The sequence below is a fragment of the Salmo salar genome, chromosome ssa02 (genome assembly GCF_905237065.1).
Source record: "Salmo salar chromosome ssa02, Ssal_v3.1, whole genome shotgun sequence".
Lineage (NCBI taxonomy): Eukaryota > Metazoa > Chordata > Actinopteri > Salmoniformes > Salmonidae > Salmo > Salmo salar.
This window is the reverse complement of record NC_059443.1, coordinates 27,652,564-27,796,742: the sequence shown is the minus strand read 5'-3', so window position 1 is coordinate 27,796,742 and position 144,179 is coordinate 27,652,564. Positions and strand designations below refer to the sequence as shown.

Genomic DNA, 144,179 nt, shown 5'->3' with positions numbered 1-144,179 from the left:
TGGTTGTGTGTGTGTGTGTGTGTGTGTGTGTGTGTGTGTGTGTGTGTGTGTGTGTGTGTGTGTGTGTGGGGGGTCAGAAGACTTCAACACTGTAACAGGCACGCAAATTCATCCTCACATCAAACCTGTTTCTAAATCTCCCTTTATCAATTACTTTCACACTTCCCTCTCTCTCCCTCTCTCTCCTCCTCTCTCTCCTATTTCTCTCTCTCCTGTTCTCTTTTCCACGTTTTAAGGAGCAGACCTTAAAACGGGGGCTATTTAGCATTGAGAGCTCTGCAGCTGATCTCCCTTCATCTCTCTGACACTACTCTGCTTATATGGACACATTATTATTCTAGAGGTGTTCTCTGGAACCGACGAGTAGAAGGGAAACTGGAACCCCGAGGTCAGGTATGATGTCTAATCACACTGACAAAGACACTGGGACTACAGTGAGGAGCCGGGGAGGGCCAACTTAACCCAATGGGATAGACAGCGGCTGTTTGAGAGCTCTCCCTCCCCCTCTCTCTATCTCTCTCTCTCTCATTTCCTGCTTCACCATTTATTTGCCGTGCTTCCCTGAAGTGTCTGCCTTTTCCTGCTCCTTAGCCTGACAGTCCAGGAGGGCTCTCTGGTACCAGTGTGCACCTTGCCCATCTGTCTAGCAGGAGCACCTGTGCCAGTCTGTGCCAGGCTGGATGAAATCACATCAAACAGAAGCCAGAGAGTGGATCAGGCCAATAAGAGGTTTGTCTGCTGGGGGCCTGACTGGTTAACTGGGGTAGGATACTGTAGGGCTGGGTAGTCAGATAGTCAGTCAGTTAGTCAGTCAGTCAGTTAGTCAGTCAATCAGTCACTCACTCACTCGCTCACTCGCTCACTAATTTGTACTATTCTACAGTTGTCTGGAAGTACTTTGTTTGTGCCCTATAACACAAACGGTGTAACAAGGAATGAGAGGGTAGGAAAGCAGGAGGAAAGAACGATGGATAGGACAGATAGGAGATGGACCGATACGAGGGGGGGTATAAAGGAGATAAGAGAAAGTGTGGAGAATAGTGAGATAGGAAAGAGGGAGGAGGGAGAAAGGTGAGTTTGCTCTTGCTTGCAAAGCTGTTGTTGTGAGGGGAGAGAGCGAGAGAGAGAGAGCAAGGGGGAGAGAGAGAGAGAGAGAGGGGTGCTTGCTTGGAGTCTGCCTGCAAAGCTATATGGTTGTGAGTGGCTTTTAATCAGCAGAGAAATTGCGGCTGAATTGAATAAAACGTTATCTGAGGGGCCGGGAGGTGGAATTTATGGAGCATTATATTCCTTCAATAAACAAGCACTCTTTGAATTTATTATCACAGTACTCATTCATCACTCTACTGCTCAGAACACTCCTTTCTCTTCTAGGGCTCTCTCTGAGTGGCCTGGAACACTGCCCAGATTGATTTGGTCCTGAAAAGGTACAGAATGGTTACAGAAGTTTAAAGCGAGGAGACGCACTGTTCATCATCCAGCCACCACCTGTTCATTTGGTTTTCTTCCTATACTACTTCTTTGTAGTGATGCAGTTTGTTCAGTTATTGTTCATACACAATGAAACACATACACACACGTGCACATACAGTGCATTCAGAAAGTATTCAGACCCCTTTACTTTTTCCACATTTTGTTGCGTTACAGACTTATTCTAAAATGGATTCAATTGGGGGGTTTTCTCATCAATCTACACACAATACCCGTAATGACAAAGCAAAAACAGGTTTTTAGAAAGGTTTGCAAATATATTGCAAATATATTTAAAATAAAAAACTTAAATATAACATTTACAGAAGTATTCAGACCCTTTACTCAGTACTTTGATGAAGCATTTTTGGCAGTGATTACAGCCTCGAGGCTTCTTGGGTATGACAGAACAACAATTGGCCCACTTGGCAGGTGACCTAGTGGTTAGAGTGTTGGGCCAGTAACCGAAAGGTTGCTGGATTAAATCCCTGAGCTGACAAGATACAAATCTGTTGTTCTGCACCTGAACAAGGTATTTAACCCACTGTTCCCTGGTAGGCTGTCATTGTAAAATAAGAATTTGTTCTTAAGACTTGCCTAGTTAAATGTAAAAAAAAATTGTGGGGGGGAGTTTCTCCCATTCTTCTCTGCAGATGCTCTCAAGCTCTGTCAGATTGGATGGGGAGTGTTGCTGCACAGCTATTTTCAGGTCTCTCCAGAGATGTTTGATCAGGTTCAAGTCTGGGCTCTGGCTGGGCCACACAAGGACATTCAGAGACTTGTCCCAAAGTCACTCCGGCATTGTCTTGGGTGTGTGCTTAGGGTCATTGTCCTGTTGGAAAGTCAACCTTTACCCCAGTCTGAGGTCCTGAGCACTGTACTTTGCTCTGTTCATCTTTTACTCGATCCTGACTAGTCTCCCAGTCCCTGCCGCTGAAAAACATCCCCACAGCATGATGCTGCCACCTCCATGCTTCACTGTAGGGATGGTGCCAGGCAGCGGCGGATTTAGGTATGGGTGACATGGGCAGCCGCCCAGGGCGGCATCTTGCTGGTGGCGGTGACATTTGCGCGATCAGTTTTCTATCGCTCATTTGCACGTCACATCAATGATATCATGTCACCGTGTGGGACTGTGTCAATTAACCTTGTCGGAGTGGGCGCCATGATTCTAGTTTGTGAGCTAGGCAGGCTACTGCCTGGGAAGGTCTCTCACTCAGAAGTACGAGATGGGGAGGGGGGCAGGGGTAAGTTGACCTCAGGTCTCCCCACTGGAAGCCCAAGGTAGGGGGAGCGGGGGAATCTATCAAATAGCGCACCTCTAGCTTTGTACAGTACTAATGCAATTAGTGAAATCAGTCACACCACAAAATGCTACCAAATAAACCACAATTCATTTATAATACTGTGAATATATAGTTTCACAGACATATTGTTGCATTTTTTTCTGGTTTGTGCGAAATCGTTAACAATAATATAAAACCAGTCTGCACACCACCAAGGTGAATCTGTTTAGTCTTGACTCTTGGTTGAGTGTTGGGGGATGGGTAATGTATTGATGCTTGAGTGGCAAATCAACACAAATGGACAAGAAAAGGTCTAAGCCATCAGGTGCCCAGTTTAGGAAAAAGAGGAAAGAAGAGGAGAAACGCGCAAAAGATAAAGGTATGCAGCTATGTCATCTCTTTATGAGTATAATATTATGCATGTAATGAAATAGGCTAGTTTAACACTTATGTTTGTTAGCCTATTTTGCTATGTTGTTTGCTATGCTATTACACATAGGGCGACAATATTTCGTTTTCTGTCCAACTAGCTTACATAACATTGGATATAATTTCACACAGTTTCATCATGATAATGTGTGTAGCCCGCAGCAAAACGATTACAACCTAACTAGCACATTATTGATTTGGTTAACTTTCATTGAGGTGACATCATAAAGGTTTTCTGTGATTGTATTGACTAAGTCCTGAGCTCAGTAAGGGGAATTTCCAATGCTGTAGGCTAACTTAAAAGCTGATATTTTGTATCTTTTGTGATATATTGAGTATTTTGGGGTGTCTTATGCCTAGAATTAGCCAAGGAGGTTGTATGGTTCATTTGGTTCCTATTCTGAAAGTTTAATAAATTGTACATAATGACATGTGTATTTAATTGTGCAACAAATGTATTTAGGGTGTCAGACTCATATACTGTATTTCAATGCAAATTCAGGGGCATTTCTGAAATATTTTGGAGCACCCTCTGGCACTGGCCAGGATGAGGAACCATCCACCACCTCAGCCACACAGGTGTCGTCACAAATGTTGTCTGAGCCTGAGGATGAGAACCATTTGCTTCCACTTCTTCCCAGCAGGATTCTTCAGGTGTGTTTGTGCACATGCGCATGTGTGTGTTTATGCACATGTGTTTTTGTGTGCTCCCTGCATAACATAAACAAAATAAATAATTTAAATAATGTTCCACCACAATAAATGCTGTGAATAATGTGCTCCCCATTAGAAATACCTGTGGCAGCATCCCCACCAAATCCTGCTGCTGAGCATGAACCACTGTCTACAGACCCTGTCTACAGACCCTGCTGACTGGCCTTCAGTTCTGACTGACAGAATTCAGACACAACTAGTTTGCAGAGGACCAAGTGTGGTACCACCTAACTTTGTTTTCCCAAGGAATGAAAGTCCTGGAAGAAGTTGCCACCACCAGTATTTCAGGAAGACCTTGGTGAGCGGTGAAATAATCCCTAGAAGTTGGTTGGTGTATTCTGAAAGAAACAACAGTCTATTCTGATTCTGCTGCAAACTCTTTTCTAAGAAGAAAATGTATTTAGCAAACTCAGGACTGACAGACTGGAAACATGCAAGTTCTTTGCTGACTTCACACGACAGCGGTCCAGAACACCAAAACTGCATGAAAACATGGAAAGAACTGGCAATGAGAATCAAAAAAAAGGAAACAATTGATAAGCATGAGATGGCACTTATGGAGGCTGAGAGGATAAGATGGAGAGTTGAGAGGTGTTGACACATCTGACTGCTATTGTGCAGTCTCTGGCAATTAGAAATCTGGCACTAAGGGGACACACATAAACACTGTACTCTCCATCAAATGGAAATCTCCTCAAAGAGGTTGAACTGATGGCACAATTTGATCCAGTCATGAAAGAGCACCTTAACCGTGTCCAAAAAGAGACCTCGAGTCACACCACCAGCTACCTTGGCCACCAAATCCAGAATGAACTCAATGATTTGTTGAGCATCAAGGTCATTTCAATAATGGTGAGTGACATCAAACTGGCAAAATTATTCTCTGTCATTCTTGATTGCACCTCAGATGTCAGCCAAACTGAACATTGTCAGTTGTGATTAGGATTGTGTCACTGAAGGAGGATCCCCACATAAAGGAACATTTTGTGGGGTTTTTGAAGGCAGTGGAGTCCAGGGGCCAACATTTGGCATCCCTGATTCTCAAAAGATTAGATGAGCTAAAAATTCATTTTGAGGACTGCAGAGGACAGTATTATGATAATGGGGCCAACATGAGAGGCAAAAACAAAGGTGTCCCAGCCAGACTCCTGGAAATGAATCCAAGAGCTCTATTTGTGCCATGTGGGGTTCACACATTGAACCTGGTTGTGGCTGATGATGCTAAAAGTTCTGTCAATGCCACAGGATACTTTGGCATCTTACACAAACTGTACACCTTGTTCTCAGCCTCCACACAGCGATGGGCTATCCTGAAAAAAACATGTGGACATCACTTTGAAGATGTGGACTGAGACAAGGTGGGAGAGTAAAGTTAAGAGTGTCGAGCCACTGAGGTATCAGACAGCAGTGGTGAGAGAGGCACTGACTGAGGTGAGGGATCACACCAAAGACCCTGTGATAAAGATTGAGGCCCAGTCCTTGTCAGAGGAGGTGGGATCATACCGCTTCAGCATCTGTACGGTGGTGTGGTGTGACATCTGGAGCTAGATCCAACATGTGAGCAATCTGATGCAGTCTCCAAGTATGCATGTGGATGTTGCAGTCAGTCGTCCCAGAAAGACAGAGAGAGGTCTCAGCAACTACAGGGCAACAGGCTTTTTGACTGCACAAACGTCAGCCAAGGATATTTGTGAGGGTAGGAATGTAGAGGCTGTTCTACAACAAAAAAGGCTGAGATCCACAAAGCGGCACTTTTCATACAAATCTTTTGATGAGCCTTTGAGTGATGCCCTGAAGAAGCTGGAGGTGACATTTTTGTTAATGTTGTTGTTGATGCTGCAACCTCAGCCCTTCAGGAACGATTTTCCACATTGGAAAATGTGGGAGAGAAGTTTGGAGTCCTGTCGACCTTCCAAAGTCTCTCAAATGAGGAACTGACAGAACAATGTGAGGCCCTTAGTATGACACTGCACTATAAAGAACACTCAGACTTGGATGGCATAGAGCTTGCACAGGAACTGAAGAACTTGCCTGACCTGCCATCGAAGACCATGACCCTGCTTGAGCTGATAATATTTATACACGAAAGGGAGCTCTCAGAAAAGCTCTCAGAAATGTGTCTTATGCTTCCAGTGACCGTAGCTGAAGCAGAGAGGAGCTTTTCAAAGCTGAACCTCATCAAATCCTACCTGAGATCCACCATGTCACAGGAACGCCTAAGTGGCCTTGCTGTCATCAGTATTAACCATGCAATTGCTGGCCAGATTTCTTATGATGATGTAATTGAAGGCAAGAAAGGTCAGGGTTTAGATGGCAGTTGTGCAATTTAATTTGTGTGTTTCTGATTTAAGTGCAATAGTGTAATAATCAGGCTCTCTTCTTTATAAGTGTGTTATCCTATATGTGTGATATAGGATTTGTGCAATTTAGTTTTATTTGTGTGTTTTTGCTAGCAATAGGGTAATAGTGTAATAATTAAATGTAATTTATATACTACAATTGTAACGGCCGTCGTCAAAGGTAGTGGACCAAGGCGCAGCGTGTTGAGTGCTCATCTTTGACTTTATTTGAAGAGAACACAAAACAAGAAAAAATGCATGACAGCCAAACAGTCTTGCAAGCTACACACAGCAGTGCAAAAACAACTTCCCACAAACACAGTGGGAAAAAGGGCTACCTAAGTATGACTCCCAATCAGTGACAACGATGTACAGCTGTCCCTGATTGAGGGCCATTCCAGGCCCAAACAAAGAAATACAACACCTAGAAGGGATTGTAGAAATATAAAAATAAGGACCATACAACTAACCCCAAAATCCCAACAACACAAACCAAACACACCCCTGCCACACCCTGACCAAACTACAATAACAAATAACCCCACTGGTCAGGACGTGACAGTACCCCCCCCCCCCAAAAGGTGCAGACCCCCGCACCTGAAACAAAAACGAACAAAACAATACCCCACAACAAAAAATCCCAAAACTACAGGGGAGGGAAGGGAAGGTGGCCACCGTCACCGACGGTTCTAGTGCAACACCCCCCCTCCCCAAACCTCCTACCACGGAGGTGGCTCAGGCTCTGGCCTTAGTCCACAACCCAACCTGTTCACCCCCGCTGGAAACCTCGGGCTGAGGCGCGTCGCTGGCGACCTCGGCCTGATGCGCGTCGCTGGAGACCTCGAGCCGATGCGCGACTGTAGAAGCTTCGGACTGGAGGGCGACTCTAGAAGCTCCGGACTGGAGGGTGACTCTGGCTGCGCCGGTTCGGACTGTAGGGCGTATCTGGCTGCGCCGGTTCCAGACTGTAAGGCGACTCTGGCTGCGCCGGTTCCGGACTGTAGGGCGACTCTGGCTGCGCCGGTTCCGGACTGTAGGGCGACTCTGGCTGCGCCAGTTCCGGACTGTAGGGCGACTCTGGCTGCGCCGGTTCCGGACTGTAGGGCGACTCTGGAAGCGCCGGACTGTAGGCCGTCTCTGTCGGCTCCGGACTGTGGGCCGTCTCTGTCGGCTCCGGACTGTGGGCCGTCTCTGTCAGCTCCGGACTGTGGGCCGTCTTTGCAGGCTCCGGACTGTAGGACGTCGCCGGACGCACTGGACGGGGAACTGTCACCGGAAGCTCTAGACGGGGCACTGTCGCCGGAAGCTCTGGACGGGGAACTGTCGCCGGAAGCTCTGGACGGGGAACTGTCGCCAGAAGCTCTGGACGGGGTACTGTCGTCGGAAGCTCTGGACAGGGACTGCGCACTGAAGGCCTGATGCGTGGGGCTGGCTTTGGAGGCACCAGACTATTTTCACACACCACAGGGCTAGTGTGAGGAGCAGGAGCAGGACGAACTGGACTGGGCTGACGGCCTGGTGCGTGGGGCTGGTACTGGAGGTACCAGACTGGAGACACGCACTCCAAGGCTAGTGCAAGGAGCAGGAGCAGGACGAACTGGACTGGACAGGCGCACTGGAAGCCTGATGCGTGGGGCTGGCTTTGGAGGCGCCAGCCTAGTAACACGCACCTCAGGGCTTGTGCGGGGAGCGGGAACAGGATACACTGGGCCGTGGAGGCGCACTGGCGGTCTCGAGCGCAGGACTGGCACCACCCGTACTGGCTGGATGCGGGACGCTGGCACCGAGCACACCGGCCTGTGGATGCTCGGCCTTGACGCCGTGCGCATCACCCCATAGCATGGGGCCTGACCAGTACCACACTGCCTCCGGTAAGCACGGGGAGTTGGCTTAGGGCTCAACCCTGGCCCAGCCAAACTACCCGTGTGTCCCCCCAAAACATTTTTTGGGGGCTGCCTCTCAGGCTTCCATGCCAGCCGTGTTCCAGCATAACACTCCCGGTCCTCTCCAGCCTTCCTCCATGGTCCCTCTCCGGCTAGGATCTCCTCCCAAGTCCACGACTCCAGATAGCTCCTCTCCAGCTCCTTACCCTGCTGCTTGGTCCGTTTGTGTTGGGAAGTTCTGTAAGCTTCATGGTCATTTTGTATTGTTTATTGGTTTTGCTGGCGTTATTTCAATAAAGAGGAAAATGTACACTCACCATGCTGCACCTTGGTCTACTTCCTCCGACGGTCGTGACAACAATTTGTTTCTATTTGTCTTTGTTACTTCTTTTTGATATTTATGAGTCTTATTTTTGTATATAATTTGTATAGTTTTAAATGTAATGATTATTTATTTGTGTTGTTCCAAATGTCTGAATATCAATTACAGTTAATGGGGGGCTGAAGGGGGGTTCACCCAGGGAGCCATACAAGTTAGAATCGCCGCTGGTGCCAGGTTTCCTCCAGACATGACGCTTGGCATTCAGACGAAAGAGTTCAATCTTGGTTTCATTAGACCAGAGAATCTTGTTTCTCATGGTCTGAGAGTCCTTTAGGTGCCTTTTAGCAAACTCCAAGACTCCAAGACTGTCATGTACCTTTTACTGAGGACTGGCTTCCGTCTGGCCACTCTACCATAAAGGCCTGATTGGTGGAGTGCTGCAGAGATGGTTGTTCTTCTGGAAGCTTCTCCCATCTCCACAGAGGAACTCTGAAGCTATGTCAGAGTGACCATCAGGTTGTTAATCACCTCCCTGACCAAGGCTCTTCTCCTCTGATTGCTCAGTTTGGCCAGGTGGTCAGCTCTAGGAAGGGTCTTGGTGGTTCCAAACTACTTCCATTTAAGAATTATGGAGGCCACTGTGTTCTTGGGGACCTTCAATGCTGCAGACATGTTTTGGTACCCTTCCCCAGATCTGTACCTCGACACAATCCTGTCTCAGAGCTCAGTGGACAATTCCTTCAACCTCATGGCTTGGTTATTGCTCTGGCATGCACTGTCAACTGTGGAACCTATATTGACAAGCATGTGCCTTTCCAAATCATGTCCAATCAATTGAATGTACCACAGGTGGACTCCAATCAAGTTGTAGAAACATCTCAAGGATGATCAATGGAAACATGATGCACCTGAGCTCAATTTTGAGTCTCATAGCAAACATTACTAAAAACCCGTTTTCACTTTGTCATTATGGGGTATTGTGTGTAGATTGATGAGGAGAAACAAAATATTTAATCCATGTTTAGATTAAGGCTGTTATGTAACAAAATGTGGAAAAAGTCAAGGGTTCTGAATACTTTCCGAATGCACTCCATATTAATTTTTCATTTTATTCAGATTTTTTAGGGGGTGCAGCACCCCTACTTGGTTAGAACCCTTTTGGTTCCAGGTAGAACCCTTTTGGGTTCCATGTAAAAACCCTTTCCACATAGGGTTCTACATAGAACCAAAAAGGGTTCTCCTATGGGGACGCCAAAGAATCCTATTGGAACCCTTTTTTCAAAGAGTGTGGGCTATAGGAATGGATAACAAGATTGCGTTATTTCCCTCAAACACAATGCAACAAAAAAAACATAACATAATTATATATGCATGTTTAATTTGCAATTGGGTCAACTCGTTGTGTCAACTCGTCTTTAGAGATGAACCCATCACATTCAGCAGACTTGCTGGCTGGCGGATCAGTGGAGTAATGTCATGTTTATTTCCCTCCGCTTGCCTGCCTGGATGCCACTGCTGGAGCATGGCTAACACTGTTAATATGCTGGAGGGCAACATGGCCCAATGATACTAGCGAGCTACAACACAATAAAGCATGAGTAAATGTGAAATATATATGCACCTATTCCTGGCCCTTACTAGATCTCTGAAGACTTGGGCTTTCTAATAATAATAAAATAGATACAAGTAGCCTGTCATCATCAAACCCATACTGAGATGAGTCCAGAATCATAGCTCAGTCCAAAGTGTATTTTAATGCACATTTTATTATAAAAGTAACTGTCACTGTGAACTGGGGAGACTGTATACTGGCTCTTAATCTTTGGTAATGAAAGTCCAACCCCAATGGGCTTGTAAAGTTATTGTATTTTTTGTCTCAATTTCGATGTGATTTTATTAACTTCTCTCTTTTCATTATTTGAGGAGTAAATTTTCATAGTGAAATATAGAGCTGTGGTCGACAGGAAAGTCTCTCTGTTTTAGTCCCTATATTGTATTGGCAATCTCATTACATAGAGGGACCTCCTCCCTTAACTCATAACAGTGTGTCTGAGTAAACTAATCCAAGTGGTCAGAAACTCCCTGCTGATTCAGATTCGACAGAGAAATGGCTAATGGCCAGGTGATGTCAACACATGTTAATAAAGGATATATGAAAGAGTGGGGCTTCTAGGCTAGTCAATAGTCTCCAGATAATCAAGGAATACGGGTATCACTGTGATGAAATGTCTTATTATGTTTCCAGATAGAAAAGATACACCAGTTATTTTTACAACCCTATCTTAGCTACTTCCCGTATTGTAGTAATAGTTTCTCTAAAAACATATTGTAGGTAGTAGTTATTTCCTCTTTTCAGCAACCCCAGGTGTCCTCATCTCAATGCTCAGCTCAGAATAAACTCTCAAATCAAAAACATGTCCATGTGAAGCCTCCTCTTGGTGGCGTAGGTAATTGATACATGATTGGAAGTTAAAGTCCTCCACACTTTCTGTTGGAGCACACAGCCAAAGTATTCCACCCATTAGCTCTCTAAATAATACGACTCTCAGCATTTAATGGTTGCAGAGTTTCTACATGGTGGATAGTGGTCAGTATTTTCAAATGTATCCTGTTTAGTATGGATAGTAGAGTGAGGTCCATTACTGTAACAACACTGGAGAAACACCAGAGCTACCATCACTACAGCTCTGATCAATGGAAATACATGAACAAGATTCAAACGTGCCACTCCTACTCAGAGCCTCTTGTGTCTTTATGAGTGTACCAGCTACTTTTATTTTCCTGTAATAAAGTTCCACTTAGAGCAGCATGGAAATGGCATCCACATTACACAGCTTCCACTATAGCCATCAGCCCAGTGTGCTGTGGAAAAGCCTGTCCAATTAACCAACCACTATATTACAGGGGCTACAAACTCACTTGTGATAGAGGGAAATGCTGCAGGAACATTGGATAGAGTAGTTTTGTTTAAAGATCTTGGAAAAATTCAACACATTGTATTGCAAATCATTTAGTTTGTTTTTTTAATGTTTCCAGGATATATCTGATCTTTGTATGTGTAACATTCCATCTATGTCCTTGCTTTGATGACTCACTGTTGTTGTGTTGTCAGATGGTGTGTGATATTTATTTGATTTTATTTGGAGCTAAACATTAAAATGGGACTTAGGGAGTCATGGAACTGTCAATCCAATCTGATGCTGCGCATTACTTTTTGTTCTTGTTGGAGTTTTATGTTGTATTTTTACAGACAGTTGAATTCCGCTCTACAAACTAATTCCACCCCTGCTTTGATTGGTGTTTGTTTAGTATGTCGTGTAACTGCTCAGTAAGGGCATGTTAGAAAAACAATGAATAACCTTTTCATAATGCATTATAAACATATGTATAACACCTTATAAGCTATATATAATGCATTATAAATGAATGTTCATGCAATTCTGACAGGGTATTCATAGAAAGTGTAACCAAAAACCTCTACATTGACACTAGATTGAGCTGTGCTGGCAATAAATAGCTATGTAATTGGTGGTAATGATGTCTGTGTGTGTGTGTGTGTGTGTGTGTGTGTGTGTGTGTGTGTGTGTGTGTGTGTGTGTGTGTGTGTGTGTGTGTGTGTGTGTGTGTGTGTGTGTGTGTGTGTGTGCGTGTGTGCGTGTTGCCAGTGGAGGTCAATAATTGATGGGGAGGGAGAGGAGAGGGGAGGGGGAGAAGGAGGGGTGTTGGGGTTGACTGGAGGGTTGCCAGCCACCCAGTCCTGTCGATTCTGTAGATAAAACCAATGGGAGAAAATAAAAGCTGGAACTCATTGGGCAGAGCGGGAGGAGAAGGCCATAAAGAGAGAAATGAAGACTAATGGGGATATTATTGGCCCTGGAGATGGGACACAAATGAGAGGCTGCTGGGTGGGGTAAGAGGAGGCCGCGGGGATGAGAGGAACAGGGAGGGACAGTGTAGGGGACAATGACTAATGACATTCCTGTCCTATAATCAGGATACCCTCCTCCCTCAGTGAGCTACTGTAGGATGACCTCTCAGTCTGCTCCTCAGCCCGGATGGCCAACCCATCAGCCACAGGCTCCACTAGCCTCCACAACAAGGCGGAGCACAAAGGAGAAACCGCATACGCAATGCTGTATACACACACACACATTTTTTTACATTTACATTTCAGTCATTTAGCAGACTCTCTTATCCAGAGTGGCTTACAGTTAGTGCATTCATCTTAGCATAGCTAGGTGGGACAACCCCATACAGTCATAGAAATGACATTTGTCCTAAAGTAGCTATCAGCAAAGTCAGAGGTAGTAAGAGGCAAAGTCAAGTGCAAGTGTTAGTTTGAGGGAGGTGCTGTGGGATTATTTAAGATAGTCTTTGTAGAGGGAGGGTTTCAGATGTTTTTGGAAGATGGGCAGGGACTCTGCTGTCCTAGCTTCACACACACACACACACACACACACACACACACACACACACACACACACACACACACACACACACACACACACACACACACACACACACACACACACACACACACACACACACACACACACACACACACACACACACACACACACACACACCCCTTCAAATAAGCCTGTAGGCACGCAACACACACTCTCTCAGAAATCTCAGTCAGACTGAAAGTGGGATTGTTTGAGACTGTGGCCTGGTCAGTGAGGACTATTATTGTCAGCTCGGGTACTAGTCTGTTCTAACACAGAGAACCAGTCAGTGATCAGTACACTGAACACACCACTCAGTCTCTCCGACCCACTGTTTTCATCACGCTACTTAATTCTTCCCATCTGATGCAAATGCCCACAGTAAAATACCAACAAATGGATCTGAAATTGAGATTGTATTTTTCATTATGCCTTTCTACTCTACATGCAGATGGAAGGGGGTTACAAGAGCAAATGGCACTTATTGTTTTCCAAGCATTCATTGTTTTTACTCTTCATTACGGGTATATTTGTTTGAGAGGTACAATTACAGTGTTTGTTTTGAGCGGTATGTGTTTCTGCCTCTGTTCTCATGGTGTCTGTGCTCTGAGGGGAATAAACACCACACACACACAGAGAATGAAGGAGGAGTGGCACAGCAATCTGCAGTGAAAACCTGAGGTCATTAGAAGTGGCCCTCATACATAAATGACCTCGTTAATGTACAGCTAATCATCCAGGCAGACTAAGGGCCGGGCTGCGAGGCCAGCAGGGATGAGGATTTGGATGCATGCGTGGCAACCATGAAGTCTCATCAAAACTGGATTGACATAAACAATCAGAGAACAGTGATAGAGGTGTCTGTTTCTCGAGAGAGAGAGAGAGAGAGAGAGAGAGAGAGAGAGAGAGAGAGAGAGAGAGAGAGAGAGAGAGAGGCTGCCACAGCTGAAGACTGAGAGCTCAAACCAAATGAATGACAATGTACACACTTAAACAACAGGTGATTATACATGGACACGTATCCACACATAGCACAAATGTGTGCAAACACTCTACTTTCTTATTCTGTGTGCGAACAGGCACAGGGATAAGCACAGGCACACGCACAGGCAAACACACACATGATCACACACACACACAATATCCCCACAGTGATAATACAGTCTTTATATTACACCTCATCATGCAGTGTGAGAATTCAGCGATGTGATGTATTCTGGATTCCTTATTGAGGATGACGTGTGCTGTAGATTTAATGTGGACCAATTTTGTTGAGGAAAAACACAGTGTAAATCAAGTGTGCAGGGCAAATTCCCAAAGTTCCTTCCCAACCCGCTGACACTGCAGTAAAGGGATGAGGTTCAGAGAGAGCCCCGGGGTGCAGTGAAGGGATGAGGAACAGAGAGAGCCCTGGGGTGCAGTGAAGGGATGAGGTGCAGAGAGAGCCCCGGGGTGCAGTGAAGGGATGAGGAACAGAGAGAGCCCTGCGGTGCAGTTAAGAGATGAGGAACAGAGAGAGCCCCGGGGTGCAGTGAAGGGATGAGGAACAGAGAGAGCCCTGGGGTGCAGTGAAGGGATGAGGTGCAGAGAGAGCCCCGGGGTGCAGTGAAGGGATGAGGAACAGAGAGAGCCCTGCGGTGCAGTTAAGGGATGAGGAACAGAGAGAGCCCCGGGGTGCAGTAAAGGGATGAGGTACAGAGAGAGCCCCGGGGTGCAGTAAAGGGATGAGGTACAGAGAGAGCCCCGGGGTGCAGTGAAGGGATGAGGTACAGAGAGAGCCCCGGGGTGCAGTAAAGGGATGAGGTACAGAGAGAGCCCCGGGCTGCAGTAAAGGGATGAGGTACAGAGAGAGCCCCGGGGTGCAGTGAAGGGATGAGGGACAGAGAGAGCCCCGGGGTGCAGTAAAGGGATGAGGTACAGAGAGAGTCCCGGGGTGCAGTGAAGGGATGAGGTACAGAGAGAGCCCTGGGGTGCAGTGAAGGGATGAGGTACAGAGAGAGCCCTGGGGTGCAGTGAAGGGATGAGGAACAGAGAGAGCCCCGGGGTGCAGTAAAGGGATGAGGTACAGAGAGAGTCCCGGGGTGCAGTAAAGGGATGAGGTACAGAGAGAGCCCTGGGGTGCAGTGAAGGGATGAGGTACAGAGAGAGCCCTGGGGTGCAGTGAAGGGATGAGGTACAAAGAGAGCCCTGGGGTGCAGTGAAGGGATGAGGTACAGAGAGAGCCCTGGGGTGCTTGGCAGACTGTCAATAGAAGTGTCAAACTCTCTTATAGGGAAGTTTTTACAACCAATCAGACTCTCAACAGAGGAACTCAAAAGCACAGATAGACGAGGCAGAGCCACAAAAGTGCAACTGTAAATCTCTCACAGCTCTCTCTCTCTCTCTCTCTCTGTCTCAAATATTTGGTGATTTGGACAATCAGTTGATGTTCACTAAATAGGTTTTGGAAGAGAGGGTTTCAGAATCACCTACATTTATTCACCTTATGCTTTCTGGTCACATAGTCAGGTAACCTGAGTGAAACATGGGCCTAAGGGTGAATGGGTTGTGTAATGTCCAATCACAAAACCAATGTTTCAACACAAAAAATGCCTTTATGATTCCTCCTCTCTAGACTCTCTTCTCTGAAATGGAGGTTTGATAACATATACACACTCAATCTCATACTCACACACACACACAGACACACACACACACACACACACACACACACACACACACACACACACACATTTTTCAGCGTCTCTCGTCCCATTTCCATGAATCATAATATTTAATCCAAAATGAAATAGAAATTGGTCAATGAAGCAATTATATAATTTATCATAAACGACGGTAGAGAGAATAAATGATAACGAATACATGAAAAACAAGGGTGAGGCTGACCACATTCATTATGCTTTTTACATTAATGCAATCATGTTTTTGCATACAAAAACAAGGCTTTCCATTCTATTATATTCTATAGGTTTTCAATTCAGTCACATCAACATTACTCAATAGTTGTGTTTTAATATTCCAGTTCAAGGGCACTTCTGTCATTGTTTTTAGAGAATGATTCAATCAATACACTGTGCTTTGATTGCACCAGGGTTGCATAAGTGGAATATTTCAATCTACACTGATTTGTATGCACTCACTCTACCCATCCATTTAGCAATCAATCCACTCTACCTATCCACTCTACCCATCCACTCCACCATCCATTTAGCCATCCACTCTACCATCCATTTAGCCATCCACTCTACCCATCCATTTAACCATCCACTCTACCATCCATTTAGCCATCCACTCTACCCATCCATTTAGCCATCCACTCTACCAATCTGTTTAGTCATCCACTCTACCATCCACTCTACCATACATTTAGCATCTACTCTACCCATCTATTTAGCCATCCACTCTACCCATCCATTTAGCCATCTACTCTACCCATCTATTTAGCCATCCACTCTACCAATCTGTTTAGCCATCCACTCTACCATCCACTCTACCATACATTTAGCATCTACTCTAACCATCTATTTAGCCATCCACTCTACCCATCCATTTAGCCATCTACTCTACCCATCTATTTAGCCATCCACTCTACCCATCAATTTAGCAATCCACTCTATCCATCTATTTAGCAATCCACTCTACACATCAATTTAGCAATCCACTCCACCATCCACTCTACCATCTATTTAGCCAGCAACTCTACCCATCCATTTAGCCATCCACTCTACCCATCTATTTAGCCATCCACTCTACCATCCATTTAGCCATCCACTCTACCTATCTTCTCTACCATCCATTTAACCATCCACTCTACCCATCCATTTAGCCAACCCCTCTACCATCCATTCAGCCATCCACTCTACCATCCATTTAGCCATCCACTCTACCCATCTATTTAGCCATCTACTCTACCATCCACTCTACCATCCATTTAGTCATCCACTCTACCCATCCACTCTACCATCCACTCTACCATCCATTTAACCATCCACTCTACCCATCTATTTAGCCATCCACTCTACCATCCATTTTAGCCATCCACTCTACCCATCCATTTAGCCATCCACTCAACCCATCCACTCAACCATCCACTCTACCATCCACTCTACCATCTATTTAGCCATCCACTCTACCCATCCATTTAGCCATCCACTCTACCCATCTATTTAGTCATCCACTCTACCCATGCACTCGACCATCCACTCTAGCATCCATTTAGCCATCCACTCTACCCATCTATTTAGCCATCCACTATACCATCTATTTAGCCATCCACTCTACCCATCCATTTAGCCATCCACTCTACCCATCCACTCGACCATCCCCTCTAGCATCCATTTAGCCATCCACTCTACCCATCTATTTAGCCATCCACTATACCATCTATTTAGCCATCCACTCTACCCATCCATTTAGCCATCCACTCTACCCATACATTTAGCCAGCCACCTTACCATTCACTCTACCATCCATTTAGCATCCACTCTAACCATCTATTTAGCCATCCGCTCTACCATCCACTCTACCATCTATTTAGCCATCCACTCTGTCCATCCATTTAGCCATCCACTCTACCCATCCATTTAGCCATCCACTCTACCCATCCATTCTACCCATCCATTTAGCCATCCACTCTACCCATCTATTTAGCCATCCACTCTACCCATCCACTCTACCATCCAATTTGCCATCCACTCTACCCATCTATTTAGCCATCAACTCTTCCCATCCATTTAGCCATCCACTCTACCCATTTATTTAGCTATCCACTCAACCATCCACTCTACCCATCCACTCTACCATCCATTTAGCCATCCACTCTACCCATCTATTTAGCCATCCACTCTACCCATCTATTTAGCCATCCACTCTACCCATCCACTCAACCATCCACTCTACCATCCACTCTAATCAAATCAAATCAAATCAAATTTATTTTTATATAGCCCTTCGTACATCAGCTGATATTCTCAAAGTGCTGTACAGAAACCCAGCCTAAAACCCCAAACAGCAAGCAAAGCATGTGAAAGAAGCACGGTGGCTAGGAAAAACTCCCTAGGAAAAACTCCCTAGAAAGGCCAAAAACCTAGGAAGAAACCTAGAGAGGAACCAGGCTATGAGGGGTGGCCAGTCCTCTTCTGGCTGTGCAGGGTGGATATTATAACAGAACATGGTCAAGATGTTAAAATGTTAAAATGTTCATAAATGACCAGCATGGTCAAATAATAATAATCATAGTAGTTGTCGAGGGTGCAACAAGCACGTCCGGTGAACAGGTCAAGGTTCCATAGCCGCAGGCAGAACAGTTGAAACTGGAGCAGCAGCACGGCCAGGTGGACTGGGGACAGCAAGGAGTCATCATACCAGGTAGTCCTGAGGCATGGTCCTAGGGCTCAGGTCCTCCGAGAGAAAGACAGAAAGAGAGAAAGAGAGAATTAGAGAGAGCATATTTAAATACACACAGGACACCGGATAAGACAAGAGAAATACTCCAGATGTAACAGACTGACCCTAGCCCCCCGACACATAAACTACTGCAGCATAAATACTGGAGGCTGAGACAGGAGGGATCAGAAGACACTGTGGCCCCATCCGATGATACCCCCGGACAGGGCCAAACAGGCAGGATATAACCCCAACCACTTTGCCAAAGCACAGCCCCCACACCACTAGAGGGATGTCTCCAACCACCAACTTACCGTCCTAAGACAAGGCCGAGTATAGCCCACAACGATCTCCGCCATGGCACAACCCAAGGGGGGCGCCAACCCAGACAGGAAGACCACGTCAGTGACTCAACCCACTCAAGTGACGCACCCCTCCCATGGACGGCATGGAAGAACACCAGTAGGCCAGTGACTCAGCCCCTGTAAAAGGGTTAGAGGCAGAGAATCTCAGTGGAAAGAGGGGAACCGGCAAGGCAGAGACAGCAAGGGCGGTTCGTTGCTCCAGCCTTTCCGTTCACCTTCACACTCCTGGGCCAGACTATACTTAATCATAGGACCTACTGAAGAGATAAGTCTTCAGTAAAGACATAAAGGTTGAGACTGAGTCTGCATCTCTCACATTGGTAGGCAGACCATTCCATAAAAATGGAGCTCTATAGGAGAAAGCCCTACCTCCAGCCGTTTGCTTAGAAATTCTAGGGACAATTAGGAGGCCTGCGTCTTGTGACCGTAGCGTACGTGTAGGTATGTACGGCAAGACCAAATCGGAAAGATAGGTAGGAGCAAGCCCATGTAATGCTTTGTAGGTTAGCAGTAAAACCTTGAAATCAGCCAATGCCTTAACAGGAAGCCAGTGTAGGGAGGCTAGCACTGGAGTAATATGATCAAATTTTTTGGTTCTAGTCAGGATTCTAGCAGCCGTATTTAGCACTAACTGAAGTTTATTTAGTGCTTTATCCGGGTAGCCGGAAAGTAGAGCATTGCAGTAGTCCAGCCTAGAAGTAACAAAAGCATGGATTAATTTTTCTGCGTCATTTTTGGACAGAGAATTTCTGATTTTTGCAATATTACGTAGATGGAAAAAAGCTGTCCTTGAAACAGTCTTGATATGTTCTTCAAAAGAGAGATCAGGGTCCAGAGTACCGCCGAGGTCCTTCACAGTTTTATTTGAGACATTTACATTTACATTTAAGTCATTTAGCAGACGCTCTTATCCAGAGCGACTTACAAATTGGTGCATTCACCTTATAATATCCAGTGGAACAACCACTTTACAATAGTGCATCTAAATCTTTTAAGGGGGGGATTAGAAGGATTACTTTATCCTATCCCAGGTATTCCTTGAAGAGGTGGGGTTTCAGGTGTCTCCGGAAGGTGGTGATTGACTCCGCTGTCCTGGCGTCGTGAGGGAGCTTGTTCCACCATTGGGGTGCCAGAGCAGCGAACAGTTTTGACTGGGCTGAGCGGGAACTGTGCTTCCTCAGAGGTAGGGAGGCGAGCAGGCCAGAGGTGGATGAACGGAGTGCCCTTGTTTGGGTGTAGGGCCTGATCAGAGCCTGAAGGTACGGAGGTGCCGTTCCCCTCACAGCTCCGTAGGCAAGCACCATGGTCTTGTAGCGGATGCGAGCTTCGACTGGAAGCCAGTGGAGAGAGCGGAGGAGCGGGGTGACGTGAGAGAACTTGGGAAGGTTGAACACCAGACGGGCTGCGGCGTTCTGGATGAGTTGTAGGGGTTTAATGGCACAGGCAGGGAGCCCAGCCAACAGCGAGTTGCAATAATCCAGACGGGAGATGACAAGTGCCTGGATTAGGACCTGCGCCGCTTCCTGTGTGAGGCAGGGTCGTACTCTGCGAATGTTGTAGAGCATGAACCTACAGGATCGGGTCACCGCCTTGATGTTGGTGGAGAACGACAGGGTGTTGTCCAGGGTCACGCCAAGGCTCTTAGCACTCTGGGAGGAGGACACAAGGGAGTTGTCAACCGTGATGGCGAGATCATGGAACGGGCAGTCCTTCCCCGGGAGGAAGAGCAGCTCCGTCTTGCCGAGGTTCAGCTTGAGGTGGTGATCCGTCATCCACACTGATATGTCTGCCAGACATGCAGAGATGCGATTCACCACCTGGTTGTCAGAAGGGGGAAAGGAGAAGATTAATTGTGTGTCATCTGCATAGCAATGATATGAGAGACCATGTGAGGATATGACAGAGCCAAGTGACTTGGTGTATAGCGAGAATAGGAGTGGGCCAAGAACAGAGCCCTGGGGGACACCAGTGGTGTCCCTCATCCCTTCACTCCGGAAATGGTCTGGAGAAGAGAGGAGGGGATAGGGTCAAGTGGGCAGGTTGTTGGGCGGCCGGCCGTCACAAGACGCGAGATTTCATCTGGAGAGAGAGGGGAGAAAGAGGTCAAAGCACAGGGTAGGGCAGTGTGAGCAGGACCAGCAGTGTCGTTTGACTTAGCAAACGAGGATCGGATGTCGTCAACCTTCTTTTCAAAATGGTTGACGAAGTCATCCGCAGAGAGGGAGGAGGGGGAGGGGGAGGAGGATTCAGGAGGGAGGAGAAGGTAGCAAAGAGCTTCCTAGGGTTAGAGGCAGATGCTTGGAGTTTAGAGTGGTAGAAAGTGGCTTTAGCAGCAGAGACAGAAGAGGAAAATGTAGAGAGGAGGGAGTGAAAGGATGCCAGGTCCGCAGGGAGGCGAGTTTTCCTCCATTTCCGCTCGGCTGCCCGGAGCCCTGTTCTGTGAGCTCGCAGTGAGTCGTCGAGCCACGGAGCAGGAGGGGAGGACCGAGCCGGCCTGGAGGATAGGGGACAGAGGAAATCAAAGGATGCAGAGAGGGAGGAGAGGAGGGTTGAGGAGGCAGAATCAGGAGATAGGTTGGAGAAGGTTTGAGCAGAGGGAAGAGATGATAGGATGGAAGAGGAGAGAGTAGCGGGAGAGAGAGAGCGAAGGTTGGGACGGCGCAATACCATCCGAGTAGGGGCAGAGTGAGAAGTGTTGGACGAGAGCGAGAGGGAAAAGGATACAAGGTAGTGGTCGGAGACTTGGAGGGGAGTTGCAATGAGATTAGTGGAAGAACAGCATCTAGTAAAGATGAGGTCAAGCATATTGCCTGCCTTGTGAGTAGGGGGGGAAGGTGAGAGGGTGAGGTCGAAAGAGGAGAGGAGTGGAAAGAAGGAGGCAGAGAGGAATGAGTCGAAGGTAGACGTGGGGAGGTTAAAGTCACCCAGAACTGTGAGAGGTGAGCCATCCTCAGGAAAGGAACTTATCAAGGCGTCAAGCTCATTGATGAACTCTCCAAGGGAACCTGGAGGCTGAGACGACTGTACAACCATCCAGATTAATTGTCAGATTCAACAGAAGATCTCTTTGTTTCTTGGGACCTAGAACAAGCATCTCTGTTTTGTCCGAGTTTAAAAGTAGAAAGTTTGCAGCCATCCACTTCTTTATGTCTGAAACACAGACTTCTAGCGAGGGCAATTTTGGGGCTTCACCATGTTTCATTGAAATGTACAGCTGTGTGTCGTCCGCATAGCAGTGAAATTTAACATTATGTTTTCGAATGACATCCCCAAGAGGTAAAATATATAGTGAAAACAATAGTGGTCCTAAAACGGAACCTTGAGGAACACCGAAATTTACAATTGATTTGTCAGAGGACAAACCATTCACAGAGACAAACTGATATCTTTCCGACAGATAAGATCTAAACCAGGCCAGAACTTGTCCATGTAGACCAATTTGGGTTTCCAATCTCTCCAAAAGAATGTGGTGATCGATGGTATCAAAAGCGGCACTAAGATCTAGGAGCACGAGGACAGATGCAGAGCCTCGGTCTGACGTCATTAAAAGGTCATTTACCACCTTCACAAGTGCAGTCTCAGTGCTATGATGGGGTCTAAAACCAGACTGAAGCGTTTCGTATACATTGTTTGTCTTCAGGAAGGCAGTGAGTTGCTGTGCAACAGCTTTTTCTAAAAAAAAATTTGAGAGGAATGGAAGATTCGATATAGGCCGATAGTTTTTTATAATTTCTGGATCAAGATTCGGCTTTTTCAAGAGAGGCTTTATTACTGCCACTTTTAGTGAGCTTGGTACACATCCGGTGGATAGAGAGCCGTTTATTATGTTCAACATAGGAGGGCCAAGCACAGGAAGCAGCTCTTTCAGTAGTTTAGTTGGAATAGGGTCTAGTATGCAGCTTGAGGGTTTGGAGGCCATGATTATTTTCATCATTGCGTCAAGAGATATAGTACTAAAACACTTTAGTATCTCCCTTGATCCTAGGTCCTGGCAGAGTTGTGTAGACTCAGGACAATGGAGCTTTGGAGGAATACCCAGATTTAAAGAGGAGTCTGTAATTTGCTTTCTAATGATCATGATCTTTTCCTCAAAGAAGTTCATAAATTTATTACTGCTGAAGTGAAAGCCATCCTCCATTTGCGAAGGCTGCTTTTTAGTTAGCTTTGCGACAGTATCAAAAATAAATTTCGGATTGTTCTTATTTTCCTCAATTAAGTTGGAAAAATAGGATGATCGAGCAGCAGTAAGGGCTCTTCGATACTGCACGGTACTGTCTTTCCAAGCTAGTCGGAAGACTTCCAGTTTGGTGTGGCGCCATTTCCGTTCCAATTTTCTGGAAGCTTGCTTCAGAGCTCGTGTATTTTCTGTATACCAGGGAGCTAGTTTCTTATGACAGCTGTTTTTAGTTTTTAGGGGTGCAACTGCATCTAGGGTATTGTGCAAGGTTAAATTGAGTTCCTCGGTTAGGTGGTTAACTGATTTTTGTCCTCTGACGTCCTTGGGTAGGCAGAGGCAGTCTGGAAGGGCATCAAGGAATCTTTGGGTTGTCTGAGAATTTATAGCACAACTTTTAATGCTCCTTGGTTGGGGTCTGAGCAGATTATTTGTTGCAAATGCAAACGTAATAAAATGGTGGTCCGATAGTCCAGGATTATGAGGAAAAACATTTAGATCCACAACATTTATTCCATGGGACAAAACTAGGTCCAGAGTATGACTGTGGCAGTGAGTAGGTACAGAGACATGTTGGACAAAACCCACTGAGTCGATGATGGCTCCGAAAGCCTTTTGGAGTGGGTCTGTGGACTTTTCCATGTGAATGTTAAAGTCACCAAAAATTTGAATATTATCTGCTATGACTACAAGATCCGATAGGAATTCAGGGAACTCAGTGAGGAACACTGCATATGGCCCAGGAGGCCTATAAACAGTAGCTATAAAAAGTGATTGAGTAGGCTGCATAGATTTCATGACTAGAAGCTCAAAAGACGAAAACGTCATTGTTTTTTTTTTGTAAATTGAAATTTGCTATCGTAAATGTTAGCAACACCTCCGCCTTTGCCGTCAATGTAGCCATCCACTCTACCCATCCATTTAGCCATCCACTCTACCCATCTATTTAGTCATCCACTCTACCATCCACTCTACCATCCATTTAGCCATCCACTCTACCATCTATTTAGCCATCCATTCTACCCATCCATTTAGCCATCCATTCTACCCATGCATTTAGCCATCCACTCTATCATCTATTTAGCCATCCACTTTACCCATCTATTTAGCCACCCACTCTACCATCCACTCTACCCATCCATTTAGCCATCCACTCTACCCATCTATTTAGCCATCGATTTAGCCATCCACTCTACCCATCCATTTAGCCATCCACTCTACCCATCTATTTAGTCATCCACTCTATCCATCCACTCTACCATCCACTCTACCATCCATTTAGCCATCCACTCCACCCATCTATTTAGCCATCCACTCTACCCATCCATTTAGCCATCCTCTCTACCATCTATTTAGCCATCCACTCTACCATCCACTTTACCATCCATTTAGCCATCTACTCTACCCATCTATTTAGCCATCCACTTTACCATCTATTTAGCCATCCACTCTTCCATCCACTCTACCATCCATTTAGCCATCCACTCTACCATCTATTTAGCCATCCTCTCTACCATCTATTTAGCCATCCACTCTACCATCCACTTTACCATCCATTTAGTCATCCACCCTACCATCCATTTACCCATCCACTCTACCCATTCATTTACCCATCCATTTACCCATCCACTCTACCCATCCATTTAGCCATCCATTCATCTATAATCTGCTGTGTCCTCAACTTTGCAAGTATGGTAGGGATAATATAATTCTTATAGGCTATATGAGAAATAGTATAGGGAAGCAAATACAGTAGAGCGAGAGAGAGAGAGAGAGAGAGAGAGAGAGAGAGATCAACACTCATCCATACACACAGTAAAGACATCAGTCGTTGTTCCCTTTCATGTTTGCGTCAAAGGAGATTAACACTGGTAGAGAGAGCCTACTATAACCCCCTAAGCCCTGACATTCATTCACACAGCTGCACCGAACGTGTTACGTAACATCATCACAAAGTACACCATGTAACTATGTTATTCTATGCTAACATTTAGAGCTCTGTTTCACCATGTCAATACAGCAGAACATCCTCTCCTTATTGCAGCCTGCCTGGCTGTCTCCTTCAGAGAACCGCAGCTGATCCAGTGTAGTAATGTGCAACCTAGCAGAGTGGAGAGAGCTAGGCACTGCCTGGAGTCACGTGAACACATTCCATTTGAATCAAAGACAGCTCTAAGCACTGCAGAGCACTGAGCAGCAGCATAGCCTGTTGCCGTGGAGATTCGCTGTGCGGGCCCCTTCACTAGCGGATCAACGCAGAAGGGTAACATGGTTAAAGAAATAAAGAAATAAACGCAGCAAAAAGAAACACAATTTTCTGTTAAATCTTTGCAAATGAAATGACTAATTCCTCCCTCTCTACCATCTCTTTCTCGCTCTCTCTCTATTTATCTTTATCTCTTTCTTCCTCCTTCTCCCTCTCCCTCTCTCTGCCCTCTCTCTAAGAGAAGCACTTGTTTGTACCGCTGGGATCATTTAAAAGTATAATTTATTGATAGTGAAGTGGGGAAAGCTTTGATATGGCAGAGCAAGGCGGATTAAGCAGACAGAGGAGAGCATGCTGTGTTACATTCTCAGGGGCTCCAAGTGTTTACTATACTAAATCTCTCTCTCTCTCTCCCCTCTCTCTCCCTCTCTCTCTCCCTTCTTCACACTCTCACTTCGTCCCTTTGGGATATTCATTCAGCTTTGTGTCAAAACGTAATAATAGAGAGAAACACAAGATATTTTATTAATAAAGTAAACAAGATAGTAATACAAATGTCTGCAAAGAGACCATACGTAGATTCCAGTACACAAGGCAATGCAGGTTAGCATGCAGTGACTGCTTAAAGACAGACGGGCTCACTCACCAACCCCAGTCATGTTCTCAGTCCCCAGGGGAAAGTAGAATGCTACTCTCAGCCAGGTTGTTATGTGTTATCCAGTCTCACTGTTATCCACACTAACACATTTGTTTAATAATTAATACATCAAATGCAAATTAGGAGGCAAACAAACAAACAAACACAATACAAACACGGGGCTGTATAAAACGTGATATTCACAAAGTAAATTCTAATCCCGTAGAATGGTACTTTGCCAGTAGTGTATAATTCCTCCAGGCCTTTGAAGGTGTTAGACAAACTGGAGTATGGCACCTGGAGAATGGGAGTGATTATACAGTAACAGAATGAAATGTCACTCATGAAAACCTGTAATCCACAGAATGGCTTTTTACTCTTTTCATCTATTATAACTGTTATGGACACAGTCATAGGCCTACAGTACTATACACACTAGGCTACTCTGTTTCTACACACTAGGCTACTCTGTTTCTACACACTAGGCTACTCTGTTTCTACACACTAGGCTACTCTGTTTCTACACACTAGGCTACTCTGTTTCTACATACTAGGCTACTCTGTTTCTACACACTAGGCTACTCTGTTTCTACACACTAGGCTACTCTGTTTCTACACACTAGGCTACTCTGTTTCTGCACACTAGGCTACTCTGTTTCTACACACTAGGCTACTCTGTTTCTTCACACTAGAGCACTCTGTTTCTTCACACTAGAGTACTCTGTTTCCACACACTAGGCTACTCTGTTTCTGCACACTAGGCTACTCTGTTTCTGCACACTAGGCTACTCTGTTTCTGCACACTAGGCTACTCTGTTTCTACACACTAGGCTACTCTGTATCGACACACTAGGCTACTCTGTATCTACTCTTCTCACTCTCTCTGCGTTAACCCCTTGAATTATTTGAAATAGAGAATGTTTATCAGTAGACGTGAAAGAGGCAGTCCTGTAAGGCAGTCCTGTAACGTTTGCGGCTGCATCCTGTGAGAAACAGTATATGCCGATGTAAACAGCTGTCACAAGAGCTGGCCTTGATCTATAAAACACAGCTGTTTTCTCATCTTCCTTTTTTCAGTTCTTCATTTTCAACTCTTCTCAATAGATCTGGGTTCAAATGCTATTAAAAATTATTTCAAATACTTTAGATGTGCTTGATTGAGCTTGCTTGGCGCAATGGAACCAATAGAGTAGTCGCAAAAGTGCAAACCCTGCCCACCCAGCAATCCAGGCAGGCTTAAGCAAACTCTCATAATATCTGAAAGATTTTATATAGTATTTTAACCCAGGTCTGCTTCTCATACAGTAAACAGATGCATGCACTGTAAACATGAGCCCTGCCTCAAACACCCGGTCTTACTCTGCTAAAGTAAGGGTCAGGTGCAACACTGCAACCAACACAACCTTATACCACAGCCTTTGAGCAGAGACCTGCAAGCTAAACCTACAGACTCATCCTATAGCGACATTGCAGGGTAAGGAAATTCTAGTGAACTTACTAGAGCAATTGATACATTTTAGTGCTGGATAAAAAACAGATGGAGATTTTGGGGGAAATTTCTACAGTTTTAACAGTTTCTACCTTAACCTCCATTCCCACGGTGCAGAGAACCTGCCCTATGAAGTGAGGCGGTTGTAAGGGGTGCGTAACTGGTGGCAGGGAAGTCAGACGCAGGAGAGCAGAACTTGGGAATAGCCGGAGCAGTTTAATAGTAAAACCAACGGCATAAGAAATACAAAATATGGACACAATAACCCGACACGCACCAGTAAAACAAATCTGCACAAGCACAACAAACAATACCACAATACCACACACAATACCAGACATGGGGGGAACAGAGGGTTAAATACACAACACATAATGAGGGAAATGAAAACCAGGTGTGTGGGAAAACAAGACAAAACAAATGGAAAATTAAAAATGGATCGGCAATGGCTAGAAGACCGGCGACGTCGAACGCCGAACACCGCCCGAACAAGGAGAGGCATCGACTTCGGCAGCAGTCGTGACAGCGGTACTACAATAAGGACAACCTCCTCAGCAGCCAGGACAGGGTGATGGTGAAGTACAACCAGAACAACAATCACATCGACAAGATCTACATCTCAGAGCACTACAAGCAACGCAAGACGTGCATGATCGGGCCCAATCTTCTCTCCTCTCTCAGACAGCCCAGCTGGCTTGCATTGATATAATAATATGAATATAAAATCTGTACATTATGCTATTCACTGTTGTTTTTCTTGACACAAACCTGATGGCATTACTAAACCTGTAATATGTCAACCTGATTTTATTGGTGATGTGATTACTGTAATTTTCTGTTTCCTTTACAGACACGCTAGAGAAATACATTTTTACAGACAGAACATTGCGATTCTGAGTGCACTGAAATAAAGTTAAATTTTGTCTGCTATAATGCAGGTCAGTTCAGCACATTGACCAATGTCCTTGTTCAATCATTCCTATTGATGTTGATACAACTGATGACTTACATGACTATAGAATGTGAACGTAATGCAATAGAGGGTATAATAGTTAAAACATTGGCACAACTCTACATTTAGCGTATTTCTGTATTATACTAATAGACAACATTTGAGTTGTTTCCCAGTAAAGAAAAAAAATGCTATCCTAGTTTTATAGACTGCTATTACACAATACAAGAATGACTGTAATTTGATAAATTGTAGAAAGAGGGAGAAACAGCCTTCTCTCTCTTGTAACCCTCTCTCTCTCTCCTCCAAAGTCCCCTACACTCCTACAGTCTCACGACCTGAGAAAGCCAAGCTAAGCCAAGCCTCTGCTTCTACTCATTCATCTTGAGCTCTGCTCTGTTGCCACAGGGAGGACACCAATTTTGCAGGTGTGCTTTTCCTCCAGGCCAAATTCAGATTTGATTTGATACTCCCACTGAGAATGTTATGGCGCTCCTGAAAAGGGCCATGGGTAAATAAGTCCAGTGCGGCCAGATAAGATAGATTTATAGGGGCTTCAGTCTATACAAAATGTTGAGGTGTTGATGGGGCTGTATGTTCATGCAATTTTGACAGGGTATTCATAGAAAGTGTAACCAACTAGATTGAGCTGTGCTGGCAATAAATAGCTATGTAATTGGTGATAATGATGTCTCTGTGTGTGTGTGTGTGTGTGTGTGTGTGTGTGTGTGTGTGTGTGTGTGTGTGTGTGTGTGTGTGTGTGTGTGTGTGTGTCTGTGTGCGTGCGTGCGTGCATGCGTGCATGCGTGCATGCGTGTGCTCAGGCGAATGTGTGCGTGTGTATTCATGTGTATGTGCATGCCTGTGTGCTCCTATAAATGCATTGTGAATTATATTGATTGGTGAGATGTAAGAGTACACACCATAAACAAACCCGACATAATTAAATACACACACACACACACACTCACACACACACACACACACACACACACACACACACACACACACACACACACACACACACACACACACACACACACACACACACACATCAGTGATGTACTACATATTATACTCTTCCCTCATCGTCCCTGTGCCTCTGTCTCCCTTTTTGTTCTCTCTAAATGAGAATTAAATCAAATCAGATTAAAGGCAGCGCTTGGAGGAGCTCTGATGTGTCTGTCCATGCTTAACAGGAGACAGGTTTTTCTCTTTCTGCACTAGCTGCCTGGGCGGATGGGGGTGTCCGTCTGACTCCGAGCAGCTCTTTGACAGAATTCTAAAGCGGCAGAATGAACAGATGTCTCCCAATGATTAATGTGCCTCTCTTCTTCTCCTCTGAAGAGCTGCGTGCCCGTGCATCTCTTACCCTCCTCTCTCTTCTCTATCTCTCTCTCCTCCTTCTTATAGTCACTCTGTAAAGCTAGTTTGTTCACTTACTTCTCTCTCTCTCTTTCTCTGCCCCCCTCTTGCTCTCTGTCTTTCCCCAAGTTCATTCTTCATAGAACTCTTATGCCTCTCTTTCTCTTAATCTTGTCTCACAGATATGAGGCCTATCAGAGGTGGGGTTATAGGGCCATGGAGTGATACAAATGTTTTTTTAATAGGTTAAATCATGGGTTAGAGTCTTGGAGAGTTAGGAGATGTGTGGTAGGATGATATGAGGTGCGAGAATAATATGGGCTGAGATGGCTGTGGATAGTCAAGTAGGTTGAATAGAAATACACTGGGATGATGGTATGTCAGATCTGCATACATTTCCAAAGGAAGGGGCGAATTACATAATAGTGAGAGAGCTATCACAACGCTTCCAGAGAGAACAGCACTGGACTGCTTAATTTCATAGATGTAGTTATATGCACGTAGCGTGTTGGGGATATGGAGGTAGACAGTCCGTGAAGGACAGAGGATGGGTGTGTGCTCTTGGAATAATACTGTTGAGTGTGTACTGACGATTAGACACGAAATCCAAGAAACAGAAACAAAAGAGGTAAATCATGCACTTCTCTCCTCAGAAAATAAAGTGCAGAATACCGGTGCAGGTAGGTTTGATGAGAGACTCACAGTGTAACCCTGACCCCTAATGATTCTAGAGCAGACCTCTTAGTCATTGGATCGTCTTCTCTAAGACAGTTCCCTTTTTCTTCACAAACCACATGAGAATTTTTTTCCATTTTCCAACTTTTTCCATTTTCCAAGATGGCGCTGCAGTAGGACGTGTGTATCTGTCTTTGTTGTATCCCGTGTCTTATCCCGTGTAAATAGCCGGTCTTTTTCGTATGTATCTTAATCTCACTTTCTATCTACAAACTAAATCTACTTTCCTGCAACCCGCCTCACTAATGTGGCACGGATCTGCTATTTTTATTCCTTATAACTGGAACTTCCAGTTATAGCTACTAGTTTTGTTAGCCACGGCTAGCGGTCCTCGCCTTTTTTCCCCGTCATCAGCCAGCCTGAGCTCGGACAACACCTGCCAGTCTGCACGGCGCAATATCAACCCAGAGCATATCAGACTGCTTCTCTCTACCATATCACCGGATTCCTGCCGCTCTGGATCATTACACCGGATCATTACTCCGGATCATCACAGCTAACTAGCTGCAAACAAGTGGCTACTGTTAGCTAATGCCTCTGTCCCGAAGCAAGCACCAGCTAGCCTTAAGCTAGCCTCGAGCTAGGCCAATATACCTGCTAATTCTAGGGCTACAATACCTCCTTTGCCAATTGGCCGGGACCCTTTATTGTCGACATGGAGCCCCGCCGATCCATCACGACTGGACTGCTGACGTGATCACCGGATGTGGTCTCAACAGGCTATTCTGTTACGATGTCGCCGAAGAACCATCTACTAGCCCCGGCCCGCTAGCTTTTCTGAATGCTGTGTCCCCTGCTCGCCGTGCGTAGTAGTGACTACCGAACAGCACCCTGACTCACCTATTGCTGCTCTTTTGACCCTATGATCACTCGGCTACACAGCTGATGCCCCCTGGACTGTTTCAATAACACGGTACCTCATTTTGTTTACCTGTCGGCCCCAGCCTCGAACTCAGGTCCTGTATATGTACCTAACTGACCCGCTCTGCCCATTCATCGCCATTTACCTGTTGTTGTCTTAGCTCTCCTGATCAACATCCATGATTGCTTTATGCCTCTCTCTAATCTCAATATGCCTTGTCTACTGCTGTCTTGGCTAGTTTTTACTGTTTTATTTCACTGTAGAGCCTTCAGTCCCGCTCAAAATGCCTTAGATAGCTCTTTTGTCCCACCCCACACACATGCAGAGACCTCACCTGGCTTAACTTGTCCCTCCAGAGACGAAACCTCTCTCATCGTCACTCAACGCCTAGGTTTACCTCCACTGTACTCACATCCTACCATACCCTTGTCTGTACATTATACCTTGAATCTATTCCACAACACCCAGAAATCTGCTCCTTTTATTCTCTGTCCCCAACTCACTAGACGACCAATTCTTATAGCCTTTAGCCATACCTTTAGCCGACTCCTCCTTTGTTCCTCTGGTGATGTAGACATTAACCCAGGCCCTGTAGCCCCCAGTTCAACTCCTATTCCCCAGGCGCTATCATTTGTTGACTTCTGTAACCGTAAAAGCCTTGGTTTCATGGATGTTAACATCAGAAGCCTCCTCCCTAAGTTTGCTTTATTCACTGCTTTAGCACACTCCGCCAACCCTGATGTCCTAGCCATGTCTAAATCCTGGCTTAGGAAGGCCACCAAAAATTCGGAAATTTCCATTCCCAGCTACAACATTTTCCGCAAAGATAGAACTGCCAAAGGGGGTGGTTGCAATCTACAGCAGAGATAGCCTGTAGAGTTCTGTCATGCTATCCAGGTCTGTGCCCAAACTGTTCAAGCTTCTACTTAAAAAAAAACACCTTTCCAGAAATAAGTCTCTCACTGTTGCCACTTGTTATAGACCCCCCTCAGACCCCAGCTGTGCCCTGGGCACCATATGTGAATGAATTGCCCCCCATATATCTTCAGAGTTTGTACTGTTAGGTGACCTAAACTGGGATATCTTTAACACCCCGGCCGTCCTACAATCTAAGCTAGAAGCCCTCAATCACACACAAATAATTATGGAACCTGCCAGGTACAACCCTAAATCCGTAAACACGGGCACCCTCACAGATTTCATCCTGACCAACCTGCCCTCTAAATAGACCTCTGCTGTCTTCAACCAGGATCTCAGCGATCACTGTCTCATTGCCTGGGTACATAATAGGTCCGCGGTCAAACAACCACCCCTCCTCACTGTCAAATGCTCCCTAAAACACTTCAGCGAGCAGGCCTTTCTAATTGACCTGGCCCGGGTATCCTGGAAGGATATTTACCTCATTCCGTCAGTAGAGGATGCCTGGTTATTCTTTAAAAGTTATTTTCTCACCATCTTAAATAAGCATGCCCCATTCAAAAAATGTAGAACTATGTCACGTCCTGGCCAGTATAAGGTTAATTGTTTTTGTAGTTTGGTCAGGACGTGGCAGAGGGTATTTGTTTTATGTGGTTCGGGGTGGTGTGTTTGTGTAAAGGGTGTTTGATTTAGTATTTCCGGGTTTTTGGTTGATGGTCTATGTGTTTGTATTCTATGGTTAGTCTGGTGTGTGTGTTTCTATGTTTGGTTAATTGGGGTTGGGACTCTCAGTTGAAGGCAGGTGTTGTCTATCTGCCTTTGATTGAGAGTCCCATATATTAGGGTGTGTTTGTGTGTGTGATTTGTGGGTGATTGTTCTGTGTGAGCCTATGCTTTGCCGGACTGTCAGTGAATCGTTCGTTTTCTTGTTTGTTGTTTTTGTATTCGTTTTGAAGTGAATAAATGTTCAAAATGAACAATCACATACCTGCTGCGTATTGGTCTACCTTTTCCGATGACGATTTCGCATTATCGTCACAAGACGAAGAAATCCCTGACAAACTAAGAACAGATATAGCCCTTGGTTCACTCCAGACCTGACTGCCCTTGACCAGCACAAAAACATCCTGTGGCATACTGAATTAGCATCGAATAGCCCCCGCGATATGTAACTTTTCAGGGAAGTTAGGAACCAATACACACAGGCAGTTAGGAAAGCAAAGGCTAGCTTTTTCAAACAGAAATGTGCATCCTGTAGCACAAACTCCAAAAAGTTCTGGGACACTGTAATGTCCATGGAGAATAAGAGCACCTCCTCCCAGCTGCCCACTGTACTGAGGCTGGGAAACACTGTCACCACTGATAAATCCACGATAATTGAGAATTTCAATAAGCATTTTTCTACAGCTAGCCATGCTTTCCACCAGGCTCAACCCTACCCCGGTCAACAGCTCTGCACCCCCCACAGCAACTTGCCCAGGCCTCCCCCATTTCTCCTTCACCCAAATCTAGATAGCTGATGTTCTGAAAGAGTTGCAAAATCTGGACCCCTACAAATCAGCTGGGCTAGACAATCTGGACACTCTCTTTCTAAAATTATCCACCGGAATTCTTGCAACCCCTATTACTAGCCTGTTCAACGTCTTTTTCATATTGTCTGAGATCCCTAAAGATTGGAAAGCTGGGGTGACACTCTAGACCCAAACTGTTACAGACCTATATCTATCCTACCCTGGCGTTCTAAAGTCTTCGAAAGCCAAGTTAACAAACAGATCACCGACCATTTCGAATCCCACCGGACCTTCTCCACTATGCAATCTGGTTTCCGAGCTGGTCATGGGTGCACCTCAGCCACGCTCAAGGTCCTAAATGATATCATAACCGCCATCGATAAAAGTCAATACTGTGCAGCCGTATTCATCAACCTGGCCAAGGCTTTCGACTGTCAATCACCGCATTCTTATCGGCAGACTCAACAGCCTTGGTTTCTCAAATGACTGCCTCGCCTGGTTCACCAACTACTTCTCAGATAGAGTTCAGTGTGTCAAATCGGAGGGCCTGTTGTCTGGACCTCTGGCAGTCTCTATGGGGGTGCCACAGGGTTCAATTCTCGGGCCGACTCTTTTATCTGTATACATCAATGATGTCGCTCTTGCTGCTGGTGATTCTCTGATCCCCCTCTACGCAGACGACACCATTCTGCATACCTCTGGCCCTTCTTTGGACACTGTGTTAACAAACCTCCAGACAAGCTTCAATGCCATACAACACTCCTTCCATGGCCCCCAACTGCTCTTAAATGCAAGTAAAACTAAATGCATGCTCTTCAACCGATCGCTGCCCGCACCCACCCGCCCGTCCAGCATCACTATTCTGGACGGTTCTGACTTAGAATATGTGGACAACTACAAATATCTGGGTGTCTGGTTAGACTGTAAACTCTCCTTCCAGACTCACATTAAGCATCTCCAATCCAAAATTAAATCTAGAATCAGCTTCCTATTTTGCAACAAAGCATCCTTCACTCATGCTGCCAAACATACCCTCGTAAAACTGACTATCCTACCGATCCTTGACTTCGGCGATGTCATTTACAAAATAGCCTCCAACACTCTACTCAGCAAATTGGATGTAGTCTATCACAGTGCCATCCGTTTTGTCACCAAAGCCCCATATACTACCCACCACTGCGACCTGTATGCTCTCGTTGGCTGGCTCTCGCTTCATATTCGTCGCCAAACCCACTGGCTCCAGGTCATCTATAAGTCTTTGCTAGGTAAAGCCCTGCCTTATCTCAGCTCACTGGTCACCGTAGCAGCACCCACCCGTAGCACGCGCTCCAGAAGGTATATTTCACTGGTTACCCCCAAAGCCAAATCCTTCTTTGGCCACCTTTCCTTTCAGTTCTCTGCTGCTAATGACTGGAATGAATTGCAAAAATCACTGAAGCTGGAGACTTATATCTCCCTCACTAACTTTAAGCATCAGCTGTCAGAGCAGCTTACCGATCATTGCACCTGTACATAGCCCATCTGTAAATAGCCCACCCAACTACCTCATCCCCATATTGTTATTTACTTTTTTGCTCCTTTGCACCCCGGTATCTCTACTTGCACATTCATCTTATGCACATCTATCACTCCAGTGTTTAATTACTAAAGTGTAATTATTTCACCACTATGGCCTATTTATTGCCTTACCTCCCTAATCTTACTACATTTGCACACACTGTATATAGACTTTTCTATTGTGTTATTGACTGTGCATTTGTTTATCCCATGTGTAACTCTGTGTTGTTGTTTGTGTCGCACTGCTTTGCTCTATCTTGGCCAGGTCGCAGTTGTAAATGAGAACTTGTTCTCAACTGGCCTACCTGGTTAAATAAAGGTAAAATTAAAAATTAGAAATGGAGCATTACTCAAACATGTTCCTTTTTTTAAAGGGTTTCAGACCTATTCAAATATTATTATAATTTATGAGAGCAAAACACACATGGAGAGACACACACAGAGAGATGCACACATTGTAGCCTATTCTACACTTTACGTCTACACTCTCTTTCTCCCCTCAGTCTCAATCTCTCGATCCATCTCTTTTGAGGCAGGCCTCTCGCAGCAGACCTTTGTCTCCCCCTGCAGGTCAGTCTGATTATGAGAACGTCTCCTGGGGTAAAGACCATTAAAACCCATACTGCTTGGTAATTAATACCAGCCTATGGTAAAGGGCTCACATTAAATATTTACACTGCGGTTAATATTTTATATGGCAATTTTGTATTTAAATTGGATTTAATATTTAATATGAATACAGTGCTAAGTGAGGATGACTATTTTCTAAACATCAGTCCAGACATCCTACATATGGTTGCAGGAGTAAATAGAGGTATGACGGGCATACTGCACAGGGGTGGAACACACACACAGACAGTCACAAACACACTCACACGGACATACACACTGTGCAGGTGAGTGAATGTTTAGTTTCACAGTCCACTCCCTTTGAATGAAATGTGCCTATCGACACTGACAGATACATAGCACCATAAAACAAAGCTCAGCGGTTCCTCAAATATTAAATACTAAGACCGGGTTTCCGCTCAGAGCTTTCTTCTGGCCCTATAGCAAACAGCGAGAGACAATTGCTAAATCCTTTGATGAGATTCCAAAGACAGTATTCTTGAAAATGTACAAATGAGGGTGATTCTAGATATACAGTCGTGGCCAAAAGTTTTAAGAATGACACAAATATTACATTTACATTACATTTTAGTCATTTAGCAGATGCGCTTATCCAGAGCGACTTACAGTAGTGAATGCATACATTTCATTAAAAAAAATGTCTCCGTACTGGTCCCCCGTGGGAAACAAAACCACAACCCTGGTGTTGCAAACACCATGCTCTACCAACTGAGCCACACGGGCTGAAACATTAATTTTCACAAAGTCTGCTGCCTAAGTTTGTATGATGGCAATTTGCTTAAAACCTGTTGGGGCTAGGGGGCAGTATTTGCACGGCCGGATAAAAAACATACCCGATTTAAACTGATTACTACTCTTGCCCAGAAACGAGAATATCCGTATAATTAGTAGATTTGGATAGAAAACACTCTAAAGTTTCTAAAACTGTTTGAATGGTGTCTGTGAGTATAACAGAACTCATATGGCAGGCCAAAACCTGAGAAGATTCCATACAGGAAGTGCCCTGTCTGACAATTTGTTCTCCTTCTGTGGCATCTCTATCGAAAATACAGCATCTCTGCTGTAACGTGACATTTTCTAAGGCTTCCATTGGCTCTCAGAAGGCGCCAGAAAGTGGAATGACATCTCTCCTGTCTCTGGGCGAAAAACAGCAGGAGATTTTGTGAGTGGTCAGGCTGAGAACAGTGACACTGGAGATGCGCGTTCATGCGAATTCTCAATTTTTTTCTTTCAGCCTTTGAATGAATACAACGTCGCCCGGTTGGAATATTATCGCTATTTTACGAGAAAAATAGCATAAAAATTGATTTTAAACAGCGTTTGACATGCTTCGAAGCACGGTAATGGAATATTTTGATTTTTTTTGTCACGAAATGCACACGCGCGTCACCCTTCGGATACTGACCTGAACACACAAAAGAAACTGAGGTAATTGAATAGAATTATGGATTATTTGGAACCAAAACAACATTTGTTGTTGAAGTAGAAGTCCTGGGAGTGCATTCTGATGAAGAACAGCAAAGGTAATCCAATTTTTCTTATAGTAAATCTGAGTTTGGTGAGGGACAAACTTGGTGGGTGTCAAATTAGCTAGCCGTGATGGCCGGGCTATGTACTCAGAATATTGCAAAATGTGCTTTCGCCGAAAAGCTATTTTAAAATCTGACACCGCGATTGCATAAAAGTGTTCTGTATCTATAATTCTTAAAATAATTGTTATGTATTTTGTGAACGTTAATCGTGAGTAATTTAGTAAATTCACCGGAAGTTTGCGGTGGGTATGCTAGTTCTGAACATCACATGCTAATGTAAAAAGCTGTTTTTTGATATAAATATGAACTTGATTGAACAAAACATGCATGTATTGTATAACATAATGTCCTAGGAGTGTCATCTGATGAAGATCATCAAAGGTTAGTGCTGCATTTAGCTGTGGTTTTGGTTTTTGTGACATATATGCTTGCTTTGAAAATGTCTGTGTGATTATTTTTGGCAGGGTACTCTCCTGACATAATCTAATGTTTTGCTTTCGCTGTAAAGACTTTTTGAAATCGGACAATGTGGTTAGATTAACGAGAGTCTTGTCTTTAAAATGGTGTAAAATAGTCACATGTTTGAGAAATTGAAGTTTTGAGGTATTTGTATTTCGCGCCACGCGATTCCACTGGCTGTTGACTAGGTGGGACGCAAACGTCCCACCTCGCCCAGGGAGGTTAACTAACCTCCAGATGGGCTTCAATGCCATACAACTCTCCTTCCGGGAAAGGGAGGATATACTCCAGAATGTTACGAAGAGTGATCAGCTGAATTGCAATTAATTGCAAAGTCCCTCTTTGCCATGCAAATGAACTGAATCCCCCAAAAAACATTTCCACTGCATTTCAGCCCTACCACAAAAGGACCAGCTGACATCATGTCAGTGATTCTCTCGTTAACACAGGTGTGAGTGTTGACGAGGACAAGGCTGGAGATCACTCTGTCATGCTGATTTAGTTCGAATAACAGACTGGAAGCTTCAAAAGGAGGGTGGTGCTTGGAATCATTCTTCCTCTGTCAACCATGGTTACCTGCAAGGAAGCACGTGCCGTCATCATTGCTTTGCACAAAAAGGGCTTCACAGGCAAGGATATTGCTGCCAGTAAGATTGCACCTAAATCAACCATTTATCGGATCATCAAGAACTTCAAGGAGAGCGGTTCAATTGTTGTGAAGAAGGCTTCAGGGCGCCCAAGAAAGTCCAGCAAGCGCCAGGACCGTCTCCTAAAGTTGATTCAGCTGCGGGATCGGGGCACCACCAGTACAGAGCTTGCTCAGGAATGGCAGCAGGCAGGTGTGAGTGCATCTGCACACACAGTGAGACGAAGACTTTTGGAGGATGGCCTGGTGTCAAGAAGGGCAGCAAAGAAGCCACTTCTCTCCAGGAACAATATCAAGGACAGACTGATATTCTGAAAAAGGTACAGGGATTGGACTGCTGAGGACTGGGGTAAAGTCATTTTCTCTGATGAATCCCCTTTCCGATTGATTAGGGCATCCGGAAAAAAACTTGTCCAGAGAAGACAAGGTGAGCGCTACCATCAGTCCTTTGTCATGCCAACAGTAAAGCATCCTGAGACCATTCATGTGTGGGGTTGCTTCCCAGCCAAGGGAGTGGGCTCACTTACAATTTTGCCTAAGAGCACAGCCATGAATAAAGAATGGTACCAACACATCCTCCGAGAGCAACTTCTCCCAACCATCCAGGAACAGTTTGGTGACGAACAATGCCTTTTCCAGCATTATGGAGCACCTTGCCATAAGGCAAAAGTGATAACTAAGTGGCTCGGGGAACAAAACATTGATATTTTGGGGCCATGGCCAGGAAACTCCCCAGACCTTAATCCCATTGAGAACTTGTGGTCAATCCTCAAGAGGCGGGTGGACAAACAAAAACCCACAAATTCTGACAAACCGCAAGCATTTATTATGGAAGAATGGGCTGCCATCAGTCAGGATGTGGCCCAAAAGTTAATTGACAGCATGCCAGGGCGGTTTGCAGAGGTCTTGAAAAAGAAGGGTCAACACTGCAAATATTGACTCTTTGCATCAACCTCATGTAATTTTCAATAAATGCCTTTGACACTTATGAAATGCTTGTAATTATACTTCAGTATTCCGTAGTAACATCTGACAAAAATATCTAAAGACACTGAGGCAGCAGACTTTGTGAAAATTTATATTTGTGTCATTCTCAAAACTTTTGGCCACGACTGTACAGTATAGACTGTAGAGATTAGTACAGTTTTATCTGAAGAAAAAAGTCAGGAATTCAGAGATTGTCCTGGATTTGTGTGTGTGACGATGGGGAGATGTGAAGGAGTGAGTAATGTGAGGATCTCTCATCATTACTATGTGGGTTGTAGAGTACAGTAGCAGTGGCTCAAACCTCTCCTCAGAGACCCGAGGACCCCGGAACTAACTCACCTGATTCACCTAGTCAAGGGCTTGATGATTAGTTGACTATTTGTTTCAGGTGTGCTAGCTATAGAATAAGTCAAATATATGGAACAGCTGGTGGTAGATGTTTGAGAACTCCTGCAGTACAGTGCAGGGGCAGGGGACGCCTGCCCTGTAGATATACAGTAGGTAGGTGTGTGGGGCCGGGCGGGCCTCTCCTACGTTTTGACCCTCTATCATTACAAGGCTGGAGGGAGATCTCCATCTATTTATCACACTGGATCATCAGTCAGTCCTTTGTGTTTTCCTATACCCATCTTCTTCACAGTGATAACAGTAGGCAGACATTATGCAGTGTGCCCAGAGGGAAAATGATGAAGAGAATCCGCCAGGCTTGAGTGTTCTCTGCCAAAGTGGATGGGCAGAGAGAGCTAATCAATCATGGCTCGTTCAGTTAGAACGAGGATAAAGGAGGTGACGTCTGGAGGGACCATTAGCCATCTCACTCTGACGAGGCTCATTACTCCACAGCACGTGGCAGGTGTCACATGTTCCTCTTTACTCTTTCCTTTATTTCAAATCTCTATGTACATTACAATGTGAATACTAACATGCTGGCTTAATGTCTGCCTTCATTTACATTTAACTAGATTCCATGAAATTCTGTATAAACCCATCCTGGAGAGTTTGGTTCTGGTATTTTGCTGATATGGTCTCTCTCATACTATGATAGGAGAGCAGATACAGACCTCACATACAGACGTTGTAATCATGATTGCACAGTCATTAGATCATTTATCATTCCAACGATGATATGATGGCTGCTATCAATTTATGAGGGATTTGATTTGTTAGAAAACACTTAACAAACAACACAACAAGGTGTGCTTGCATACCTTCGTGGGAGCGGAAGAAAGGAAATCCAATCTGCTTCCCTCTTTCTGGGATGACTACTGCAAAGTCTCTCCCTCTCCCTCTCGTTCTTTGCTCATAGGCGATTCTCACACTATCACTGTCTGGCCAACCTGGGGAAGTAACCAAAAGCCATCCCATAATCTAATGTGCTCTGACCAGGGACAATCATGCAGGATTGAGGCATTGTAATCTCTCAAACTGCAAAGTTCTGGGGAAGCTAATAGATTCTCTGTGAATTTTAATTCCATAAGTCAAAAAACGGAAGTGGGGGTAGAGAAAAAAGACACTCTTAAAATGTAAGTGAAGGTCATTCCAATTATCTGTGATGGAACTAGTCCCTTACAACGCCTCACACCCTTCACATCCCCTGATCTAAAGAATCAACAGACTATGTATGAATATGAATCAGAATGAATATGGGTGGGGGGCAAAGGGTGGCATGGGAGGGCAGTAGAAACGGTTGTGCAGTTAGTAGTGTGAGTCAGAGATAGAGAGAGAGATCCCAATGTCACCCAGTGACAGGAGAGGACAGCGCCTTCATTAGGGTGGTGAGCTGGCCTCGCATTTACATCAGAACCAGGGCAGACAAGAAGAGAGGAGAGCAGCCTCAATAGCATGCTAACCAGCATTCCCCTCCTAATCACTCACTCAGTTATCATAGTCAGACAGGTCCGGCGATTGTACTGAAGGCACTTGGGATGTCTATGTCTGTGCATTAAGCATTCATTTAACTGACCATGGGGAGAGTGATGAGCGTCACACACTCGCTTGCATGTTTGCTTTCCCCTCATTTCTGGTCTGTTCTCTTCTTACCCCTCCCTCTCAGTATTTATCAGGGCTGTAACGCAGCAGAGAAGGCATGGCTGACGCGCGGGCTGCGAGGGAGGGACATGCCATGCGTCTCTGATTGCCTCCGGGGTTGCTAAGGTCATGTGTTATTACATTGTTACCATAATATCATCTCTAATGTGACTCCCGGGCCCAGCCTCTATAGTTAGACTCATCTTTCAGGGCCACTTGATATTTCCACTCACGTCTATAGCCAAAGAGCAATATTATGACCTGATTCAAGTGCTGAAGCTTGAGTACCGTCCTGTAAATCAACCATGTCACTTAAGCATTAATTAATATGTCCCTTTAATAGGGACAAAAAAATAACATAGATCACACGCTATATACCTCTATTATACTAAATAAAACACCCCTAAGACTCTTTAGTTCTCTCCTCCTCAGAGTCCTCATATCGAGCACTGAGTAATCTCATTTACATGCAGAGACAGTCTCCCCATTCCCAAAACCTTGCATTTCAAAGGCCCCAACTGCACTTAGCAATTTTCATTAAAAGTTATTTAATCCAATCGGGACGTAATCACCTCAAATTAAGCTCTGCTTTTCTGTCTGAAATTGTCTTTGTCTCTGTTGGGTTGAGCAGTGAGAATACTTTGCCTCAGTAGAGGTATGTGTCAGTGAACCGTGGTGGGAGGGGAGGTGTTCCTGCATTGCTCTCAGAAGACGTGTGTGTTAAGTATGGAAATGTCACTGAAGCTAGAACAGGGAACGTGAAGGTTAGCATTTGCTCTTGTAACAGTGTAGGTTCCGTCCCTCTCTTCGCCCCAACCCGGGCTCGAACCAGGGACCCTTGCACATATCAACAACTGACACCCCACGAAGCATCGTTACCCATCGCGCCACAAAAGCCGCGGCCCTTGCAACGCAAGGGGAAACCCTACTTCAAGTCTCAGAGCGAGTGACGTCACTGATTGAAACGCTATTAGCGCGCACCACCGCTAACTAACTAGCCATTTCACATCGGTTACACTCTGGACTGACATATGTCGTCCTGAAGCACAACACCTGGTATCCTTGACAAAAGCTGATGAATACGATCACGGGAGAGAGAGAGAGAGATTTATATTTATACTGTAAATATCCTAAATAAGCTTTGGCAATGTGTACATTGTTACGTCATGCCAATAAAGCAAATTGAATTGAATTGAATTGAGAGAGAGACAGAGAGAGAGAGAGAGAGAGGAAGTGTGTGTGCGTGTGTGTGTGCGTGTATGAGGGTGTATGAGCGTGTGTGACTGAGAGAGAGAGTGTGTGAGAGAGAAAGGACAGTGAGGATAGGAGGAAGGTGAGAACAGAGATTAAATGGATCTGTCCTGACCTCTGAAAGAAAGGACAGTGAGGAGAGGAGGAACATGAGAACAGAGATTAAATGGATCTGTCCTGACCTCTGAGAGAGAAAGGACAGTTAGGAGAGGAGAAAGGTGAGAACAGAGTTTAAATGGATCTGTTCTGACCTCTGAGAGAGTCTATTAGATTACCACTGATCTCTCATGGTGACAGCCCAGCCCATTCACAACTTCGGAGGACATGCAGAGAAGTATTCATAGCTCAACACTGCCCTCCAATGGAGTGAACTAAGATCAAATTCTTGGAAACATAGTAGGCCTTTTTTCCCCACTGACAATTAGGCTGGATTGCAATTTAGTCATCACTTTTCATTTATGATGCCAAGGGAGGCCTATGTATTTACTGTTACAATAGGCCTACGGGGATTTGATTAAAAAAGTTAAACTCTATCCGTTAGTGCCTTGTTTCCAGGACAAATTTAATTCAGAATAGTCATCAAATCTAATGTTTGTTGCTCCAACATACCTGTATCGGTGAGTTGCGTTTCGTTGCTTTGGTTAATTGTTTGGCCAGTGTCTGTTTCGCCTGTGGTTCTTAAAGATTCAGACATGTTCTTAGATGTCACTGTTGAAATGAATGCTGTTTGCCATTCATATTGTAGTGACCTTAACCCAACACCTAGCAACCTCATCAAGAAATGTAGACCTTTCAACAGGACAATGACCCAACACACCTCCAGGCTGTGTAAGGGCTATTTTACCAAGAAGGAGAGTGATGGAGTGCTGCATCAGAGGACCTGGCCTCCACAATCACCCAACCTCAACCCAATTGAGATGGTTTGGGATGAGTTGGACCGCAGAGTGAAGGAAAAGCAGCCAACAAGTGCTCAGGGTATGTGGGAACTCCTTCAAGACTGTTGGAAAAGCATTCCTGGTGAAGCTAGTTAAGAGAATGCCAAGAGTGTGCAAAGCTGTCATCAAGGCAAAGAGTGGCTACTTTGAAGAAACCCTTTTTGGGTTACTACATGATTCCATATGTGTTATTTCATAGTTTCGATGTCTTCACTATTATTCTACAATGTAGAAAATAGTAAAAATATATATACACTGCTCAAAAAAATAAAGGGAACACTTAAACAACACAATGTAACTCCAAGTCAATCACACTTCTGTGAAATCAAACTGTCCACTTAGGAAGCAACACTGATTGACAATAAATTTCACATGCTGTTGTGCAAATGGAATAGACAACAGGTGGAAATTATAGGCAATTAGCAAGACACCCCCAATAAAGGAGTGGTTCTGCAGGTGGTGACCACAGACCACTTCTCAGTTCCTATGCTTCCTGGCTGATGTTTTGGTCACTTTTGAATGCTGGCGGTGCTTTCACTCTAGTGGTAGCATGAGACGGAGTCTACAACCCACACAAGTGGCTCAGGTAGTGCAGCTCATCCAGGATGGCAAATCAATGTGAGCTGTGGCAAGAAGGTTTACTGTGTCTGTCAGCGTAGTGTCCAGAGCATGGAGGCGCTACCAGGAGACAGGCCAGTACATCAGGAGACGTGGAGGAGGCCGTAGGAGGGCAACAACCCAGCAGCAGGACCGCTACCTCCGCCTTTGTGCAAGGAGGAGCAGGAGGTGCACTGCCAGAGCCCTGCAAAATGACCTCCAGCAGGCCACAAATGTGCATGTGTCTGCTCAAACGGTCAGAAACAGACTCCAGGAGGGTGGTATGAGGGCCCGACATCCACAGGTGGGGATTGTGCTTACAGCCCAACACCGTGCAGGACGTTTGGCATTTGCCAGAGAACACCAAGATTGGCAAATTCGCCACTGTGCTCTTCACAGATGAAAGCAGGTTCACAGTGAGCGCATGTGACAGACGTGACAGAGTCTGGAGACGCCGTGGAGAACGTTCTGCTGCCTGCAACATCCTCCAGCATGACCGGTTTGGCGGTGGGTCAGTCATGGTATGGGGTGGCATTTCATTGGGGGGCCGCACAGCCCTCCATGTGCTCGCCAGAGGTAGCCTGACTGCCATTAGGTACCGAGATGTGATCCTCAGACCCCTTGTGAGACCATATGCTGGTGCGGTTGGCCCTGGGTTCCTCCTAATGCAAGATAATGCTAGACCTCATGTGGCTGGAGTGTGTCAGCAGTTCCTGCAAGAGGAAGGCATTGATGCTATGGACTGGCCCGCCCGTTCCCCAGACCTGAATCCAATTGAGCACATCTGGGACATCATGTCTCGCTCCATCCACCAACGCCACGTTGCACCACAGACTGTCCAGGAGTTGGCGGATCCTTTAGTCCAGGTCTGGGAGGAGATCCCTCAGGGGACCATCCGCCACCTCATCAGGAGCATGCCCAGGCGTTGTAGGGAGGTCATACAGGCACGTGGAGGCCACACACACTACTGAGCCTCATTTTGACTTGTTTTAAGGACATTACATCAAAGTTGGATCAGCCTGTAGGTGTGGTTTTCCACTTTAATTTTGAGTGTGACTCCAAATCCAGACCTCCATGGCTTGATAAATTGGATTTCCATTGATTATTTTTGTGTGATTTTGTTGTCAGCACATTCAACTATGTAAAGAAAAAAATATTTAATAAGATTATTTCATTCATTCAGATATAGGATGTGTTATTTTAGTGTTCCCTTTATTTTTTTGAGCAGTGTATATACATACACAAAATATACATACATAAATAAAATATATATGCACACTATCCCTCACTCTCTCTCTCTCTCTCTCTATATATATATATATATATATATATAGATATATATATATTAAGCTCGAGATATATATATATATATCTCGAGCTTAATGACGAGTTTGGAGGGTACTATAGTGTTAAATGCTGAGCTGTAGTCGATGAACAGCATTCTCACATAGGTATTCCTCTTGTCCAGATGGGTTAGGGCAGTGTGCAGTGTGATTGCGATTGCGACGTCTGGGACCTATTGGGGCGGTAAGCAAATTGGAGTGGGCCTAGGGTGTCAGGTAGGGTGGAGGTGATATGGTCCTTAACCTGTTATGGCTAGGGGGCAGTATTTTCACGGCCGGATAAAAAACGTACCCAATTTAATCTGATTATTACTCCTGCCCAGAAACTAGAATATGCATATAATTATTAGCTTTGGATAGAAAACACTCCAAAGTTTCTAAAACTGTTTGAATGGTGTCTGTGAGTATAACAGAACTCATTTGGCAGGCCAAAACCTGAGAAGATTCTGTACAGGAAGTACCCTGTCTGACCATTTCTTGGCCTTCTTGATTATCTCTATCCAATACAGGGGAACTCTGCTGTTACGTGACACTTCCTACGGCTCCCATGGGCTCTCAGAAGGCGGCAAAAAGCTGAATGATATCGAGGCAGCCCCTGGCTGAAAAACATTAGCGCGTTTGGATAGTGGCCAGTCACAGTACTATGAGACTCAGGCTCGTGCACGAGGGGATCCCATGCTTTTATTTTCTCTCTCTTTTGTACGTAAACACGCTTTCCCGGTCGGAATATTATCGCTTTTTTACGAGAAAAATGGCATAAAAACTGATTTTAAACAGCGGTTGACATGCTTCGAAGTACGGTAATGGAATATTTAGATTTTTTTTGTCACGAAATGCGTCGTGCGCGTGACCCTTATTTACACTTCGGATAGTGTCTTGAACGCACGAACAAAACGCCGCTATTTGGATATAACTATGGATTATTTTGAACCAAACCAACATTTGTTATTGAAGTAGCAGTCCTGGGAGTGCATTCTGACGAAGAACACCAAAGGTAATCTAATTTTTCTTATAGTAAATCTGAGTTTGGTGAAGGCCAAACTTGGTGGGTGTCAAATTAGCTAGCCGTGATGGCCGGGCTATCTACTCAGAGTATTGCAAAATGTGCTTTCGCCGAAAAGCTATTTTAAAATCTGACACCGCGATTGCATAAAGGAGTTCTGTATCTATAATTCTTAAAATAATTGTTATGTATTTTGTGAACGTTAATCGTGAGTAATTAAGTAAATTCACCGTAAGTTTGCGGTGGGTATGCTGGTTCTGAACATCACATGCTAATGTAAAAAGCTGTTTTTTGATATAAATATGAACTTGATTGAACAAAACATGCATGTATTGTATAACATAATGTCCTAGGAGTGTCATCTGATGAAGATCATCAAAGGTTAGTGCTGCATTTAGCTGTGGTTTTGGTTTTTGTGACATATATGCATGCTTTGAAAATGGCTGTGTGATTATTTTTGGCAGAGTACTCTCTTGACATAATCTAATGTTTTGCTTTCGCTGTAAAGCCTTTTTGAAATCGGACAGTGTGGTTACATTAACGAGAGTCTTTAAAATGGTGTAAAATAGTCATATGTTTGAGAAATTGAAGTTATAGCATTTATGAGGTATTTGTATTTCGCGCCACACGATTCCACTGGCTGTTGACTAGGTGGGACGCAAACATCCCACCTTGCCCAGGGAGGTTAACTAGTCTCTCAAAGCACTTCATGATGACGGAAGTGAGTGCTACGGGGCGATAGTCATTTAGCTCAGTTACCTTCACTTTCTTGGGAACAGGAACAATGGTGGCCCTAATGAAGCATGTGGGAACAGCAGACTGGGATAAGGATTGATTGAGTATGTCCATAAACACACCAGCCAGCTGGTCTGCGCATGCTCTGAGGATGCGGCTGGGGATGCCATCTGGGCCGGCAGCCTTGTGAAGGTTAACACGTTTAAATGTTTTACTCACGTTGGCTGCAGTGAAGGAGAGCCCGCAGGTTTTGGTAGCGAGCCGTGTCAGTGGCACTGTGTTGTCCTCAAAGTGAGCAAATAAGTTGTTTAGTTTGTCTGGGAGCAAGACATCCTGGTCCGCAACGGGGCTGGTTTTCCTTTTGTAGTCCGTGACTGACTGTAGACCCTGCCACATACCTCTCGTGTCTGAGCCGTTGAATTGTGACTCTACTTTGTCTCTATACTGATGCTTAGCTTGTTTGATTGATTGCCTTGCAGACGGAATAGCTACACTGTTTGTATTCGGTCATGTTTCCGGTCACCTTGCCCTGATTAAAAGCAGTGGTTTGCGCTTTCAGTTTTGCGCGAATGCTGCCATCAGTCCACGGTTGCTGGTTGGGGAATGTTTTAATAGACGCTGTGGGTACAACCTCACCGATGCACTTGCTAATAAACTCGCTCACCGAATCAGCGTATTCATCAATGTTATTGCCTGACGCTATGCGGAACACATCCCAGTCCACGTGATCGAAGCAATCTTGAAGCGTGGAATCCGATTGTTTGGACCAGCATTGAACAGACCTGAGCACTGGCGCTTCTTGTTTTAGTTTCTGTCTATAGGCTGGGAGCAACAAAATGGAGTCGTGGTCAGATTTTCCGAAAGGAGGGCGGGGGATTTATATGCGTTGCGGAAGTTAGATTAACAATGATCCAGGGTTTTGCCAGCCCGGGTCGCGCATTTGATATGCTTATAAAATTTAGGGAGCCTTGTTTTCAGATTAGGTCTATAATAGTTTTGGTATAGAGTGTCTCCCCCTTTGAAGAGGGGGATGATCGCGGCAGCTTTCTAATCTTTGGGGATCTCAGACGATTCAAAAAGGGGAGACACTCTTGAACAGGTTAGTAATAGGGGTTGCAACAATTTCGGTGGATAATTTTAGAAAGAGAGGGTCCAGATTGTGATTTGTAGGGGTCCAGATTTTGCACCTCTTTCAGAACATCCACTAACTGGATTTGGGTGAAGGAGAACCGGGGGGGGCTAGGGCAATTTGCTGCAGGGGGAGCAGAGCTGTTGGCCGGGGTAGGGGTAGCCAGGTGGAAAGCATGACCAGCCGTAGAAAAATGCTTAATTGAAATTCTCTATTATCGTAGATTTATTGGTGGTGACAGTGTTGGACGCATTAGATTACATTTAAACAAGGGCATATACCCTTAATAGAAAAGTTTAAACCCGTATTGCTGTAATGAAATGTTGCATGTTGCATGTTGCGCCAGTCACTTCTGCTTGCTGGTCGTGACACATGTTGAGTGATTTTATAGTCTAATCATTTTCTTTTTATATCCCCACGTAGGTTGTACTGAAGCCCTCTGAGCCAGTAACAATGACACAATATCACTGTTCATGTGTTGCTGGCAGTGCATTATGCAACCACAGTTGCATTACTATTCCAGTCTGCACACTATTCCAAGGTGGGAACACCAATCGTCCCACCTGTGCACAGCTGGACAGAGACCAAGCAGCAGTGGCATACAGCCAAGGACTAGGGTATGTTTATATAGCTATACCACATATCAACAACATATGGTTATAATCACAACATAATGCTAATAAATGATTTAATGAAAACTTAAATCGTCTCATTAGATTTAGAATAGTGCCCTTGTACTGTCTTTTCACAGGGTCTGCAACCTGGGCCCATAGGCAAAATGACCATCACCAAGCCCACCAAAAAGTATATGGCAGAAAGAGGGATGAGGTGAGTATTCCCTAATAGCCAGTATAGTAGGTGGTTATGTCCTATTACACTTTGACTATATAAAATTATTTAATTTCAGGTGGTTTCAAGTACATTGTTTAGATTGGCTAAAGTACACTCTACAGCACCCTTCTTGGAACATTCCCTGACCTCTCAGTTCTCCAGATAGAAGAGGCATACAAGAACTTTGACCCACTATCCAAGCTATTGATCTGCAGCATGGGGATGTCTGCTGAAAAGCTTTTAGTCGACTCCCACTTTGGAAAGGTACAGGTGGGGATCCTCCTGTCTTACCAGCAGCTTCCAATCACTACGTGACCATAGTTCACCATAAGGAGACACCACCATTCCCTTCACTGCCCCTGGATGGCTACAGACTGGAGAGCAACTTTCAAGGCTGCACAATTGTGCTCAGTGAAGCAGGTGAGAGAATACATAGAGACCCAGTGGTGTTCTCCCTAATTAGTGAAAACACCACTGGTGAGAACACCACATTTTCATCTGGATCTTCGCAACTAGCTAACCGCAATCCCGGGTGACTACTCCTGGCTAGCGTTTCCATCCCGGAGCAAGCACCAATTAGCCTGAAGCTAGCCCGGACAGGGCTCCTGTGCTGCCACCGAAGCCCACTCCTGGGCTACAATATCCGGACCCCTTCTACTGCCGGTACGGGGCACGGAACCCCGCCGATCCTCTACGACTGGAACACCGACATAATCTGCCCGAAGATTCCAACAGGTCCCTCAGGCGCGACGTCCGCTGAAGGCCCATTCTGCTAACCGCGGCCTACTAGCTACCTAGAGCTACTTGGAACCCTACTAATTCCACGACTGGTCTATCGACGTCACCGCACGAAGAGGCAAAAACAGACTTACCCCCATCGCGACATCCCCCAAAGGCTAACTTGCTAGCACCAGTCTGTTAATTGCTAGCTTGCTTGCCCAGGTCTGCTAACTGCTAGCTTGCCTGCCCTGGTCTGCTAACTGCTAGCCCCGGTCTGCCAACTGCTTGCTTGCTAACCCAGTCTGCTAACTGCTAGCTTGCCAGCCCCGGTCTGCTAACTGCAAGCTTGTTTAGCCCCGGTCTGCTAACTGCTAGCTTGTTTGGCCCCGGCCTACTAACTGTTAGCTTGTTAGCATCAGCCTGCTAATTGTCTGAATCGCCGTGTCCCCAGTCAGCCCAACCACTCACTGGACCCATATGTTCACTTGGCTACGCATGCCTCTTTCTAATATCAATATGCCTCGTCCATTACTGTCCTGGTTAGTGATTCATGTCTTATTTCACTGTAGAGCCTCTAGCCCTGCTCAATATGCCTTAAACAACCATGTTGTTCCACCTCCTACATATGCGATGACATCACCTGGTTTAAACGTCTCTAGAGACTATCTCTCTCATCATTACTCAATGCCTAGGTTTACCTCCAATGTACTCACATCCTACCTTACCTTTCTCTGTACACTATGTCTTGAATCTATGCTATCGTGCCCAGAAACCTGCTCCTTTTACTCTCTGTTCCAAACGTGCTAGACGGCCAGTTCGTATAGCCTTTAGCCGTACCCTTATCTTACTTCTCCTCTGGTGATGTAGAGGTTAATCCAGGTCCTGCAATGCCTAGCTCCACTCCCACTCCCCAGGTGCTCTCATTTGTTGACTTCTGTAACCGTAAAAGCCTTGGTTTCATGCATGTTAACAATAGAAGCCTACTCCCTAAGTTTGTTTTACTCACTGCTTTAGCACACTCAGCCAACCCGGATGTCTTAGCCGTGTCTGAATCCTGGCTTAGGAAAACCAGCAAAAACCCTGAAATCTCCATCGCTAACTATAACATTTTCCGCCAAGATAGAACTGCTAAAGGGGGCGGTGTTGCAATCTACTGCAAAGAAAGCCTGCAGAGTTCTGTATTACTATCCAAGTCTGTACCCAAACAATTCGATCTTCTACTTCTAAAAATTCACTTTTCCAGAAACAAGTCTCTCACTGTTGCCGCTTGCTATAGACCTCCCTCTGCCCCCAGCTGTGCCCTCGATACCCCAAATCCGTAAACACGGGCACCCTCATAGATATCATCCTAACTAACTCGCCCTCCAAATACACCTCTGCTGTTTTCAATCAAGATCTCAGCGATCACTGCCTCATTGCCTGCATCTGTAATGAGTCTGCGACCAAACGACCACCCCTCATCACTGTCAAACGCTCCCTAAAACACTTCTGCGAGCAGGCCTTTCTAATAGACCTGGCCGGGGTATCTTGGAATGACATTGACCTCATTCCGACAGTAGATGATGCCTGGCTATTCTTTAGAAGTGCCTTCCTCACCATCTTAAATAAGCATGCCCCACTCAAAAAATTTAGAACTAGGAATAGATATAGTCCTTGGTTCACTCCAGACCTGTCTGCCCTTGACCAGCACAAAAACATCCTGTGGTGTTCTGCATTAGCATCGAATAGCCCCCGTGAAATGCAACTTTTCAGGGAAGTTAGGAACAAATATACAAAGGCTAGCTTTTTCAAACAGAAATTTGCATCCTGTAGTACAAACTCAAAAAAGTTCTGGGACACTGTAATGTCCATGGAGAATAAGAGCACCTCCTCCCAGCTGCCCAGTGCTCTGAGGCTAGGAAACACTGTTACCACCGATAAATCCACGATAATTGAGAATTTCAATAAGCATTTCTCTACGGCTGGCCATGCTTTCCACCTGGCTACCCCTACCCCGGTCAACTGCCTGGCACCCTCCACAGCAACCCGCCAATGCCTCCACCATTTCTGCTTCACCCAAATCCAGATAGCTGATGTTCTGAAAGAGCTGCAAAATCTGGACCCCTACAAATCAGCGGGGCTAGACAATCTGGACCCTCTCTTTCTAAAGTTATCTACCGAAATATTACTAGCCTGTTCAACCTCTCTTTCGTATCGTCTGAGATTCCCAAAGATTGGAAAGCTGCCGCGGTCATCCCCCTCTTCAAAGGGGGTGACACTCTAGACCCATACTGCTACAGACCTATATCTATCCTACCCTGTCTTTCTAAGGTCTTTGAACGCCAAGAGACATTACTGTGCAGCCGTTTTCATCGACCTGGCCAAGGCTTTCGACTCTGTCAATCACCACATTCTTATTGGCAGACTCGACAGCCTTGGTTTCTCAAATGATTGCCTCACCTCGTTTACCAACTACTTCTCTGATAGAGTTCAGTGTGTCAAATCGAAGGGCCTGTTGTTCGGACCTCTGGCAGTCTCTATGGGTGTGCCACAGGGTTCAATTCTCGGGCCGACTCTCTTCTCTGTATACATCAATGATGTTGCTCTTGCTGCTGGTGATGCTCTGATCCCCCTCTACGTAGACGACACCATTCTGTATACTTCTGGCCGTTCTTTGGACATTGTGTTAACTAACCTCCAGACGAGCTTCAATGCCATACAACTCTCCTTCCGTGGCCTCCAACTGCTCTTAAACGCAAGTAAAACTAAATGCATGCTATTCAATCAATCACTGCCCGCACCTGCTCGCCGGTCCAGCATCACTACTCTGGACGGCTCTGACTTAGAATACGTGGACAACTACAAATACCTGGGTGTCTGGTTAGACTGTAAACTCTCCTTCCAGACTCACATTAAGCATCTCCAATCCAAAATTAAATCTAGAATCGGCTTCCTATATCGCAACAAAGCATCCTTCACTCATGCTGCTAAACATACCCTCGTAAAACTGACCATCCTACCGATCCTCGACTTCGGTGATGTCATCTATAAAATAGCCTCCAACACTCTACTCAACAAACTTGATGCAGTCTATCACAGTGCCATCCGTTTTGTCACCAAAGCCCCATACACTACCCACCATTGCGACCTGTACGCTCTCGTTGGTTGGCCCTCGCTTCATACTCGTCGCCAAACCCACTGGCTACAGGTTATCTACAAGTCTCTGCTAGGTAAAGCCCCGCCTTATCTCAGCTCACTGGTCACCATAGCAGCACCCACTCATAGCACGCGCTCCACAGGTATATCTCACTGGTCACCCCCAAAGCCAATTCCTCCTTTGGTTGTCTTTCCTTCCAGTTCTCTGCTGCCAATGACTGGAACGAACTGCAAAGATCTCTGAAGCTGGAGACTCATATCTCCCTCACTAGCATTAAGCACCAGCTGTCAGAGCAGCTCACAGATCACTGCACCTGTACATAGCCCATCCGTAAACAGCCCATCTATCTACCTACCTCCTCCCCATACTGTATTTATTTATCTCTACTTGCACATTCATCTTCTGCACATCTACCATTCCAGTGTTTAATTGCTATATTGTAATTACTTCGCCACCATGCCTATTTATTGCCTTAACTTACCTCATCTGCACTCACTGTATATACACTTTTTGTTTTCTTCTGTTCTACTGTATTATTGACTGTATGTTTTGTTTATTCCATGTGTAACTCTGTGTTGTTGTATGTGTCAAATTGCTATGCTTTATCTTGGCCAGGTCGCAGTTGCAAATGAGAACTTGTTCTCAACTAGCCTACCTGGTTAAATAAAGGTGAAATAAAATGTTAAAAATGATTAGGGTGACTGGTACTACTTATGTGTACATGCAAAAGAAAGTTCTTAGGCAGGAAAGACTGAATAACAAGGGACAGGCTCCTTTATCTTTCAATTAATTTAAGAGAAACAAACCAATATCTGTCTTTGCAATTAATTCATAATTTAAAATATTCAGTTACATTTTTCTGTTCTATTGTGACTGTAAATAAAAACTATTTTTTTGGAGGATAAGCAGAGGTGTTTTATCAATAAATTGACTACAGGGTGTTAGACAATGTGGACGGTCAAAGCAACAAAAAAAAGGGCAGATGCATTGCAGTAGTAGCTCATTGCTCCTTGGCCCATGCCTTCACAAAGAGGCCCAAATTGGTAGTTTTGTAAGGCAAGATACAGCCCAGATGCAGTTGATGCTTCCCATCAGTGACATGAGGATCTCTTGGACATGGTAATATTCCACTGGAATAGCAAAGGTACTGCTCCCTTCTTCAGACGTCAAAGCCCACTAGAAGGTTCAATGAAATCTTAATTTCCTAACTTTCAATAAAGATGCCGCATCAACTAATAACGTTAACGTCGTTAGCACTAACGTTAGCTAGGTACTGATAGCTAACGTTTGCAGGCTAAAGAGACAAAGACAAAACACAATCGAATTTCAAAAATCACTAACTGAAAGATTAAACAGAATTTTCAACAAGTATGATAAACGCTACAGAAATATTATTATATTTATATACTGAGGTAACGATAAAAACGAGGCTAGTACTGTACGGCAAGAATCAGGCTGACAGGAACCTATGTATCGGGTAGAATGTTGAGCGGAAGTGGGCGTTGCTACGTTGTGCAAAATTTCTATTGGTTGAAACTTCAATGTCTGCGTGTGAATGTGTTGCTCATCTATCCTTCAGAAGGAAAACACTCAGATTGACACAGACAGGAAATATGAGACACCATTCCCGGGCTAAATAATAATAACTTTTCTGATGCGTGAATTAATTATGAATGGACGGATTTTAAAAGGAAAATATATATACGAACAATCAGAAGCAGAAGGATAATGGTGATTGGTCATTCCGTAAATGCGTCTCTGAATAGCCAACCAATGGGCTTAGAGGTCTCACCCGGTTGTTGTCGCGGGAACTTTATGGAGCAATGAACACAAAACACTTGTTAGCTGCTACTGTAGCTAACGTTTGCAAATATAACAGTTTGCAAACCAACAGCCATGCATTTGTCGCTAGTTATGCATGCATCCCACTGATTGAATGTTTTGGTGGAGTGCAAATAAGATAGCTAGCTAGAAGACACTTTTGCCAGCTATAGCTAGGTGGCTGACGCTTACTTAACTAAAGCCAGCTAGCTAGCTAGGTGGCTAACGCTAACTAAAGCCAGTTAGCTAATCAGCTTAGCTAGCGAGTTACCATGCTAGCTAGCTACAACCAAATATTTTGTATAACTGCTACAACCGTCAAGGCTAGCTACCTAGCGAAATACACTAACTAAATAAGCAAGATCGACAATATTGTGAAAAGCTACATCCACGTTGGTTGCCTAGGTAACTAGCCTGTTAGAAAGTTAAAGAGGCGTTTGAGTCTTGTTGGATCGCAAACGTCTCACTATTGTTATCCTGCCACTGTTATCCTCCCATTTTTTCCCCGGCAAGATACAGGTAGCTAGCTAGTTATCTATCATCTTTGACTGGAATCATGGCACATCGACTGACGAAAGATGAGCTTGATGAACAGTTCGAGCAGTTTTTGAAAGAGGTGAGTTTAACGTTACTGCAGACACGATAGCAGCACTATGTCTGCAATTCTGGGTGTTCATAGCTAAAGTTACTCACTAATGACGGCCCTTCTTTATATCCACACCAAAGATACTGATAACCAGCCTTTTCATATGTGTCCATACTACTATGTATTCACTTAACCAACTAGCTAGATGGCTACTTTAACCTAGTCCCCATTGACTTGTATTCAGTCTGTCTCAGATGACTCAGTGGATTTGGGTGGCAGTGCTATGCGCTCCAGTGTTCTGGACAGCCTGGGCAGAGCCTCTCAGAAACCACCCCCAAAGAAGACATCAGCTGCCCCTGTGCCGTGGTGGCAGGAGGAGGACAGCGAAGAGACACCTGGCAGAGGTAAGCAAAGCCAGGGATGTGTAGGTTGATGTGCTTCAGTTCAGTTAGGATTCTCTCTCTCTCTCTCTCTCTCTCTCTCTCTCTCTCTCTGTGTGTGCTTGTCATTGGTTCATTCTGTGTATGTTTCTTTGTGCTTGCGTGTTTCATGACATGCTGAAAGGTTATAATATCTTTCGAGGGACACTGTGACTATGTGCTGATTTTTCATCTGCTCTGTAATTCCTGGAACATCTGTTGCATTTAATTTCAGCATCATAACCTGTTCCCTGCTGCTACTCTCCTGATAATTATGGTTTGACTCCTTTCATGAGTTCATCTTTGGTTGGTTTACGTCAGTCGACTTTTCATGACGCATTTGTATATCAGTCTTCTTCTATAGCTGTCTGCCCCCCACCTTCTTCTCTCCTTTCTCTTCCATCTCGTCTTTCTTTTCACCTGTCCCCAGCAGAGGCTGCCAAACGCAGGTTCACTAAACCCAAAAGGCCCCAGCAGCAGGCTGTGGTGAAAACTCAGGAGGATGAGAGTGAGAGCAGCCCAATGAAAAGCCCCCCTCAGGGTATAGGAATCACTCCTGTAACCCCCTAGTTTCTTAGGGCCACCCAATGGCACATTGTCTCCCCATCATTGGTGTTAGTGCAGTGACATGCTGCCAACCTTCACTTTCTCTCATTAGCTTTAGTCCTGCCCTCTGCCCTCTCCTTTGCTATATTTGTTGTTTTTTTGCCTTAGATCTTCCCTTCCTCCAAGCTAACCCTTAAATATTTCTAGCTCACATTTAGTAGTTCTCTCCTTTTGCCCACCTACTCTTTGAAGGTGTCCCTTTCCCTGAGATCCTTTTATTTGTGTGTACAGAACATGATTCCTTTCTCATCTTTATCTACCCTCTTATCTTCCATTGGTTAGCTGTCACAGTGGAAGCCCCCACAAGGCCCACCCCCAAACCTCGCAGCAAAGCTCTGGATAAGCTCAGTCAGCTGGACAAGGTCCATGGAGCCAATCAGGATGCTGCTTCTCACATTGCTGCGGGACTGGAAAATAACAGCCCAGAACACGACTCCTCCCACTCTGCCAGGCAGGGGAGCCCTCCCATGAATGAGAGCTCCCATAATGCATCAGGAGGGATTAGTCCTGAGGGGAGTACCTCTCTCCGCGACACACCAGTGGACAGTCACAGCAGTGATAGTGACTCACAGGGTCTTGAAGATGGTAAAGTCGTAGTAGCTAGACAAGAGACAAATCCCCCAAAACCCTGGTAGACTAGTAGTTAGACTAGTATAGTATAATGATAGTAGCTAGAGACAGATCCAAACCTGCTGCCCTGGTAGACTAGAAAGTGGAGGTGAATATTCAACATCAGTGTGACTAGTCTCGTGTTGCCATACTTCCCAGACCTGTATCCACATTACAAAGGTGGAATTCAAGGTTTTTATGACTGAAACCATAATTTTTGTAAAACATACTGTTTACTCTCTGTCTCCTTGTAACTTTTGATATTTATTTTGTTTTCCTCTGCTAATGGAGCGCTGTAAATTAACAAATTAAAAGCATAGCTTTGGAAAAAATAAAGAACTTTCTGAACCTCAAGGGTAGGTGTTATGGTTACTGGTGCTAAATCCGGTCATGTTCTATCAACGCCAGACAATTCAGTGTGTCGAGGAGCGCTATGCTTCAAGCAAACTATTTTACCGTTAGTTTCAGCGCTTCATTTGGGCAAATTTTTTTCACGAGTAAAATTACTCCCAACTGCTTTTACTAGTCTAACTCTGGAGAGCCTGAGATTAGGGCTTTTTTTTTTTTTTACTATAACCAGTGCTTGTTTTTCATTCTGTAAATGTCACGATGTTCACTCAGTGCTGAAATGGAAAAGTTAAGACATGTTTTGACATGGTGAGAATAACTTAGGAAAATCTTTTTATCTTGACAGCTATTTGTATTGCAAAACCATTTGAATATTTATGAGGATATGGAGCTTTTCTACAGTACCCTCCCTCCAGTAGACTGGCAGCAAGTGGTAGTGGAGCTGAGATCAAAGTTAGCTCTACTGCTCTGTCTTCTCTCTTCTGTGTGTGCTGTTCCCCTCTTAAATGGACCGCATGGCCTTTGAGGGGCTCTGCAGGCCTGTATACCCCAGGATGTCAATCTCCTGCAAATGATAAAACACAGCTAATGAGCTACATTACCATAGTGGAATTTCAAACACAGTCTGGAATATTGTCAGCTTGGTGTCTGTATGGACAGACTCCTTTTTTTTAGCTCTTCAAGTCCTGTGCTGAGCTGTCTGACCACAGTAAGGCCAATACAACAACCACAGGTCCTCTTTCAGTTCAGGAAGTAGCCTAAAGCAAGAGCAATTTCTGTTTCCTGTAATTACCTGAATTGAACAGTCCATTATTTTTGTTGTTTTCCAGGATTGCTGAGATCTGAGAAGACGTTCTGTAAGTCTCTGAGAAGATCCCAGCCCATCCAGGAGGAGGAAGAGGAGCTGCAGCATCAGGGAGTAGAGAGGGGTTTGGAGGAGGAGGGGGCAGAGCCTGTCATCTTCAGCAGAGACAGTCTGGAGCCTGAGGGTGAGTCTGCTCAGGAGGGATGGATAGATACTCTCTCTATGATGTCACCAGATCTAGCTCAATCCATTGCTAACCTGACATCAGGGTAGTGACATGAAAGCAGCTGTACGTGCCAGCTTTAAACTATTTTACTTTAAACTCTTTGAAAGTAGCAATGGTTGAAACATGTCTGTCTGTGATTGTGTCTACCCAGACTCTGTGATGGCATCCGGACCAGGTCAGAATGCTGCAGTGGGTCTTGGTCTGGGCATGGACAGCCTGGAGGAGGAAGAGGAGAAGGCCCGCTTCTTTGCCCACCTGGAGGGAGGTGCGTCCTCCACAATAGACTACTCCAGACTCAACAAAGATCTGGATTCCACCAGCGCCTCCACCACCGCTACCACCCTCAGGTATCTACCACACTCCACGGAGCTAAGGGGGGTGTTGTCTCTACACAATGGTCTCAGGTCGGTTTTGCGTTTCCACTTTCGAGTGGTTAAGGTTAGGACTTTGTGAATACAAGCTGATCCTAGATCTGTAACTAGAGGCATCTTCACTCCGGAGCATGACACTCCAAGTCGCCCCAGGCCTAGCTGTTGCTGCCTTTTGAAGCCACTGCTGGGGTTGTCCCAAGGAGACCCTCAGTGTTGCAGGCAGTGGCTGGGTAAGGTCATTACTGTCACTCCCAGCGTGTGATCTGTGAATGACACTTGTTCTGCTGTTTCTCCAGGAAGGCAGAGGCGGCTGTGGCGGCGGTCGATCAGAGAGAGGAGGAGAGAGCTATGGAGTCTGACCGACTCTCCCCAGGTAGGACAGATGATGCACTCATAGAATTAGGAATTATAATAATCATTTAATAGGATCTCTATGCTCACACTACTCCAGACCCTGCGTGGTTCAATAGGTTTTGTTTTCTTTCAAATACTTTGAAGTTGAGGGGGGTTTGCGCTTTTGGGACGATTCCGTTGGTTCAATTGCAACAGGCAAGCTCAATCAATTGCCGTTAAGGTATTTGAAAGGAAACAAATCCTATTTGAACCCAGGTCTGTTGTCATTTACAGTGGCACTCTGTCAGACAAGTATTTGCACATACCTCATCTGCGTGATTGTAGCTCATGAGTGAATCTGTCATTCTGTCTGCCTGCTGCAGCCTCCCCCCACTACAGCGAGGATGAGGACTTCGAAGATGAGGTCATTGAGGAGGTGAGAAATTGGGTGAGACTAGGTTTTATGCGAGTCTGATTTGAAAATGTTGTCATTTAGTTCTAATAACACTTTGTAAGGGAGTGATTTGAACCAGAGGTTTAAACCCGAACGTTGGTTGTAATTGCATCATGTAGAATTGCCCCATGATGAGTTGTAAGCAGGAGTCGTTTGTGCTGCTCTCATGCTAATCACTTTGGGTTAAAAAAAGCCACCATTTATAAAGGTAATAAGGCATTCAGCAGTTATCCCAGCTCTCTCTCAAGAGGTAGAGTGAGAAGAAGGGGTCTTTAATGGTGGGTGTGCCAAGTCTCTTGTTTGTGATTGGCTGAGTATGTGGTGGGCGACTGACTGCATGGCTCTTTTGTTTTGCTCATCTCGTTTTGTTCTCTCTCTTTCTTTCAGAAGCCTAAAAGGCCTGCCATGCTCACCAAAGGTATTATAAACCAACATCCATTTTTCTTTTCTGGGTCAGAGTGGGTTTTTAATTCAGCACGAGTATGTTTCTCATGTTTTATTAGCCCTATGTACTGCATACACATGGTTTACACCGTCCAACAAAATGTTTACTTGCAGTTATCTTCTCAACAATGCAGCAACAATAATAAAATAGAAAAATACTAACCTAAAGTAAATGGCTCTGTAGAACAGAATTAACATTATAGCATAAGTATAATACAGGAATGCACAATATAGTCCAGTATTTACATGTGTTTTGGGGCAAGGGCGATTGGGAAGCAAGTCTTTAGTGTGTGTGTTAGTGCTGCACGATATACGAAACTTCGGTACTTTTTCGATACTAGAATTCTTGTTACTTTCGGTACTTCTGTCAAATGTGTCTCACGACGTCTACTGATTGAAAGAGGAAAGTCTGTTTCTATCAGCACAGCCGATGTTCCCTTGTAGCGCGAGAGCACTGTGCCTGCTCCTCTTACTCATTGCTAGCCTGTCCTGAGGAATCACTGCACTTATGCTGCACAGAAGTTAACACTTAAGTAATTTCAATGTTGAAACTGTTAATTACTGTTCACAAAACAATGTCCATTACAGGCTAGAACACTTTGCAATGCAAGAAGATACCGGTAGCTTTCAGCTTTGTAGGCTAATTTTCCTTGCTAGCTTACAGCTGACGCTAACATCAATTCACTACCCTGGTACCTTGTTTGTGATATGAAAATATTGCTTGCTTCAAAGCTGATTCTCCCCAAAAACTTTATTCATTCACGTCGTCTTCCCCAACTCACGTCTCTCCCAGTCAAGATCATTTTTTCTCGAGCCTTATGGAAAGCCTTCTGGGTCTTTGCGTGTCAGAAAAGATACACGTCAAATTTTGACACGCAAAGACCCAAATGCCGTTCCATAGAGCCTCGCACTGAGTGTGTGTGTGTGTGAATGACGTCATGGGTCTTAAAAGAGACAGCCCACACTTTTGTAAAAGAAATGCAAATGTTGTTGATCAGTACAATAAAATAAATCCCAAATGGAAGGGAAACTGTTTTTCATCTGTAGTCCCATGAAATCAGCCAAAACAAGTTCAATAACTCAATACATGCACACACTCTTATTGCTTCGTCTTATTGCTTACCCAGTTTAGTTTTCTGTGACTGGCTAATACGACTTCTTTTTTTGCTGTGGTATCGACTATCGTGATGGTATCGAGCGTTGTGATACTAAACCTTGTATCGTGACAACACTAGTGTGTGTTGTGTACACAGTATACAGTGTCTCTGGTTCCTCTAACAGTACCCCTGTTTCACAGGCATGTGATTTATTCCTGATGAATCGTTTCCTGCCTTTATGACACCGTCCTCTATTCATAAAGTATTGTAACTGACCTACCCCTAAAATCAATATTCTATTTGTCCTGATCACATCATTTCCTGGTGTAAGTGTCCCTCCATGATTCTCTGGACTCGACCGGTGAACTCCTGTCCCCTGGAGAGGACAGTGACACCAGGGAGGAACCAGGGAGGAACCAGGGAGCAGAGGAGTTCATAGAGACGGCACTACCAGGTGAGACTAGACAGACTTTCAGTCAGGTCCTACTGGATGTAGCTATGTACCCCTAGACACTTATGTGGATTAGGCTTCATCTGTGTCAGTTTGGTGGTGACGGATGATGGTGAACTTGGTGGTGTTCCTGTGTGGTCTGTGTAGCCCAGTCGTATGGCCAGAGTGGGGCCAGTGAGATGGAGGCTCTACAGGATGCCTACAGACAGATCAGTGGCTCTCTGGAGGACTCAGACCATCATCACCACCCTTCATCACCAGTCAGGAGGGAGAGGAGGAGGAGCAGTCCTGTTCCTGTCTCTCCCTCTGTACCTGAGCTCTCCAGAGGAACACTACTAGCACCAGTCTCCACCACAGAGTCAGGTTGGTCAGTCTCCACCACTGATATGTCTGTGGTGAACCTGTCAAGTAAATAGAATAGTGTTTCCAATCGTAACTAACTGCAGATCCACACATGTCCATCCTTATTCTGACAAGATGGTACATTTGAAGTTGTAAGATTGTGTTGAGGTGTTACAAATGGACTTGAATGTCTGATTGATTCATGATTGATTGATTAACTTCGATGTGTTTTCTCAGAGCTGCCCACTGCAGAGGAGCTGATGCGTCCCATCCGACCAGACAGCATGGACGACACCAGAGGCTTCACTCTGCAGCCTGCTAGGTGAGTCTACAGCTGTCTGTCACAGGGCTGTAGTAGGGAAGGACAACCGACACTCTCTGGAAGGTACAGAATGGAGTGGATAGACGTTAACATGAGCTGTGTGTTCACAGTGAGACCCAGCTCAGCCCAGAGAAGACTGGCCAGTCCTTATGCCGTAGATCCCGTGAGTCAAGCCCAAGACGCTCAGCAGAGCCAGACAGTCCTCCGGCCTCCCCAGGCCCCCGTCCCAGAAGCATCAGAGAGGAGGTACAGAGGCTGATGAGGCAGGATCAGGACAGCTCCTCCCCTGACCTGACCTCCATTAAACCCAGAAACAAGAGAAGCCAGCAGGTAAGGGACGGGAACGGAGCCCTTGTTAATAAGCACTTAACCCTACCATACATAACCACACTGATTCAGGTGTTCACACCTACCTGAACTGTTTCCACATTACATAGCCATTGCTCCGACATTGCTCATCCTAATACTTATATATTTCTTAATTCCATTCTTTTACTTTTAGATTTGTGAATTGTTAGTGACTACTGCACTGTTAGGAACACAATAATTTCTCTACACCCGCAATAACATCTGCTGAATATGTGTATGTGACCAATAACATTTGATTTGCATCAAAGGTGATTATCATTTACAATGTACAATTACTACAATGTAGATGGTGACATGATTTGTATATTGACAATATCATATTTCTCATAGGTTCCTGGACGTTCTACGGTAGCTGGTCCCTTCACATCCTCGTTGAGGAAGCCTTATGTTGCCCCTGGCAGTGGTAGAGTGGAGAGTAAACCATCAGCCGGGGCCACCAGGACCTCTGGAACTAGGAAATCCGGTCCTACCAGACCTCGGGCTACAGCCAAGCCCCCCTCTCCTCTAACCCAGAGGAAGCCTCTCAGCCAGGCAACATACCAGAGCCTCAGCCCCCTCCTCTCAGAGAGAGATAAAGGTAGGAGAAAAGGAACTCCTCACACATTGACAACCAAAGCTAGTAGGTGTAGTGTAAATGTGCTTAAAAAATATGTTGTATCAGAGTTAGAACTATATCTAAGTAGTATAGCACAACACTACTACAGTATAATACATAACACTAACATTTCCCACATGTTGCTGTGTGGTTGTACTCCTGATCCAGACTAATGTTGCTGTGTGGTTGTACTCCTGATCCAGACTAATGTTGCTGTGTGGTTGTACTCCTGATCCAGACTAATGTTGCTGTGTGGTTGTACTCCTGATCCAGACTAATGTTGCTGTGTGGTTGTACTCCTGATCCAGACTAATGTTGCTGTGTGGTTGTACTCCTGATCCAGACTAATGTTGCTGTGTGGTTGTACTCCTGATCCAGACTGTGGTGGTCTGAGGGTGAGCAGTGAGCTGGTGGCAGGGGTCCAGTCCTTCGCTGCCTTCCTCCAGCAACAACATCAGATGGAGACGAGAGGTCGCCAGGATACCAGTCACACGGTCTCCTGGGAAACCAAAGGTCAACAGGAAGCCAGCCAGACTCAGGAGACTGAGCGTCCATCAGAGAGGAAAGTAAGTCAACATACTGGAGTTGTTTTTCAGTCTGTGGCGCATCAAGTTCGTTCATCAGTGTGCTGCAATTTCTTTTCAGGTGAGTATGATGTTTTTCTCCGCTCACCTGGTCATATGATAGGGGCGTGACTTCTACTTTGTTGAGTTGTCCAACCCAGCTGATTGCTCCTTGCTCTATCATAAGTCTGATTGACTGATTTCAGTTTGGATCTTATGTAGTGTGTGTTCATACCTGGATGAATATAGCAGTCAATTATTGTTGCCTTCTTGGTGCTGAATTTCGCAACATTATGGCCTTCAATATACATTCAAGTGCTAGCAACTATCCATTATAAAAGACTCTAACCATGCGGTTACCCCTCTGTCAGAGTGAGCCCAGGGAGGAGGGCAGGTCTGTGGAGGTGGAGGAGAGCCCCCTAGTGTCCAGGCTGAGACTGCAGCTAGCCCAGAGGGAGAGAGAGCTCCACACCAGAGAGGAAGAGCTACTGCTGCAGCACGACACAGAGCTCAGCTCACTGAGACAGGAGAACTACCTCATGGCAGAGCAAGGTAGAGGGACACACACACTTACATTCACATGGACCGTCATGTCTCTAAAGAGCATAGTTCCATCTGTTTGACCACCGACTTCCTGCATCCTTCTATTGTAACAGGAAATAACATGTTCTCGTTGACTGTCGGAACAGTTTAAAACCCCTACGTCAGCACTCCTGTTGCTATGGCACCAGCACTGCTCATTTTATTTAGCTGCTTTGTGTGTCTCAGTTTTGTAATACTGTTATTCAAGCTATTGAATAAAGCAGTTGTGAAGGACCCAGCTGATACAGGAGCAAAATAAAATATTCCATTAAACAATAGCATGTTATCTAAGATATCTCTGCCATTCACTGAAGACCAGTTAAATTAGCTCAAACTGTAGTAGATGCAGACATCACTCGTGTGTTATTTGTGATGTGTACTTGTGAGTCTTGTCCCCTGTGTTTCAGCTGCACAGTACGGAGGAGGCCAACAGCAGGAAGAAGGGCCGGTTGGGTCGTGGTCTGGACGGGCCCTTGGACCCCCTCACTGAGGGCAAACTCAGACTGATAGAGAAAGAGGTGAAGGAACAGGAGACCATCATCCAGGGATACCAGCAGGTCCGTACACACGTCTGTTTGTCTCTGTCTACTCTGTGATTGTTTGGCCATCTCTCTTGGTCTTTTCTCTTCCAGTCTGCGTTTTAAGGAAACAAGACTTAATTGTACTGCATTTGTTCAGCGCCAGGCTGGCGGTGACTCATTGGCTTTGAATCCATCCCAATTACCCAGAGTCTCTGTGACTGCAGAGGTTATATATACAGGCCACTGATCAGGGTAATGGAATTCCTCAGTTCACGGACTTAATTCCAGGAGGGGGTGTGGGTTTGTAGCAGGCAGCACAGTTAGCCTTTTTTCCTCCAGATTGTGACCAGCTTAGAGATGTGACAATAACACTGTCTGATAACCTCTCATAATCACAGTGCCTACAGCCGAGCTCCTAAACTCAGTGGCTACAGTACACACACACACACCACCATGATGGAACTGTAGCAGTTCTTCATTAGGCATGCTGAATGTATTCCCTCATCTCACAGCTTCTAGTCGTTTGATTTGATGTAGGTTAAATGCATAGAACAGGTATTTCTGATCAAACTAATTTACCCAGATGGGTCTATAGTTGAGACACTTAATGTGATTCTCTCTGTCGCTTGCTGTGTGTGTGTGTGTGTGTGGGGGGGTGTAACAGGAGAATGAGAAGTTGTACCTGCAGATGAAGGCTCTTCAGGCTCAGGGTAAACTCAATGAAGAGGCCATGTTCACAGAGAACCAGAGGCTGCTAAACGAACTGGCCCTTACCAAGTGAGTTGACACATACATATGCACAGACACGTACCTATCCACGTCATTGAATGTTAACACTGACGCTTATTTATGCCCAGGGAGCGGATGAGCAACTCGCCGAGGACTGTGGGTAATGTAGTCTGTGTGGCCCATATTCAGCGCATCACACAGCTGCAGGACCAGATGCAGGCAGCACAGGTGAGTGTTCAGTCACGTCACACAATCACCTCTAAAAGGAAGGCCTAGATGTTACTTTGGAGATGAAACAATCAACTCATCTTAAAGGGGAAGGACCAGTCTCACCTTTGACCGTGTGTGTGTGCAGAGGACTGAAGAGAGACTGGTGGAGGAGACCCACAGGCTGAAGCAGGAGAAACAGGCCCTGGAGGTGGACCTTCAAATGATGAGGAAAGAGAGAGACCTGGCCAAAGCGCAGGTCGTCTACACCTCAGGTTAGTGTGTGAGAGACCTGGCCAAAGCGCAGGTCGTCTACACCTCAGGTTAGTGTGTGAGAGACCTGGCCAAAGCGCAGGTCGTCAACACCTCAGGTTAGTGTGTGAGAGACCTGGCCAAAGCGCAGGTCGTCTACACCTCAGGTTAGTGTGTGAGAGACCTGGCCAAAGCGCAGGTCGTCTACACCTCAGGTTAGTGTGTGAGAGACCTGGCCAAAGCGCAGGTCGTCAACACCTCAGGTTAGTGTGTGAGAGACCTGGCCAAAGCGCAGGTCGTCTACACCTCAGGTTAGTGTGTGAGAGACCTGGCCAAAGCGCAGGTCGTCTACACCTCAGGTTAGTGTGTGAGAGACCTGGCCAAAGCGCAGGTCGTCTACACCTCAGGTTAGTGTGTGAGAGACCTGGCCAAAGCGCAGGTCGTCTACACCTCAGGTTAGTGTGAGAGAGACCTGGCCAAAGCGCAGGTCGTCAACACCTCAGGTTAGTGTGAGAGAGACCTGGCCAAAGCGCAGGTCGTCTACACCTCAGGTTAGTGTGTGAGAGACCTGGCCAAAGCGCAGGTCGTCAACACCTCAGGTTAGTGTGAGAGACACCTGGCCAAAGCGCAGGTCGTCAACACCTCAGGTTAGTGTGAGAGAGACCTGGCCAAAGTGCAGGTCGTCTACACCTCAGGTTAGTGTGTGAGAGACCTGGCCAAAGCGCAGGTCGTCTACACCTCAGGTTAGTGTGTGAGAGACCTGGCCAAAGCGCAGGTCGTCTACACCTCAGGTTAGTGTGTGAGAGACCTGGCCAAAGCGCAGGTCGTCAACACCTCAGGTTGGTGTGTGAGAGACCTGGCCAAAGCGCAGGTCGTCTACACCTCAGGTTAGTGTGTGAGAGACCTGGAGGCTTGACTGTGGAATCAAACCTCTTGTTTCTACTCCCAAAGGACAATGTTCCCTGTTTCAAATCCAGTGACTTTTACAGATGTGTGGTTTAAACCTCCGTTAAAACATCCCATTGTTGTGGTTGACAGTCAAGTGGAGCTCTGTGACATGCTGTGGTCTATTGTCCTTGTCTCTGCCAGGGGATAAGAGCTTTGAGCTGCAGGTGGCAGAGGACAGGCATAAGGAGGAGGTGTGTGTTCTGAAGAAGAGGCTCCAGTGGTATGCTGAGAACCAGGAACTGCTGGACAGAGACTCTGCCAGACTGAGGGCTGCCACCGCAGACACACACAAACTCACAGAGCAGGTAGGACCCAACTCGACCTTATTTGAGAGTGTGTATTGTATTACTGTCATTTCCTGTAGGTCAGTATTTTGAAGGAAACGTTTGTTCCTCCAATCAGGTGGAAAAGCTGAAGATGGAGGTGGGGAAGAGAGCCAATCAGAGTAAGACTAAAGAGAGAGCTGGAGACGCTAAGAGGATACAGGACCTAGAACGACAGGTGAGTCAGTTGAGAAATATTTACTGTGTGTGTGCATGTATCCCTGATAGTGGCATACCTCTCATGACTCATGCCATATTTCTGTTCCCCCTCTCTCCCAGGTGAAGGAGATGGAGAAGATTCTCAGACAGAGGAACCCTAACTCCCTCCCAGCGCTCATCTACGCTGCAGCCAACGCACCTGCAGTGGATGAGGATGGAGGGGGCAAGAGCTCCCCGCCCACTCAGACCAGGGCCCTATTGGAGCGGCGCATCCAGAGGCTGGAGGCGGAGCTAGAGAGCCGTGACGACGAGGCCAAACGCAGCCTCCGAGCCATGGAACAGCAGTACCAGCGGATTAAGGTCTGTTCATACTCTCAGCTGAGTGGCACTGAGTGCTGTACTCATGTTACCATTCCCTGTCACTAGGCCTCACAGTCCTGTACCAATTAGCACTACACATACTTACAGCGACTTACTCTGACATACATGGCCTTGCTGTAAACACAACAGCTTCAAACTGGGTCTTAGAACTACCTGAAATGTTCATCCTCAACACAAAACACTCAATGTCCTCTCTCACACAAAGGAAAGATAAGAACAGGGTGAGGGGTCCTCGCTGTTCACCCTGTTCTCTTCATGTCTTTTTAGAGAGGGGTCAGAGGGCAAGTTCCAACAGCCTTGTGCAACACAACACTTGAATAGACAGTTCTGTTTGAAGCTCACGGTGGAGACGTTGAGGATGTCAGTGATTCCTCCTCTGTACAATATTTGTTATCCTTTCCAAATGTATGTCATTAGTCTTAATGTAATGTTTCATTAGACCAACACTGCCCTGGGGGGAAAAGGCTTTTTCTCAGGAAATGTGTTAAGACCAATAAATTGTATCAATGGAAATAAATCCCCTAAATATAAAAGTAGACTAATTTTACTGTGTGTCTGTAGCTCCAGTATGAGCAGCAGATCAGTGATCTGGAGCAGCGGTTAAGCCAGAAACACCCGGTCCAGACCGGGTCTCCTGGGGTCTGGCAGGCCCAGGTCTGCTCCCTGCAGCAGGAACTGGAGCTCCTGAAGGAGAACCATCAGAGTCGAGAGAGAAGCCTACAGGCTGAGGTCCACTCCCTACAGGAGCAGCTCACACAACAGGCACAGGTAGGCCTGCCTCTCTCTTGTCTACTTAGCCCACCTAAGAGGAAGTAAGTCTTAATAATTCATCCTGGATAAATGTTTTACATGTACAGTCATGGCCAAAAGTTTTGAATGACACAAATATTAATTTCCACAAAGTTTGCTGCTTCAGTGTCTTTAGATATTTTTGTCAGATGTTACTATGGAATACTGAAGTATAATTATAAGCATTTCATAAGTGTCAAAGGCTTTTATTGACAATTACATGAAGTTGATGCAAAGTGTCAATATTTGCAGTGTTGACCATTCTTTTTCAAGACCTCTGCAATCTGCCCTGGCAATCCGCCCTGGCATGCTGTCAATTAACTTCTGGGCCACATCCTGACTGATGGCAGCCCATTCTTGCATAGTCAATGCTTGGAGAATTTGTGGGGTTTTGTTTGTCCACCCGCCTCTTGAGGATTGACCACAAGTTCTCAATGGGATTAAGGTCTGGGGAGTTTCCTGGCCATGGACCCAAAATATCGATGTTTTGTTCCCCGAGCCACTTAGTTATCACTTTTGCCTTATGGCAAGGTGCTCCATCATGCTGGAAAAGGCATTGTTCGTCACCAAACTGTTCCTGGATGGTTGGGAGAAGTTGCTCTCGGAGGATGTGTTGTTACCATTCTTTACTCATGGCTGTGTTCTTAGGCAAAATTGTGAGTGAGCCCCACTCCCTTGGCTGAGAAGCAACCCCACACATGAATGGTCTCAGGATGCTTTACTGTTGGCATGACACAGGACTGATGGTAGCGCTCACCTTGTCTTCTCAGGACAAGCTTTTTTCCGGATGCCCCAAACAATCGGAAAGGAGATTCATCAGAGAAAATGACCTTACCCCAGTCCTCAGCATCAAATCCCTGTACCTTTTGCAGAATATCAGTCTGTCCTTGATGTTTTTCCTGGAGAGAAGTGGCTTCTTTGCTGCCCTTCTTGACACCAGGCCATCCTCCAAAAGTCTTCGCCTCATTGTGTGTGCAGATGCACTCACACCTGCCTGCTGCCATTCCTGAGCAAGCTCTGTACTGGTGGTGCCCCGATCCCGCAGCTGAATCAACTTTAGGAGATGGTCCTGGCGCTTGCTGGACTTTCTTGGGCGCTCTGAAGCCTTCTTCACAACAATTGAACCGCTCTCCTTGAATTTCTTGATGATCCGATAAATGGTTGATTTAGGTGCAATGTTACTGGCAGCAATATCCTTGCCTGTGAAGCCCTTTTTGTGCAAAGCAATGATGACGGCACGTGTTTCCTAGCAGGTAACCATGGTTGACAGAGGAAGAACAATGATTCCAAGCACCACCCTCCTTTTGAAGCTTCCAGTCTGTTATTCGAACTAAATCAGCATGACAGAATTATCTCCAACCTTGTCCTCATCAACACTCACACCTGTGTTAACGAGAGAATCACTGACATGATGGCAGCTGGTCCTTTTGTGGCAGGGCTGAAATGCAGTGGAAATGTTTTTTGAAGATTCAGTTAATTTGTATGGCAAAGAGGGACTTTGCAATTAATTGCAATTCATCTGATCACTCTTCATAACATTCTGGAGTATATGCAAATTGCCATCATACAAACTGAGGCAGCAGACTTTGTGAAAATTTATATTTGTGTCATTCTCAAAACTTTTGACCACGACTGTATGTAATGTTACCTGGAGCAGGTGTATTTTATTTAAATAAATTCAATCCATCAGTCTACCACCGAGCCAGAGAGAGCCCCCCAACGCAGCCCGTCTCGTCACCAGCGCCAAGCAGAGACGGCCCTGGGGGTCCGGATAGAGAGACTCAACCAGGAGCTGTCAGCCAAGACCCGCAGCGTCCAGGAGCTGAGCCGCACCGTAGAGAGACTCCAGAGGGAGAGGAAGACCATGCTGTGTGGCCCTGGCTCCAGATCAGAGGGCCGTGTTGGGCCTGGGGAGGCCAGGCGGCAGGCGGCTGGATCCAAAGGACCCATGGTGGTGGCTACCCCAGGGGAGAGCGGAGGCACGGTGGGAGAGATCGCAACGTTCCCTCCCACTCAGGATGAGAAGGACTACCAGCCCACAGCGTTCTCTGGGAGCCACATCTCAGAGGTGCTGCAGGTGAGCGAGGGGTTAAGGCTGCGTTTGGAGCAGCTGGAGCTGCAGAGGGACAAGGAGAGGGTGGTACTGCAGGCTGCAGCCGCCCAGGCCCAGGCCGAGCTTCGCAGGTATGTAGACACGCACACACACACATACTCATTTTGAATGCTTTATTTAGACCCACAATAAAAACTTTCAGTACAAAGGACTCCAGTAGTTCAGTGGTTGTACAGGTGCCTGACTCATTGGTAGAATGTTGTTCATTGATGGAGCTTCTATAAGGCTTTGTGTACAAACAGTTTCCTCCATACAGACATACTGGAATATTCCTGCGCATACTGGAATATTCCTGTGCTCGTTGAGCTTGTAATATGAAGAAATAAAACATTTTAAGCTAAACGGTCTGATCTGTTTCATCAGCCTTATTGCTTTTTAAATTGTATGTGCAGCGGTTGTATTTATTTTGTATCTATCGTCCCAGAGTCTGTTTTGAAAACATTTTTTTATTGACCCAGAGTCTGTTTTGAAGACATTTTTTTAGGGAGGATGGGATGCCCTTAATTTCAAGCCCTGGAGGGAATTATTTTATAAAGGCATAGAAAGAATTTGGTTGTAATTGTAATGTTGTGATATTTTATAAACTACCAAGAGTGGCCAATCATCCTCCAGGAGAGCATTTAAAGGGGCAGTGTTGTATTTTGAGACAGGCTTTAAGATGCAAAGAATAAGTGTAGCTTACATTTCTGTCTGATACTCTATGGTAAAAAAAGATAGTAATGCATTTTATGTTAAGTCAAAGGGTGTTAAGGAAGAAAATTGGGGAGACAAGTAAAAAAATCTGTCCCACTTGTCCAAAGGACAAATGGCTAAAAAAGTTCATGTCAAGCCCTGCACCTAATTAGCTGTTTTTCTCTGGCAGCCCTGCTGCAAACTGCAGCCCACACTAATGCAATTGTCCGAGACCACCAAAAATAAACTCCCAAAAATGGCTCTCTGATCCGAGGCTCGTGGTAATTTATAACTGAACCCTAAATATATAATTGCAACACACTCATGCACTCAGAGAGATGTCAACATTATTCTCAATCCCAAATAGACCCAAAATCCCTACATCCTAGGCACGCATTTGATACATGCTTTTGATGCCATCCCATTCATCCAGCCATTACATTGAAATAGTCCTCCGATTTTTAAAGTCACACCAGCCTCCACTGGTTGTAATATGCGACATGTTTACGACCACCGGGGTCCAGGGGCCTCATGTATAAACATTGCGTTAATTTCGCACTAAATATTTGCGTAAGCCATTTCTGAAAAGAATGCGTACATATACAAATATTGAGATTCATGATCTTGGCATACACCATACATACACACATGCTTCCCAATAGAAATCAGACCAATCCTAAAACTGAACGCGTCGTGAACAAGCATTAAAACTCCGCCTGGAAACTGCCAATCATTCACCTATTATGGTGACAATAACACCCTTATTGTTCCAGTTCATTTGGAACTGTTGGAATTAGCCCAAAGCGGTTTCTAATAGAAATGGCAAATGTGATCAAATGTTTTTGCATCTTATTATACTTTGCTGTTTTTTTTTTTCATGAATAAGAGTGTCATCCCTTATTTGCATAAAATACTACTTGCCTCCTTGCAATGCATTACTTCAACCACTAGAAATTGTGTGTACGCATGGTCTGAAGTTTACGAGTAGGTAAGCACGTTCTCACGTCAACTTTTATTTTGTAAATGACAACTTTTGTCGGAATGCATGTTTTGTGGTTTATTTTGTACGTAGGTAATGTTGTAAATAAGGCCACTGGTGTGCTGACCACCAGAGGATTAGGGTTAGATGATATGTGATGGTGTAACATGTTTCTACCGATCCTGCAGGGTCCAGAGCCCTATACTACATACTTGGTTTGAGGAGTTAGTGAGGTGACTCAGGATAACCTGTACTATGAAAGTGGCTCCCCTTTTAGCCAGGTACATTTCTAACTAACCTGCTCCAACGCATGCTAACTCATGGCTGACTCCATTTATCCTGAATTAAATGTCTGAGCCATGAGTTGAGGATCAATTCATTCAGATTCCCAACCTCTCGCAAACATTACGTCATCCCCTACGTTTGAGGAAGACGACTGATTAATAAAATATTTAATCAATGTTTTTTTGTGTTTTAAAATGCTTCACATTACACATTTAGTAATGACAGAATGCATTTGAAACTTCATGCACAGTAAAATGTTGGTAAATACAATGATTTTATCAATAGGAGTGGGGGGGAAAGGTGCTCATGCATTGATAAGCACACCAAAGACAGCATTAATGATAAGTAATCAAATAAAGACGGCACTTCTAATCACCCCAAAAGTACCTAAAACCGCTCTGGTCAAAAGCAGCGCACATTAAAGGGAATAGGTTGCCATTCGGAACGCAGACAGCGTCCCTGGCCATCTGGTGTTGGCAGCACCTTGTACCAACATCTGTATGCGTCAACAGACAGGACAAACCGATTTACATACTAATCACAGGTAATCTCAATAAAGGAGGATAATTGCTTCCGCGGGCCGCAAAATTAGCATTACACAAGCTGAATTAAATGTAAAATGATTTTAAAATGAAAAGCTTGGTATACACTGTGCTCTGTTGACATTTTAGAGAGAAGCTTGATTTTGTGAGAAATCTGAACAGGATTTTCGAATTTGAATATGAAAAGCCTTTACTAAGACATGAAAATACTACATGTCATGTCTCAATCTATACCGGTCTTACCTCTATTGTTTGATGTCCTGTGGATTTGATAAAAAAAAGATGAGTTCAACGGGAAAGTGTGTGCGTGTTTGTAGGTCGTAGTGAAAATACAAAACCCGTTGTGTTAAATGGGGAAGGCAGCAGAGGTTTAGTAGCAGCTTGGCCTGACTGTTTCATGACCTCACCATATGAATGATAATCAGCGTCACTAAAATACACAGTCGACCAAGCCATTATTGACATCGAAACGTGAACCTGAACTGATCATTTGGGTGGTTTTTGTTGTTTTGGGTACCTGTTTGTGGTTGTTTTGGGTACCTGTTTGTGGTTGTTTTGGGTACCTGTTTGTGGTTGTTTTGGGTACCTGTTTGTGGTTGTTTTGGGTACCTGTTTGTGGTTGTTTTGGGTACCTGTTTGTGGTTTGGTCTGACTGCATGTTTGTGGTAATTAGTAGCACCATTCTAAAAGCCTGTTTTACACCATATCCTGATTAATTTTGTTTCATTTTGATCTCGGCGTAAATGAAAAATGTGGCACTGACTCGCCCATGGATTGATATTTCAGCATTGTCTCAATGAAGAGTTCAGCGTTTGGCTAGCCACGTGCAACATGCACACAGTTACAAGCCTGCTAGAGTTGGTGGCAGGCGGACGAGCAATATCCGTCATACGGATGAAGCCTGAGCTGGAATGTGAAACTAACTGAAGATTGGCTAGCTTTAGAAAACATTGAGTAAATCTAGCTAACATCGTAGCTACCCCTCTGGAGCGCTGGGTTAGAGGATGCTATATGATTTATGGTGGTGTATCTACCTGTCCTGCAGGGTACAGCAGCATTCAGCAGAGCAGGTGTCCTCTCTCAGGGCTGACCATCAGAGGGAGCTGGAGCGCCTGCTTACCGGCCACGCCCTTGCCCACTCCTCCTCTAAAGTGGCCGAACTGACCAATCAGGTGACTGCGCAGGAGGTAAAGGCTCACAATGGACCAATCACATGTCAACTGAAAGTTATTGGTATTGAGTTATTAGTGTTCCAGGTATAACGTATCAACTGGATAAATGGGTTTGTTTTTATGAACCTTCAGATCATGGTGCAGCATTTGCGAGACCAGGTGAAGGAACTGCAGGGGACCAAAGATGCTCTGGCTGTGTCCAAGCTGAGGGAGGACACCCTACAGAACCAGGTACTTGGGATTCAGATCACATTTATCGTCCTCAACGTCATCAACACACTAGTGTTGTCACAATACTCATTATCACAGTACTTGAAGTGTCATAGCAAGGAAACAACACAAGGTGACTGTTTCCCGGGAAAAGCACAACATTAATGCTTGTTTCATCTCTTTAGCTGACAAGGCTGTTGGAGGAGCTGAAGCAGGCCAAGGAGTGCCACAGCCCAGAGCTCCGACACTTCACTAGCCTGGAGAGAAAGATCCACAGCATGGAGCTACGACACACTCAGAGGGAGAAAGAGCTCCAGCAGGTGAACACACACACACACACACACACGAAGAAAGAGCAGCTGCAGGTAAATCCACCCACAGAAAGAACACTGAATAACACACAATGACCAAACACTGAACATTAACACATGCCCACGGTGCCATCCTGCAGGTGATAGGTCAAACTCGGCTGGTGGTGGAGGCTGAGCAGCAGTCTGAGGTGGAGCGTTGGAGGAGGCTGGCTCAGGAGAAGACCCGGGAGCTGGAGGTCTTCCGTCTGGAACTGGACTCTATCCTGGACGTCTTGAGAGAACTTCAGAGACAGGGAGTGGTTATCCCTGCTCCGGACCGGGCTTCAGCTGGAGGACCTGAAACATGGGACATGGGCTCATTCTAATTACTTACAAATCTGTCCTCACCTTGTCTGATCTGAAAGAATTGACCAGGCGAAAGCCAGCCTAATGATGAGCTTCCACTATTTAAGCATTTTTTTTTTTTGTTCAGTGCTGATAAAGGGGAGGAGAGGGTGGATTTGTAAGCAATTGAGAGCCAACTCACACACCCTTTAGGAGGAACCCATCATTGTGCTGAACAATCAGGTTATTTATTTTTGTAGATTTGTATTTTTATACTTGATCATTTGGAATTTATTTTAAGTTATTCAATGTGTGTTAGAAAAATAAAGGACCTTTTGTATATATTTTTTTCCTGTGTGTGTTTGAATTTGTAACAAGATGAAACATCTCAAAGGTGACTAACAAATTATTCAAAATCACACTTTGGTGGTGCCCAAGAAAGTCCAGCAAGCGCCAGGACCATCTCCTAAAGTTGATTCAGCTGCGGGATCGGGGCACCACCAGTACAGAGCTTGCTCAGGAATGGCATCAGGCAGGTGTGAGTGCATCTGCACACACAGTGAGACGAAGACTTTTTGGAGGATGGCCTGGTGTCAAGAAGGGCAGCAAAGAAGCCACTTCTCTCCAGGAAAAACATCAGGGACAGACTGATATTCTGCAAAAGGTACAGGGATTGGACTGCTGAGGACTGGGGTAAAGGCCTTTTCTCTGATGAATCCCCTTTCCGATTGGGGCATCCGGAAAAAAGCTTGTCCGGAGAAGACAAGGTGAGCGCTACCATCAGTCCTGTGTCGTGCCAACAGTAAAGCATCCTGAGACCATTCATGTGTGGGGTTGCTTCTCAGCCAAGGGAGTGAGCTCACTCACAATTTTGCTTAAGAACACAGCCATGAATAAAGAATGGTACAAACACATCCTCCGAGAGCAACTTCTCCCAGTTTGGTGACGAACAATGCCTTTTCCAGCATGATGGAGCACCTTGCCATAAGGCAAAAGTGATAACTAAGTGGCTCGGGGAACAAAACATCAATATTTTGGGTCCATGGCCAGGAAACTCCCCAGACCTTAATCCCATTAAGGTCTGGGGAGGAGGGTGGACAAACAAAACTCCAAGCATTGATTATACAAGAATGGGCTGCCATCAGTCAGGATGTGGCCCAGAAGTTAATTGACAGCATGCCAGGGTGGATTTCAGAGGTCTTGAAAAAGAATGGTGAACACTGCAAATATTGACTCTTTGCATCAACTTCATGTAATTGTCAATAAAATCCTCTGACACTTATGAAATGCTTGTATTTATACTTCAGTATTCCATCTGACAAAAATATCTAAAGACACTGAAGCAGCAAACTTTGTGGAAATTAATATTTGTGTCATTCTCAAAACTTTTGGCCACGACTGTACCGATCCTGCACAGGTGGTGTTACACGTGGTCTGCCACTGTGAGGACGATCAGCTGTCCATCCTGTCTCCCTGTAGCGCTGTTTTAGGCGTCTCACAGTACGGACATTGCAATTTATTGACCTGGCCACATCTGCAATCATCATGCCTAAGGCATGTTCACGCAGATGAGCAGGGACCCTGGGCATCTTTCTTTTGGTGTTTTCAGAGTCAGTAGAAAGGCCTCTTTAGTGTCCTAAGTTTTCATAACTGTGACCTTAATTGCCTACCGTCTGTAAGCTGTTATTGTCTTCATGACCGTTCCACAGGTGCATGTTCATTAATTGTTTATGGTTCATTGAACAAGCATGGGAAACAGTGTTTACAATGAATATCTGTGAAGTTATTTGGATTTTTACAAATTATCTTTGCTAAGTTTAGTTTTATTTAGTCACAACCTTCTATAGACTTGGCAGACGAGACTGATATGACATGTAGGTAAAGCATTGACAGGAGCAACACATGGTATATAAAAAGTTGTCTATAACAGTTTATAGTGAGGAACAGGTGTGCTACGATTAGTACTGAACAAGAACAACATTCAGACTGCTGTTGAATTGGAAACCCAAGAGAAGAGTCTTGCCTTTCTGGTGCATTTTGGTTGTTGCATCAAATTCTCCTTACCTCTTCTGTTGTCGTCATCCCTTTATCTGATTCCTGCAAGGCTTCCGCCAATATACGGGGGGGCCGAGTGGCGCAGCATTGCAGTGCTAGAGGCGTCACTACAGTTCCGGGTTCAATACCAGATGTTTCAGAACAGGCCGTCATTGGGGGTCCCATAGTGCGGCGCACAATTGGGATAGGGGAGGATTTGGCCGGGGTAGGCTGTCATTGTAAATTTAAAAAAAATCTTAACTCACTTCCTAGTTAAATAAAAAAAAACACAAAAACATTCTAAAGCAACTTGATGAAGCTGAACTTCCAGTTTAGTGTTGAGATGTGACGTCACAAGTTCTGGCTCTGCGTGGGCAACCTTGTTGACATAAAGATTAGAAAAGTAGCGCATATCACATATCTATATTTAACTCTGTATTGTTAATTAACATTAAATGTTTATATATTTTGACTGTACAGTATTTCAGCCTGAACCAAATCTGAACAGAATGAAAATGTCAGGAGGTACAGTTACTGTAGGAGGATCCAGAATAATCCAGAATGTCCTCACAATGGAGGTGGTGTGAGAAGCTGGAACCACAGCCTAATTAGGAGACCTTGCACTGTACATGACTGGCACAACACAGAATGTTAGATTAGGACTTATTTGAACCTCCATGAATTCGGTTCACACAACTCTATATAAGGCTGGTGAGTCCTGTGATGTCCTCATAATTATCTATAATGTCCTAACGGAGGTGGGTGTGAGAAGTAAGCAGGACCATAGTCTATTGTGTGATGGGCAGGACAGTCCATCTTCTGAAGGGCGCTACGTGGTCGATGACACTCCCCCTCTAAGATGATTGGTGGTTCCCCCAGTCAATTGTGTGATGGACCCCATGGGAATGATACTCCCCCTCCATGATGATTGGTGGCTCCCCCAGAAGCAGATCGTCCGCCTCCAGAGCGGAGCTGTGCTCGGAGTTCACAACGTTAGGGATGTTGAAGAGGGACAGGGACATTGCCTCTCTGTGGTCAGTCCGGTCCCCCCCCAACATGGCAGCCCCTTGCAGGGCACGGCTGACACCTACTTCCATCCCCACCACCACCCTCTCCTCTGGGCTGCCTGACCTGCCTCGCCCCGGCCCCTGGACCAGCCCTCCTCTGGATGCTCCCACAACTCCTGCCCCAGCTCTAGGTCTGGACCCCCCCTGGGCCTGTTCCTCATTGATGTGGAAGAGAGAGCGGCTGAGAGAGGAGTCCAGTTGGAGGCAGGGCCGGTTGTCAGGGTCTGCAGGGGGGCGGAGGTCCTCCACACAGCTGGTCAGATGAACACGCTTCTTACAGGGCTCAGCTCCTCTAGATGGGGGACAATTGAGGACCAGGAGTGTATTAGAAGAGAAATAGGTGTGACTACCTCACAATTAAAAGTGAAAAACATAAGTTGCCTTAATCAGAATCAAGGAGGATAGGGAGAGGGAAGAAAGAGACATGGATGTTAGGTAAGAGAGGACAGGGAGAGGGAAGAAAGAGACATGGATGTTAGGTAAGAGAGGACAGGGAGAGGGAAGAAAGAGACATGGATGGTAGGTAAGAGAGGACAGGAAGAAGGAAGAAAGATATGGATGTTAGGTAAGAGAGAACAGGGAGAGGGAAGAAAGAGACATGGATGGTAGGTAAGAGAGAGGACAGGGAGAGGGAAGAAAGACATGGATGTTAGGTAAGAGAGGACAGGGAGAGGGAAGAAAGAGACATGGATGTTAGGTAAGAGAGGACAGGGAGAGGGAAGAAACATGGATGTTAGGTAAGAGAGAACAGGGAGAGGGAAGAAAGAGACATGGATGGTAGGTAAGAGAGGGTATCATGTATTCCCTTTTGGGGCGTATGACTCTTCCTTCATGCTCAAACAAGTCTAGATTGAATAATCAATGCATGTTTGGAAAGAGCTGTGTGTTGCGTGTCCGTTGGCTAATTCTGTGTATGTTGGCACTCCTGTGTATATTGGCTCAACACCATATTTCTATCCTCTTAGCGGGTGTCTTTGTTTTTTGGCTTTAGCTCAGCTCAGCTCAGTATATAGCTGCATTGAAGCAGGCAGAAAGAGAGAGAGGGAGGAAGGAAGAGAGAAAGCTGAGTAAATGGATGTCATGGCGTTGGACTAGAGCAGTGGAGCGCTGTGATCAGCAGACCTGGGAGGTTAACAGGCTTGGCCCTGGTGGGGCCCCTTGAGGCCCCCTGACCTCCATTACTGAATACAGCAAGACAATTAGCTCCTCTACTCAGCAGCCAACACTCATCAGCTCTCACATTCACTTAGGGCCTAATAGGCTGTGTTTAGACAGGCAGCCCAATTCAATTTTTTGCCCCAGTTGGCCTTTTGACCAATCATTTCAGATCTTTCCACATCAGATCTTATTCAGAGCTGATCTATATGATACAACTACCAATTAGTGAAAATAAGATCAGAATTGGGATGCCTGTCTAAACGTAGCCATAAAGAAGAGAAGCCTGATGTGTCAACACACCCATGCATGCGCACGCACACACACACACTGGGCTACAATTGGAAATGCAAGATTCAGGGAGACTGATGGGTATCATTTACTTTTTCATTTGTTGTTATAGTCACACACACAGAGACAGACTTCCAGCCTTAACTAGTTGGTCACATTAAATGCATTAACTGCCATCCTGCTTGCTGTGCTGTAGTCCTGCAATAGATAGAGCCTAGGAAGTATCAAGGTAGAGCAGCATGCTGATCAGTCACTGATCCCTGCATGCTGTTTGTTTTCATCAGCAAGCCAGTGAGGTCTGTCTGGAAGGCAGTGAGGTCTGTCTGGAAGGCAGTGAGGTCTGTCTGGAAGGCAGTGAGGTCTGTCTGGAAGGCAGTGAGGTCTGTCTGTAAGGGATCCCAGAGCTGAGCCTCAGCCGAGCCTGGCAGAGATCCACTCCAGAAGAACAGATACACACAGACTCAGGGGCACAGCTCTCTGACAGCTAATGAGAGAGCCGTGACAGCTGCCACACACACAGTCACAGGGATAAGGGTGGTTCAGAGAGCAGCATAAAACGTTCACAGGGGACAACTGAGCTTAAAGAAAGAGTCAGTTTACAGACAGTTGAGAAAGGGAGAGTGTGAGGGGATGAAGCTCCAAGAGAAAGAGAACTCAGACTGCATGCAAACAGACTGCATCATCACATTGCCGTACGATCATTTCTATGCAATTGTTGCAATCTATGCACGGCATCACCACAATCAGAATCACACATGGACGTTTTATGAATTATCTTCCAGCCACATGCCAGGTGTGTGTAACAGGCTACATCCCACAACTTTATTATAAATAAAAATCACCAATAGCAATATAATACATAAAACATGATAGGTAACACTTTATTTGACACCCAGCGTCATAACAGGTTAAGACACGGTCATAACCATGTCATAATATGTAATAACAGCTGACATAACCTGGTATAATATGATCATAACACTGTCATGATAAAATATATATAAACCTGTTGTGACGTATATTGTGTTATTTTATGGCTGGTTATGACACCTACATAAGAGTGTGAAAACCCACAAGACATACCACAGTAGTTATTTTATGGCTGGTTATGACACCTACACAAGAGTGTCAAAACCCACAAAACCTACCACACAAGGCAAAACATTCTATTATACCATATGCTACTTGTCAACAGTGTTTTTATGTTATATATACAGTACAGTACCAGTCAAAAGTTTGGACACACGCACTCATTCAAGGGTTTTTCTTTATTTTTACATTGTAGAATAATAGTGAAGACGTCAAAACTATGAAATAACACATATGGAATCATGTAGTAACCAAAAAAAGTGTTAAACAAATCTAAACATATTTATATTTGAGATTCTTCAAAGTAGCCACCCTTTGCCTTGATGACAGCTTTGCACACTCTTGGCATTCTCTCAACCAGCTTCACCTGGAATGCTTTTCAAAGAGTCTTGAATGAGTTCCCACATATGCTGAGCACTTGTTGGCTGCCTTTCCTTCACTCTGTGGTCCAACTCATCCCAAACCATCTCAATTGGGTTGAGGTTGGGTGATTGTGGAGGCCAGGTCATCTGATGCAGCCCTCCATGACTCTCCTTCTTCATCAAATAGCCCTTACACCTGGAGGTGTGTTGGGTCATTGTCCTGCTGAAAAACAAAATTCTAGACCCACTAAGTGCAAACCAGATGGGATGGCGTATTGCTGCAGAATGCTGTGGTAGCCATGCTGGTTAAGTTAGCCTTGAATTCTAAAGAAATCACTGACAGTGTCACCAGCAAAGCACCCCCACACCATCACACCTCCTCATCCATGCTTCACGATGGGAACCACACATGCGAAGATCATCAGTCCACCAACTCTGCATCTCACAAAGACCAAAAATCGCACATTTGGACTCATCAGACCAAAGGACAGATTTCCACCGGTCTAATGTCCATTGCTCGTATTTCTTGGCCCAAGCAATTTCTCTTCTTCTTATTGGTGTCCTTTAGTAGTGGTTTCTTTGCAGCAATTCGACCATGAAGGCCTTATTCACGCAGTCTCCTCTGAACAGTTGACATTGAGATGTGTCTGTTACTTGAACTCTGTGACGCATTTATTTGGGCTGCAATCTGGGGTGCAGTTAACTCTAATGAACTTATCCTCTGCAGCAGATGTAACTCTGGGTCTTCCTTTCCTCTGGCGATGCTCATTATAGCCAGTTTCATCATAGCGCTTGATGGTTTTTGCGACTGCACTTGAAGAAACTTTCAAAGTTCTTGAAATATTCCGGATTGTCGTTTGTCTTTGCTTATTTGAGCTGTTCTTGCCATAATATTATGGACTTGGTCTTTTACCAAATAGGACTATCTTCTGTATACCACCCCTACCTTGTCACAACACAACTGGCTCAAACGCATTAAGAAGGAAAGAAATTCCACAAATTAACTTTTAACAAGGCACACCTGTTAATTGAAATGCATTCCAAGTGACTACCTCATTAAGCTGGTTGAGAGAATGCCAAGAGTGTGCAAAGCTGTCATCAAGGCATAGGGTGGCTACTTTGAAGAATCTCAAATATAAAATATATTTGGATTTGTTTAACCTGTTAGGGCTAGGGGGCAGTATTGACACGGCCGGATAAAAAACGTACCCGATTTAATCTGGTTACTACTCCTGCCCAGTAACTAGAATATGCATATAATTATTGGCTTTGGATAGAAAACACCCTAAAGTTTCTAAAACTGTTTGAATGGTGTCTGTGAGTATAACAGAACTCATATGGCAGGCAAAAACCTGAGAAGATTCTGAACAGGAAGTGGCCTGTCTGACAAGTTGTTGTTCATCTTGGCTCTTTTTATTGAAGACTGAGGATCTTTGCTGTAACGTGACACTTCCTACGGCTCCCATAGGCTCTCAGAGCCTGGGAAAAAGCTGAATGATATCGAGGCAGCCCCAGGCTGAAACACATTATCGCGTTTGGATAGTGGCTGGTCAGAGTACTCTGAGACTCAGGCTCGTGCACGAGGGCACGAGATGTTTTTATTTTCTCTCTCTTTGTACGTATACACGCTTTCCCGGTCGGAATATTATCGCTTTTTTACGAGAAAAATGGCATAAAAATTGATTTTAAACAGCGGTTGACATGCTTCGAAGTACGGTAATGGAATATTTAGAATTTTTTTGTCACGAAATGCGCCATGCTCGTCACCCTTAATTACCCTTTCGGAAAGTGTCTTGAACGCACGAACAAAACGCCGCTGTTTGGATATAACTATGGATTATTTGGGACCAAACCAACATTTGTTATTGAAGTAGAAGTCCTGGGAGTGCATTCTGACGAAGAACACCAAAGGTAATAACATTTTTCTTATAGTAAATCTGACTTTGGTGAGTGCTAAACTTGCTGGGTGTCTAAATAGCTAGCCCTGTGATGCCGGGCTATCTACTGAGAATATTGCAAAATGTGCTTTCACCGAAAAGCTATTTTAAAATCGGACATATCGAGTGCATAGAGGAGTTCTGTATCTATAATTCTTAAAATAATTGTTATGCTTTTTGTGAACGTTTATCGTGAGTAATTTAGTACATTTTTTGTAAATTCACCGGAAGTTTGCGGGGGGTATGCTAGTTCTGAACGTCACATGCTAATGTAAAAAGCTGGTTTTTGATATAAATATGAACTTGATTGAACAAAACATGCATGTATTGTATAACATAATGTCCTAGGATTGTCATCTGATGAAGATCATCAAAGGTTAGTGCTGCATTTAGCTGTCTTCTGGGTTTTTGTGACATTATATGCTAGCTTGAAAAATGGGTGTCTGATTATTTCTGGCTGGGTACTCTGCTGACATAATCTAATGTTTTGCTTTCGTTGTAAAGCCTTTTTGAAATCGGACAGTGTGGTTAGATAAAGGAGAGTCTTGTCTTTAAAATGGTGTAAAATAGTCATATGTTTGAGAAATTGAAGTAATAGCATTTCTAAGGTATTTGAATAACGCGCCACAGAATTCCACTGGCTGTTACGTAGGTGGGACGATTTTGTCCCGCCGGCCCTAGAGAAGTTAACACTTTTTTGGTTACTACATGATTCCATATGTGTTATTTCATAGTTTTGATATCTTCACTATTATTCTACAATGAAGAAAATTGTAAAAATCAAGGAAAACTCTTGAATGAGTAGGTGTGTCCAAACGTTTGACTGGTACTGTATATATATTTATTTATTAAAGTTGTTAAATTATTATTGTAATTGCACACACCTTGATGTCATACATGCACCTACCCCAATGCTCTGTTGTTGACAGGGATGAATGCAGGAGCAGATACTCTCTTTTTGACTGATGACTGATATGAGGGCATGTAAGTGATAGTCTTATCTGGCTTATATGATTATGATGGTCATAATGCTTCTTGACTTTGTCATAAAGTGTATTGTCTTAGTCCATGTAAAGTGACACAGGATGGTCATAATGCTTCATGACAGTGTCATAAAGTGTATTTTCTACAAGGTATTTAAAATATGATGAAAAAAACATGACTGTAAAGAATTCATTACAATAAAAACAAAGGATATAAGAGACAAACTTTCAAATGAAAGGAAACTTTTTGGCAGGAAAAAAAACTAATTTGAATAAATGTAGGTTTTCACACTCTTATGTAGGTGTCATAACCAGCCATAAAAAAAACACAATATATTTCACAACAGGTGTAAATATATGGGTCATGACAGTGTTATGACCATATTATTACAGGTTATGACAAGTTATGTCAGCTCTTATGACATCATGACATGATTATGACCGTGTAATAACACTGGGTGTTAAGTGAAGCGTTACCACATAATTGCATAAATGTATAAACTTTGATCTTGTAGTTTTTCAAATAAATGTATTGACCTGTCAAAAAATGTCTTGATGCTGTCCCATAAACACATAGTTGAAAGCTCTAGTTCGGCAGATGAGCTGCAGCGATGCGGCTCTTCTACCATTGAAATGAATGGACTTCCACCGGAACGCATACAGTTTAACGCAGTTTGTTTGCACGAGGCTAGAGAGAGAGATGAGCGGAGTGGGAGAGAAACAGGGCATTGAGGGAGGGGGAAGAGAGGGAGGGACCACCAAGGGAGAGATCTCTGAAAAGGAGAAAGAAAGAAGGATCAAAGCAGAGCGTATAGTAAGAAAAAAAGAGGGAGCTGACAGAGAGCGCGCCCACGTGAGAGAGAGCAAGCACAGTGTGCAAATGAGACATATGCTACAACCATGGATACAAGGGAAGAGGGCTGCTGATAATTACAATCCTTTACTAAGATGGCATCAGACATCAAAGTGCACTGAGACTGGGAGGGAGAATTGTCTCATTTACAGAGAGGAAAACCAAGAGACACTCTGAACCAGGCGCTCTCTGTGGTGCTGAAGCAGAACTAACCACAGCCTGTGTAAGGCTCTGCCACTAACACGCCTGGTGCTGTCCATGGTGCTGGAAAGAAAGTACCATAAAACTTTGAATATGAACAGCCACACTGAAAATGTTATTTACCTGGTGTGATAACTAATTGTGCATGCTAAGAAACTGTCCGAGCTGCTGAACCACCACTAATAAGCATGGTGCTATCCATGGTCCTAAAAGCACCATGAAACTTGGAACATGGACCAGTCACACTGTCTGCCATTTACCTACCGTGGAAAATAATTGTGCACATGTTAAGAGGCACTGGAAGTTGGTGGATTGCTAAGTAATTCACTTGATTGACATGTGATGGCTGGTTGATAAGGAGACTCACTCGGGATGTGGAGCTCCTGTCTTGGTGAGAAGCGTCAGGACAAAGAACATGAAGATGACAAAGACAGCCAGGCCCACCCAGAAGCCTATCACGATGGAGTCTGCAACACAACAACACTTGATTGACAGCTCAAATACATGTTTTAGTTCCAATGTATAGTAGGTCATTATATCTCATATCTACAGCATGACAAAAACAACAGTATTTTAAGCACAATGAGATGGAGAGGAGGGGGAGAGAGAGAGGAGGGCTATGAAAATGTATTATGTCTAGACTGGGGTGACATTGATTGGTGCATGTTATTCTAGAGGAAAAATAAATGTAATGATTGTGTATGTGTCTAATGTTAAGAGGCTGACACATACAGGCCTAAACAAGGAACTCCCTTACTAAGACACTCAGCATTGACATGCTTATATTTCTCTGCAGGGTTTACACTCTAAGGCGGTCCCCCCCCCCTCTCTCAATAGCTCTCATAAACCACACACACCCTCTACCTATTTGTCATCATGAAGAATATCTGCTGTACTTAACTTTAACTTCTAGCCACAAATATGAATGTAATGCAATGAGCCATGGCAATTATCATGCATAAATACATGCACACATGATTTAATCACAGTTTACTTCTACAATAAAGTAATGCATGCGTAACGCTGAGAAGATGGGTGAAGGGGGGGGGGGGGTTCAGGACTGTAAATTGAGATCCCGTACTTACATCGGTGCGCTTTGAGTCCCTCGAACGAAACAGGCTCATCATCGTCGTAATACTCATATGTCCACTTGTAGTCCGGATCCGCAGCGTTTCCGCCTGATAGATTTGAGTGGTTAAACTCAGACATCTCTCAGACAAATAGATCCAAGAGCGCAGGCGGACTAAAGAAAAACAAAAAAGGCGAACGTTGAGAGACAGTTTTATTCCCCAACACCAAGAAAATAAAATAAATCTAGCGAAGTAGGCGAGGATTTCTGGAATTGACTCTCCGTTCAATAACACTGTTATTATATGAGGTATACTAAACTTCACCACACGCAGCTATGTGCTTACACGGCGAGCGCTCTCTCTCTCTCTCTGGATTCGGAACGAGGGTGCGCCTCTCCATTGACATCATCTTGAATTGCTTTCGGACTCGTGCGCTTGGCTTGGATGCGCAGAGCAATAATGAGTTGGAGGACGGGGAAATGGAGAGCGGTAGGTAGGATATGTAGCCTACACTTTTTTTTAGAAGAAAGGGACTGCGATGAGGAGAGATCTTATCACTATCCATCAAAGAAAATATTTATGCAAAGGCACATGTGGCTTTAAAGATGTTCTGGATCTATGTTTTGGAATACTGTCAATAATCCATCATGTTCAAAGGTCAACCATACGCTATTTTATTTTCACGAAGCCACAGAGTGAAATTAAAGCAGCAAAATCCAGGCTATTATCCATCAAAGGTTCAGCAGTTAATTAATCAGTGGATGTTTGAAAAGGGATGATTTCAGAAGAGACATTTAATTCATCACTATTTGTTCATCATTGTCTTATTTAGGGATTAAATATTCCCCAGGCAGTGAAGACGAACTAAATTGCACAAATGCACAATACAAGCAAGGGCTTTTGGAGATATTAAGCTGAATGTTTTGAGCTGAAAATGAAACAATCACTTTAACATTGGTGTAGGCCTATCAAAAAATGACAATTTGAAAAAGATCAATCTAGAAGAAAATATGTTTACACTGGATGAACTCACATTGCAGTTACAGTAAGATAGCAATTTTCATTTTGAATGCTGAACTATAATGGCCTTGGGTGAATCATTATAGTACACATTCTTAACCCTGGGTCAACTTGTCCATGCCTCCCCTCACCTAGCAGGTCAAGACTAAAGAGAAATCCCTATGTCTGAAATTATCAACAGCCTACATAAGCAACTTCTCAAAGATAATAAGGAGACATTTATCAAAGCAGCTACATATAAAAAAACACAGTTACTGTAGGCAATATGAAAGATACAATTAGTAAATGCTCTGGTCCCCTTTTACAGTTAAAATATGCCGGCAGATTATTGACTATATCTGCCTAACATGGCTATACTGGCTATTATGTATGTGTGTAACCCTGTGTGATCTGCTGTGTGAATGGCAGGTCAGGTGTGCTATTCTATTGAGTCATCCTTCCAGACCTGCAGGCCAGTGTTTAGCTCTTATTAACCAGAGCTCAGGGGACACGACACGACACGACACAACACACACACACACACACACACACACACACACACACACACACACACACACACACACACACACACACACACACACACACACACACACACACACACACACACACACACACACTCTGCTACAGCTAATTGGACCACAGGACAACAGTACCATATAACTGTACAATGCACCAGGGATATGGATCTTGTAGGTACAGTGAGGGAAAAAGTATTTGATCCCCTGCTGATTTTGTACGTCTGCCCACTGACAAAGAAATGATCAATCTATAATTTTAATGGTAGGTTTATTTGAACAGTGAGAGACAGAATAACAACAACAAAAATCCAGAAAAACGCATGTCAAAAATGTTATAAATTTATTTGCATTTTAATGAGGGAAATAAGTATTTGACCCCCTCTCAATCAGAAAGATTTCTGGCTCACAGGTGTCTTTTATACAGGTAACGAGCTGAGATTAGGAGCACACTCTTAAAAGGGAGTGCTCCTAATCTCAGTTTGTTACCTGTATAAAAGACACCTGTCCACAGAAGCAATCAATCAGATTCCAAACTCTCCACCATGGCCAAGACCAAAGAGCTCTCCAAGGATGTCAGGGACAAGATTGTAGACCTACACAAGGCTGTAATGGGCTACAAGACCATCGCCAAGCAGCTTGGTGAGAAGGTGACAACAGTTGGTGCGATTATTCGCAAATGGAAGAAACATTAAAGAACTGTCAATCTCCCTCGGTCTGGGGCTCCATGCAAGATCTCACCTCGTGGAGTTGCAATGATCATGAGAACGGTGAGGAATCAGCCCAGAACTACACGGGAGGATCTTGTCAATGATCAAGGCAGCTGGGACCATAGTCACCAAGAAAACAATTGGTAACACACTACGCCGTGAAGGACTGAAATCCTGCAGCGCCCGCAAGTTCCCCCTGCTCAAGAAAGCACATATACATGCCCGTCTGAAGTTTGTCAATGAACATCTGAATGATTCAGAGGACAACTGCGTGAAAGTGTTGTGGTCAGATGAGACCAAAATGGAGCTCTTTGGCATCAACTCAACTCGCCGTGTTTGGAGGAGGAGGAATGCTGCCTATGACCCCAAGAACACCATCCCCATCGTCAAACATGGAGGTGGAAACATGCTTTCGGGGTGTTTTTCTGCTAAGGGGACAGGACAACAACTTCCCCGCATCAAAGGGATGATGGACGGGGCCATGTACCATCAAATCTTGGGTGAGAACCTCCTTCTCTGAGCCAGGGCATTGAAAATGGGTTGTGGATGGGTATTCCAGCATGACAATGACCCAAAACACATGGCCAAGGCAACAGAGGAGTGGCTCAAGAAGAAGCACATTAAGGTCCTGGAGCGGCCTAGCCAGTCTCCAGACCTTAATCCCATAGAAAATCTGTGGAGGGAGCTGAAGGTTTGAGTTGCCAAACATCAGCCTCGAAACCTTAATGACTTTGAGAAGATCTGCAAAGAGGAGTGGGACAAAATCCCTCCTGAGATGTGTGCAAACCTGATTGCCAACAAGGGCTTTGCCACCAAGTACTAAGTCATGTTTTGCAGAGGGGTCAAATACTTATTTCCCTCATTAAAATGCAAATCAATTTCTCAAATTTTTGACATGCGTTTTTCTGGATTTTTGTTGTTGTTATTCTGTCTCTCACTGTTCAAATAAACCTACCATTAAAATTATAGACTGATCATTTCTTTGTCAGTGGGCAAACGTACAAAATCAGCAGGGGATCAAATACTTTTTTCCCTCACTGTATGCCCTGAGCTGAATATTTAATTAGATTCACAAAAAAATTGTGTGTTATATAACTAGTTAGACTACTCTGTTAACCATGCTTGTTAAATATGACCTTCAGGAGAACACGTGGATCAGGGTTTTCAGTGCCGTTCTGATACTATTTCATGACCAATAGCACAGAGAATGATTACACTGTAGGCGGCCTAGTAACCATTCTGACCTTTCCCTCTCATTATACGATTCTGGGTTTTGTAGTATCTGATACAATCAGTGTTTGATTGCTGATCCACAGGCGTCATCAGCCCGGTCCACCTCTCACTGGACTTTTCAACTCCTATCCAGGAATGCCCTCAACATGGTGCGTTGACAGTAACTGGCCAAATCACTGCCCGCCTGTGGATGGCTTCCAGCTTGGTGCAGATCTTTTCCACCATAATAACCAGAAAAAGTCACTTTCAGCAGCACTTGCTAGGTGCTATAGCGCAGATCTTCTGTCCTTTCCTTTGATGCCCAGAGCGGAAAGCAGTCTCCATGCTGATTAGGCAGGGAAGGCATGCCAGCCAACTTCAACTGGCTAAACCCAGACACTCCATCCCTTCCCTCGCATCTTATCTGCCAGGATTTCATACTTTCCCTTCTTGTGCTGGTATGCTTCCACGCACCTCTCTGAGGGCACTGTGAGTTCCACAGTCACCAGCTTTTTCTCCTTCACCGCCCATATGATGATGTCTGGACGGAGAGTGGTGACAACCATGTCAGGGAGGAAGATCAGCTTTCTGTCTAGGTCAGCAGGCATATACCACGATCTAACATCTCCCACATTCTGGCTTGTTCCAGGATGCCGTCCTTCCTGGGTCTGGCTACTTCTGCTTCCCGTGGCCTGACTAAGTTGATGTGGTGGCCTTTGTTGGTGGGAGTCCTCTTTTTCCACTGTTGATTCTCGAGGATCATGGCCAGTTCCCTTAAAACTTGGTCGTGCCTCCATCTGAATTTGCCTAGGGAGAGGGCAAGAGTGTACTATGTTAAAACATTCTCCATGGTGCCAAGTTTGTTGCAGAGAGAGAGGTTTGGGTTTTCAGTGAGGCCCCACTTGTGTAAGTTAGTGAGGGATGGGAACACGTCATAGACAGATCTGAACAGGAACAGGATTCTGTCAGGATCCATCCTCCACAGTTCACCCAAAGAGACTCCAGGCTCCCTGGGCTCCCAACCTCACTGCTTTGGCCCTTCTCTGATCCTCCATTTGCCTGCCTTCCTGCTGCACCAGGTGCCTCCTTTCAGTGGTGTTGGCTCTGGCCCAGCATGTGGTCTTCGTTGTCTTCATTGGCAGATATTCCCCTCTTTTTGTCAGCAGCACACCACCCTGCATCCCACTGCTGGCTTGCCTCTGAAGCTAAGCAGGGTTGGTCCTGGCCGCTCCCTGGATGGAAGACCAGATGCTAGTGGAAGTGGTGTTGGAGGGCCAGTATGAGGCACTCTTTCCTCTTGTCTATTAAAATATCCCAATATCTCAGGGCAGTGATTGGGGACATTGCCCTGTGTAGGGTGCCGTCTTTCGGATGGGACGTTAAACAAGTGTCCTGACTCACTGTGGTCACTAAATATCCCATGGCACTTATTGTAAGAGAAGGGGTGTTAACGCTAGTTTCCTGGCTAAATTCCCAATCTGGCCCTCATACCATCATGGCCACCTAATCATCCCCAGCTTCCAATTGGCTCATTCATCCCCCCTCCTCTCTACAGTAACTATTCCCCAGGTTGTTGCTGTAAATGAGAATGTGTGCTCAGTCAACATACCTGACAAAATAAGGGTTCAAAAAATATACTACAAAAATGTCACCGTGCTTCAGCCTGTTTGACGGCTTTGGTGGCAGACCACTTTCTTTGTGTCCTGAACTCAAATCATGACACCTTGTATCTTCAGGTCTTTGGAGTCCCTGAGGATCATCACCAGCCTGGTCTTTACCACTTTGAATTCTACCAGTGATGAGATTGGTAGTTGTAGCTTTGCTATTCTACTGTACAGGCCCACACATGAGAAGCTGGGGGGCACGCCAAGCCATCTGCGTAGGTCTCGGTTCGCAATTCTCTCTAGTGCCTGTTGTTGATGAGGTGACCTCGTACAGGGTTAGCGGCCAGGTTATTCGGGGGAGGACACTGTGCTGGTACATCCAGCACAGTGTACATGTGGATCTTCTGTCCATTAGGGTCTAGTCAAATAACTTTCCCAGGCACTTGACGGGGTTATTGACGAATTATGGAATTGTTTCTCTCTGGATCATCACACTGAACCTGTCTGTCACCTTTCCTTGTCTTTCTGTCACCTTTCCTTATCACCATGCTTCTCGAATTGCAAGGTCTATTAATCAAAAGTAAAACATTACATTTAGTTAAATGTTTCGAGCATTCAGCATAGTTAAACATAATTACTGTCAGTTATTGTGAATCATTCTTTGCAACACAATACATTCAATAAACTGTTGAAATGAGATTCATTTTGTTACTCTGGGTTCCTTTGTTTCTCTGCTACAGAAAGAACAATAGGAAAACCTGCTTTAGCTATAGACCCATCCTTATACGTGTTTCAGCAAAGCCTCTCTCCCACTCCCTCTGGTCACAGCTGCACTAAGCCAGGGGGGGGAGTCGTGACATAGACCTAACTCAGTGGGAGGAGGCCTCAGGAGGAGTAAACCTTTCTTGTCTCCTCTCTCTGATAAAAGCCACTTCTTTTGAAGATGAGGATGTGGACTGGGGCTGCTGTTGTGTGGAACTCACACCGTGAGGGGATTGCAATTAGATGACAAATGAAACAGGGATCAAGCTCCACATCACTGGGGAGTGGTGGTCGTGCACTTCAAAATGATGAATAATTCTGCGTGTAATAGTTCACATGAACTCATGTCCAAAGTGGATCAGACATCTCATTAAAGGAATCAGCTCAATAAAACATGCATCTGTTCTAATGGAGTCTCTCTAAAGATACTCTACTCCACTATGTCACATCAGCTGTACGTTGGAGTGGACGGATCTGGGGAGCACTAAGCTGAATGTTAAGGGGCCAGTATTGATTGATTGGCCAGTATTGATTGATTGATTTTCTCCATAACAAACTTCTCTCTAATCCAGAAAAACAAATATAATTCACCATTGAAGTACCGGCCATACCAAAAGCTATATTTACATATCCTTTGCTACATTGCTTTACACATTGCAGCAGCAGAGAATTAGCCTACAAGGTTGTCGCCTGTAACAGTGATAAAAACAAATTTGATATAAATTAGTTCTAAAAAAAAAAAAAAAAAATTGTCAAATTAAATAAAAAGGATGTGAAGCACATATAACACAAAAAAATATAGGATATATAGGATATTGATAAGATAAATAGGATATTGATAGGATATGCAGGATACTGATAGGATATGCAGGATACTGATAGGATATTGATAGGATATGTAGGATATTGATAGGATATGTAGGATATTGATAGGATATGTAGGATATTGATAGGATGTGCAGGATACTGATAGGATATGCAGGATATATAGGATATTGATGATATGAATCAACAGACTCATTTGTATTTTCTTTCACCTATACAGTGAATGGAGGCTTGTAATGCCCAAGCCAGATCAAGCTATGCAGCAGCAGGTATTAGAGGTGGTGACGGTGAGTAATGTTAGTGGTGGTGGTGTCAGACAACAGATAGTGAGTGCCACTCCAGTCTCAAGCACCACTCTGTGTGTCAGGTACTGGTACTCTCCTCACCTACACAATTCCCCTCAGCTTTCAGTCATTCATAGAGCTGCTGCTGCTGGACTGGATAGGGGCTTTCTCGCCTGTCTGGAACAACATGCTATTTGCACTACATATGTCATATCAGTAAAACCAAATTCACTGAAATGAATCTGTAATGCCATTACAACAGATGTAGATATCAATGTGACCTCACCTCTCCATTATTTCCCTTGAAAGTACCCCGTGTACAACTTGGAACATGCCCTCGCCCTGCGAAGCCACCTCCCCCTCCAATGATGCTAACCACTTAGAATTCCTAATGGCAAAGCTATTACACTCCCGTTGACAGACTCGCTCTCTACACCCCCTCCTGAAGGTAGATACCGTAAAGCTCATTGAGAATCAGAGCCAGACGAAGTGTTTTTCATCTATGGTGACCTTTGATTTTCCATCTGCCAAGACATGCAATTTCATCGTATTGCCTAGTGGGTGGGGAACCTTTACTCCTATAGGGAAGGACTGGCCACCAACATGATGCCATTTACTAAGATAACACTGTGTGTGTAGACGGTCCGGAGGGAGAAGAGAAACAGACAGACAGAGTGAAGTCAGACAGACTGCAGGGTGTATTTTTCCTTGGATAATTACAGCTTTGCATATGTGTCTTTCAGTGTAAGTCTTGAAAATCCTATACTTCCTGGTGTGGTTGTGAAATCATTCCCCTGCACATTTGATTTGCTTCTTCTTTAAGGTGAAGGATTTAATGAATGAATTTACTGTAGTACATTTCAGCCAGAAACAACTGAACACAAAACAACCAGAGCTCTGAATCTTAACACAACAAAACTGTTTAGTGCATCTTTTCATTTGCTTCAGGACAGCTCATATGACTAACATGTTAGTTATAATGTGAATGATGTACAAAGCTGGATATGCATTAAAAGAGATGTGGTTAGATCAAGATTAGATGAGCTACAAAACCAAGTGAAGCTCAATTTCTTTAAAAACCAGAACCCAATACATTTCAGTCAATGTTTCACCGGTCAAAAACGGGTACTTTCATCAAGTACTTTTCAAGCTTGACTGTTATAGTATTGCACGTAGCATGGCCTTGTGTGTTACGTTGACAGGTGTGATCTTTGAAAGGGTTATGTTCAGTGGTAAGAAATGCTGCAATTCATTTTGTGTGAAAAAGGAAGAAAATGACCATGACATTATGTACTTTGATGTTATTAAAAAGTAAATGCCACGCAGGATAAGGTTTTTAAATGGCACTTTCCATACGATCGACAGAGAACAAATTAGAGAAAAATTAACTGTGAAAAGGCCAAGATCGCATACATTCATGAACATCCTTTCTAGATACCAATGTCCAATATAGAAGATTCTTCCTCCAAAACGACATTTCAGGAAAATACAACTTCAATTTCATGGACATTTTGTTCCATTTTCAGACTCAGTAATGACGTCTGAAAGGATACATCTAAAGAGGCAGATGGACTGACTGCAGCTGGAAACAGCCAGATAAGAGCTCCTCTTATTAGGTTAATAGAGGAGCTACATCTTACCAGAGGGAGCACTCATAGCATAGAACAACTCTGCAGGATTGACATAGTTCGGTCTGGCAGTTTGATGTTCCACGAGGAGAAATCACGATAGTTGGTGCCTTACCAACCTCATGTATTTCACAAGAGTGAGAAAGAGTAAAGGACGCATGGTCAGGGTTCCCGGGTGCATTTTAGAATCATTTAACTGCATCAAACATCAAGCACTTAATCAGATCACTGTGGGCTTGAGGTATTAATGAATTAAATACATATAGTAAAAAATATCATTTAATTAATTAAATACATTTACGTAAGTGTGTTATGTAATGTATTCCCATTGGTATTCCCCACCTACTGTGAGTACTACAACATCAACGAGAGAGAGAGAGAGAGAGAGAGAGAGAGAGAGAGAGAGAGGAAAGAGAGAAGAGGAAAGAGAGATTGTAAATGTACTGATACTGAAGACTGGTCTGCTTAACCATCAGTCTCTCTCAAACAGAACCACAGGCTGCAGAAGAGACCAGATGCAACAGCAGCACAGCCAAAACAACTAGCTGAATAATAATAACTCTCTGTAGGAGGATGTCTCATATGCCAACAGCAGGTTGGACATTCTCATTACTTCTTCAACAAAAGGAAGATGTAATGATCAGAACTAAATATTAAACACTCACAAAGTCCTGCTTTTTGGGGGGGAGCGACAGCAAAAATAACATCACAATGTAGTGGATGTGTGGGACTGTGAGATAGATTGAGATACAGTATGTAAGACATGGTAGTGACCTCTCATAAACAACCCCAGACCCCTCTCTCTCTCTCGTCAGAGCAGAGGAGTGTACAAGGACAGGACAGTTCAAAGAGTTCTGGTACAGAGAGAGACAGACAGTGAGCTGATGATGTTGACCTGAGGGTTCAGTGCTGCTGGGTAATTGGCCATTCATCCTTTGTGTGTGATTCACCAGCTCAGAGAGCCCAGCGGTCACATCCTTGGCGTCCAGAGAGAATGACTGTCCATCCGTGTTTCAAAGCACCAGAGAGAGTGAGACAGAGACACACAGAAATAGAGAGAGACAGAGCTGCTAACCACAGGAGTCAGGTCCATCAGCTCAGTCTACAATGCATAGAAAGACATTGTTCCAAAAAAACACATTGGCCGGCAGCCTAATAACATCTCTTCTCTCTCACAAATTGTGTCTCCTTTCTCTCAAACACACACACTTCTCTCTCTCTCACACACACACACACACACACACACACGTTGTTCTCTCCAAGTCCCGTTGGCACCTCAGACTGTAAGGTTGAGATATGTCAGGTCTGAGACTGACACTCAGCCCTGGAACGCATGAATCTCCTCTTCACTGAAACAATGCTCTCTCACCAACCTGAGAAAGAGAGGAGGGAGATTAATAGAGGAGGAAGGTGAGAAACAAGGAGAAGGTGAGAGGGGGAGTCAGACAAAGCCTAAAGGTGGGAAATGTTATCCAATGTTATACAAGTTAACTTCCTTGCACTACATAGCCTGAAATAGCTTGAATCTACTAAATCAACATTAACATAAAAACAGCATGGCCTCTATATTTAGAAATGTTTTTCCTTTTTTTTACGCCTTTATTTAACTAGGCAAGTCAGTTAAGAACAAATTCTTATTTACAATGACGGCCTAGGAACAGTGGGTTAACTGCCTTGTTCAGGGGCAGAATGACAGACAGATGTTTACCTTTTCAGCTCGGGGATTCGATCTTGCAACCTTTCGGTTACTAGTCCAACGCTCTAACCACTAGGCTACCTGCCGCCCGGCTAAATGCCTAACTGGAGTGTGTAGAGGGGTGTGGAGTGTCACTCACCCCACAGTCAGCTCGGTGAAGGCTGAGGGGCCACACACACACACAAAGACCTTTGACCCCTCAGGCCTAACCAGGAAGTCAGTCAGCATGGAGGCCTCAATCCGCCCCTTCCTGCCTGTCCACCCATCACACGGCTCTGACAGAATATACTCCACCTGGAACCTGGAACCATAGATTAGAGCAGAACAGAACCCATCACACAGCTCTGACAGATCATACTCCACCTGGAACCATAGAATGTAACAAACTAATGCATCTTCTGCCTTACCAATTGACAGACGGATCATCAGAACACACTGTACACTGAGTGAGCATAGAGAACATTCTCTGCCTAGCCTAGCAGCAAGACGACATGTACAGTAACATGTATGTGTTAATGCTGCTTCACAGGTAATGGTTCACATGAGAATCTAGTCAATATGGTAATGATGGGGAGTGTTCACACACCATGAAGACATACAATCATAGACATCTGGAGCGGGCAACACACACACACACACACACACACACACACACACACACACACACACACACACACACACACACACACACACACACCACAGAGGGTCAGTCTTGCTGACATTAACGCAGCCAGCCTTATAATGACCACCTTCAATACGAATACACAGTGCAACACACACACCTCTCATCTTCAGCAGCGAGGCCGTCAAGTTCAGAGTGCCACAGGATGTCTCTTTCCTGTCTGTTGAAGAACATCAGCTTGGTTTTCCTAGAACACACACAGATCTAACGCCATCAGAACAACCTTGTCCTTTACAATGTATACACATCCTCAGAAAGAGAACAGTGACAGCCTTGCAATAACACAGCAGTCAGAGTACAGCCTCCTTCAGTTTCTATTCAGTCATAAGTGGAAAGGAAATACGATGCATAACATATCTGAAAGAGCAAGATCAACAATACAGCAGTATATTTGATAGGATAGAATACTTTCCATACTGCTTACACCTATCCAAGTTTCATATCTACATGAAGTGCTTAGAGGGGAGGGGCTATACTAGGGGCTGTTTCTGGGTGGAGCCATGACAGTGTATTTCACCTGAGTGAGCGCAGGTCCTGGAGGGCCAATCGGATCACCCGAGCCATCGGCGTGAACCCCGTGCCGGCTGCTAACAGGTAGAGGTGAGTGACCTCACGCAGGAGGCGGAAACTGAACGGACCATCTGGGCTGCTGACAGACAGGTGGTCACCTAGGCAACCAGGGAAGAGGAGAGAAGGAAACCCATTAAGCTGAGAAACCACACAAACACAAGAATAAGCAAAAACAGAGAATACATTAAAAAAAAAAATAGACTACAAATCAGGATAGCTTGAATAATGAAAACAGAACACAGCGTCTGTTAATTTCCTCTTTCATGATGTTTCTGTTTGTACTGTTGATAAGGGAATTTATATGTTTAAAGGTAATGACTAAACAATTCCCCCCTGAAACGTAATTATGACATTATGTAACATATATAATGAATAATTAGACAAACGCAACTATTAGTAATTATTACATTCTGTAACATGTATAATGAATTAGAATGATAAACTTCAATCTAATAAGGTTTGGTCGAGACAAGTAGAAATGTGTGTGTGGCTAAGAAAATACTAAGAACAATTAAACTGTGTATGACCTGATCTGGCTTGAACTCTGACAAACTTACGGCAGGAAAGGGAGTCCCATCAAGCTCCCTTTAATTTCGGGGGAATGGAACTGCCACCTTGGTAGTGATAAACAGTGGTGAGAACTATGGGGAAGTATACATCCCACCTACTGTTCGTGTGTATGTATGTGCGTAGGCTATCTACTGTTTGTGTGTAGGTATGTGCGTAAGTAGGGAGGGAGTGAGTTATAAAACGACATGTTCTTTGCATTTTGACTTTAGAACGTTCTCGTGAATAAACTTTACGGACCTTTCGCATAAGCTGAGACTTTGCCTAATTATTATTAAACCCAGGGTCTTACAAACCTCGGGGATTGGTCAAAGCTTGTTGATTGTTAGTTATTATCATTGATATTGAAAATTCTCGTGACAGCTTGGTCATTCGAGCCAGATCTCAATATCTTTTTCTGTCGTTCCATGGAGACACTGAAACCGTGCACGGGTGGATGAAATATCCGTAGATTAAAGACCTGGCCCCTTTCTGAGGGTTCTTTACAGGCCGGTGGTGAACTGGTATGCGCCAGAAATGGTGACGAGATCCAACCAACATTGAAACCTCAGCTGCAAAAAATAAGATCAGTGCTTTTTATTCATGGATATAGGGGATAATATCTGTATGATCGCATTAAATGAAGTAAATTATTTTAATGTACTCGGAGTTAGACGCTAAAATATCATTAGGAGTTTATATCTGGTGACCTGTCTTTTGAATTTTGTGTGGAGAAAAATGTTTTAAAGGGAACCAAGTATTCTGTGTAAATGGGAGATAGGAATTGAGTATAAATTCAACCAGGAGGAAGGGGGGTCCGTAATGACTCCAGATATCTGTGGCCACTACCAATATAAACTAGCTAAATGGTGAGACCTAAAACGTAAAACTGGTTAAAAGACATTGGCACAAAAACGTAAATTGGAAGGCGAAATATAATAATAGAATTATGAGAGAGGTCAGAGACATGATTATATTAATATAGGTCGCCTGTCTAAATACGCTTAGAAGGGGATAGGCAGATCTTTCGGAGGCGCACACCTAGGTCTGATTATCCAGTGAAGGAGGGAAGCCTAATATAGCGAGGTGACAAGGAACAACTGAAAAATGGGCTGCTAACTAGGACCTTACACACCCTGGGTAATAGCTTATAGTTGTACATGTGTGAGACCTAATGTCCAATCGAAAAACACCTCTATAGATAAAGTTTCAAGAAAGGAAAAGCACACACATAGGAGGGACATACACATAGATTGTGAGAAGAATCAGAGTTTAACCTCTTACACAAGCGGAACCCCTAGCCAACAGCCAATGGGATCGCATGGCACGAAATACAAAAACAACTAAAATACCACAATTCAATTTTCTCAAACATACGACTATTTTACACCATTTTAAAGATAAACCTCTCCTGAATCCAACCACGTTGTCCGATTTCAAAAAGGCTTTACAGCGAAAGCAAAACATTAGATTATGTTAGGAGAGTACATAGACCAAAATAACCACACAGCCATTTTCCAAGCAAGCATTATGTCAATAAAACCCAAAACACAGCTAAATGAAGCACTAACCTTTGATGATCTTCATCAGATGACACTCCTAGGACATTATGTTATACAATACATGTATGTTTTGTTCAATCAAGTATCATATTTATATCCAAAAACAGCTTTTTACATTGGCACGTGATGTTCAGAAAATGTATTCCCACCATAAACTTCCGGTGAATTTACAAAAATACTCATCATAAACGTTGACAAAATACATAACAATTATTTTAAGAATTATAGATACAGAACTCCTTTATGCAATCGCTGTGTCAGATTTTAAAATAGCTTTTCGGCGAAAGCACATTTTTCAATATTCTGAGTACATAGCTCGCCATCATGGTGAGCTATTCAGACACCCGCCAAGTTCGGGGCAACCTAAACTCAGAATTAGTATTAGAAATATTGTATTACCTTTGCTGATCTTCATCAGAATGCACTCCCAGGACTTCTGCTTCCACAAGAAATGTTGTTTTTGTTCGAAATAATCCATAGTTATGTCCATATACCTCCGTTTTGTTCGTGCGTTCAGGTCACTATCCAAAGGGTAACGCGCGAGCGCAATTCGAGACACAAAAAGTCAAAATGTTCCATTACCGTACTTAGAAGCATGTCAAACGCTGTTTAAAATCAATTTTATGGTATTTTTAACGTAAAATTGCGATAATATTCCAACCGGACAATAGTGTATTCATTCAAGGAGAAAAAGAAAAAACAGCATGCTCGCGGGAACGCGCATATCCAATCTCTTTGTCCTCAGGCAGACCACTCAGTAACTGAGCTCCTATACTCTGCCCAAAGACAGGAGAAGGCTCAATCCACTTTCTGAAGGCTTTAGACAGCCAATGGAAGCCTTAGAAAGTGCAACGTAACAGCACAGACACTGTAGTTTCGAAAGAGACTAGAAAAAAGAACTACATTTCTCAGATCCTACACTTCCTGGTTGACTTTTTCTCAGGTTTTTGCCTGCCATATGAGTTCTGTTATACTCACAGACACCATTCAAACAGTTTTAGGAACTTCAGAGTGTTTTCTATCCAAATCTATCCAAATCAGTTTAGATCGGGTACGTCTTTTCATCCGGCCGTGAAAATACTGCCCCCTATCCATATCAGGTTAAAAAGCACAAACATAGAAAGTTTTGAACGAGGATAAGAAGATAATTATTTACGTGTGAGATAGATATATTGATCAGTCAAAAGTCATAAGGAACAACAAAAAATAAGTAGAACTTGTGGTTGTATACATGTGAGACCTAAATAATATATCAGGATTCATACAAATAATTATTCTAAAATTCTAGGAGAGATTAACGGGAGGTATTTATCAACATAGGTTAAGGATAATAACGGTAGAAAGCACACACACATAGTGAGTAAAAGCACTTACACATAGATTGTGAGGAGAAGCATAATAACAACAATAGTAATTGAATAAACATGGGTAGTAAATCCTCTAAGGGGATTCCGGAATTAACCGGAGATGAGAGATATATGCAAGGCAAGGATAAAATAAATATCTATTTTGGCCCGAAATGGAGAAAAAAGTACACATTTGATGGACGTTTAAATATATAAAAACTGCAATTAATGATCAAACAGATACATAGGGTATGTGGGGACAAGGCAGAGAAGCAACAGGCAGAGGGGCTCGACACCACTCGTGTGTGGCTGGCTGAAGCTAAAAAGAGAGCGGAGTGGGCAAAGAAAAAGGTAGCTACTAAGGGGGAAGAATTAGGTAGCCAGGAGCAGACAGAGAAGACTCCCACGGCTCCCACAGAGACACCACCTAAACCCAAATTAAACCCCTCCCTGGTAGAGGCGGGGAGGGAAAGTCCAGACGACGAGGTGGCGGTGATGAAACGGGGCAGCCAAACCCGGTGCCGCCCGTCCCGTCACTACCTCCCCATATGCTGGTCCTCAGGAAGCCGAGGGAGGGAGGGAGGAAGAGACACAGAAAGGAGGACAGGATTTGGCAACCTCATTGAGAAAGTGGATAGAGGTAGAGAAAGGGAGAAAGTCGAGAAAAGTGGACAGTCAAGAGAGAGGGGGAGATAGATGCTTTAACTGTCACAAACCGGGTCATTTTGCTAGATTGTGAGGCGCCGTGTAAACACTGCAATAAAGTAGGCCATAATCACCGAGACTGTAAAAAGAAAGAACAGAAAGGAGCAGAGCAGCTAATAGTAACTATCGGGGTAATTGTAGATAAGCATAAAGGAGGCTTTAAGGGAAAGGGACCTAAGAGAGAAGGGAAAAAATGGACATGATCAGACGATAGAAAGTGTTTTAATTGCGATAAAACAGGACATTTCGCCAGGGGCTGTAAAACACCCTGCAAATACTGTAACAAAGTAGGACACAATCACCGAAACTGCAGACATAAGGGGAAAGGCAGGCATGACAATCGGGGTGGGAAGGGAGAGAAGAACAATGGGCGCCCACAGCCCGATTCAGAGGAGGAAGAAGAAGAAGATGAGGCGTGACTTGATCTAGAGGTAAGGCAGAACGTTGTTTGAGTAGGGGTTATATTTTTGCCTACTGGTAAGAATAGGTGAGTTAGTTGTGCTCGCTGGGTTATATTCGGTTGTAAGAGATTCAGGTCTGAATAGTTGAATCGTAAAAGTTTTGTGATAGTTTCTGATTATGGTTTCTTGGTTTTATTGTTTCGGTAACACCAGTGAATTTGAGCAGGAAGTTAATGTATTCTAACATTATAATCTGTTTCCATTACATGGAACAATGTCAGGTCATTAAAGTGAATTGCAGTTTGAGTTAATTTTTATTTTTACAGGGACAGTGCACATTAACGCCATCAGAACAACCTTGTCCTTTACAATGTATACACATCCTCAGAAAGAGAACAGTGACAGCCTTGCAATAACACAGCAGTCAGAGTACAGCCTCCTTCAGTTTCTATTCAGTCATAAGTGGAAAGGAAATACGATGCATAACATATCTGAAAGAGCAGGATCAACAATACAGCAGTATATTTGATAGGATAGAATACTTTCCATACTGCTTACACCTATCCAAGTTTCATATCTACATGAAGTACTTAGAGGGGAGGGGCTATACTAGGGGCTGTTTCTGGGTGGAGCCATGACAGTGTATTTCACCTGAGTGAGCGCAGGTCCTGGAGGGCCAATCGGATCACCCGAGCCATCGGCGTGAACCCCGTGCCGGCTGCTAACAGGTAGAGGTGAGTGACCTCACGCAGGAGGCGGAAACTGAACGGAACACCAGTGAATTTGAGCAGGAAGTTAATGTATTCTAACATTATAATCTGTTTCCATTACATGGAACAATGTCAGGTCATTAAAGTGAATTGCAGTTTGAGTTCATTTTTATTTTTACAGGGACAGTGCACATTAATCACAGTTGTGTGTGTCTAATGGCAGGGTATTCCAGACATGAGAAGCTCTCACACTGAAAGCAGATTGACTAAAGGTGCTTTTCCTTAAGGGAACTATACAGTCACCTCTCATGGCGGACCTTGTGGATCTGCTGCCATAAGGTTTGGGTTTTCTGTTTAACAAAAGTACTGAGTGGAAGGGGAGGACATTTAGGACATTTAGAATCTTGAATACAAGACATGCGTCAGTGTATTGCATAAGATTTTTCCAACTCAGGAGCTCATGCTTTCTGAGAATGTAACAGTGATTATAGATATTGGCCTTCATACCAAGTCTGTTTGCAGACAGACTGAATGGGTTTTAATGTTGTAAAGCAAGCTTGGGCCAAACTAGTCAGGTAGTATGTTAAGGGGGGGAGTATCATAGATTTGAAGTACAGTTTGTTACCTCTGTAGTCAAACAATTTCATATGTTTTGGAAATTAGCTAGGTTGAAATTGGCTATTTTAGTTTCCTTATTAATTTGCTTTTTAAAAGCGAGGTTGGAATCAAGTATGATGCCGTGGTACTTCAAATCTGATACCACCTGGAGCTCTTCCCCTGATACATAGACATCTGTCTCAGGGGCATCAGTTGTTTTCTTTGTAGTGAGTTCTTGTGAAGCTTGTTGTTTACTATTTGCATGCATTTATCACTGTATCATCTGCATACACCGGAACTTCAGACTCTGTAAAGACCGAAGGTGTGCCACGATATCTTAAAGGAGATTTCCATTTTTCTTAGTGCCACGATATCTTAACCTGTTTAGGATAGGGGGCAGTATTTTAACGGCCGGATAAAAAACGTACCCGATTTAATCTGGTTACTACTCCTGCCCAGTAACTAGAATATGCATATAATTAGTAGATTTGGATAGAAAAGACTCTAAAGTTTCTAAAACTGTTTGAATGGTGTCTGTGAGTATAACAGAACTCATATGGCAGGCCAAAACCTGAGAAGATTCTATATGGGAAGTGCCCTGTCTGACCATTTCTTGTCCTTCTATAGCCTCTTTATCGAAAATACAGGATCTCTGCTGTAACGTGACATTTTCTAAGGCTTCCATTGGCTCTAGGAAGGCGCCAGAACATGGAATGATAGCTCTGCAGTCTCTGGGCGAAAAACAGCAGGGGTTTTGGAGAGTGGTCCTTCTGAGGACAATGACACTGGTGCGCGCGTGCATGTGACGACTCCATGTTTTTCTTTCAGTGTTTGAACGGTTACAACGTCTCCCGGTTGGAATATTATCGCTATTTTACGAGAAAAATAGCATAAAAATTGATTTTAAACAGTGTTTGACATGCTTCGAAGTACGGCAATGGAATATTTAGATTTTTTGTCACGAAACGCGCCGGCGCATCACCCTTCGGATAGTGACTTGAACGCACGAACAAAACGGAGCTATTTGGATATAACTATGGATTATTTCGAACCAAAACAACATGTTGTTGTTGAAGTAGAAGTCCTGGGAGTGCATTCTGACGAAGAACAGCAAAGGTAATCCAATTTTTCTTATAGTAAATCTGAGTTTGGTGAGGGCCAAACTTGGTGGGTGTCAAATTAGCTAGCCATGATGGCCGGGCTATGTACTCAGAATATTGCAAAATGTGCTTTCACCGAAAAGCTATTTTAAAATCTGACACCGCAATTGCATAAAGGAGTTCTGTATCTATAATTCTTAAAATAATTGATATGTTTTTTGTCAACGTTTATCATGAGTAATTTAGTAAATTCACCGGAAGTTTGCGGTGGGTATGCTAGTTCTGAACATCACATGCTAATGTAAAAAGCTGGTTTTTGATATAAATATGAACTTGATTGAACAAAACATGCATGTATTGTATAACATAATGTCCTAGGAGTGTCATCTGATGAAGATCATCAAAGGTTAGTGCTGCATTTAGCTGTGGTTTTGGTTTTTGTGACATATATGCTTGCTTTGAAAATGGCTGTGTGATAGTTTTTGGGAGGGTACTCTCCTGACATAATCCTGACATAATCTAATGTTTTGCTTTCGTTGTAAAGCCTTTTTGAAATCGGACAATGTGGTTAGATAAAGGAGAGTCTTGTCTTTAAAATGGTGTAAAATAGTCATATGTTTGAGAAATTGAAGTTTTTGCATTTTTTAGGTACTGTTTGAATGATGTCTGTGAGTATAACAGAACTCATATGGCAGGCAAAAACCAGAGAAAAATCCAACCTGGAAGTTGGACCTCAGAGGGTTTTACTCTTTTCAAATGAAGTTCTATCTAAAATACAGTGTCTGTGATGTCATGTTGCACTACCTAAGGCTTCCACTAGATGTCAACAGTCATTAGAACCTCGTTTGAGGCTTCTAGAATGCAATTTGATTGAATAATACCCGGAAGATTATGTGGTCGACCTGGGGTCGTTGCCTTACCTTGCGCACGCACTCACGAAGGATTAGCCATTTTTCTTTTTCTTTTCTAATGAATCTGCTAATGTCCGGTTGGAATATTATCGCAATTCTACGATTATAACACCCTAAAAATTGATTGTGAACATGGTTTGACATGTTACTACAAACGCTGAGGGAACTTTATAACTTTTCGTCGACGGTGGATAGATACATTTTGGAATGGGGATCTGGACGCGCCATCAAAACGGATTTATTTCGACATAAATGATGGACTTTATCGAACAAATTAACATTTCTTGTGGAAGTTGGAGACCTTCCGAGTGCATTCAGCCGAAGATCAGCAAAGGTAAGATAATATTTTTTACATATTTCAGCGTTTTGGGGATGCCGTGGCTGGACGGCTAACTGAATAGCATGGTGCTCAGTACTCAGAATATTGAACAATGTGCTTTCTACGTAAAGTTATTTTGAAATCTGACACAGCGGGTGCATAAAAGAGTACTGTATCTATAATTCTTAAAATAATTGTTATGTCAATGTTTATGATGAGTATTTTTGTAAATTCACCGGAAATTTTGGGGTGAATACATTTTCTGAACGTCACGCGCCAATGTAAAATGTTTTTTTTGGATATAAATATGAACTTGATGGTACAAAAAAATGCATGTATTGTCTAACATAATGTCCTAGGAGTGTCATCTGATGAAGATCGTCAAAGGTTAGTGCATAATTTTAGCTGGTTTTGTGCTTTTGGACAGCTAACCTTGCTTTGAAAATGGCTGTCCTTGCTAAGAAAATGGCTGTGTTGTTGTTTTTTGCTGTGGTTGTATCCTAACATAATCTAATGTTTTGCTTTCGCTGTAAAGCCTTTTTGAAATTGGACAACGTGGTTGGATTCAGGAGAGGTTTATCTTTCAAATGGTGTAAAATGTATGTATGTTTGAGAAAATTGAATTGTGGTATTTTAGTTGTTTTTGTATTTCGCGCCATGCGATCCCATTGGCTGTTGTCTAGGGGTTCCGCTGGCGGAATGGGGTTCTGCTAGCGGAATGTCTAGATGCAAGAGGTTAACGAAGATTCCCTATCCCGACCGTTCCTCACTGTGGGTGCTCCTAGAAGTGCATGGGGTGGTACCTAGCAGACCGACTAAGGGCAGGAGAGGGTTGGCGTTTTTTGGGAATATTAGAAACTCTGAGCTGCATCATAGTCTTGGTAATCTTTCTGATATATTCAGATCCACTACCTTCCGGTACTAGTTATACGACGCTGTTGTCATTGATAAGAAGTAAGAGATATACTATATATTACACTGACCATCCAGGATGAGTGACTTACAGAAGAAGGAGTCAAAGAAGGTCAAGAAGTATGATTTAAGGTAAACATTAAATAATTTCCTAGGGAAGCAGACAACTGTACAGGGATTGGGTTGGCCAGATTGAAGTACTCGGCCAACCCACCTCGGTTCACTTTAACTCCTGATGAGTACCAGTGTTATAGATACAAGACTGGCACCGAGAATTTAGGTGATTTTAATGGCTGTAAGGCAATTGTTAATGTGACAGGAGAAAATTCTTAACCTCACAGCACCTATAACTGATGTATGGCTTGTACCAGCAAAGGACGTATACGATAGACACCACCAAAAGGGTGGTTAGGAACTTGCGCCCCGGTGTTATTGGTCCAACCAGTTAGAGTTAGTCATCAGAGGCCAGTTATAGGAGGCTAAAGTAGGCACAGGAGGAGTTTTGACCAGGATGGGAGTAGCTTTGCCTAGATGGATGATATTGGCATCCCCCGGGAAGTTCCAGATGAATACAAAGCTATGAATCAAATAGGTGAAGGCTTTACCACTACGTTCTTTTGGTGGTTGACAATAAATAAAAATGTGGATTGGATTAATGACATCTATTATAATCAACAGAGATTCATGAATGAAACCGGGGATGCATTAAAGGGGTTCTCTGACCAATTATCCACCACCTCCCTCACGACCTGGCAAAATAGGCTGGCTCTCGATATGTTATTGGCAGAAAAGGACAGGGTATGTAGAATGATAGTGGTTCATTGCTGTCCGTTTATATCCGAATAACACAGCTCTAGATGGATCAGTGACCAAGGCCCTGTCTGTTTTAACCACATTGGCTAATGAGTTAGCGGAGAACTCTGGGGTGGATACCTCACTGACTGGGTGGTTCGATAGTATGTTTGGAAAATTGACAAATTTTGTAATTACCGTATTGTGGGCTGCTTTCACCTGTATGAGTGTGTTGGTGTTGTGTGGATGCTGTTTGATCCCATGTGTGAGAGGTTTAATCACCAGGACTCTAGAGAGATCGAGTACGCAACAAATGATGAGGTATGGACCGGTTCCAAGCTCCGACCAGTAGGATGACACCTTCATGCCTCCAGGCCTAGTAGATGGCTCTGTTTCTTTTAACCACGAGGAGCCCGTCTTGGATGAGACTATCTTCAATGTTTAGACAGACTGTTCATTTAATGAAGATTATAATGAAAATCCTAAAAAGAAGAGTTATAATTGGATATAGGTCTAGAACAGTCAGTGAGGAGTATCTGACGTAAATACATGTATTGGTTTTGTTTGCTTTTGTATAACATTTATGATTCCATATGGCGATTGATGTATCAGTGTGTATTATTTAGTCATGGAGTGGATTGATAAGGGAATGTATATGTTTAAAGGTAATGACTAAACATTTCCACCCTGAAACGTAATTATGACATTATGTAACATATATAATGAATAATTAGACAAACGTAACTATTAGATTCTGTAACATGTATAATGAATTAGAATGATAAACTTCAGTCTAATAAGGTTTGGTCGAGACAAGTAGAAATGTGTGTGAGACTAAGAAAATACCAAGAACAATTCAACTGTATATGACCTGACCTGGCTAGAACTCTGAGAAACTTACGGCAGGAAAGGGAGTCCCATCAAGATCCCTCTAATCTCGGGGGAATGGAACTGCCACCTTGGTAGTGATAAACAGTGGTGAGAACTATGGGGAAGTATACATCCCACCTACTGTTCGTGTGTATGTATGTGCGTAGGCTATCTACTGTTTGTGTGTAGGTATGTGCGTAAGTAGGGAGGGAGTGAGTTAAAAAAAATGACATGTTCTTTGCATTTTGACTTTAGAACGTTCTCGTGAATAAACTTTACGGACCTTTCGCATAAGCTGAGACTTTGCCTAATTATTATTAAACCCAGGGTCTTATAAACCTCGGGGATTGGTCAAAGCTTATTGATTGTTAGTTATTATCATTGGGATTGAAAATTCTCGTGACAACTGTACAGCTAGTCTTCGTTGTAATGGAGAATGTTTTTCTTCTTTAACTGACTGACTGGGAAATAAACATCCTCCATCTGTCCCAATGTTGCAGCTGGGCCTGCATCGCCAGGCAACCACACACATCACTCAACACTAGCATATTTTCAGGTAATGGGGGCCAGATGAGGACAATTACATTGCCTGAAGCCCTGACAGTGAGCATAGTTTACACAGAAAGATAAAGAAAGAAGCCTCTATATTTCCTGTCCACTTCTGTGCAGATGGACTGGTAGGACAATTACTTTTCCAGGAAGAAGGTGGTCATGGATTTAGATATGTATTGATTCCACTGTTAAGAGGACAAGACACAAGACAAAGGCCAGGAAATCTGATTCATTGGAGGTGGAAAGGAAAGATGGGTTATATTCTGGCACCCTGACTATGTAGAAGGCTGGACTCTGAGAAGGGGTCGGGAGGATAGATGCGATAAAACAACCTGTTTATGAGTTTTTAAATAGAAACTAAATTACACCATCAATCCTGTTTGGGGGCTGAGCAATCTCCCCCTATAACTGATTTATCTGAATAGTGCCTGCTTCTGCTGATGTATGAATAAGAGAGGAGAGCGAGAGAGGCAGAGAGAGAGGAGAGAAAAGAGAAAGGGAGGTGACAAAATGATACAGGGTGAGAGAGAGAGATGAGGAGAAAAGATAGGGTCTAACTAGGGCTGTGACGATTATAGGATTTTAGGTAACAATTAATTGTCATGCAAATGACCACAGTTATTGTCATAATTGTCTTTTTTGTTGAATTTTTTTTTGAACTTGTAATGCATCTTTGAAAATGAGCTACGACTTACCTACTAAATACAACAGCATTGGTGACACCCCTATCTCAAAAACTAATGGTTTGGACTGCTTGGATCTTTTGGAAATGAAGCTTCTCCTCCCGACCGTGCCGTTCTGCTCGTAAAATGACGACCAAACGTACCCACTTCATGTAAAAATGCTATTATCTACTTGAATATAAAAGTTGACAATTGTCCATAATTGTTGGTTACATGATTATAATTGATAATTGTGCCAGCCTAACTACTTGTAACATCTGACATTTAATACTCAAAATACATAAATGAGACTAGAATTGCAAAGTGCTACTATTAATCATAACTATATCCCTAATCACAATGGTAAGAGTATAGTCATCCCTGTGAATGTTAACTTCATAATCATGTTATTACTAATGGTCAGGTAAATGCAGTAACCTATCATAATCACAATCAATGCTTGTTTACTGCATTTTAAAGACTAAATGTTGTTAAAGGGTTTTTTATTTTAATCGACACACAGGAGTCAAGAACTTCTGTCACCTAGTCTACTTGTATACGCAGCAGCAAAACATGTAATTGAGTTTATGGTAAACAAAAGGTCATCTAATCAATCCTGGTTGGAAGAAAAATAACCTTCCATCTGGTTTCTGATGTGCTATTTTTTTTCTTCATGTTGTTGTTGTTGCCTACCTTGCTCACTTATCTGAGACATTAGTATTCCACAGCGTGGCTAAACCACCTACAGATTGACGTATGCTGCTCTACATCTCACACGCAAGCAATGAAAAAAAAACAAGTTTGTCAATTGATTTTGTGTACAGCCTACGTCTACACACAGCAAGGTTAAAGTAGGAGCCCGTTATAAAACGAATACGCTTCACCTCTATATATGAACTTACATATGAACACAGCACATGAACACACACATACATTTACACACACAGAAACAAACGCACGCACACACAAAACGCACACACAAAACGCACACAACCTACTCACTAACAACCTTATATTTCTTTACTTTACTCTTATTATTATCTATCCGAATGCCTAGTCACTTTACCTTGCCTTCAAGTATATCTCAACCTCAAGTAGCTCGTACCTCTGCACATTGATCTGGTACTCCCTGTACATAGCTCCACATTGATCTGGTACTCCCTGTACATAGCTCCACATTGATGTGGTACTCCTTGTATATACCTCTACACAATGATCTGGTACTCCCTGTATATACCTCTACACAATGATGTGGTACTCCCTGTATATAGCTCCACATTGATCTGGTACTCCCTGTACATAGCTCCACATTGATCTGGTACTCCTTGTATATAGCTCCACATTGATCTGGTACTCCCTGTATATAGCTCCACATTGATCTGGTACTCCCTGTATATACCTCTACACATTAATCTGGTACTCCCTGTATATAGCTCCACATTGATCTGGTACTCCCTGTATATAGCTCCACATTGATCTGGTACTCCCGGTATATACCTCTACACATTGATCTGGTACTCCCGGTATATACCTCTACACATTGATCTGGTACTCCCGGTATATACCTCTGCACATTGATCTGGTACTCCCTGTATATACCTCTGCTCATTGATCTGGTACTCCCTGTATATAGCTCCACATTGATCTGGTACTCCCTGTAAATAGCTCCACATTGATCCGGTATTCCTTGTATATACCTCTACACAATGATCTGGTACTCCTTATATATACACCTCTACACAATGATCTGGTACTCCTTGTATATACACCTCTACACAATGATCTGGTACTCCTTATATATACACCTCTACACAATGATCTGGTACTCCCTGTATATACCTCTACACAATGATCTGGTACTCCTTATATATACACCTCTACACAATGATCTGGTACTCCTTGTATATACACCTCTACACAATGATCTGGTACTCCTTATATATACACCTCTACACAATGATCTGGTACTCCCTGTATATACCTCTACACAATGATCTGGTTCTCCCTGTATATAGCTCCACATTGATCTGGTACTCCCTGTATATAGCTCCACATTGATCTGGTACTCCCGGTATATACCTCTGCACATTGATCTGGTACTCCCGGTATATACCTCTGCACATTGATCTGGTACTCCCGGTATATACCTCTGCTCATTGATCTGGTACTCCCTGTATATAGCTCCACATTGATCTGGTACTCCCTGTAAATAGCTCCACATTGATCCGGTTTTCCTTGTATATACCTCTACACAATGATCTGGTACTCCTTGTATATACACCTCTACACAATGATCTGGTACTCCTTATATATACACCTCTACACAATGATCTGGTACTCCCTGTATATACCTCTACACAATGATCTGGTACTCCCTGTATATAGCTCCACATTGATCTGGTACTCCCTGTATATAGCTCCACATTGATCTGGTACTCCCGGTATATACCTCTACACATTGATCTGGTACTCCCGGTATATACCTCTGCACATTGATCTGGTACTCCCGGTATATACCTCTGCACATTGATCTGGTACTCCCAGTATATACCTCTGCTCATTGATCTGGTACTCCCTGTATATAGCTCCACATTGATCTGGTACTCCCTGTAAATAGCTCCACATTGATCCGGTTTTCCTTGTATATACCTCTACACAATGATCTGGTACTCCCTGTATATACCTCTACACAATGATCTGGTACTCCTTATATATACACCTCTACACAATGATCTGGTACTCCTTGTATATACACCTCTACACAATGATCTGGTACTCCTTATATATACACCTCTACACAATGATCTGGTACTCCCTGTATATACCTCTACACAATGATCTGGTACTCCTTATATATACACACCTCTACACAATGATGTGGTACTCCCTGTATATACCTCCACACAATGATGTGGTACTCCCTGTATATAGCTCCACATTGATGTGGTACTCCCTGTATATAGCTCCACATTGATGTGGTACTCCCTGTATATACCTCTACACATTGATCTGGTACTCCCTGTATATAGCTCTACACAATGATGTGGTACTCCCTGTATATAGCTCCACATTAATGTGGTACTCCCTGTATATAGCTCCACATTGATGTGGTACTCCCTGTATATACCTCCACATTGATGTGGTACTCCCTGTATATACCTCTACACATTGATCTGGTACTCCCTGTATATAGCTCCACATTGATGTGGTACTCCCTGTATATACCTCTACACATTGATGTGGTACTCCCTGTATATAGCTCCACATTGATGTGGTACTCCCTGTATATAGCTCCACATTGATGTGGTACTCCCTGTATATAGCTCCACATTGATGTGGTACTCCCTGTATATACCTCCACATTGATGTGGTACTCCCTGTATATACCTCTACACATTGATGTGGTACTCCCTGTATATAGCTCCACATTGATGTGGTACTCCCTGTATATAGCTCCATTCTTGTGTATTTTATTTGATTCCTCTTTTGATCGTTACTATTTAAAACTATATATATAATAATTCAACTCTGCATCTTTGGAAATGGTTCGGAATTTCAATGTAACGTCTACACCAGTTGTATTTGGTGTATTTGATAAATAACATTTGAACAACCCACTTAGCTGTAACAGTGAGGTTTACTGGGGGCCTCAGACTTACCGATGTTGAGGTTGTTTAGGTGTGGAGTCAACACTCCATCTGGGTAGACTTTGATCATGAGGAAGATGTCAGTGGCTGCAGTCCCCTGTGTGGAGTCCAGTGTAGCTGGTACCACTGTTTCCTCGACTGGCGTGTAGGGCTTCATCACCTCACTGTCTACACATATAGCATTAGCAATGAATTACATGTGATGCTATGGGATTAGCGGTAGCCCAGATATAGTGTTAGTCAACTGTCTACACATTTCATAAGGCTTGTTTTTCTCTGGAGGCCAGGAAGGAGCTGGTACGATCGATAGATCGATATATATATATATATATATATATATATATATGCAGGCCTCAACCACTACCCTGAGAGCAATTGATTCAGTATAGCATGCGGCCCTCAGGTTCATTAACAATCAAAAACATTTAACACGTCATTGTGATCTCTACAGCGCCGTTGGCTGGTCGTCATTGACCTTGCGTAGGCTTAAACACGGGTATACACTGATTTATAAGGATATTGGGTAAAATGCCACTTTATCTCTGTTCTTTTTTAATCAGATCAGTTACGGTCACATTCTCAATTGCTTTTAACAGTACCAAGAATTAAAACAGGTCATGGTAAGAATAGTTTTAGTTACTCAGCTCTGTGGTCCTGGAATTCTCTCCTGAACATTTAAACATGTGATGATATAGTCACGTTGGTGGAGTTTAAACACTTGGTCGATGTAAATATCATAGAAGCGTGTAATTGTCTTTAGAACAGCTGGTTTTCAGTTACGACATTTGTGTATTTTTACGTAATAGTTGTACTGTATATGTGTCTATAGTTTCGTTCAATGTTGTTTTGTCTGAAACGTTGCTGCTGCTGTTGGACCAGGTCTCTCTTGAAAAATTGATTTTATCTCAATGAGAAAAACCTTTATAAATAAAGGTTAAATACAATTTTTTTATGTAGCATAGCATAAGCACGAGCAATGGACCGCATGGGCTGCTTTGGGATTAGCGCTTGTCGAGATGTAGCGTTAGCATTAGCATGGATCTATAGGCTAGGCCTTACCTTGGATGAGGGACTTGAGGTAGATGTGTTTCCCAACCGGCACGTGCATGAGCGTCCCTAGAGGGAGTTGTAACCGGAACACCCAGGTGTCGTGTGTGACCGCTGTCTTAGAAACTAACATACACTCTCTGTAGAAGATCGCTACAGAGAGAGAGAGTGAATAACTAACATGTGATTTTGGTTAATAGGGGAATGTAATAAAATCAATTCAGAAGATAAGACAAATGGATAAACATCTCTTTGGATGTGTCTGAAATGTCATTCTGGCTCTTTCTTTCATCTTTTCTTGATTCCTGACTTCCTCTCTCCTTGCCTCATCAAAATGCATTGGAGGTGAAAGTCCAAGGTCCCTCCCCCCTTACATTCTCCTCCAAAGCGTTTTGAGAAGGTGAGGAGTGAGGCTGTGAGGAATCAAGGAAAGACATATTGGAAAAGAGCCCCTATTCATACCTCGATCTTTCTTCCTGAAAAGAGAATCATGGAATTCCAGTGGTTCACCAAGCTCCTCCCACTTTCCTTTGGCCGCTTTACGCATGCTGACCTGAATCTTCCCCACAGCACACGCTGTGTGGACTGTACCAGCATAGTGAGAGAGAGCGAGAGAGAGGGGGGAAGAGAGGGAGGGAGAGGAGAGAAGGAGAAAGATGGGAAGGGAGAGATCGAGGGAGGGAGTTGGTAAACGTTAACAGTTATATTTATATATATATTTTATATTTATATTTTTTTTATATTTATATTTTAGTCATTTAGCAGACGCTCTTATCCAGAGCGACTTACAGTAGTGAATGCATACATTTCAAACATTATATATATTTTTTTCCGTACTGGTCCCCCGTGGGAATCGAACCCACAACCCTGACGTTGCAAACACCATGCTCTACCAACTGAGCCACAGGGGACCTAGTCAGCTTTAGCTTATGAAAGAAAAGACATCAGACCAGAAAATGTTCTCCTTACCAGCAACGCTTCCATCTACTTCTTGGGCTAGACCTGAAAAAGAGAGCCTCCTAGTGAGTAGTTTACCAGAAATGTATAGAAATCAAATGCATCACCCCATTTACAGAGAGATAGAGAAGGAAAGAGAGACAGAGTAAGAGAGAGACAGACAGAGGGGGATAGAGATAGACCGATATTGAGGGTTTAGTGGAAATGGGCACAGTGTTTTTTTCCTCTGGTTGACACAGTCAATATTTCCCTCCAACATTAATAAGCCAGGGATAAACACTGGACACTAATGGTGTCAAGTCCTCTGGCAGGCTGGAACACAGATGGAGAAATAAGCTCTGAAAGCACTCAATAATATAATTACAGCTGATAATGGACTAGGTCTGTGATGGTCATGGAATTCTGGATGACGATAATTGGCCAGCCAAAATGACCATGATCACAGTAACAACCGTTCGAATAGCAAACAATAATAAGAAAAAACACATTTTTTTGACACACATTTTTTCCTTCTCATCGCCGCTCCTGACTGCACATGCTGTGTAGTGGAGGGGGGGGGTCATTGCCTAGGCAACCGAAGCCTCTTTTGCAACAACACCTTGCTTGTTTCAGCAAGGAGCAACAAAGTTTCAACACGTTGTTATTAGTCCATGTTACACCAGAAATGGACTCAACCACACAAATGTCGGCTGTCCTGTCTTCTGTCAGCTGTTCGTTCAACACCACAACAAAAAATGTAATAAAAATGGTACATATATTTTTTAAGGGGGTCTTCATCGGTTAAAGGGTAAAGGTAATTGTGCCAGACCTAACTAGGGTACAGGATAGCGTTGTGACAAATGTCACAACAAAAACTGCAATTTGGTTTATTGTTTACATGATAAGAAGAAGAAAAAAAATCTTAAAACTAAACTATTCACAATGCAGATATGGTGCTGCGTATGACCGCCAAGGGGCAATGCAGTTCAAACTAACGCAGTCATGGCAACCCATAGACTGTAAAAAATATAGATGAAGCCATCGATGACTTCACCCCATTGTTTCCTATGAGAATGCTCAGTGGCACATTTGAAGATCAGGAAGTGTATTTTCAGCAAGTCACCATCTTACTTCATGGAGGAGTTTTTGAAAACATTGCATGAGCAGTTGACGTTGCAGGCTAGCTCAGTACTGCCTCCTCTCATTAAGTATCTCAAGTTGAAGGCCGACCGAGGTACTGCAGGCTGCCATTAGCAACTAATTTATCCTTCTAACTCGTCTGTGTGCAATTTTAAAGTAATTGGTGCAAGGACATACATCTGGTGAAATCGAAGCAATTATTGGTACCATGGTCGTGTTCAGTGTTTTTTCTTTTAATGATGAATATTGACCAGAAAGATCGCCATTTCCCCATTCACTATAATGGGGGATACTGTTTTCTGGAAACAATGCCAGCAGTATCACGGTCGGCCTTTAACTTGAAATCCTCAACGTGAGGGGGCAGTTGTTCTCCCCTGTGGCTACCAGACAGCCCTCACCTTTCTGCTGCACCCACTCAGCAACGATGGTAGTTCATGCCATTTTTAGGTTCTCTGCTGTGTGCCTTCATGTTCTCAGTGGTCAGTACATGGGACTTCATTTCAGGGCTGGGCGATATGCCCAAAATATCATATCACATTTTTGATGGTATGTTTATGAATAATACAAATTCTAAATATGCTTTATGAATAGTTCATGAACCTAGGGTGGCAACACAAATTATAACTGATTCAATGGGTCTTTCTCCATTCTGATTGTTTTATACTGTTCGATCCAACTTCAAACAAAAATTGGCATTTTCATACATTTCTGCATTTCCGTTATAATTGCCACACTGTGCCATGCAAGGCTGCATGATATGGGCAAAAAATATATAGACCTAGTTAATTGGTGAACTGCTGGAATAGAATGATTATAGTTGGAATATAGTGGGCAGCACCTTGAATACATTGTTGTTTGATATGACAACAATTGAATAAGCCTGCCAGGGAGGAATTATTGACAGGGTAGGAAACAAAGTGTTGGTCAGTGTTTCCAGGGGACTTTAATTAGATGTTACATTACATGTTTGCTTACGAGAAACACAGTTTTCACGCCACTTCGATACATCTACGACCAGAAGTGACTTTTTCACAGCAGGTTAGGAGAATTTACGCAGCAAGTTAGGATAATTCATGCAGCAGGTTAGGAGACTGACGTTAAGGTTAGGAAAAGAGTTAAGGTTAGCGAAAACACTCTCCTAACCTACAAAGAAAATCACATCCAGTCGTAGCTGTATTGAAGTGGCGTGAAAAGAGTGTGTCACAGCTGTTTTACCTAATGTAGCTAGCTAACATTCATGCTTCACCTATTCCTCTCTGATTTAGAAGATACCGTTGCACAAACAACATGCTTATCTAGGCCTACACCAGCACTGGTACCTAGTGATGGGGAAACAAAGCTAATTCCAGTAAATTACTTCCAAGTACACTGCTTAGCGATTTCAATGCATGCCTTGGAGCGCTGGCATCAAATGTAACATTACTACTGGTACCTGGCTGTATAGCGTTTGCTCTGACTCCTAGTAAATTTAGCAAGCTAACTAACGTTAGCAATTAGCATTAGCAGTTAACACGATTTATTTTTGTCACAACTTGCTAAGAAAAGAAACTAATAGCGTAATTATAGAATGCTTCTGAAAAGCAGCATCGTTTTCACCAATATCTTGTTACATCTATCTGACCATGCAGACAGCAGAGTGAATAGCAAGAAAGTGCTCGTGACTCACGTGGTCAAGCAACTGCTCTCTCCTTGAGTGACAGGGGTCAGGGCTTGGTGCGGGAAGCGGCATGCATCAGGAGGGAGAAAAATGTCTCAAGTAGAAAACTATCAAAACTGACATGACACGCGCCAGAGTTTCCCATCACATTTAACAAACCAAACACTGAAATACCGTTATAGAAGGTAAAGTAAAAAATCCAAACCGGTCCGTGCATAGTAAAATATAGTATACCGCCCATCCCTACCTTGTCCCACTTCTCATCAATGTGGTGTTTCGTTGAAGTGATGATGTAAGACAGTATGTTCATACAGTAGATGTCCAACAATGTATTTTGCTGCACCTGCGATAACTTCTGCAAATCTGTGTACGCGACCAATAAACTTTGATTTGATATTGCTAATGCCACGGTTAATGCCACGTATGAGGTGTTTGACTTTGAGAGCTTGCGTTTTGTACTTGCAGAGCAATCATTGTACAATTTCTCCATCTGGGCCATCACGGTTGTTCGATATGGCATCTTGTACTCTAGTTCTAGATATGCCATTAGTGCATTGAAGCCGACATACTCTACCATTGAAAATGGCTGCAGATCAACTGGCTGTGATTTTCTCACTACGTCCCTTATCGCACTTCTTTCGTGTGAAGACTGAAGAGCCTGTCTAATGCCTGTTGTTTGGGGCCTGCGCTGCTGCTGCCAGCAACGGTTTGGGTGTCAAGGTGCATCCCTTTCAGACTGTTCAGCATTGCACCTGTACTGCCACTGTAGCTCAATTCCACCTCGCAAAGTTTGCGTTTCATCACCTTCTCATTTAACTTCTCAAAGTATTGCCATACAGGACTTCGCTGCTGTCACTTCCCTGTCATTTTTCCCAACTGTTAACGACGATGAAGTTCAGAGTGCTTTATATCCGTGGCAAATCATTTGAAAGATGCATATCTCCTACTAACGTTACAGCATTGTTACGTTAGGTATGTCCCCTTTATGATGATGATCGGGACCTGTTAGTGCTAGTTGTGATAACTGCACTGTGATTTACATTTTACGGGAGGAAATAAGAAAAAGCTATAATAATCAACATAGTTTTTCGGTTAACGATGCCAATTTGGTTTAAACATTCACACCCCTAGTACAGGATGGTTAGAGAGAAAGAGAGAGAGTAGGACTGTAATAGATGGATAAAAGAAAGGAGATTGAAAGAGGCGGCTGTTTTGTTTTGTACACTTTGTACAAAATAATAAAACGCAGAACTACAGGATGTTTCTTAACATAACTCTTTATTAACTAGCTACAACTACATGTTAGCCTATCTCCAACCACGATCAACTGCCCATGACCTAACCGTCTGGGTGGTCTTAACCAATCACCGCACAGTATGATACGGCGGTAAAATGCATCCAATTATAATTCAGTATGTATTCACATATGAATATTACATCCCCCTTCTTTTAAACAAAATACAAATGTTTTACATATTCTAAGCTTTTCTTTTGGATACATGCTCTGTAGTTTGAACTCAAGGTAGGTAACCATTTATATTGCATAATACACCAACTGAATCAACATAGACTCTGAAACAATGATCCAACTTTTCAAACAAGGGATTCTCAGCAACTCAGCTTTCACTGTAGAAATGACATCTTAACATTTGAAACAAATACAATACCAAAGCATGTCAAGTGAACTTTCAATAACAAGTTTACAGTCTGGAACGCTTTTAGGGCAGCGATCCGCCTACACCCTTTGACATTTCACAGGTCGAGGACAGCTCTGGGCTTGACCTCTCTTCCTGACCTTGTGCGATATGATGTTGAGCATGCTTCTGTGTCAGTCAACAGCTCTTGTGGTGTTGCAGGTAAGTGTGGTGTATGTTGTGCTGTGTGTGTGTTTAGTCCATCACGTTCTCTTTCAGGGGAACAGTTCATCTCATCAGTGTGTTGTTCTTTTGTGTTCAGTAAGTGACGACGATTGCGGCGGTACACTGCTCCTTCTGCTGTGCGGACGTGATATGAACGTTCAGTGTCAGCTGGCTGGATGACGACTGCTGGTTTCCAGAGGCCATGCTCCTGGATTCTAACTGACTCTCCGTCGATCAGTGGTGGCAGTGGTCTAGCTGACCTGTCGTAGTATCGCTTTTGTTGTTGTTGTCTCTGTGCACGTTTTTCATGCATTTCCTTGTAGCTGACAACCTCAGGTTGCAGCTGCTGGTTGGTGCTGGGAAGGGTTGAGCGAAGTCTGCGGCTCATCAACAGCTGGGCTGGTGATTTGAAGTTGTCAACTGGAGTGTTGCGGTATTCAAGGAGACTGAGGTAGGGGTCTCTCTTGTCTGCTTTTGCTTTGTCCATGAGTGATTTAGCAATCTGCACAGATTTTTCAGCAAGGCCATTACTTTGAGGGTAATGTGGGCTTGTGGTGACATGTGTGAACTCCCATGCTTTTGTGAAGGATTCAAACTCATTTGATTTGTAACAGGGCCCATTGTCAGATATTAAAGTCTCTACAATGCCATGCCTGGCAAAGGCTGCTTTCAGCTTGTGTATCACAGCTGCAGATGTGGCGCTGTGAAGCTTGTCGAGTTCGAAGTATCTGCTGTAGTAGTCCACTGTTACGATGTAGTCCTCGTTGTTCCAGGTGAACAGATCGGTTGCCACAACCTGCCAGGGTCGGTCTGGGATACAGTGAGGTAACATTGGCTCTTTGGTGTTTGAGGGGCGTCTTTCAAGACAGATGGTGCATCTACCAACAATGTCCTCTATTTGTTTGCACATTCCAGGCCAAAACAAAATGTCCCGTGCTCTCTGTTTGCACTTTTCCATGCCCATGTGTCCAGCATGGATCTTTGTCAAAATCTCTTCTCTGAGACTGGTAGGAATAATGATTTTCTCTCCTTTGAAAATGATTCCGTTGATCTGTGATAGTTCATCACGATGGTTCCAGAATTCTGAGACGCTCTGAGGGCATTTTCTCCTCTCCTCAGGCCATCCATCCTGTATGACTTTCCTCAGCTGTGTGAGTTGTGAGTCCTTGTCTGTTTCTGCTTGGATCTCCTTCAGTTTCGTGTCACTAACTGGTAAGTTGCTGTACACAGTGTGCACTTGCATGTCCATGCCCTCACTGAGGCTGCTGTCCTTGTAGGTAAGAAACTTCCTGGAGAGTGTGTCTGCGACAGGGATGTCTTTGCCTGGACGGTGAGTGATTGTGAAGTCGTATTTTTGTAGTTGAAGGATCATTCTCTGTAGCCTTGGCGGGGCTGCAGCTAGTGGTTTCCTCATGATTGACTCAAGGGGCTTGTGGTCGGATTCCACAATGACTTGTCGTCCATATACGTACTGATGGAAACGTTTACATCCGAACAGAATGGCATAGAGCTCCTTTTCGATTTGAGCGTAGTTGATTTCACAGTCTGTGAGAGATTTGGAAGCGTAGCCGATGGGCTTTCCTTCTTGCAGTAGCACTGCACCTAGTCCATACTTCGACGCGTCCACTTGGAGTCTGAGCTCTTTGTTGGGGTCGTAGTAGGCAAGGATTGGTCCTGGTTCTCTCGTGATCAAGTCTTTCACATTCTGGAAAGCAATGTCGTGTTGCTTGTCCCAAAGAAACTCACTGGACTGCTTTTGCAGTTGACGCGAGGGGTGCATTAGCATTGGAGAGGCTGGGTGCGAACTTGGCTAAGTAGTTGACCATGCCAAGCACTGTTTCCAGCTCTGCACGGTTCTTTGGTGGCTCCATTTCTTTTATGGCTGAGATCTTCTGTGGATCTGGCTTGATTCCATTCGCTGTGAGAAGATGTCCGAAGTAGCTGACCTCTGTAGCGCTGACTGTGCTCTTCTCGGGGTTGAGCCGGACTCCTCTCTCGCGGGACCTTTGCAGCATCGCGCGGAGGTTTCGGTCGTGCTCCTCTTTGGTTCGACCATAAACAAGGATGTCGTCCACAATTGCCACAACTCCGTCGAGGCCTTCATATACTTCGTCAATCTTTCGCTGAAACTCGTCTTGGGCTGAGATAATCCCAAAAGGCAGGCGACGGAACCTGTAGCGTCCAAACGGTGTGTTGAATGTTGTGAGCTTAGATGACTCTTCTGTGAGCTTGATAGCCCAGTAGCCTGATCTAGCGTCCATGACACTGAAGTAGTGTGCTCCCGCTAGCTTGTGCGTGATACCATCTAGCGTCGGTAAAGGGTAATGTGGCCGTTTGATAGCCTTGTTCAAGTCTCTTGGGTCGAGGCATACTCGGAGCTTGCCTGTGCGTGGTTTCTCCACCACCACTAACGCGTTTACCCAGTCAGTCGGTTCTGTAACCTTGGTGACTATGTCAGATTTCTCCATGCTCTCCAACTCTTTCTTCAGACGGGCACGGAGAGCAAGGGGAATCTTTCTCGGTGGGTAGACCACAGGGGTTGCGTCTGGGTCAAGGTGAATGGTACATTCTCCTGGGAATAATCCTATTCCTGTAAAGACATCAGCAAACTCCTCCAGTACATTTTCTGTCTCTACTGGTGCTGTTACTGATAAAACTAGCTTGATGAGGTCCATGTCTAAACATGCTTTAAGACCTAGCACTGCAGGTGCTCTAGTGTCAACAACGTAAAAGTCCAACATCATGTCACTTTCCTTGTATTTGCATTTGAAAGTGCATGTGCCTTTTACTGGGAGCTGTTCACCACCATAACCATTCAGTCTGCGCATGGTGGGCTGTAGCTCGCACTCAGATGTCAAGCTGTGGTACTTATTCAGAGGAATAATGTTTACTTGTGCACCAGTGTCTAGTTTGAACTTTAGCTTTGTGCCTTGTGTTCCTATCTCAATGTCAGCAAAGGCTTGCTCTGTCTCTGATATGTGACTTTTCTGTGTCACTGAATCAATAAACAGTTCATCATCATTTGACTCTTTGATTGACATTTCATCTTCACTCACTGTGTGTACTGTTTTTCCACGGTAAGCTCTGCACACTTTTGCAAAGTGATTCCATTTACCACATTTAGTACACTGTTTGCCTTTAGCTGGGCAATTTCCTTGTTCGCCATGCACTTTGTATCCACAATATCCACATGTTTTGGGGCGTTTTGAGTCTGTGTCGCTCTGTTTTGGAGTTATGTCTCTCTCCGTTCTGAAACGCTCTCTCTGGGCACCGGAGGTGTGCTTTGATGTCTGCCTGACTGCGTGCACTGCTTGTTCACGTGATGCGCTCGTGCTGCGGCGCGAAATGGTTTTCATCTGAGCCTGTGCTAGCTCGTGAGATCTGGCTATGTCGATAGCTTTGTCCAGCGTTAGCTCAGACCCAACATTCAAAAGTTTCTCTCTCACTCGCGGTGAGTGTATTCCAAATACAATACGGTCCCTGACCATCTCATCCTTGTTTGCATAATCACAGTCTTTCACAAGCAGACGCAGCTCAGTCACAAACTGCTCAAAAGACTCGCTAGCTCCCTGTACTTTCTCATGGAATTTGTACCTAGCGAAAATTGTATTAGTCTTCGGCACAACATATGCTTCAAAACGATCGTAGTATGTTTTCAGTACCTTTGATTCAGCCTCGGTAAGTGTCCATGTGTTGTAAATATCTCTCCCTTTTTCACCGATCCAGAGGAGCAGGTAGCTACATTTTCCTCTTCTCCTCTTTCCTTCAGGGGACCCGTGAACATTAGCTCCACATGCTGTTTGTACTTACGCCATGCATCGGGTAAGTTTGTAGACTCCCAGTCCATTCGAGGTGAAGGAACTCCAGAAAAATCCATCTTTTAAGAACATTTACTCTGACACCATGTTTTGTTTTGTACACTTTGTACAAAATAATAAAACGCAGAACTACAGGATGTTTCTTAACATAACTCTTTATTAACTAGCTACAACTACATGTTAGCCTATCTCCAACCACGATCAACTGCCCATGACCTAACCGTCTGGGTGGTCTTAACCAATCACCGCACAGTATGATACGGCGGTAAAATGCATCCAATTATAATTCAGTATGTATTCACATATGAATATTACAGCGGCTACGACAACTCATGTCAGAAAACAGCTCCCTGGCATAGTGGACAGTCACAATGTTGTATCAAAGGAAGCTGCGACTTACGTTGACGCAGCATGTAGGACATTTTCCCCAGAAGAACTTCCACCCGTAGAACACCATCTTGCAGGTCAACTATGGTACAGCCAGAGCTGGGGAGCTGCGAGAGGAGGGGGTAAAAGAGATGAGAGAAAATAAGGGAGACGAGGGAAAGAGGGGAGAGAAAAGTGTGGGGGTGAGGTTAAAGAACAACTACTGCCCATTCTGGCTCACATTTCACTCAAATCTTGGCATTTTAAAATTGCATAGTGGGGATGTTTACCTTCCGTTTGGTGTAAACCACAATATTGACTGTGACATCAGTTTGAAACCAGTCATACCTAAAAAAAAAGAAAATGTACAGATACAGTATGTTCATTACCTTCTCACATCTATCTATCACACCTCACATCATCCAGTCTGTCACCATTCTCAATATCATAACAGTTGTTCTTGTTGTTTTGTGAGCGTACCTGGGCCGGGCGTCTTTGGGTTGGGGTGGTGGCGGGGCGGCTGAGGGTTGCATCGATGAGGAGGGTGAGGGAGGGGTGAGGAAAGCAGGAGGAAGCGTGGAGGTAGGCGGAGGAGGGGGGGCTAGACCTGAGGAGAGAGAGAGAGACAAGAGTAAGGACTCTGATTTCAGCCACACAGGATATAGAACACCCACACACAAATACTAGACAGTACAGAACAATCGTGGGTTTTTTTCTGCACAATTCTTATTGTTATTTTGTACATTACCATTTAAATGAGTGATGCTGTCCTTTATCACAGATTGAGCTGTGGAGACAAATTAGAAAGGGTCAAAAAAACATCCTGCATGAAAGAGAGAATACGGTGCATTAAAGTCCTGAGACAGAGGGATTGTGTGTTCCTGTACCTTTAAGAGCAGTGCTGGCCTTCACAGCCATCCTCCCTACCAGACACTCCTTTAGCATGGACTCATAGTTCACCCAACGGTGAACCTGCTCATATGGCCACAGATACAGGGACAAAGGCAGGCAGGGAGAAAGCAAGAGAGCTTAGACACGCACGGCATCATAACACACATTATGTGCTTTAATGTTTTGAACTTGTGTGTTTTAACATGTGAACGTCCAAGGTAGTCCTGTAACTCGGGAAAGTCCAATGAGAGCTGACCTGGTCAAAAAGGTTTGTTCCGTCTATCCCAGCTGCCTTCATCAGTTCCTCTTCTCCTCCAGGGTGGAAATCCATGTAGGGGCTCACATTATAAACCATGCCTGAGACACACACAGGAAATAATAGTATTTATTCACAAAATACTCAAAAAAGGCAAAGAAATTATATATATATATATATATATATAAGCAATTCACAAAAAAAAATGTATTAAATATCTGTATATTAGGGCTAACTCGTGTAAGAAATGACCAGCATTGGAGGTTGGAGGGATGGTGGCTCCCAAAAGTCATCACCTAATAGCCTAACTGAAGTAGAAGATGTGCTGTAAGAGGTGTGACAAGTTAGCGCCCTCTGCTGACAGAAACTAATGTCCAGTCTTATACACGGAGTACACCAAACGTCAGGAACACCTTCCTTATATTGAGTTGCAACATTATGCCCTCAGAACGGCCTCAATTCATCGGGGCATGGACTCTACAAGGTGTCGAAAACGTTCCACAGGGATGTTGGCCCATGTTGACTCCAATGCTTCCCACAGTTGTGTCAAGTTGGCTGGATGTCCTTTGGGTGGTGGACCATTCTTGATACACATGGAAACTGTTGAGCATGAAAAATCCAGCAGCGTTGCAATTCTTGGTACAAACCGGTGTGCCTGGCACCGACTACCATAACCCATTCAAAGGCACGTACATTTTCTGTCTTGTCTGTGTGCCATTGAAGGTGAATGGACAATCCATGTCTCAATTGTCTCAAGGCTTAAAAATCCTTATTTAACCTGTCTCCCCTTTATCTACACTGATTGAAGATGTTTTACAAGTGACATCCATAAGGGTCATAGCTTTCACCTGGTCAGTCTATCTCATGGAAAGAGCAGGTGTTCTTAATGTTTTGTATACTCAGTGTACAGTCAGTCTACATGTATGTGGGCCCACTCACAACGACAAATATAACAGTGAATTCAGCCAATACATTCAAATAAATGGTTATGAATGATTCAACTATACACATTGTAATGTATGGCGTTGAGGGGCAGTTGAAGGCTGTGCCCAGCCTCCAATGCTTTCTATAGAAAGCCTTCTCACAACATAAAAGACACATACCCTACTCAAAGACATTATCCCAACAAACAACATTATCCTCCCAACACAGACATTATCCCAACAAACAACACTATCCTCCCAACACAAAAACATTATCCCAACAAACACAACAGTATCATCCCAGCACAAAGACATTATCCCAACAAACACAACATTGTCCTCACAACACAAAGTCATTATCCCAAACAAACAACATTATCCTCCCAGCACAGACATTATCCCAACAAAGACAGCATTATCCTCCCAACACAAAGACATGGCCACGCTGTAGCCGGGTGACTTACTGACCCTGAAAACAGACACAGTCGCAAGGAAACACTGTGTATGAGAGGAGAAGGTATGTACACCACAGGGAACCTTCATTTGTGTATACAATCGCCAATAACTATCTTATAGCCTACTGATATTAAATTGGTTAGCTAATGCCTTCATCACACATCCCTATGGGAGTGCTGATGAGTACGATCAACAAATCTGAAAACATGAATAATAATGAGACATGATGATAATGGTATCAGCATACGGTTGTTTAATTCCATATTTCTTCTCTACAACCTAATGCTGCTGTTGGGTGTTGTTATTTGTTTGTCAACTAAGTCCTAAAAGGTTCTTCCTGTGTGCCAAGCATATGTGAGCGTATGAGTTTGGGTAAGAGAGAGAGGTATAGGGAGGGAAGAGAGAGAGGTATAGGGAGGGAAGAGAGAGAGGTATAGGGAGGGAAGAGAGAGAGGTATAGGGAGGGAAGAGAGAGAGGTATAGGGAGGGAAGAGAGAGAGGTATAGGGAGGGAAGAGAGAGAGGTATAGGGAGGGAAGAGAGAGAGGTATAGGGAGGGAAGAGAGAGAGGTATAGGGAGGGAAGAGAGAGAGGTATAGGGAGGGAAGAGAGAGAGGTATAGGGAGGGAAGAGAGAGAGGTATAGGGAGGGAAGAGAGAGAGGTATAGGGAGGGAAGAGAGAAAGAGAGGCACACAAAGGGAGGGAGGGCACCCCTGTTCTGCTCTGAATAAGAAGAAGTGGACAGAGTCCTAGACACTAAAGCCTGCATAATCTTCCTTCATAGCAAATTCAATTAAGCTTTATTACTCAATGTCCTTGGACAAATGAACCCACTCCATGACTACCAATGAGTGCATTTAATCTCAATGACGCACATGTGGATACGAGAGGATGAAACGTGTTAGATTCCTCCCGAAAGTGATTCCTCACGAAACCTAGACAAGAAAATACCATGATTTTGGGGATTTTTACTCCATGTAATCCATATATAGTGCCTTCGGAAAGTATTCAGACCCCTTGACTTTTTCCACATTTTGTTACGTTACAGCCTTATTCTAAAATGGATGCCATGTTTTTTTCCCCTAATCAATCTACACACAATACCAGATAATTACAAAGCAAAAACAGGTTTGTAGAAATGTTTGCAAATGTATTACAAATAAAAAACTGAAATATAACATTTACATAAGTATTCAGACCCTTTACTCAGTTCTTTGTTGTAGCACCTTTGGCAGCGATTACAGCCTCAAGTCTTCTTAGGTATGACGCTACAAGCTTGGCACACCTGTATTTGGGGAGTTTCTTCCATTCTCTGCAGGTTGGATTCTCAAGCTCTGTCAGGTTGGATGTGGAGCATCGATGCACAGCTATTTTCAGGTCTCTCCAGAGATGTTCAATTGAGTTCAAGTCCGGACTCTGCCTGGGCCACTCAAGGACATTCAGAGACTTGTCCCGAAGCCACTCTTGCGTTGTCTTGGCTGTGTGCTTAGGGTCTTTGTCCCGTTGGAAGATCAACCTTCGCTGCAGTCTGAGGTCCTGAGCGCTCTGGAGCAGGTTTTCATCAAGGATCTCTCTTTCATCTTTCCCTCGATCCTGACTAGTCTCCCAGTCCCTGCCGCTGAAAAACATTCCCACAGCATGATGCTGCCACCACCATGCATCACCATAGGGATGGTGCCAGGTTTCCTCAGAGTGACCATCAGGTTCTTGGTCACCTCCCTGACCAAGGCCCTTCTCCCCCGATTGCTTAGTTTGGCCAGACGGTCAGCTGTAGGAAGAGTCTTGGTGGTTCCAAACTTCTATTTAAGAATGATGGAGGCCACTGTGTTCTTGGGGACCTTCATAATGCTGCAGATTTTTTTGGTACCAATCCCCAGATCTGTGCCTCGACACAATCCTGTCTCAGAGCTCCACAGAATTCCTTTCGACCTCATGGCTTGGTTTTTGCTCTGACATGCACTGTCAACTTTTGGACCTTATATAGACAGGTGTGTGCCTTTCCAAATCATGTCCAATCAATTGAATTTACCACAGGTGGACTCCAATCAAGTTGTAGAAACATCTCAAAGATGATCAATGGAAACAGGATGCACCGGAGCTCAATTTTGAGGCTCATAGGAAAGGGTCTGAATACTTATGTAAATAAGATAACAGTTTTTTATAAATACATTTGCAAACATTTCTACAAACCTATTTTCACTTTGTCATTATAGGGCATTGTGTGTAGATTGATGAGGGTGAAAAAACTATGTAATCCATTCTAGAATAAGGCTGTAACGTAACAAAATGCACTGTAATAGTCCTTTGGAGGAAGGATTGTTGACATAGACTTGACATTTGTATTTAAAACCATAATTGAGAAATTATTTATTAAAGTTGGCATATTATGACATTTTGTCCTAACTTAGGCTTCCTTTAAGACTCCATACTGTTTCATCTGTAGGTGCTACAAAGCAAACATCGGTGTCATATGAAGCTATACTGCGTTCTCTGTAATATGAGTAGTATTTTTATTTCAATAACTTTTTATTTTCATTAACTTACGAATATTGAAAAATATAAGCATGATTTTGAAATTGGCAAATGTTTTAATATATGGTTGAACATAATATACTATACAGGCTTAGCAAAGTTCAAGAGTGGGATCTCTGCTACTTTAAGCGTTATGACCCAATTTTTAAATGTGAAATTGATTCAAAACGGTGATTTGCAGGACGTGCAATGATACAAGTAGAAAGAGGGCTGTGATTGGTTTCATTGCTGAACTATGCCAATTTAAAAAAGGAGCCATAACTTTAAAACTAGCAGAGATCCCAGTCTGGAACTTTGATATGCCCATAGAGTATATAATGTTCAACAATATACTGCATTTTTAAACATATTTTCTATATTCATGTTGTATGATTAAATATTCATAAATTAATGTAAGACGTTTTTGTGAAATCAAAATACTACTCATATTACAGAGCAAGTGGTAAAGCTTCATATGAAACACATTTCTGCTTTGTATTGCAGCATCTACAGGTTAAATATTATTGGATATTAAAGGAGGCCTGGGTAAGGCAAAATGTAATAAATATGCCACTGTAACCGTGTAGGTTCCGTCCCTCTCTTCGCCCCAACCTGGGCTCGAACCAGGGACCCTTGCACACATCAACAACTGACACCCCACGAAGCATCGTTACCCATCGCGCCACAAAAGCCGCGGCCCTTGCAACGCAAGGGGCAACCCTACTTCAAGTCTCAGAGCGGGTGACGTCACCGATTGAAACGCTATTAGCGCGCACCACCGCTAACTAACTAGCCATTTCACATCGGTTACACCACCTTTGATGAACTATTTCTCAATTATGTGTTTAGATACAAATATCAAATACAATCTTTCCTTGCAAGGACTATTCTATGGATTACATTTCATGAAAATCTCCCAAATCATGTCATTTGTTTTGTCTGGGTATCGTGAGGAATCACTCAATTAGGACTACTGAAGGTGGAGAGAAGAGACAGAATTGTGTACAGATAGTATGTGTGTGTGTGTGCAATTTTCACATTTATTTTCCTGAACAATTTAAGTAATACCACAGTTTCTCCAACTCTAGCCCTGGAAAGGCATTAAGCCCTTGATTAGTTAAATCGAGTGTGTTAGTACTGGGCTTAAACAAAAACCTGAAAAACGCCAGGACCAGTATTGTGTGTGTGTGTGTGTGTACAGTATAAGGCTAGCTTGTGTAACCTCGTATGCAGGTCCAGCAGTCATCACGTGTGTTGTGTTTTTGCAGCTCCTCCTCCGTGACGTCTATGAGTCTGCCTCTCAGCCCTGTCAGGTCTCGGCCACTCTTAGCCACACGGATCCAGTCCATCAGACTGTGGCCAGGCTTCAATGCTACCTGAAACAACATGGAAGAACAGCCCTCACAGTTACAAAAGGTGGTATCATGATAACACAGCCTTACACTTACAGTAAAGAGTTGTCAAGAGACAGGTCTTTTTCTGCATTCAAAGGGTGTGGCATGATGACAATCAATTTAAGGTTGACTTTGCAGACAGGGTCTTCTAACTCAATATAAAATTGGACTACAGAACATTCACATGGTAGGACCACAATAGTCTAATCCATTGATGAAACATCAACATTATGTATGTTATATAGGCATGACTCTCACACAACAATCATGTCGTCAACTACCGGTACAGTACCTTGTTCCTGCCGGACTGACCGGCTGGAGCAACACGCTGCTGAGAGCCGGCTGCAGGGAACGACTGGGATGGGACGTTCAGCATCACGACTCTTCGAAAGCAGGCCAAATTCCGAAGGAATCCTGTATAAGACGGGTCTTCGATTAACACGACAATAAAGGACCAACTCTTGGAGTTGTGAACCACTGTGAAATTATGTTTCCGTTGTATCACAAAACATTTCCCTGAAGTGACACTAGTTGAGTAATTTAGCTAACTATCTAGCTGACTGGCTAGCACCCCGGAATAGCAAATTCGCAACAAAACGCCCAAATATGTCCATAATATCAGACGTATGACATAACCGGTGAGCTAGATCTCGACCGAACCAAATGACACTTCCAATTCATTGTTCGTACAAAAATATTTGACTATGTAAACACCTATTTGGAGTTGTCACTGTTAAAAACTACATTCCCACGGTGGCTGCAGATGGTGTCGCAATATAATGACGAAATGTTCAAACCACTTAAAGTGAAACTGTATCCAAAATACCTAGAGCGCCATCTAGTGTAAAGATAAATCTCAACAGTCGCTCTGAGACAGTACAAAGCCCTCCGAAAAATTCAGAAGACGATGTAAATAAAGGTAAAATAGGACTCATATTTATGTCTTTATAGGGTATATTTTTGGCAAAATAAATGTGACTATTTGGAAATGCTAAATGATAACTTAGTACACTCAGCCTACCTGATATGAAACCAGAGAAAAAAATGGTCACATTAGAAACATATTTCGCTCTTCCTCCATCTCCCTCCTCCTCATCCTCTTCTGAATCTTCGTTGGAATGATTTATCATCCTAATATGTTAATAATTTCCATAGGCCTACAGTTATTTTGTCACAATTCAGAAATGTGACTATCCCATGTATCACATGAACGTTGTACGTACAATGGCCTATTGCAAAACAATATAAAAAGACGGTTTGAATGTATTTATATGACCAACCAGCGTCAGTGCAGGGATAGTTCTACGTCCCTACTTAATCTGATTAGTCAAATCTCACTAAGAGGATTCCTAGACGGGAATAGTTTCTTCTTGACACGTGACTTCAAAATAAAAGCGCAGTGGGTTATAGGTTTGATGTGAGTCACAAATTCAACAATATGCATAATAATCAATCTCAGATGAAACATTTATTGTGGTAACCATGAGCGAGAGAGTTAATCTGGGAAACAGGCCTGTGTTTGATCATCTTCAACAATGTGTGAGCTGCTCCCATCACTTAACAGCCTGATATAATCATTCACAGCTGGCCACGGTGTGTGGTACTCAAAGATCCAAACACACACACACACACACACACACACACACACACACACACACACACACACACACACACACACACACACCGCACTGTGTGTGTGTGTGTGTGTGTGTGTGTGTGTGTGTGTGTGTGTGTGTGTGTGTGTGTGTGTGTGTGTGTGTGTGTGTGTGTGTGTGAGCTGCTGAATGGCCAGTTGGGCAGTAATGAAGGGAAGCTTGTGCTGACGAGAGCAACACCTGGACACAGCAGGAGTTCAGGGAGGATGGACATGGGATGGGTAACAGGCAAACCGAAACCAGTTTCTCTCACACACACACACACACACACACACACACACACACACACACACACACACACACACACACACACACACACACACACACACACACACACACACACACGCACACACACACACACACACACACACACGCATGTACGTACACACATACACACACACACACACATGCAAGCTTGCTGTGCATTTTGTCAGGTTTTATATAGTTAATACATTTTAGTATATAGTTAATAGACTGTTCATTTTGGGTAAGAAGTGTAGCAAATAGTTACGTTGTGCATACTTTTTTTATTAGTGGAATGGTAGTTGGCTAATATTAAAAGTATGGCCATAGTAATCCATAAGGTGGCAGTGCAACCATGAGCCTGAGTCTCTCTGCTGGTACACTGTTCTGTAAGGTGTTCTGTAGGTGGCAGTGCAACCATGAGCCTGAGTCTCTCTGCTGGTACACTGTTCTGTAAGGTGTTCTGTAGGTGGCAGTGCAACCATGAGCCTGAGTCTCTCTGCTGGTACACTGTTCTGTAAGGTGTTCTGTAGGTGGCAGTAGATACTTGCAGTGACAGGACACTGGTTGACTAGCTGTTATGAAATCCTTTTCCTTTTTGTCACGAACATCTTGTTCTGAACATTCTGACAATATTCAGTCAGGCTTAGCTAAAGCAGATGACTTGATTTGGTGTAGGCCTAAAGGAGCAGTTGAGTTCTGTTTTTAGGTATTTTCCAAGGTAAAAGCCTATAGCATAAGACATTGTTGCTTAAAGAGAATGTGGTTTAAGAGGATTTCATCAGATACTGTAATCTCCGATTAGCACAAATGTCCATGTTTGCGCCACGAATACACTTTTTACCCAGCCAGTGCAATATCTTTACCCATGATCCTCTCCTAAATTACATGATGCTCTTGGACTGCAAATGCTCTTGATTGGACAAAAAAACTCCCCACTAGAGACGACAGACGGAGAGACACCTGAGGGTATAAGTGCAAAGTAGCAGTGATTGTAATAGGTATTTATTTGTCTGCTTCAAATGTGCCAAAAAAAATTCTGTTCCGCCCCTTCTCTCTCTCTCTCTCTCTCGCTCTCTCTCTCTCTCGCTCTCTCTCTCTCTCTCTCTCTCTCTCTCTCTCACTCTCTCTTTCTCTCTCTCTCTCTCTCCCACCCCATCCCCCACTCCCCTCTCTATCTCCTCTCTGTCTCTACCACCCAGACCAGACCCGAGTGTAGCAGCACAGGGCAGATAATTACAATTTCAAAACCATTAGCCAGATCATTACCAGCTAATCCCCTGTTTGGTCTGATGAGTTACACGTTCCATTTTCCACCGTGCAGGCCGGACAGACAGCTTAGGGTCTCTCTCTCCCCAACATGGCCCTTCACGTGTCTGTCTGTCTTTCGGGCCCTTTATTCAAACTGTGAAAACACCACCATACAAAATGATGTTCCCTCTTCATTGGCTCATTCTCCTCTATTGAACAGACCAATGTATGTAATTGAGCAGCAAAGACATGCCGTGCCATATGGTAGAATATAGCAGCAGGCAGTTAGCAGAAAGCCTAGCGATGCACCCATCAGATCGTGTGGTGTCATCATCAGCAACGGGATCCAGCTAGCTAGTGCCGAGAGTAGGGTTTCCATGGCAACGCTGCCAAGTGAATAAAGTGGATTTCCAAGATTGGCGGCTGCTTTGCGCCAGTGTCCAAATATGGATAAACATACTGTCACTCATTGCTTCATTGTCTTTGTCTGGTGAAAGGTGAAAAACAGATCACTTTTTTCCCCTATGTGTTTTGACTGTACGATGTCATTCTCAATCTAACGCTGTCATTGATATTTGCAAACTATCGTAAGCATTGACGGTGATGTGTGAAGGGTACATTTCAGTGTGGGGAAAGATGTGGCTGTGTGAGAAGACAGCACTGTTTCTTTAGATGGGTAAACAGAGCATTGTAGTTGTATAATTATATATAGAATCCTGGGATTTGTATGATTGCAGTTCACTGATTTTGATGAGCAATGTCTCCTTTCTGACAGTGGTGTTAATGTGGCAGAGTGGAGGGGTGATAGCAGAATCCTCATTTGATATTTGATTAACCTGTTCTACCTGTAAATCTAGGTAAATCTACCTAAAATGTATTTATATAGACAACTGGGTAGCACTTTTTTTTATTGTACAGAAATTCACAAGTATTAACAAAAAAAATACTTGTTAAAATGGTAATGACATTTCCCAACAGGAACAATCAGAAACAAATATAATATATGACCTAGAGCAGTAGTTCCCAAACTTTTTATAGTCCCATACCCCTTCAAACATTAAACCTCCAGCTGTACCCCCTCTAGCTCCAGGGTCAGCGCACTCTAGAATGTTGTTTTTTGCCATCATTGTGAGCCTGCTACACACGATACATTTATTAAACATAAGAATGAGTGTGAGTTTTTGTCACAACCCGGCTCGTGGGAAGTGACAAAAAGCTCTTATAGGACCAGGGCACAAATAATAATATAATTATAATCAATAATTTTGTTCTTTATTTAGCCATCTTACATATAAAACTTTATTTGTCCATCGAAAATTGTAAATAACTCACCACAGGTTAATGAGAAGGGTGTGCTTGAAATGATGCACATACCTCTGCAATGTTGGGTTGTATTGGAGAGAGTCTCAGTCCTAAATCATCTTCCACAAACAGTCTGTGCCTGTATTTAGTTTTCATGCTAGTGAAGGCCGAGAATCCACTCTCACATAGGTACATGGTTGCAAAGGGCATCAGTGTCTTAACAGCGCCTTTTGCCAAGGCAGGACACTCTGAGCGCAGCCCAATCCAAAAATCTGGCAGTGGCTTCAGATTATTTATTTTTTACCTTTATTTAACCAGGTAGGCTAGTTGAGAACAAGTTCTCATTTGCAACTGCGACCTGGCCAAGATAAAGCATAGCAATTCGACACATACAACAACACAGAGTTACACATGGAATAAACAAAACATACAGTCAATAATACAGTAGAACAGAAGAAAACAAAAAGTGTATATACAGGGAGTGCAGATGAGGTAAGTTAAGGCAATAAATAGGCATGGTGGCGAAGTAATTACAATATAGCAATTAAACACTGGAATGGTAGATGTGCAGAAGATGAATGTGCAAGTAGAGATACTGGGGTGCAAAGGAGCAAGATAAATAAATACATACAGTATGGGGATGAGGTAGGTAGATAGATGGGCTGTATACAGATGGGCTATGTACAGGTGCAGTGATCTGTGAGCTGCTCTGACAGCTGGTGCTTAAAGCTAGTGAGGGAGATATGAGTCTCCAGCTTCAGAGATTTTTGCAGTTCGTTCCAGTCATTGGCAGCAGAGAACTGGAAGGAAAGGCGACCAAAGGAGGAATCGGCTTTGGGGGTGACCAGTGAGATATACCTGCTGAAGCGCGTGCTACGAGTGGGTGCTGCTATGGTGACCAGTGAGCTGAGATAAGGCGGGGCTTTACCTAGTAGAGACTTGTAGATGACCTGTAGCCAGTGGGTTTGGTCCAGTACTTTAAAAATATCCTCTCCTGTTGTCCTGGTTTCCAGTGGTTTACAGAAGAGTATGTCTTCCTTAATTTACCCCCCATAAACGTATCGGACATATACCAGGAGCTGTGCCAGGCCCGCCACATCTGTTGACTCATCCAGCTGTAACGCATAGAATTCACAGGCTTGTATGCGAAGCAGTAATTGTAATCTCCTGCCATGTCACTGAGGCGTCGTGAAACAGTGTTGTTTGATGAAGATAGTGTCTGTATAGTTGTTTTGGCCTTTTCCCCCAGAATTGTCCCAGCCATATCCGGGGCAGCAGGAAGAATTAAGTCCTCCACAACAGTATGTGCAAGAGTGAAGGTTTCATTGAGTTGTGAGATAGTTATTTTGCACATATAACACACCGTGGCTGAGGAAAGGCACTACTCCCAATATAAATGAACCCCAAATCAATATAATTCTCATCATATTGTCACGAATCCCACCGAAGGTGCCTCCCCTACCTGTTCGGGTGGCGCTCGGCGGTCGTCGTCGCCGTTCTACTAGCCACCGCTGATCCTTTTTCCCTTTTCTGTTTGTTTGGTCTTATTGGTTGCACCTGTTCCCTGTTTTTGTTTCTTGATTTGTGTTTATTTAAGCCTGTTTAGCCCGCCCTGGTTTGTGCGGGATTATTTCGCTGTTTGTATTTTTGGATGTGCTGGCTGACGTCTTATTTTTCTCTCTCTGTTTTGGGTTGGTCATTATATTTACGCGCCCTTCTGTTTTGGCGTGACCATTTGTGCCGGAGAAAATAAAGACGATATACTTAAACTCTGTTCTCTGCGCCTGACTCCAACCACCACTCCTAGATTCCTTGACACATAATTGTACCTCTTCGATGGTCCAACATCTCTGTCTGTTGTTCAGTGCTTTCCCGGGTAAGGGGGCAGTAGCTCTTCGGCTGCATCAGATTCACAACTGCCAGTGTCCATGCTAGCTGGGCTAACAACCAATGTAGAATTAATGATGCTAGCATTGGATGTGCTCGTGGAAGCAGAACAACTTGTGTCGTCGACAGGTGCAGGTGCAGTACTACCAGTAGAGCTGGTATGTGTCTCTATGGCCGCGGGCCTTACTTTTTTTTACCATTTATCAATTTTCAAGGAAATGGAATGAGCAGCAGCTACGTTTGGCTACATAAGGACCGTTAGTGGAATTCCCGCGAGAGAGTAATGGTTAATGTGATTGGATGTTAATTATTTGCAAGGCTACCTGTATTTGACAATTGTGTTGTCATTTCGCTGAACACTAGATGGTTTAATTTTATTTTGGGCAGTGAAACTAGGCTACTCAGGCGAGAAAGAAACCTCAGCCAAATGTATAGCCTGTTGGAAAATATAAATGGACTGTTTGAATTTATTTTTATTTATTTTTTAATCACATTTTTATTTGGCGTACCACCGATGGCATTGCGCGTACATGGGAATGCCTTTCCTATTGTTACGCTCGTTGTTGGAATGAGACCAAGGTGCCACGTGGTAGGCGTAGTGAGATGCATAGTGAGAAATACTGAAAAATGTTGATTTCTCTTTTGATAGATCTCTCAGAGCCAGAAACCTGTCCAGATGTTTCATTGGCTCTCCTGTGCCCTGACTCTGATGGACCTCTGGCTGACTAGAACCTTTGAAGTGAATGTGTTCAGTCTGATTGGCCGATTGGCCGTAACCAACATGGATTCATGGTTACACCAGGTCAACTCTCCATGAATCATCTCACAGAGTCGTGACCTATGACCTTCCACTGCCCATCCATTGGCTTTGACCACAACCCACTTAATCAGTTGCCATTCATTCATACATACATTTCTATTCATCCGATATGTGGATTTATGTGTGGATAAATCATGTCTTTGGTTATTTGTGTTATTTGGCAGTGTTAGAATGAATAGATGTCAATGGAAATTAAGGTTCACTTTGTTAATAAACCATACTTGTCACATATAAATGGTCAAGTTTCTTAAAAAAATAAACATGAACATTCATATGTTCACGTTCCATTTACCAGTCAAACAGAATCCCAAGGCTAGGAAGGAATGCATCTCACCATTGCTCCAGGGACCCAGTGATGTCACGGTGTCCTAATTGGCTTGACAATCCTCGTCCATCTTAGTAGGCTGAGGGGGAGTGGGGGAGCGAGAGAGAGAGAGAGAGAGAGAGAGAGAGAGTGAGGGGGGGAGAAGGAAAGAAAAAAAAATACAGAAAGAGAAGAAATGTCCCATGTCAGGATCCAGGGCTGACAGAACAGAAACACCCCCCTGAGAAATACTCGGTTGGACTAAACCAACTGAGACCCCCATACCTACTCCCTTCCACATCTAATGTTTGGTGTCTACCAGTGGGAGGGCTAGGGCCTGTCAGTCAAAACACTGAGGGCATGCCGCTGTTTCAAAACATGTGCTTAAAGGGTGTGAAGTTTAACTGCAGTGGGGCTGGAAGCAGCAGTAAAAGTCTCCTTAAAATGTAAGAGACAGACATGCATCAAGCACTGACTACCCTCTGGTACTGCAGGGGGCTGGATGTTTCTAAGAGACAGACATGCATCAAGCACTGACTCCCCTCTGGTACTGCAGGGGGCTGGATGTTTCTAAGAGACAGACATGCATCAAGCACTGACTCCCCTCTGGTACTGCAGGGGGCTGGATGTTTCTAAGAAACAGACATGCATCAAGCACGGACTCCCCTCTGATACTGCAGGGGGCTGGATGTTTCTAAGAGACATACATGCATCTAGCCCTCTCTCCTCTGGTACTGCAGGGGGCTGGATGTTTCTAAGAGACAGACATTTATCTAGCCCTCTCTCCTCTCTGGTACTGCAGGGGGCTGGATGTTTCTAAGAGACAGACATGCATCAAGCACTGACTCCCCTCTGGTACTGCAGGGGGCTGGATGTTTCTAAGAGACAGACATGCATCAAGCACGGACTCCCCTCTGATACTGCAGGGGCTGGATGTTTCTAAGAGACATACATGCATCTAGCCCTCTCTCCTCTGGTACTGCAGGGGGCTGGATGTTTCTAAGAGACAGACATTTATCTAGCCCTCTCTCCTCTCTGGTACTGCAGGGGGCTGGATGTTTCTAAGAGACAGACATGCATCAAGCCCTCTCTCCTCTGGTACTGCAGGGGGCTGGATGTTTCTAAGAGACAGACATGCATCAAGCCCTCTCTCCTCTCTGGTACTGCAGGGGGCTGGATGTTTCTGCTGCCATTTGTCACATCCCATCAGCCTCACCATGTGACAGTTATGAGTGATACAAACTAGTGCACCAGAAAGCAGTTAGGATTGTCTTCTGCTGTGTTCTGTCTACATTCATTATTGTATAACTGCATGAGATTGTTTTTGCCTAATAGACCAGATTGACAGATAAAAAAGGGTGAACACACACGCATTCAAGCACACACACACACACACACACACACACACACACACACACACACACACACACACACACAGTCTGTAGCCTTTAGGATGTGTGTGATGAGTTGAATAAACTGTTTTGTTTTGTCCTAATCCCTATAACCCAGGCTTGTGTCTGCTGGCTCTGTGGAGATGAGAGATGTCACTCACTGCTGTAAGCTTCCGCTATCCTCTGACGCCACATGATCCTATCTTTAATGTACCTTGTGTTTCTGTGTGTGTGTATGTGTGTGTGTGTGTGTGTGTGTGTGTGTGTGTGTGTGTGTGTGTGAGATTAATCTGTCTGTGTTCATATAGCGAGTGTTTTTTGGCTGTACAATGTCTTTGGTGAGATTGAAATGAGTATTGAACACCAGTTATGCACGTTGGTCATGTCTAACAGCCTTTTAAAGGTGCTGGGATATACTCAGCTCTGCTTAATGGTGCATTTAGCTGCTACAATAACTAACTTGGTGGAGGGACTGGATGATAAGGCACATACTGTGAGACACACACAAACACATGTACGCACGTGCACACACACACACACACACACACACACACACACACACACACACACATGCATGAATGAACACAAATGCACGCACAAACATACAGTGGCTTGTGAAAGTATTCAACCCCCTTGGCATTTTTCATATTTTGTTGCCTTACAACCTGGAATTAAAATGGATTTTTGGGGGGATCTGTATCATTTGATTTACACAACATGCCTTTATGGCAAAACAAACAAGAAATAAGACCAAAAAATTGACAACTTGAGTGTGCATAACGTTCACCCCCCAAAAGTCAATACTTTGTAGAGCCACCTTTTGCAGCAATTACAGCTGCAAGTCTCTTGGGGTATGTCTTAATAAACTTGGCACATCTAGCCACTGGGATTTTTGCCCATTCTTCAAGGAAAAACTGCTCCAGCTCCTTCAAGTTTGATGGGTTCCACTAGTGTACAGATTCTCAATTGGATTGAGGTCTGGGCTTTGACTAGACCATTCCAAGACATTTAAATGTTTCCCCTTAAACCACTCGAGTGTTGCATTAGCAGTATGGTTAGGGTCATTGTCCTGCTGGAAGGTGAACCTCCGTCCCAGTCTCAAATCTCTGGAAAACTGAAACAGGTTTCCCTCAAGAATTTCCCTGTATTTAGCGCCATCCATCATTCCTTCAATTCTCACCAGTTTCCAAGTCCCTGCCAATGAAAAACATCCCCACAGCATGATGCTGTGGTGTTCTCGGGGTGATGAGAGGTGTTGGGTTTGCCCCAGACATAGCGTTTTCCTTGATGGCCAAAAATCTAAAATTTTGTCTCTTCTGACCAGAGTACCTTCTTCCATATGGTTGGGTAGTCTCCCACATGCCTTTAAGCAATGGCTTTTTTTCTGGCCAATCTTCCACAAAGCCAAGCTCTGTGGAATGTACGGCTTAAAGTGGTCCTATGGACAGATACTCCAATCTCTGCTGTGGAGCTTTGCAGCTCCTTCAGGGTTATCTTTGGTCTCTTTGTTGCCTCTCTGATTAATGCCCTCCTTGCCTGGTACGTGAGTTTTGGTGGGCGGCCCTCTCTTGGCAGGTTTGTTGTGGTGCCATATTCTTTAAAAAAATGTATATGTAACGGCTGCCGTGAGAGAGAGTGGACCAAGGTGCAGTGGAGTTATTGTTCATCATTTAATATTTAATTGAACAACGTGAACACTATACAAAAACAAGAAAAGAGAAAACCGACAGCCAACAGTCCTGTCAGGTGCAAACACTAACAGAAACAATTACCCACAAAACCCCAACGGAAAAACTCCCAATCAACAACAACGAACTTCAGCTGTGCCTGATTGGGAGCCACACACGGCCCAAAACAAAGAAATACAAAAACATAGAAACAAAAACATAGAACGCCCACCCAATGTAACACCCTGGCCTAACCAAAATAAAGAACAAAAACCCCTCTCTATGGCCAGGGCGTTACAGTATAATGGATTTAATGGTGCTCTGTGGGATGTTCAAAGTTTCGGATATTTTTTTATAACCCAACCCTGATCTGTACTTCTCCACAACTTTGTCTCTGACCTGTTTGGAGAGCTCCTTCATCTTCATGGTGCCGCTTTCTTGGTGGTGCCCCTTGCTTGGTGGTGTTGCAGACTCTAGGGCCTTTCAGAACAGGTGTATATATACTGAGATCATGTGACAGATCATGTGACACTTAGATTGCACACAGGTGGACTTTATTTAACTAAATATGTGACTTCTGAAGGTAATTGGTTGCACCAGATCTTATTTAGGGGCTTCATAGCAAAGGGGTGAATACATATGCATGCTTTCTGTTTTAAATTGTTTTTATTTTTAACAAGTATTTTTTTCATTTCACTTCACCAATTGGGCTATTTTGTGTATGTCCATTACATGAAATCCAAATAAAAATCTATTTAGGTTGTAACGCAACTGGGAAACTACAGATTGTCTGACGAGTATTTTTCTCCGCTCATACAGGAGTAATAAAGGCCTAGTGAACTAATTTGGTGGGAATTTATCAGGGGGTGCTGCAGCACCCTCAGCACCCCTACTACCCACGGTTATGTCTTCATTAGTCTTAGATGTGGCGTGGACAATTAGAGGCTATTAAAATATCCAACATGACAAGTGAATGTTTTATGTTCATGTTTCTTTCATTTGCAGCATAAATACTTAATTTTTTACCTTTATTATTTAATTTTACATTAATTATCCTTTTGTTTCGAGGACTTAGTCTAAAATTACACTACCAGTTATTTTTCCTTGACAGTGTTCTCCTCATTAATGACCAACAACAAGTGATTAAAGATATTATTTACATGATATAGTGAACACTAATAATCAGTCCAGTAGGATAGTAGATAGGACTAACCTTTTTATATTTTTCTTAAATTCAACACTTTCGGCTAATTAATGTATTTGGATCAGACCCAGCTGTGTGAAGGGGATCGTGCTTGGGCTCTGATATCCCTCATAAAGACCATATGACCTAATAATTACCCTGCTAATGATATCATCATCCATCCCCCACTCCACTCCCTCCGCCACGCACTGCTATTCTCCTTCAAAAACAGAGAGAGATACCATGTACTGTGTCAAATCACCTCAGCTAAATTATGTCTCGTTAAAATAACTCAGGGCTGAGGGTAGAACTAAGTGGACCACAACCAGTAAAGACAATTGTTTGACCTCAGTAGTTTTCGAATTGGATTCCTGTAGAAAAAATGTAACTTTAGATTCAACTTTTGTTTGTTTAACTGGAAAACTTATGATGCCTTGTGTTTTTGTAACTCCTTTGACTTGAAGCTCTGTGCGGCCTGCTGTACTTGGCTAAAGCCTAGTTAATTAAACTTCATGAGTTAGTTGGGAGTCTAAAACAGCGGTTCCAGCTGTGATGGTTTACCACATTACAGAGCCCCACGGACCTCTTCTGCTGTGATTAATTACTAAAATAATGATTCACTTAGTAGCCTCTGCTCCCACTCAGCTGAAATCATTCCCCACTGGAGCTATTCCCCACATAACGTTCGGTCATAAGTTTGGGTCAAATGTAAAATCATTTGCATGTAAATGCATCAAATGTTTGCAGCTGGAAGTGCTTGCATGTGTTGTTCAAGCAGCTCAGATGCTCTAGACTAGGTCACCAGTTTGGATCTTCTTTTACAGTATTTAAAAAATGGTGTGTGCGTGTGTGTGTGTGCGTACGTGTGGCATCATAGTTTCTCCTATCTTTCCTCGGCACAGTGAGTAACATGACCACTCAGGAATGTCTGATTCTCACCTTCGTGTTTAATCTTAGCAAACACATCCTAAATAGATCTCTGCTATCCCTAAAGACACCCTCTCTTCTCACAATCCATCACTTCTCCCCTCTCTTAAAGAAGACAGTTGTATTATGTCAGCCGGTAATAAAGTATTTGATAAGTACATGGTTTGTGTTTACTAACAAGTAAAGGTGAAATTTAACACCTATCTCTAAAGTAAATATGCACACTCCTGCTCCCACACATCACATGCTGTATCTCAGAGAGAGAGAGAGAGAGGGGACTGTTAGAGAGTGGGAGGGAGGGAGAGAGAGAGAGAGAGAGAGATGGGGGACTGATAGAGAGTGGGAGGGGGAGAGAGAGAGAGAGGGGGGACTGATAGAGAATGGGAGGGAGAGAGAGAGAGAGAGGTGGCCAGGCTCAGGTTGTGAATGCGGGGTAAACATGCTGACAGTGTGAGCACAGCTGGGAGTGCTTAACTCACACTACCTCCCTGCATAGAGTGCTGCATTGTTCCACAGGCGCCTCTGGCTGTTTTCCCCCTGATAATTACACCTTATTTTACTTAAAACAAGCCTCCAACAAACCCACACAAAAACACTTGCCTTTTCTCTCCTCTTGCCCGTTACATTCCCTTCATTTTCTCTCCTCTGCATCTCCCTCTCTATACATCTATGCAAGAGAAGAGTGTTTAATCTATGTAAGATTGTATGTTCATGAGCTAACATGTCCAAACTCAGGTATGCTGTGCCACAAGACTATGTTATCCGGCTGAGCTAAAGCCTTGGTATTACCTCTGAGTGCAAATGCAAGGTTACTCATCACACACCACACACAGTTTGATGTATT

General features: G+C 43.9%; 3 protein-coding genes across 5 annotated transcripts; 1 reads left to right on the top strand and 2 right to left on the bottom strand.

Annotated features, from left to right (window-relative positions):
* The first annotated feature begins 54,595 nt into the window (after positions 1 to 54,595).
* On the top strand, positions 54,596 to 75,618 carry LOC106579429 (centrosomal protein of 162 kDa). Its single transcript, XM_045701542.1, is given in 29 exon segments — positions 54,596 to 55,446; positions 55,661 to 55,820; positions 56,724 to 57,026; positions 58,229 to 58,387; positions 58,581 to 58,776; positions 59,097 to 59,173; positions 59,517 to 59,569; positions 59,975 to 60,005; positions 61,460 to 61,582; positions 61,727 to 61,942; positions 62,159 to 62,243; positions 62,354 to 62,573; positions 62,943 to 63,189; positions 63,586 to 63,773; positions 64,142 to 64,312; positions 64,314 to 64,322; positions 64,760 to 64,909; positions 65,538 to 65,650; positions 65,731 to 65,830; positions 65,958 to 66,084; positions 67,151 to 67,314; positions 67,412 to 67,510; positions 67,612 to 67,851; positions 68,434 to 68,640; positions 70,352 to 70,845; positions 74,298 to 74,439; positions 74,557 to 74,655; positions 74,820 to 74,954; positions 75,086 to 75,618. Coding segments are annotated over 29 exon segments (4,593 nt in total). The 5' UTR covers positions 54,596 to 55,386; the 3' UTR covers positions 75,311 to 75,618.
* Positions 75,619 to 77,079: 1,461 nt separating this feature from the next.
* LOC106579439 (melanocortin-2 receptor accessory protein 2A-like) lies at positions 77,080 to 86,780 on the bottom strand. The gene is made up of 3 exons (XM_014159347.2): positions 86,327 to 86,780; positions 85,609 to 85,708; positions 77,080 to 78,662 (listed from the first exon to the last, which is right to left on the bottom strand). Exons 1-3 carry the CDS (start codon positions 86,448 to 86,450, stop codon positions 78,158 to 78,160), a joined length of 729 nt encoding a protein of 242 aa, XP_014014822.1. The 5' UTR covers positions 86,451 to 86,780; the 3' UTR covers positions 77,080 to 78,157.
* A 7,269-nt stretch (positions 86,781 to 94,049) lies between these two features.
* On the bottom strand, positions 94,050 to 131,991 carry LOC106579451 (cytochrome b5 reductase 4). 3 transcript variants are annotated; one of them, XM_014159365.2, is made up of 17 exons: positions 131,727 to 131,991; positions 130,998 to 131,119; positions 130,534 to 130,687; positions 125,422 to 125,522; positions 125,162 to 125,246; positions 125,023 to 125,061; positions 124,755 to 124,881; positions 124,565 to 124,622; positions 124,309 to 124,402; positions 115,468 to 115,500; positions 114,961 to 115,083; positions 114,511 to 114,651; positions 113,464 to 113,619; positions 97,767 to 97,917; positions 97,350 to 97,436; positions 96,707 to 96,868; positions 94,050 to 96,244 (listed from the first exon to the last, which is right to left on the bottom strand). In XM_014159365.2, exons 1-17 carry the CDS (start codon positions 131,833 to 131,835, stop codon positions 96,190 to 96,192), a joined length of 1,797 nt encoding a protein of 598 aa, XP_014014840.1. In that variant the 5' UTR covers positions 131,836 to 131,991; the 3' UTR covers positions 94,050 to 96,189. The 3 variants fall into 3 exon arrangements, with proteins under 3 accessions (XP_014014840.1, XP_014014859.1, XP_014014850.1); XM_014159384.2 differs by lacking the exon at positions 131,727 to 131,991 and adding an exon at positions 131,420 to 131,473; XM_014159375.2 differs by lacking the exon at positions 131,727 to 131,991 and having other exon boundaries at positions 130,998 to 131,480.
* Between the last annotated feature and the right edge of the window lie 12,188 nt (positions 131,992 to 144,179).

Coding starts and splice junctions, on each gene's coding strand:
- LOC106579451 (XM_014159365.2), bottom strand. CDS start 131,835: ATGATAAATCATTCCAACGAAGATTCAGAAGAGGATGAGGAGGAGGGA. Junction 125,062..125,161: donor GGCCAGCACTGCTCTTAAAG/GTACAGGAACAC, acceptor TTGTCTCCACAG/CTCAATCTGTGATAAAGGAC. Junction 124,623..124,754: donor CCCAAAGACGCCCGGCCCAG/GTACGCTCACAA, acceptor CTTTTTTTTTAG/GTATGACTGGTTTCAAACTG.
- LOC106579439 (XM_014159347.2), bottom strand. CDS start 86,450: ATGTCTGAGTTTAACCACTCAAATCTATCAGGCGGAAACGCTGCGGAT. Junction 85,709..86,326: donor GGGACTCAAAGCGCACCGAT/GTAAGTACGGGA, acceptor GTTGTGTTGCAG/ACTCCATCGTGATAGGCTTC. Junction 78,663..85,608: donor ACAGGAGCTCCACATCCCGA/GTGAGTCTCCTT, acceptor TCCCCCATCTAG/AGGAGCTGAGCCCTGTAAGA.